Source organism: Paramisgurnus dabryanus, chromosome 16, assembly GCF_030506205.2.
Source record: "Paramisgurnus dabryanus chromosome 16, PD_genome_1.1, whole genome shotgun sequence".
NCBI classification, from domain to species: domain Eukaryota; kingdom Metazoa; phylum Chordata; class Actinopteri; order Cypriniformes; family Cobitidae; genus Paramisgurnus; species Paramisgurnus dabryanus.
The window spans coordinates 10083342-10227520 of record NC_133352.1 but is presented as its reverse complement, the minus strand read 5'-3'; the positions used below and the strand labels follow the sequence as shown (position 1 = coordinate 10227520).

At 40.2% G+C, this 144179-nt stretch overlaps 1 protein-coding gene and 1 long non-coding RNA gene across 2 annotated transcripts; both read left to right on the top strand.

Annotated features, from left to right (window-relative positions):
- The first annotated feature begins 32392 nt into the window (after nt 1–32392).
- On the top strand, nt 32393–33307 carry LOC141280863 (uncharacterized). Its single transcript, XR_012335178.1, has 3 exons — nt 32393–32919; nt 33002–33147; nt 33237–33307. It is a non-coding gene; the product is annotated as an uncharacterized lncRNA (long non-coding RNA).
- An 18861-nt stretch (nt 33308–52168) lies between these two features.
- Nucleotides 52169–140209, top strand: LOC135749361 (GTPase IMAP family member 8-like). The gene is made up of 3 exons (XM_065267958.1): nt 52169–52312; nt 113805–114401; nt 138310–140209. The coding sequence occupies exons 2-3, from the start codon at nt 113819–113821 to the stop codon at nt 139479–139481; spliced, it is 1755 nt and encodes a 584-aa protein (XP_065124030.1). The 5' UTR covers nt 52169–52312; nt 113805–113818; the 3' UTR covers nt 139482–140209.
- The last annotated feature ends 3970 nt before the right edge of the window (nt 140210–144179 follow it).

Here is a 144179-nt window from a genome sequence, read left to right as displayed (position 1 = left end):
AGAATATTATTACTCACGAGTACTGTGAACTATTTGTCTCACTGTCCTTTGCTCTGGTCCACACAACAGACGACGTCAACCCTGCAAAACAGGGCGTTTCTTCCAGTGTTTCCACAATTCACTTGCAGGTTTGTACTCACATAAACTCCGTTCTTCTCCTCTTGTTGTGTCTTTGTTTACAACATTGTCCGTTCGTTTTTCAACCTTTAAGGTTCGCAATGTCCCTCCAACTATACAGCTTCAGCCTGGGAAAGAGAGCCGGACCGCCACCAGCAGCGTATCAGATGAGTACAACGCAGCACTTCAACACAACATCAACAACCAGCCCGGTGCAGTGCTCCTTTAACTCTCAAACAGCTCCGTCCTTTTTGCCTCTCTTGGCTGCCGTACTCTCTCCTTTCGCTCTAAGGGCTCTGTGGATCAACGGTGCCCTCCGGCTCCTCCAAGGACGGAGCGTGTGATTTGGGTCTGCCCTAGGCAATAATGGAGCTCATGCCCGAAACAACTCTGACTATTTGTGCTTCCTTTGGCCTTTTTATGTGTCCTGTCTTTACTCTCTCCTCCAATCGTGGGTTGCCAGCTTAATTCGCCTCACCTGTGGCTCGTTTACTCCTGATTTGCGTCGCTAGGGAGACTAGAAAGTAAAAGGTGCTTTTAAAAATTGGGCCCGGGCGAAAACCATCTTCAGGCGGAACCTTCCTCCGCCACTTTTGGTTCAGCCCTATCATAGTCACCCGGTGACAAACATACACCTGAATTAACTGCCCTGACGAAATCTAAAAGCAGGGGCGTTGCTAGAAAAAAAGCTCTACTGGGGCACAGGCCCCCCAATTTTTTTTTTTTTTTTTTGTGACTTTTTCTTTTAAGTTTGCAGTGTGCAAGATACAAACTCCTTTGCTTAACCCACTATTTCAACATTGCAACAAGTACTGGGAACTAGGGATGTCAAAATATGCAATTTTCCATATTCGATGATCATTTAAATTAACGATCAATCAATCGAATAATCGTTAACAGTAATAGTGCAATAAGCCATTACAGCAGTGACATATAGCCAATGACATAAAAGTGTGCGTAAAAATGCCAGCTTCCTCACGCGAATTAAAAGTTTTTATTTTGTCTAAATAACATGCTAGTGGGATTGTAAAATGAGTCAATGTAGTTGGTGTTTTGATAAAAATCATCAATTGAATCTCGTAATGAAATATAATGACTAATAGACACAGTAAACTCCGCCTCATAACGGGCACTCCGCACAGTCGGATGAAAGTCCTTGCGTCCATGACAAAAAAAGTTTTCATTATCATCAAGTGTTATTTTTCTAGTTGTTCACCTTGCTTTCTGAGTCGTTGATACATCACTTGTTGTAATTATCCAAGAAGCACACAAAGGGCATTTTTCCCGTCGTCACCTCAGCTTTAGACCTGCGGCGTACTTTCAGCAAAGATGCTTATTATGAAGACTTCAACCTTCCATTAGAAAATCCGTTTAGCGTGTAGCGCCTCAGCCAGTAATGATGATGATCAATGATATATGTTGTGGGCGTTCAGAGTGTAACGACAGTCAGTTACAGTTTACATTTAACAGTTTCTTGCCAGAATGTAAGTTTTACATTTTAATCTGTGTATTAAAAAACGGCTTCTGGTCTCCTTCCCTGTGTAAAGCAGCGTTAGCAGCGTTGCTATGCTAATCTTGCAGGCTTCCCTGAAGAGGGTCTTTGCTTTCAGTATAACTGTGTTTAGATTTTCGGCATCGGAACCTCTCAGATCCACTGCGGATGCCATTTCGTTGCGTTAGCAGCCAGCCTCGTCTCGAATGATGTTATAAAGCCCAAGTGAGTGTTTGGCATCAAGCATCGTTGTGATCATGGCTAGTTTAACTTCACGCTTGTTTAATTTTTTCACCAGCTGTGTATGTGCTTTGCGCAGGCGCCGGACACACGTGCTTGCTTTGTCGACAATCGTTAATTTTTATCGATTTAATTCTTATCGACAATTAATCGAAGATCGATTAATTGTTAACATCCCTACTGGAATCGTACTGAATTAGTGCGTGCACGTGCGACTGCTGCGTCGCTTTTTCAATCGTGAATTGCGTAACTACATAGATCTGTTTTGCCGCGATTATCTTTGTAAAGAAATACACTAGGTAACTGCTTAAATTTAAACTTGAGATTTACACAGGGGCACAAAAGATTTATACACTGGGGCACGTGCCCCAGTAAAAGGGTTCTAGCGACGCCCCTGTCTAAAAGTATAATTTCTCTTATTAGAAGCTAGCCTAATGTTTGCCAGTTATTAAGATGGCGGTTGTAGTTTAAATAGAGGTAGTGAAATAATTAGCTTGGACAAAAACTGCATAAAACAATGTTATGTTCCATATTATAAACTTTTGGTTATGTGTACTTAAGTGAGTAAATAAGTTAAATTCTCAATGAGTGTGATATGGCTCTTATTTACCCCTTTAAATGTACAATAAAGCTTACTCGGGTATCTTACAATGCACTTATGTTGTTATGCAGTTTTAAAATACAAAATACGAACATGTCTGGATGTAGATAAAGCCTACTTGGTCATATTACAATGCACAAGTTTTGTTGTATGCAGTTTGAAAATACATGTTTGTAGAAAAAGTATATTGTACAATGCACTGATTTTGTTGTTATGCAGTTTCAAAATACAACATGAGTATGTTTAAATCTATATGTAGTCATCATCACTGATATATCTCTGGCCCCCATGACAAACTAATTGAATAGCCCTGTCTTAGACGCTCAACACACAATCATATTCATAAATAGTAAAGAAATGCAATGATATTACGCTATCAGTGCTGCTGTCGCTCTTTCCTATCGCTTATTTTAAAAATGAGCTTATGATCAATAAAATGCAGCGTATATCTGCTGCTTTTGGTGACGTGAACTCTGGCCTACATTAAAGGTGCAGTGTGTAATTTTTAGAAGGATCTCTTGACAGAAATGCAAAATAATATACAAAACTATATTATCAGGGGTGTATAAAGACCTTTCATAATGAACCGTTATGTTTTTATTACTTTAGAATGAGACGTTTTTATCTACATACACCAAGGGTCCTCTTACATGGAAGTCGCCATTTTGTGCCACCATGTTTCTACAGAAACTCTTAAAGGCGGAGTCCACGATGTTTGAAAAACGCGTTGGAAAAGGAGACGGGCCCACTACCAAAACACACTTATAGCCAATCAAATCAAATCAAATGCCCGGTTGCGTATGTGTGGGGCGGGTCTATCAACAGAAGGTCCAGATTCTATTGGGGGTAGGGGCGTGTTTGTTTAGGTGATTTCAAATATCAACATTGGCTTTCAAACATCATGGACTCCGCCTTTAATGAACAAACTTTTTTATTAAGTTGTCTCCAATCAGATCAAAAAGACATTGACTCATTTCTTAACCATATCAACTTGCCTCAACTCAGTAACCATCAAATAAATTCTCTTGAATTACCTTTAACAGAAGAAGAACTTTCTAATGCCCTCAAACTCATGCCAAACAATAAAGCACCAGGCCCCGATGGATTCCCTGCTGAGTTCTACAAACACTTTTGGTCCATTTTATCACCACTCTTCATCCGTATGATTACTGAATCAAAAGAAAAATCAAAACTCCCAGATAGAATGAACACAGCCACAATTTCACTCCTTCTTAAACCAAATAAAGACCCAACATTACCGTCAAGCTACCGTCCAATTTCACTAATCAATGTGGACATTAAAATCATTGCGAAAGCATTTGCACATAGAATAGAAAAAGTCACAACATCAATAATACATCCAGATCAAACCGGTTTTATCAAAGGCAGACTTTCATCGAACAACACACGCAGACTTTTGAACCTATGCATTATTCATCAACACAAAAAAACAAAACAATCATAGTTACTCTCGATGCAGAAAAGGCTTTCGATAGGGTCAACTGGAAATTCCTGTTTTCCACATTAGAGAGATTTGGTTTTGGAGAGTCATTCATTAATTGGATTAAAATTCTATATACATCACCTTCAGCCACTGTCATCACCAATGGACTAACATCACATATCTTCACACTGCATCGTGGGACCAGACAAGGATGCCCACTCTCCCCCTCATTATTTACCATTTTCATTGAGCCATTAGCAACTGCTATCCGTCAAAACAGCTACATCAAAGGTATTCAAACACTAAATATGCATCATAAAATTAGTCTTTACGCTGATGATATATTACTATATTTACAAGACCCGTCATCCTCATTACAAGAAACGATTAAAGTCATAGACACATTTTCAAATATCTCTGAATACTCGATCAACTGGAGCAAATCTTCAATACTTTCATTACATCCCAACAGCTTGGATGTGACATCCCAAACACCACCAATTCATTTGTGCTCCAATCACATCACATACTTAGGCATTAATGTTTCCCCCAGACTGTCAGAGCTGTTTGGACTTAACTTTACTCAATTACTTAAAACAATAAATGATGACCTTCAGCGTTGGATGAACTTACCTCTATCTATTATGGGCAGAATATCAGTAATTAAAATGACAATACTCCCTAAATTAAACTATTTATTCACAATGACTCCAACAATACCCACCCTCACCTGGTTTAAATCTTTAGATTCAATCATCACTAAATTCTACTGGAAAAATAAGACCCCACGAATCAAATTGACTACCCTACAAAAACCAAAAACACAAGGAGGACCAGAAGCACCAAATTTCTACCACTACTTTTTGGCTAATCAGCTCCAAATTATATATAAATGGTTTCATCCTAACCCATCAGAAAGCATGTGGCAAGATATTGAACAGTCAATTTGTAAAGACATTAACATTTCAGAATTACCCTTCTTTAATCAAACAATCAAAAAGCATCACTGTTTTAAAACACCAACAATAGCCGCAGCTCTGACAGCCTGGTGGAAATTTCACCAAATCACAAACACTCCTCTAAACGCACCATCTAAATACACCCCGATTTGGAATAACCCAGACTTTACAGTTAACAGGAAGCCACTCAATTTACAAACATGGGTAGATAAGGGCATCACACAACTTCAGCACATCTTTCTTAATAACAAACTGGCACCATTCTCACACTTGGTCCAGAAATGTGGCATGGGAAGTAATTGTTTTTTAGAATATTTACAAGTCAAATCATCTATTCAATCAAAAATCGACACTCAGACAATTAATTTAGACCTTTCCCCTCCAATCTTTGAGTTAATAAATATATCCTCCCCCAAAAAGCTACTTTCCAAATTGTATAAATTAATATCCAAATCAGACAACACATTAAGCCTACCCAATGCTAAATGGGAATCAGATTTATCCATTGCTCCCAATGCCGATTTCTGGACACAAATCTGCAAAATATACTCCATGACAAAAAATGCCAACTTACAACTCAGTATAAAGTACTTCATAGGTATCATCTAACTGGACGGAAATTATTTAAAATGGGCTTCACTTCGGAAACATGCTCACATTGCACACAAAACACCACAGACACTTATTTACACGCTATTTGGCATTGCACCTCAGTTAAAAATTTTTGGGAAAATATTACTGACTCACTATCCAACCTTTTGGGATTACACATCCCGCTGTCTCCATCCCTCTGTATATTAGGTGACATATCTATAATTAATCTAAACAATATAAACACTCAATTACTCCTAGTGGCCCTAACTATCGCCAAGAAAACTATCCTCATGAACTGGAAATCAAGGAACACCATACACATTACAACTTGGAAAAATTTATTAATAGAGTACATCTCCATGGAAAACTTGTCTATCTCAACACAAAACAATACATCAGAATTACACCCCTCTTGGTCATCTCTCCTTAACTTCCAACCGTCTTAAATCTATTGACCTTCTTTGTCTGAAGCCATCCCCAATGACACACTATCAATAGTCATACATGATTGAGGGGAGGAGGTCAGGAAGAGATAGAAACTTTGACTAATATCAAATATATATAAAATACTTTTAATAATATACTTAAATCTCTCTCTCTCTCTCACTCTCTCTCTCACTCACTCTCTCTTTCTCACCCAATATTGGCTATGGCATATCAATCCCTGCACTGTGCGAACATCAATATTTGTAGGTGGGTGTGTTGTGGGGCCGGGGACCCTGGGCTTTCGCGCCATAGCTTGTCCTCTCGACCGGCATTTCTTGTCTCCGGCCAATGCATCACATGTCTCGCGGTTTTAATGCATCACATTAGACAAGGTGCGAACACACACACACACATTCATTTGAAGCTTTAAAAATTATAAAAATTAAGCACACACGAAAAAAATATATATAAAAAATACTAATTAATAAATTAAAATACAACACATATAGGGTAAGTGAGGCTTGGGCGTGGCGGCCTCGGATTTGCACCAGGTTGGTTCCATGCTGCACGCCTTGCTTTTTTAATGCATTGCACACTAGTTGACACAAACAAATGCTTGAACATAATGATGAAAGGGGAAAAAAAAAACAACATAGACAGGGAAGACAGGGTCGGCCTGGGGATGGATTTTGGGGCCCTGGGCCCCGCAGCACCTCACCTTGATAGCTCGTTGTAACATGACAGTGGTGGGGATCTAACCTATGCCATAGCCATGAGGGGGGTCAGAGGCAGTTTTATAACACCTTATTATTAATATCTGTATTAATATTATCATTAATATATCATTATTAATATCCTTATCAAATATTATCATTATTACTATTATTAATATTATTATTACTATCATCATATATTATAACTACGATTATCATTACTACTATTGGATGTATCAATATTACTATTATTTTGATTATTATTATTATTATTATTTTTTTGTATTATTATTGTTATTATCTCTACTATTATTTATAATCCTCTTCCTGATCCTCCCTCTAAGTCCAGATGAAATTTGTATATTTATTAATTAATTTGTTTATTATTACTATTACTACTATCTGCCATTTCATATTAATAGATTTTTCATTATTATTAATATTGATACTACTATTATTATTATTATTATTATTGCTATTATCACTTTCCTTATCCATTTTGTTTATTTATTTATTTATTTACTCCTAATTATGTCTGTTATACTTCTGCTCCTTTATTCAACAATTTCAACTGTCATATCTATTATAGTTACACACACACACACACACACACACACACACACACACACACACACACACACACACACACACACACACACACACACAAAATATTGTATTTTTCTGTTTGCAAAATAATAATAAAAATAAAAAAAAGTTGTCTCCAATCATGACATGTTTGTCCTGTGGTGGCTACTGTAGCTTCTCTATGCATTTCAAAAGCGAGGGGTGAGCTGTGAACTGAGATGTTTGTTGCAATTTGGAACCTCACCACTAGATGCTGCTAAAATTTACCCACTGCACCTTTAAGTCTCATGTTTTTAAGATTATCTTAAGTACTAAAGAAGGATTTTTGGTATATTATGTACATAACTAGTGTGTGAAAATAGGGCACTTTAAAGGGATTGTTCACTCAAAAATTTAAATTCGAGCTGCATGCATCTTCTGGAGATCTTGAATCCGAGCAAACGCAGACGAATCAGCTGACCTCAATGCTCAACTCATTTCATTGTTTACACTTATTTCTTGTTTAATTGTATTGAACACAAACAAAAGATAAAAAAACTCAGCTGCATATAATTTGCCAGTTTTTTAAGAGTTTGGCATTTATTTAGCATTCATAAAATATTATTTTATATACCCTACCTCGTATCACGTGTAATATAGAAACATGAAATCAAACCCGTATACTGTATGCGTTTAGTCCAGTTTCACTTGCATATTTGGCAGTAAGGACGAGGGGACTCCTGCATTTAAATTGCGTTTATGCTTTAAGTGCAGAATAAAACACACAAAGGTACTCAAAGAAAGTACCTTGTACACGGAAATAATCTTACTGGCAACATTTTAACAAATATACTGTAACCAATAATGGAGAGCAGTCTCTGCACCGTTCTCTAACAGATGTCTGTATAGATGAATAAACCTTATACAATGTCGAAACACATTATACATGTATTAATTTGACCAGGTATTATCCAGCATCACAGCATGAATTGTTCTGACAAGTTTGTTTACCAAATTAAATTTATGAAACCTATGTGCTGAATGTTCATTACATCCAGAGCTATACCGCAAAGCTATGACATTTACTACCTGTTCATTTAATCACTGCACACGACCCAGAGCTGATCATGACACTTTACATTTTAGACTTTGCATGTTCTACATAAAGAAGGAATTCTTTAAAAATGAATGAACTTATAATAAACCTAAAAATTAAAGCATTAAAAACACTGTGATGTAGTAAGTGCTGAAAGTACCATGTGAAACTGTGAATATAATCACAATTTAAATAATGGAGACTGTTACACAAGACTTAGATGCGACTTTAATTACAATACAACATTCAGTACACCAGGGGATTTAAACTGTGGGTCAGGAGGACCCACTTGTCGGTCACACAGTAGGTTAAGGTGTGTTTCACACCTTAATGATGCAACAACAGTTTGGCCAAATTAATAATTAACAATGACAATGGTTTTGAAAGAATATACCATAAAATATTTGGTTTTGCAAATAAACTTATATTTACTTTACATCAGTGGTCCTTAACGTTATTCCTCGAGGCCCACTGCCCTGCACATTTTGTATGTCTCCCTTATTTAACACACCTGATTCAAATCATCAGCTCATTAGAAGAGATCTCAATGAACTGAACTGAGTCTGTCAGATAAAAAAGACATACAAAATGTGCAGAGCAGTGGGCCTCGAGGAATAACGTTAAGAACCACTTCTTTACATTATGAAATATTATGAAAATAAAATGACTCCACTGAAAGAGAACAAATGTGTTTTACCCCATTAAAAAAATGTATATTTAAAAATATTTTAGTGGGTCTAGAATAGATTACACTTGTCTAATAGGTTTTGAAATGAAAAGTTTGGAAACCCCAGCTTTGCACAATACTAGTCTCAATTAAAGTTAACATTAAGTTGTAATATAACTGAAATAAATAGCATTTGCAATTGACAGACATTAAATTAAACTGATGGCAGATGAGGTGTGTGGATGATGCTGGGCCAGAGTTGTATCTGTGCATCTTAGTAGATCAGGGTGGTTCATCCTTAAGTTCTGCATTAAAAAGAGAAAGGATCTAAAAAGAAAAAAATTGACATTGGACTATCAACCCCAAATTAATAATAACGCAATTACATGCAAACAAACCTGTCAACCGTCAATATGTAAGGAATAATTGACGACGGGCCATTGAATTAAAAGAAAATAATGCATACACAAGGTGCAATGCGGCACGACCCGAAGCGGAGTGCCGTTACACTGCGGGTGTGCTTTATTTTCAAATAATTCAAAGGACCGGAGTCAATTATTCCTCTAATACCACGGTTACCACAAACATTGCTCTGATGCCTATTTTTAAGACATTTGACAAGTTAGGTGTGTGGTTATCAGAAATTAATGCATACCCATGGAACATTTCTCAGCCAATCAGAATACAGCATTCAACACACCCGTGGTATAAATAACAGATACTACACACCTGTGTCCAATACATCAAGATTCTCACAACATTTTAGGGCTAGCTTATTACCATAGTTCTGGCTATTCTTCATATTCTGTGTGGTTGTTAGTTTGCAACTGTGACAAAAATGAACTTTTCATTAACATTACCATTTGTTCACTTAAGCTGACTTCCAAGAGCACAGTTATCTAACACAGTAAGTGTTTTTTAACATTAAATATAGATTTCTTTTTTTTCTTTTTTTGAGAGATACAAAGGACAAATGTCTCTGCTTGCTGCCTTCATCTGTGTGACCAATCAATGGTTGTGTTAAAAACATGGGAGGATAATCAGGTGGTGACAATTCTGTGAAATATTGTGCAGTGTTACAGACAACTCGGATTTCTGATGTTATGTCATTAAATATCCTACCTCCGACCTCAATGCATTCCAGTCAATCACGTATCACATTTGCGTGTTTACCACATAATGAGACGCCAGGAGAAGTTTGTGCTCTTGTGCCAATTATGGCAGAAAACGGTTACTGGATAATTTAACATTCATGTTCATAAATATTATGTGCAGTAAAAATAGTTTAAAGTTTGTTTGCGGTTCATGTAAGGCTGTGAAAAGCTAGCCACCACCTTGTCTGCAATGTCAAATGATGCATCTCGTTGAGGTCGGTGTTGATCGATCTGTCCCAAGTTGAGAGGTCGGATACTCAACTTTGTTTGCTGTTCCAGACTTCTTACGGGTTTGAGGTCAATAATATCCAACATCCAAGTTGTCTCGAACACAGCATTAGTTCACAGACTCCAGTTCAGTTCTATCTGTAACACAGAACACAATGAGAACATCATCACATCAGACAAAGTATTTCATTTATAAAAATTGCACCGTAAGAAAAACAAAAATATTAAAAACATCAAAATCTTCATTTAAACCCAAAGGGGACCAGCCTAGTAAAACCATTCTCTGCTACTTTGCTTGAGCGGAAGTACGAAGTCTGATGTAGTCAGGCTAAAAGGGACATGGTCTTTAAATAAAACACCCAAAATGACTCTCTTTGTAAGAGTTTTCAATATCTCCACCACAGTAAGAATTCATTCCTTTCTCAATACTTAAACATTAAAGGTCACGTTTTTCCTGATCTCATATTTCAAACTTTAGTTAGTGTGTAATGTTGCCAGCCAGGCGATGTATTTTCTTTAATAAAATTCCCCTTCCAATACAGCGAACGGCCGGTTTGGACTACAGCCCTCTACTACTCTACTGGCTAAGCTAAGCTGCTGTCAAATCACAACACACTAAACAAACTACACAATCAGAACTCATTACGTATTTCTGAAGGAGGGACTTCATAGGACAAAGAAGACATTAGCCATTTTTAGGACAGTGAAAGCACTATATAGATAAGTAGATTGTGTGAAAAATACCGCATGTGAAACATGAACACATGTTATATTGTGCCCTGTAAACACAATCAAAGCTTCAAAAACACAGGAAAAACGGGACCTTTAAAGTTGTTCAGTATTATGGTTGTAATCAATAAAATGACAATTTTATTTAAAGATCATATCCCCTTTGGGTTTAAATGCAGATTTTAATCTTTCATGCCATGAAGGCAATAACGCCCAAACATCTGTCCTTGTATTGTTTAATTAGAAAAACAGGTCTAAGCACCTAGAGCATGGTGAGGGTGTTGATTGAACTAGATCTATTGACCCCTCATTGATCTCATAGACCAGTGTTCTTCACTCCCAATCCTGGAGAGCCGGTGTCCTGCAGCGTTTCCCCATATTGGACGCAGTTTTACTAATAGGAGTACTATGAAAAATTGCCTGTTTCCATTTCTGTGTCTTTAAACGCTAGTTTTTTGAAGTCGACAGCTTATAAAAACATATTTGTTTTTTTTGGCTTGTAAGATGTACACCTTGTCACACAGCAGCTTTTAGGTATTATTCTGTTTTTAAGTTTAATCTGTAAATACTTTTTTATAAGCTGTCGACCCCCAAAAAACGAGCGTTTAAAGACAAGAAAATGGATACAGGCAACTTTTCATAGTACTTCTATTAAAACTGCGTCCAATAGGGGGAAACGTAGTCGGCGATCCACTTTATTCTCCTTAAAGACTGGGTTTTACGGCTCGACAGCTTATAAAAACTTATTTCTGGGTTCTTTGGCTTGTTAGCTGTACATATTGTCACACAGCAACTTTTAGGCATTATTCAGTTTTTTGTTATAAGCCAGAAATGACAAGGAGGCGGTTTCTCGCAATACAAAGTCAATGGAGACGGTTGGATTGCGTTCCCCCCTGGTGGGCGTGGTTTTCAAATTTGCATAACTGCGCTCTGTCTCTATAGTATTGTCGTTGTTTCTGCATTTGCTTGTCGATTTAGAGCTACACAGCGGTTGAGTTTAGACATACAGCAAGCTACAGTACGTTAAAAGGCTTCATTTAACGTGCACAAGAGACTATCTATTTTACAGTCCTCAATGTTTACAACTTAACACTATACTGCATGATTTGAAATGATTACATTGTAACATTGTATAGTTTTGTATGATTTACTGAATTATCCACACAACATGGCGCAGCTGAAAAATTCACATATATGATGTCAGTTTATTTGTTTTTTTTAAACTATTTGTTATGTTTTCTTCAGCATCGCGATCGTACACAACTAATAAATATACACATAATAATGTATACTGGTTGTGATCCAAAAGCACTAGGTTACAAATTAGAAATAGATTAATCCTTTAGGTGCAAACGTTGCACAAATCCAGCCTTGACCTCTCCATGTTTAGGGAGGCAGTGATCACAAAAATGACGAGAGGAGAAATCTAGTTTCTGGTTTCAGTGGGAAGGAATTGCAGTGCAGCTGTTTATTGCATAAACTGTAACCACTATTTCACTTACTCTTCATACTGTACAATATTATTTTACCCTCACATAAAAAACAGCTTCTTCTATCTAGACATACTGAAATCAATAACTCCGCAATACCGTAAGCAAACAGACTTGGGCTATTTAACAAATCAGGTCTCTTTGACAACAGCAAGTGGGCGGGTATAAGCAGCTCAAATGCACACGTCCACGTCATCAGGTCACGGAAATAACTGTAGAACTACATCTCAGGCGTTTACTGTACTACATAAAAAATGCCTTTGGTTAAAGGGAATATCTTCCTTTAAATTGGACTGTGAGCTTTGTAACTCTGCACATCCCTTTTATGCTCAAAACTGCTACATTATACTGTAACTACAGTTAAAAAATTGAAATCCATGAAAGGGGCTCTTTAAGCAATAGTTTAACAATAGCATGTTTAAAATGTTTTGGAACGGTTGCTGTTAGAAGAGACTTATTTATTATAGCTAAAATACTTGGTCCGACAACGTTAAAGACATGAAGAAAAAACCGAGTGGGAACAATATTAAGTGGGCATGTATTGGGTTTCAGCTGCTTTATTATATCTTGAAGAGAGCTTAAAGATATTGTCTGGAATTCCTCAAAAATTGGAATGCGTAGATGCGGGACAGAAAGGTCATAATTTGAGGATACTATATGCTGACTTATGTCAACTATTTTATCTGTAAAAAAACTAAGAAAATCACAAGTAAAGTAGTTTTTTCTACACCTCAAGTAACTCTAGTTATCAGAAAATACCAGTATGAATTTTTCCTGGCAACCACTGATCACCTACCTGAGTTTCATTGGTGAAATGCACTGTATATTTGCATAAGCTGTTTAAGGGACCGTCTGAAAAATTCATCCATAGTGTAAACATGAAAGCTATGTGCAGTCACTCATTAAAACGACTAGTTGTACTGTGTGCATTAGTAATGTTCTTTGTCCTTTTATTTACTGTAAAAAAATATATTTGTACACTTACAGTACTGTGTAAAAGTCTTAGGCCCCCACCACCAGACTTGTTGTCTTAGAAGTTTTCATGTCCATCCTTATTTATTTTTCAAGAATTTTTTTAAAGATACAAACAGAAATTAAAGCTGCAAGCAGTGATGAAAGGGCCCTCGCACCGATGGCCACCACCAGCCGATGGACTTAAAAATGCAGTGAACTGTGGGGGATATGCAATGTTATTTTGCAGCAGGAGGCACAATAACTAAAACTGAATAGTGTACATACATGCCTTTAGTCCTAGAGTCTTATTAGACATTAATTAGAGCACATATTGAACACTGTATGTTTAAGATAATGTAAAACATGTCACTTCCTTTTGCCTGCTGGTGGTGCTATTGACATGCAGATGTGTTCAGTCCAGGGGCCCGTTCTTCGTACGTCGCTTAATACATCCGAGATCAAATGAGACATCCGAGAAGTTTAGATCTGGCTAATTATAATCTCGCTTATTTGGTTCTTTGAACACCACTGCTGTTGATGATTATTATGGCAGGATTGAATTATCTGAGATCACTGCGCGTTCGTGCACTGCAAGAAAAGTCAATACATATCGATAGTAGAAACACTGATCAGCCACGCTGTGATTGGCCAGTTGTTACAATGGCCAAGAACACGCCCATTTTTAACCCCTGCAGTCTGAGAGCTATTGATGGAAGGTTGTGAACGTTTTATGTGACTGAATTTAAAAACCCAGTTAAAGCTACTTTAGTACATAAATCACCATAAATAATTCAAAATTTTCTGTAAAAATATAATCTTGATATCTTTGCTATGCTTGTCAAAGATTGAAATTAATGATTGTAATTAAAATTTGATGCTCCTAAAGTACTTTAAGTCTCTTTTAAAAACAGTTAAATGCTATTTTGTCTGTTTGTAACAGCAACTTAAAAAGCAGAATAAAAAAACACAGGTGGTGGCCCTCCATCTTCATGTGATGTGCTGGCAGGAGTGATGTCTCTAAACTGGCTGATTGTACAGATAATCTCTGGAGCAGTTGCTCTTTCTTAAACCGACAGCCAATGCAACAATTTAATTCCTGATAAATAAAATTTTAATTGTAGTGTATTATAAGATAGTGTTTTCCTCTCTTTTGTGCAGTTGTAGATAATACACCAACACTTTTAGCAGTTCCCTTTCAGTCGGTCACTACGACGTCACGTCGTGACCGACGAATTGGGAACTCGCTTAGAGAGACCAATCTGCTTCGTTTACTACAAAAACGCCAATGAACTTGGCATTGAGATATTTGCATAATGCTGGCGCCGCCCCGCCAGGTGCCTTTATAAGCAGCAGGTGCAAATAGGGAAATTAGCTTTTTCGCTTCGAAAGCCGGCTTTATCTGCTACTGAGAAGCTACTCTCTGCTCTTCTGGGAACGGTTGCTGAAGTTGATTGACAAGCAGTACTAACACAGCGGACGCTCGCAGTATTCCACGGCTCTGCATCTTTTTTGTTTTGAGTTTAGTGTGTGCGTTGCCTTCCCTGTGCGCATCATCAGCTGAGCACCTAAAGAGTGATTTCCCTAAAAGAGTGATACGTGAGAGCTCTGTGTCTTTTTAAAGGCAGCCACTCTCTCGTATATGCGGGGATCAGCGTCCTTTTCAGGATAGCTTTTCGCCCGTGCGATCTTGGATGCGAGAAGTATAAGGGTTCCAGTGACGGTCACGAGCGCTGTCTTCGTGCTCAGGCATCGAGCACTCCGGGGCTGCGTTCGTGGAGAGTTTCTGTTCTCTCTGTGAGAGCATAACCCTCTTGGATTGCGGAGACGACTGTCGTTTCTACGGGAACGCTGTCCGCGCCTTTGCAGTGCTGACGTCGCCATGGTGCGGCTGTCAAGCGCTCGCAGGGCGCCCTTCGCGTCACTACGCTGAGTAGGATGGAGGATGCGTCCTCCGCCTACCGGCCTTCTCATCCTCAGCCGGTTGAGGCTCCGGTGGAGACTGCAGAGTCGTGTTCTACGATGTCTGCCGAATCCATTGGACCTCCTTCTGGTCCCGTCACTTCTGCAGCATCAGAGGGGTGTCCATTTTTCCTCCGAGGCAGAGTCGTTCCGGAGATGGCGGCCGTGCCCGCGAGCGGCGGAGACGGTAGAGTTGGAAAGGTTAACCCCTCTCCGCCCGAACCGTCCCGCCCACATGATTGGTACTTCGGAGCTGCTCGGGCCTCTCGGTCCTCTCCTCCTGTGCCTTTCTTTCCCGCGGCACGAAGAGCTGACGTGATTTGCGGCCGTCCGGCCGTTCAGCTTCACCCCTCACCTCCCTCACCAACGGAGCCGCTAAGGGCGGGGACCCCTTCAGTGGAGCGGGATGCGTTCCTGGAGGGACCACCCAACCCTTTCCTCCCGTGTTTGTAGACAGTCGTCCGGTTACGGACGCTGCCCATCAGGCATGTCGGAGAGGCGGCTTCGGCCCTGCACGCAATAACGTTGCTGCAGGCTCACCAAGGCTTTACGAGGGAGCCCGCGACCTTCAGTCGTGCGATGTCCACCACAGTGGTTCAAGATCGCCACCTTTGGCTGTGTCTGGCTGACATGACGGACGCAGACGAGAACAACTTGAATGCTCCTGTCTCACAGACCGGCCTCTTCGGCGAGCCAGGGGAGTCGGACAGCTCCGCTGCGCAGACTGAGGCGATCTCCTAGGTCAGGCCCCGGCGGAAGAGAGCTGCCCTTGGTCCACCACGGCGGCTCCTCAGTCTGCCTCTCGCCGTCGGCGTCCTGCGGCGACCACCTCCGTTCCCCTCCTCGGACCCCATCTCGGCAGCGCAGGGGAACCGGTCGTCAGCAGCTCGCCCCGCCCGCTTAGCCGCTTCCCGTGAAATTCGGGAGTTTAAGTGGCCAGTGAAGGGCGACCCGGATTGGCAGAGGATCACTCTTCAGGAGATGGAGCTCCTTCCCCCGATAGAGGGTCGGGTGGAAAATCCTTGGTTTGCATATGTTCCACCGGCTGTTCGGCCGGTACCCACTTAACCACACATAAGAGTGCATTCCTCTTCCCTCTCTAGGTCTCCGGAGGATCGAGAGAGCCGTGAGCGGGTTCACACCAGCTCCCCTACCTCTCCTCTATCGCCTGCGGGTGACCTGAGGAGTCCGAGCTCTCCGCTGAGGAGACCGGACCACCAGCACCCTCATCGGAGTCTGCACTCTCCGTAGAGGAGACCAGACGACCGTTACCCTCAGCGGGCTCAGGTCAGTGTCACACACACATACTGTAGATGTTTATGCTGTCACAGCAGACGCACCGGCAGTCCCACCTGTCTCGCTTCGCTGCCCCACCGCGGGTACTTCGGTAGTGTCGTTATTTCTCCTCGTACGGTGCCTGGGTGCTTGGCTTCAGTTCCCAGCCCGTTTCGTTGGGTTTTACGCACGATCCGCCTCGGTTACGAATCCGGCACTCCCCAAATTCGGGCTTTCGTTTCACTGTGGTGAAAGCGTCCGATGCACATGTACTGCGTGCAAAAGTCGATATCCTGTTGGCGAAGGATGTTCGAGCCGGTCCCTCTTACCGAGATGATGATGATGATGATAGGGTTTTTCCAGCCTTTATCTCATAGTACCCAAAAATACGCGGTGGGTTACGATCGATTTGATTTACGCACCGGCTCTACGAAGGTGTTCTTTTTGGATGATAACGCCGAGGCTCGTATTTCAATATTCAGATCGGTTTGCAGCCTTAGACCTGTAAGACGTGTACTTTATGTGTCCATCTCCTCTCGCTTTAGACCGTTTTTTCGCTCTGCGTCCTGGGGTGGGCATATTAATACTAAGTACACCGTTCGAGCTGTCTCTCTCTCTCCGTGTCTCCATAGTCACGGCATTAAAATGTCAGAGAGAGAGCGTTGTTCGCATTCTGCTTTTAGCTACGTCGACTTATAATAGCCCGTTCTTGGCAGACGTGCGCGAACACAGAGAGTTAATGCTTCGGCATCTCGCTCGTTTAAGTCTTCAGGTCGGCTGGGAAAGAGCAACTTTGCCCTGTGCAGAGGATCCTTTTTCTCAGTATGGAAATAAGACTCGATCGACTAATTGGCGTGTTTTACAAGAGCGCGCAACCAGTCAGTTCTGACTTGCCTCGCTTTAATTCGAGGGAAGTACGCGGTCCCTCTGAAACAATTTCAGAAGCTCCTGGACATATGACAGCATGCTGCGGCTGTGACGCCGCCCTAGCTGCTTCATATGAGACCGCTTCAGCGTTGGCTTACGATCGAGTCTCGAGGAGAGCGTGGCACACCGACATACACCGTGTAAACATTGCACCTGCGTGTCATTTCAATTTTTCCCCGTGGTAGACCCGGCATTTCCGATAGAAGATATGCCCCTGAGGGGTCTCCTGGCATTCTGTATATTGCAATGCCCTCAGCACGGGATGATCAGCCACGTATGACGGGCTTGCAGTCTCAGGGGTGTGCATAGCACCCCAACTGCCGCGAGCGGTGCGCTGTATATCTGGGACTTGTACGCTCCGCTATGGAGATGCGAGGGAAGGATGTATTAGCCGACACCAATAATATTGCGACTGTTGCGTTATTTACCGTTAAGGCGGTTTTGCGCTCTCGTCACCTGTCGCATCTCGCTCGTCATCTCCTCCTTTGGAGTCAGAAGCATCTGAGGTCCCTTCGTGCCATTCACATTCCGGGCTCGCTCAATACAGCAGCGGACGCGCTTTCTCGAGCTGCGCGCCCCGGCGAATGGCGACTCCACCCCCAGACGGTCCAGCTAATTTGGAAGAAGTTCGGTCGTGCGCAGATAGATCTGTTTGCGTCGCCGGACGATACCCACTGTCGCCTATTTTATTCACTAACCGAGGGCAGCCTCGGCGTGGACGCATTGGCACACAGCTGGCCTCGGGGGATGCGCAAATACGCATTCCCCCCAGTGAGCTTAATCGCACAGACACTGTGCAAGGTCAGGCAGGACGAGGAGAGCCTTTTACTGATCGCCCCATATTGGACGAGCAAGAATTGGTTTCCAGAGTTAATGCTCCTCGCGACAGCCCCTCCCTGGCGGATTCCCCTGAGGAAGGACCTTCTTTCTCAAGGAGGGGGCACATTATGGCACCCGCGCCCCGACCTGTGGGATCTCCATGTGTGGTCGTTGAGCGCGCGCAAGGTTTAGGTGATTTACCGCAAGCGGTATCTAACACAATCAACGCGGCACGAGCTCCGTCTACGAGACGGGCTTACGCGTTTAAATGGAACCTTTTCGTCACCTGGTGCTCTTCGCAACGCGAGGACCCCAGAGAATGCCCTATTAACACCGTGCTTTTATATCTTCAACATAGGTTAGACGGTAGGCTGTCACCCTCCACCATTAAAGTTGATATCGCTGCTATTTCTGCTCATCACTCACTTATTAACGGCAGAACAGTTGGCCAGCATGATTTGGTTGTTAGATTTCTAAGAGGCGCTCGTAGGCTAAACCCCTCGCGCCCTCCTTCTATTCCTCCCTGGGACCTGTCCATGGTGCTGAAAGCCCTTCAGGCCCCCCCGTTCGAGCCTTTGCAGTCTGCGAGTCTGAAGCTTTTATCAATGAAAGCTCTGACCCTGCTAGCATTGGCCTCAGTGAAGAGAGTAGGGGATTTACATGCATTCTCTGTTGACGACTCGTGCCTTCAGTTTGGTCCTGCTGCCTCAAGCGTAACATTGAGGCCCAGACCAGGCTACGTGCCCAAAGTTCCCACGACTCCTTTCAGAGACCAAGTGGTGAGCTTGCAAGCGCTGCCTCCGGAGGACGCAGACCCAACCGTGGCTTTGTTGTGCCCCGTACGCGCACTGCGACTCTACGTGGATCGCACGCAAAGCCTCAGGACCTCAGACCAGCTCTTTGTTTGTTATGGTGGCCAGCAGAAAGGGAAAGCTGTCACTAAGCAGAGGATGTCTCATTGGATAGTTGATACTATCGCCCTGGCTTATAATCTTCAGGGTATTCCTTGCCCCTTTAATTTGAGAGCGCACTCCACACGGAGTGTTGCCTCATCTTGGGCTTTAGCTCGTGGTTCCTCGCTAACAGACATCTGTAGAGCTGCTGGTTGGGCGACACCTAATACGTTCACTAGATTTTACAGTGTTCGTATCGAGCCTGTATCCTCTCGTGTTCTTTCCTCACCAGGGGGAGCACGGAGAGCAGTCTCGCAGGTCGGCTTGCAGCCTCCAACTGATGCTTCATAACTGTGTCAGTATGGAAGGCCTTCAGAACAAAAATGCGTAATGGTTTGAATTGTTCTTCCTCCGCTGCCTTGGCAGCCTTTGTTGCGGAGCATTGGCTGTCAGCCTTTCACTAGCTGTATCCTCGCGAACCTACGTGTCTGGCTCGGGCTCCACATTGTGTCCCACCGGGTTCCTTTGTGAGTATTTTTCCGTGGGGTTAATCCTACCAGCCCACGTTTCCCTTAGCAGAGCACTGCTTTGCTTACACAGCCACGGCTGTCTTTATTCCTCAACTACGGTTGACTTCGCCCACCATTAGCCCTTAAGACGGGTGGTGGCTTCCGCAGCGTTCCTATCCCGCTCAGGTAGGGCGCTTCCCAGTCGCTGGCACTTCTGTGGGGTTAAAGGAACATCTAGTGCCCGGCCTTCTGCCCTAAAACCTACCTCCTCCTCCTTAAGTGGAACCGGAGGGCTTTTACGCAGTCACTGGAAGAGGTCAGCCCCTAGTGGCGTTTTGATAGGGATTCCCAATTCGTCGGTCACGACGTGACGTCGTAGTGACCGACTGAAAGGGAACGTCTCGGTTACGGATGTAACCCTCGTTCCCTGAAGGAGGGAACGGAGACGTCACGTCCCGTCGCCACAGGTGCTGCCACCTGCTGTTACGACCGGTCACACTTTCTCCCGGCTTTCTCAGCGAAAAGAAGCTAATTTCCCTATTTGCACCTGCTGCTTATAAAGGCACCTGGCGGGGCGGCGCCAGCATTATGCAAATATCTCAATGCCAAGTTCATTGGCGTTTTTGTAGTAAACGAAGCAGATTGGTCTCTCTAAGCGAGTTCCCAATTCGTCGGTCACGACGTGACGTCTCCGTTCCCTCCTTCAGGGAACGAGGGTTACATCCGTAACCGAGACGTTTCCAATAATGTGGTAAATAAAGTATGATGTGCAGTAAGGGAATGGTAATGTTATTCTACATCAAAAGATTATAAAATACAACCGTTTCTGATAGCAATGCACATGACAGTAAAGAAATCCTCTCAGATGGTAGTCCTTTAGAGAAACTATATGCAAGTGGTTAAATAAGTTTACTTCAATTGCATTATTCTTAACTGATTTCTGACTATATTAGCAGTATTCCACGTTAACCGAAAGTCCTGCATCTGCTGAGTCTGCACAGAAAAGTGTAGTAAAGAAGATAAAGATATGTGAAAATATGTACAAAAAACTTATTTGGTTATTTTGGTCATTTTTGTCACAGAACAGGGACAGGGTAACATATTTGTAGACAACGTTTTAAAGATAGAACAGATAGAAATTACTAAACGAAAACCCTTTTTATGCATGACATTGAAAGCTACTTGACAGTCTAAAGACAAAACTAAAATAGGAGATTAGTTTATTCAAATGAAAATTATTTCACACTGAGTAATAGTCTTTATTGTACATAACATCTATAAGTGCTGGGTATGATTAATTGCTGTTTTTATTAAGGAAAATTCAAACAAATTTAAAATGAATGTGATCAGCATGTCATTCGTTTAAGAATAATAATCAAACACCTGTTACACAAAAACAAGTCGCACAAGTACAGGAAAATATATTTGTTATATTATATATTTTTTAAATAACATCGCTAAAAGATTTAATTAATATATTCTTTTTTTATTACGTGTTGAATTTGAAAAGCTCTTTATATTAATCATGCATCTTACGCAGATTGCGCTCGTATAATGAAGAATACGCGACTGCGTCAGACTTTCCGTATCACATCCGCTTAAAAAGGTACAAACTAATCTTGTTTATATGAAATAAGCCTGCTCCCGAGCAGGTTTGAGCTTAGGGACCTGTTGCTATGACACCAAGTTTAGAATGAGCTTCGAAGAACCAAATAATCCAAGATCATGCCAAATCATCAACAATCAAATCCAGCTAACTGAGTTAGCGACGTACGAAGAACGGGCCCCAGGACTCTTATCAATCATGTGAAGTTAGGGTAATATTGGACACTGCATAATCCATTCAAAGATGTCACTTCCTGTTGCCAGCTGGTGGCACTATGACCATAAGTGACTATTGCCATGTAAATGTGTTCAGGTTATGACTCTAACAATCCTGTGAAGTTTGGGACAGATTGGACACTGTATGCCTGAGTTCCAGCAACCGGTTTCATAGCGAAACGTCAAAATTTGGCAGGCCGGAACAGACACAAATTTTAACAAAGAATCAAATCCTTCGCAATTTAGCATCAAAAAGGCCTTAAGATGAGACTCGCTAAATATAATGATGATCCGACAAAAATTGTAGGAGGAGTTTGTTAAAGTATGACTGCTGGAAATGAGAAAAACTGAGCCAAAATTTGAGAAATAATAAAAAATAGCTGCCTTCCTGTTTGTGTAGGGCGATGCTCCAAGAGACTTTTTTGTTTGGCTTGTAATAATACATGAGCATATCGAAAATTCGTACATGTACGTTAAACACAGTCCAATGGATGCTTTGTTGAATATTTGAAAGTGGTGTCAAAATCAATCTTTAAGTCAATCCATAGTGCCTTCAGCTTGGAAGATGGCCCTGGTCATACCTATCTTTAAATCAGGAGATAGATCTGATATGAACAATTATCAGTATTCTACCTGTTGTTTCTAAAATCCTTAAAAAATGGGTGGCTACAATAATGATCCAACATCTCAATAAAATTAATAATTCATTCCACCCCATGCAATTTGGTTTTAGGGCTCATAATTCAACGGAAACAGCTAACTGTTTGTTTTTAGAAAAGGTTAAAGGCTATTTAGATAGGAGTTCTTCTGTTGGTGCTGTCTTCCTTGACCTAAAGCGAGCTTTTGATATAGTAAACCACGAAATACTCTTGTCTTAAATTGACATATTTTAATTTCTCAGAGCAAGCTCTTAAGTGGATAAAATCATACTTGACCTGTAGAAAGCAATGTGTTTGTATAAATGACACAAAGTCTCCATTTAGTGCTTGTCCAGTTGGGGTCCCCCAAGGCTCCATACCTGGTCCGATTTTATTCACACTTTACATAAATGACCTGCCTGAGGCATGCAAAAATTTTGATGTCCAAATGTATGCAGACGATGCTGTGATCTTTACTCATGATAAAAACTACGTAGAGATAGCCTCTACCCTTACATCAGCAATGGCACACATCATGTCTCTATTTAAATACCAAAAAAACAGTCTGTATGGCATTTACCAAACAAAGCACAAAGGTGTCACATTCTAATGTGTTCTTTAGAGGACAGGAGCTTAATCTTGTTAATGAATTCAAGTATTTAGGAGTCACATATGACTCCAACTTGACATTCAGACGACATGTAAAAATGTAGCAAATAAAGTTAAATTCAGTCTGCAGAATTTTAAACAAATTTCTTAACATCAAAGCTGCCAAGTTGTTCCTATATACTATGATTTTTTCACATATTGAGTATTGTTTTATAAACTGGTCTTTAACTAGCATATCTAATCTAAAAACTATTGAATCTCTTTTTAAGAAAGCCATAAAAATCTTTGATAAGACAATGTTATTTCACCACTGTAATATTTTGGAGAGACATAATTGGAGAGACAAAGTTTTGAGAATTTTAAACGTTTTAAGTACATCTGTCTGGTTTATAAGGTGCTAAATAATATTGCCCCGCCTCCACTGCATGCCTTTTACAAAAGGCTTGCAAGTGGAGGTAGCACACGGGCCTCTGTAAAAAGGGACTGTGTGATACCATTTAGACATACTACCCTTGGTCAAAATGTGTTGTCAATAATAGGTGGTAAATTGTGGAATAGTTTGCCTCTACCGATAAGAGAGTGTCCAACTTTTAACAATTTTAAAACACAATTGAAATTGTGGCTCTTGGAGAACCAGAGGTGTACACATTATTAACTGTTATATTGATATACTGCACTGGTTTTACTGATACTAAAATTTCATCTTTGTTGTTGTATTTTATTCTGTCTAAAAATGTGTTTGTTTGTATTTTTCATGGATATTCTTATTCCTTGTAGTTGTCATAGTGAATTAATGTGGTATGTTGTTGGTTATGTTCTGGTTAGTGTTTGTTACCGGCCTAGGGACTACAGATGAAAAGTAGTATTTTTTTTACTAATTCTGGCATATTTACATGTTGTCTGTCTTTACAACATTGTTCATGAATATGCATGGTCCCTATTAAATAAATAAATACAAATACAAACATGACCTTTCAGGTTGCCAGCTGGTGGTGCTATGACTATAAATGCAATTTGGAATGTAGATGTGTTCAGGTCAGGACTCTTAGCAATCATGTGAAATTTGTGACAGATCGGACACTGTATGCCTTAGTTCCAGCAACTTCCTGTTTCATGGAAAAACATCAAACTTTGTCGGGCCAGAACCGACACAAATTTTTTACAGGAGTCAAATCCTGTAGGAGGAGTTTATTAAAGTATGACGCCAGGAAAACTGCGCCCAAATCACAAAAAACTCAGAATAGCTGACTTCCTGTTTGGTTTATGGCTTTGATCCAAGAAACTTTTTTGTAGGTCTTGTCATGATACAGAAGTGTACCAAATTTCGTAATTGTACGTCAAACAGAGTGAGAGGGCTGCTTTGTTGAAATTTGTAGGTGGCGCTATAGAGCCATTTTCCCACGCTTAATTCCAAATCCTACACCACATGTAAATTTTCACAGCTGTGCAAAATTTCATGAGTTATCAACAGTGATGGGAGTAACACGTTACACTCGTTAAATCATTAAACTTCATCATAGCTGACAGTGCGTATAGAATGAACATGAAAAATCTAAACGGGACAACATACCTTTATTTAAAAATTTTGCGCAAGTCATAATCCATCCGGTCTCATTAACTGGCATTTGTAGTCCACAAAAGCAATAAATCTGAGAAATGTTAATATATATCTTAGATGTTTACATCGGCCTTCATGGAAGAGAACGATCCGCGATTGTTGTTTCCAGAAAAATATTCACACTGCGCTTCATCCTGCTGGGATGACAACTGTTAAAACTCCATAGTATGTGTGAGTGCGCATTAAGTTTCAGTTTTGGTTTCACTTGCTCCGTATCCGACAAAACGATCCACTCGCTGTGTCCGTCTGACAAAATCATCCACGTACTCCGTCTTCTGATTAAATATCTTCCTTTAATCCTGAGTATCATTTAAATCCAACAGAAAACATATACAAACAATATATGACCAAAGAGCGCACTACCACCGCAAGCTTCACACGCTGTGTCCCAATTCCATGGCCGTGCCCTGCTAAGCATGCGACCTAAAAAGGTGAGCAATCGGTCTTTCAAGGTGGAAGCCTCAGAAGTTCGCGAAGAGAACTGAAATGAGACGGTCTAACCTTCGGAGGACCCATAATTTGCGTCACCTGCTGCACGCGCACCGCGCCTGTCAGCAGGACACAGCGGAGACGTTTCTAACTTATTAAAATAAATATGGAATCAGAAAAATTATAATTTATTTTAGAAAATATGACATGTTGACTCAATTGTCTCCAAATTTTTAAAGAGACACTACACAATTTTAACACATTATATATTTTTGTAAACACACAGAATATTTGTCTAAATGGTAAATGATATACATAAATAAACTAAGCTTACATATTAAGATTATTTCTAACAAAAATATTCAAAGGTTGAATCTAAAGCAAAATAGGCTCCTACAGTATGTGATATATTAGTCTTATGTGTAAAATAGCCCATTCATATCATTTTATTGTTTGACTGTTCAGTACTGTTCATATTTACATTTAAAAAGCAGACATAAAAGTAACTTAAAAGTTACTTTCCCTAGTAACTAATTACTTTTGATATACAGTAACTGATAGAGCACCCTCCCTCTCCCATTATGAGAGGGAGAAGGGGAGCAGACTTTTCAGGCGAGTCGAAGTACTCCCAAAAGTGCTATTACGCCATAAAATATAGTTCCTTTTTTAAATCCGCTTAGAAAAGCGCTACGTTTTATTTTGTACCACCAAACTTGCTCGTATAACTACTCGTCTTAAATAGGAAAAACGTTGATGTGTTTGGTCACTTCTAACTTTATCTCTAAATGGTACCATTGAATGAATGGGGCTAAGCTAAATGCTATCGAAGCGTCGCAGCGCGCTCCAGCGCTTACGTGCACGCACACAGATGATAGAGGGATGTATCAACAATTCTTAGTTAAGGTAATAACATATTTTAATATTGAAAATGAGTAGACTATTCCTTTAAGAGAAATGCTTAGTCACACAATAACGATGTTCCAATTACCACACGTGACACCGACATAACGTTACATAAAGAAGCTGGGTTAAAATAAGGACAACTGTAATGTTTTACTTATTTAATAGTTAACTAAATAAAGAAATGCGAAAATCTGTCATCACTTACCCTTGTGTTGTCTCGTTCATCTCCAAACAAAAAGCGACGTCAGATGCACTAAAACTGCTCACATTTTAAATCGAGTTGTTTTATCTAAGTCCTCTGGTGAAACATGATCGCTGATTAATTAAATAAATACGTTTAATGCAGAGTCGCCATCTAATTTAACAGTTTATACGTTTAATGCAAGCAACCGCATGCACCTCGTGAACTGAACTGAACAACAACAGCTTTCAAATAGCACCGTGACGTGTTACTATGACAACAACCAATCAGGTTTAGTCACGTGTGTTGTTTGAAAATAAACAATAGGTGTGTTCGACTTCATGCGGCTCTGCGCAGACCGATCGGTGGCTGACTTGAAGCAATGCATTCCGGTTAGTATTTTTGTCCGACTTCAGCTGGGGCTGCAGGCACGTGATTGTGTCATATGGTTTTTAAGTACCGCGAGAGCGATTCGAGATCAGCCGCCTGAGTTAGCCAGCGCAGTTCGCGAAGAGGAGCTGCACGGGCTGTAATGACGACACAGCTGTTTCACCATTGGTCGGATTCACCACATGACAACAATCCTTGTGTTTCGTGCTTATTTTCACGCCCTCAGTTCCACAAATGCTCACAAATCTGTATTTTTATAACAGTTAAAGCTCTTTTCATGTAGTCGCGATGTTATATTGTGTCATCTTCATCAAAATAAAATGGATAAAAAGCGTAGACCCCACTACATTGGTATTTAAATAATATATGCTTATGTTGATCTTTATTCTTGTAAAAACAGATGCTGTAAGCAGGGGTTAAATTGGGATTTGTTATGTGGGGGGGCTCTGCGGGGAGGGGTACTTCAAGGGGTAACATGTTTAATACTGATGATAGCAAAGCCACTGGTGTGTTTCAATGACATTCTGGACCTCTGATAGGATTTGATAAGTTTCAGCTGTGTGCCAGAGGTTGACCCAAAATATTTAAAAAAGAGCATCTGAATTTTAAATGATGCAAATCTATGAGTTTGACACCCTATATCCATTTGTTGCACATGTCATTATGCACAACTGATTAAACTTTAAAGGAAGTTAAAAGAATCAACCTCCTTGAATAATTCTAGGCATAAGATAGGCTACCCCAAAAGACTCAATTAACAAGAAAAGGTACAACACACAGTACTGTATCATCAACATGTCTTATAAATTAGCCATAGAGATTCCCTATGCTGGTCAGCAGCTAAAACAATCATATAGTTAGGTTTGATTTGTGTAATCAAAATACATTATTTTACTATACAAAGTTATATCCTGTGTTATCCTTAACATAATGTAATTAGATGAGTGACATATACTTTAATCCTTTACACGTTTCTAGTCTTCTATTAAGTTTTCTCGACGTGGGCACCATTATTACCTCTCTCTCTCTGTCTCTCTCTCTCTCTCTCTCTCTCTCTCGTCAAATGATCCTGCGTGAGAGCGCGTTCTTGAAGTTCTGAGTTTTTTCGCTTGAGTTGCATAACTTGCGCGAAGACGCATTTAAAGGGAAAAGCGCGTGTTTTCGCGGCAATTGCGGCGCCCAATTCGCGTCATTTTCATCGCCCCGTGCGAGGACGCGCCTGGTTGCGTCTTTGCATTGACTTTGTATGTAATCTGCTCGCGCAAATCGTTGAACTTGCGTTGGTAAGTATGCCCCATAATGAATGAAAACACATTATTCCCTTCGCGTCAGTGCACACGCACCAGCGCAGCGAGTACTCACGCACCAGCGCAGCGAGTACACTGGCAAGAGCAGAGCACGACCTTCAGCCTATGTGCCGGGGCTTAGCCCCGGACGGCCCCGGCCCAATTTAAACCCTGGCTGTAAGCCTCTTCAGTTCCACTCATGCTCATACACGGACATTCAAAACAGTATAATTCACTTTTTATGTAGTTTACATCTTACAAATCATGTTTATTGCGATAAAGCAAGCAAACGGCACGTGATCAGCCATGCCTGACGTAAATGCAGCAAACTACGGGAAGCACAGCGCGTCCGACTTCACGTCTCCGTTTTCAGCTCCTCCCCACCTGCACGCGGCTAATCTCGCCGATCGGTTACATCCAGCCGCAGCCGATGTCGAACACACCTATTAAGCTTGTTCGACTTCATGCGGCACCGTAAGAACCTTCAGCCGGATGACGTCAAAGTACCGCGAGAGCGATTTAAAGGAGATTCCTCCGTATGAGTTCGCAAATCGCTCTCGCGGTACTTTGACGTCATCCAGCTGAAGGTTCTTACGGCGCCGCATGAAGTCGAACAAGCCTACTAGCAAACGTAAGATTTTAAGCAAATCTTTGAAAAAATAGTTTATTATGCAATCGGAATGATATGATGTTTAAATGCTTGAGGAAATTTCAATGTTAGCTTATTACAATTAATGAATCATGTTTTGATAAAAGTATGTTTTATCCAAATATACTAAAACTTCACTAGAAGTACATTTGTGTTTAGCATATTTCTTAAAAGTTTAATTATGCATATATTTATTACCAGCATACTTCTAGTACACTTAATATAAATACATTAAAAGTATTCTTAAGTTTAGCATATTTCTTTAAAATGTAATAAAGCATATATTTATTACCAATGTACTTCTAGTACACTTAATATAAATATATTAAAAATATTCTTAAGTTTAGCATATTTCTTAAAAATGTAATAAAGCATATATTTATTACCAGCATACTTCTAGTACACTTAATATAAATACATTAAAAGTATTCTTAAGTTTAGCATATTTCTTAAAAATGTAATAAAGCATATATTTATTACTAATGTACTTCTAGTACACTTAATATAAATACATTAAAAATATTCTTAAGTTAAGCATATTTCTTAAAAATGTAATTAAGTATATATTTATTACCAGTGTACTTCTAGTATACTTTTAAAGCTCACGTAACACACGCTGTTTCGGCATTTCTGATATTAATCTGGAGTACCTATGGAGTAGTATGACATCCTTTATATCTCTGAAGAGTCTTTAGTTTAATCAGATTTATAAAAGAAAGATTAGCTTTACCGAATCTTTCCGATAACGTACGAAAAAATGAAGAAGGAGGAGTTATAACACGGGAGGAGCGAGTACGAGTCATGCAACACTATACAACACTGTTTTAACTTATGATTCACTACATGTTCGTGTCATTTATATAATATACACGCGCCTATTTCCAACATAAGACAGAAGTCTTACTTACCACGTGTAACTCGTCATGAAAATCCACCGCATCAAACACACACGCAAAACTCCGCTGCTAATCCGGATAATAAACTATATCCATTGTTTCCATAAGGCTGGATGTCTTCTCCTTACATCCAAAAACACACTTCTTGTTGTGCCATTGTTGACTTTTGAAATTAAACAAAGCTGAGTGGCGTGATAAGCTGTTAGCAAGCTCTAGCGTCTCCCGCTGACTGACGGCTGGGCGGGGTTTTCCGGGGGAAGTTTTCCGGCGGAAGCCCATATAAAGAAGTGATACGTATCGAAAACCCCTGAAACGTCAGTTAGAACCGTAATCGAAAAAAATTAGCCGAAACTTGTACGAACCCTGGCGAAGTGCATTCGGCACAGAAATACTCTGAAACACGCTCAACTGCATTTTTGACACTTTGCCTACGTTTAGCATGAGGAAACAACTCTTAAACTGTGTTAATAAGTCAGAATGCTTGAAATACCATTAAACCCCCCCTTTAAAAAGTACGTTTAAATGCAATTTAACGTATTTTTAATACACTTCAAATAAGTATGTTGGAAATACAAATGTATTATAAACATACTATTTGTATTTAAGTATATTTTTAATACATTAAATACTACGTCTTTTTGACCTGGGCATGGAGGGAGGGAAGAAATAACCCAGCATTTTTTAGAGTGTAATCACAAGTAAAGTAGTTTATTCTCAACATATGTTCAAGTAATTTTAGTTTTCAGAACATACCAGTATGAATTTCACCTGGCAACCAATGATCTCACACACACAGGCATGGGAGAGGGAGGGGGATGAAGGGAAGAAATAACCCAGAATTTTTTAGAGTGTAATCACAGGTAAAGTAGTTTATTCTCAACATCTATGCAAGTAATCCCTGGTGAAAAAATAGTATGCTAAATATATTTAATTTTGATATACTTAAGTATACTTGCAGTCACACTAATGACCAGTATACTTAAAGTGTGCTATTGATTAGTTTATTTAAAGAGTGCTATTTTGGAACAACTAATTTTGTACTTAATATATTTTAGTTGTATATTAATTGTAACAAAGTACAACTTTAAGTGTATTTAGTGTACTTTTGTGTGCTAAAGTGGAACAACTTTAAGTGTATTTAGTACAATTTAAGTACATGACTGTTTTTGTGCTAAATTCATGCTTGATAAGTGGATTTAGAGTGTGTTTTATTTATGTTAGGAGTACATTACAAATGTATTATGAGTGTCTTGCAAACATACAATCAGTATACCTTAAATAGACTGTTTGCATACATTCTATATATTTTTGGCCAATCCAAAATTCTAAAAACTGCCCTGGTGAAAAATGAATATGCCAAGTACATTACATTTTGTATACTTTTACATACCTGCAGCTAGATTAGTAATGAGCAAGGCCGCCTTAATGCACGGGCTTACCTGGGCTGAAGCCCAGGGGCCTCCCAAGTTCAAGGGCCTCCCAAGTTTGCGTTCATGATGAGCTGAAAAGGTCATATTGTTTTGTAACTTGTCAGGTTTTCTGTCAATCACTCTAATTGAACGTTACATGGCTGCTGATTGGTCCGTTGTAACTTAACGTGAAATAAAATGTCAGACGTAACATATTTTTTATTCCGCGTAATGTAATTAAGTGCGCGTTGTCAACTTGACATTCCTGCACGTTAGACTGAGTATGACAGAGAAACAGGAAATAATCCACCAACAAATGAAAGAGTAATTTCTGAAATTTCATAATAAGCACTAGTGAGGTGCAGGTCTCTCTCTCTTTCGTGCGCGCGCTCGCTCGTTCGCTCTCTCTGTGCTCGTGCAGCTGTCTGAGTCTCTGGCATGCAGAAGTCTCTCCAAAAGTGCACAAGAAACTGTGCCGCTAAATTAAGAAAGGAGTTCCCGCACATAATGCTGTTAGTTGTTATAAAGTTTAAGTTTACTCAAGTTTATATCAGTGACGCGTGCGCAGCTGGAGCGATGTAGTTTGACGCGACGTTAGCGCACAGTACACACATCTGTTGGTTTAGAAAGACGAGAAAGAGACGCAACGGTAAAGGTGCAAGAAAGTAAAGAGCGACAAGACCATCTCAAATGATCATCCCCTGATACCCATTACAATCTCCTTATCTAAAGATCTTATATACAGGTATGTTCCCTGTCTGTCTTGTGCATATTCATACTTGGTCGTTTTACATGCTTATGTATGCATAAATACTAAATACAATGCATACTATATCTTCAATAGCCTACAAAATAAATAACTGATTAAAAAACAAGATTCTGTCTATAAAGACTTATCTTTTGTTATCATTAATGCATTTTTACTTTAAAACTAACTTTAACTTATTATATTTTTAAAACTGTGGTGAGCATTTAAGTATGAGTGGCAATTTTCTGCAAATTTGTATATTCCAAAAACTATATAAATATAAAGCTTATAAACATATATACTTTCACACATTTTGGTTTTATTATCACCACATGTTGCTGTGTGTGGTTGTTAAATAAAGTGTCTTGTGTTTATGCTCAAGTGGGCTCAGTGATATGTAAATAACAATATTATGGTGTTTTCTGGCTCAAAGGGAAAACTCACAGTTGTATGTCTCGAAAGAAACTAATGCATTTTGTGATGTAGATTACCTAGATATTACACTTAAAAAAAAAAAATTTGACTATAAATCGAGGGGAAGGGGGGCCTACAAAACCTCTTAGCCCCGGGGCCTCACATTAGGTTAAGGCGGCCCTGGTAATGAGTATACTTCAAGTGCGTTAATAATTAGTTAACTTAAAGAGTGCTATTTTGGGAATAGATTACTTTAGCTGGTAACATAACCAAAATATTTTTTTCCAAATAAATAAAAGCTGATTAAAACAGTCAAAACCAATTCATTTTAAATATATTTAAAATATAGTTTTATTCACAGCATTCAAAGTGTACAGTATTTGCCTAAAAATTGAACAATTACTCATTGAAGAATGTCAAGATGATTAAGTTTACAACGTCTTTAGTAGTTGTAACGGGCCGGCATTCGTCAAACTTTTATGACCCCCTCCCCCACCCGGTGACAGTTGCTGTCTGACAGGTCGTGTTTTATGACCCTTAGACAGGGGGGCGGGCCCATCAATCAAAATCTGTACAAGTTGTCAACTTTAGACAGAGAATGTTTTATCGTTTTATGACGGGTCATTTAGTGGTTTGTTTATTCCTGAGTGTGTTTATGTCAAGCGTATGCTGTCATTAAACATGACGGCTCGTGTGTGACATTTGCTGTCTATCACCCCTCCCTTTTCGACCCGTGCGCGTCTCACCACTGCGTGTCACACTGCGGGTGTGTGTTGTTGAATCTACAGTTTTGCAACATTAAAAGTTTATTTTAAGGCAATCACTAATCATATATATATATATATATATGTGATTAGATGTAACTGGTTAAACTTAAAGCCGATATTTTCTATCGAACTAGTCTATTTTCTGTTCAGACACAAAGTTTTCTGATGCTGATATTATGTCAGTGTGTGTTTGTGTGGGGGTCGTGTGATGTAATCTTTGAAAGTTTATGACCGAACCTTTATTGGGGAGCGACAAGAGATCTCCCGGACTCAGTTTGGATGGAGCAGAGCTGTTATACTCAAGTCTATTGGTATGTATGCGTTTCGCTGTGTTCGTTCCAGTATTTTGTCTGATTTATTTAAAAACTAAAAATTCGATCTCTGGTCTTGCAGCGAAATTGTCTAAACTGGTATTAACTATTCCTGGTAAATCGCGGAGAAGAGTGGCCTGACCAAAAAGTCAGACCGAGACTAGAACCACCAGCAGCGTAACAAGGAAATCTTGGAGCAAAGAGAAGTCGATTGGATCGTGTTGTCCGGTGTGTATTTATTTAATCCTGTTACAATAGATTTAAACAACCTGGTTTGATTTAATATTTTCTAATAACATGTGTTATCTGTTTTAAAGGTTTGGATATCAGCGGCAAAGCGAACGTTGTATGTACTATTGCAAAAATATATATAGCGGATCTCCACGGTACGTTTATGTTGCATAAGAAAAAAGTTGTTTTATTTTTTATTTAGATATTTGTCCTAATAACTTGTTTTTATCTGTTTACAGGCTATGATACAGACCACAACACTTTGGACGTATCTTTAAAAAAGAGAAAAATCAGAGACTTTTTGGATTTGTCTGGGACATTTTAAACATTTTGTGGCATATTGGATTTAAAACATTTCGGATACTGGATACCTGTGTTTGATTTGTCCACAGAGCTGGTCGCTTTTTAAAATCACAAGGGTAAGTGACTATTATAAATTGTTTTGATGTTGTTTTAAACTTACGTTCTTAATACATTTGTTTTATTTTTCATCGTTTATATAATCCGTTTTTTTATACTCATTTTGGCTTAGAGTTTTTTCATTGTTTTAAATATATTGTTTTACTGATATTTTAAACTCGTGTACTTGTTATATTTTTGGTTTAGTTTTCATCGTTTATATAATCCGTTTTTTATACTCGTTTTGGTTTAGAGTTTTTCATTGATTTAACTATATTGTTTGTTTTTGATATTTTATACTCGTTATATTTTTTGGTTTAGTTTTATTGTGTTTACATTGTTTGATTATTTGAACATTTTGGGGTTTCACTGTGTTTCCGAATATTGTGGTAGAAATGGCCCAAAAACGTAATTCGGACTCTGGTTGTAGTCAGGCGAATAAAATTATAAGGCGCAATGAATCCACGTTTGATATATTTGATTATGAATTGGAAATGCAAATACTGATAGAAACTGTCAGAGCCATGAATGGAAATCAACGTAATTCAGACGAATTCGCAGAATTGATAAGTATGCTCGATCCCCTTTCACAGCCCCCTCCAGAGCCGATTATGGTCTTAGATCCTGATGTTTTAAATACGCATCAAGTTTTTGAGGTTCCAGAAGCTGGATTTATCAATAATCAAATTGAACCAGAGGCTCCAGTCGTTGATCTAAACGACGGGGGATCCGAGAATTTACATGTTCAACACGGTGGTGAGGGGTCGGCCGACCCCCACCACAATTCTGAAATGGCTGATATGGGTCTAACGCCCGAAGACGTTGAGAGGCTTGTGAGAGACGGGGGTGAATTTAATGGTTATACCGTCGTTCCTCGTACAAGATTTAACAGTCTGGAAATACTTAGGAATATAAATCTGAGGGCAATAGCTTCTACAGATATGGCGTCGTACGTCCTATTTTTGGATGGTGTTCTGAATGAAATAGTCTCTCTATCTAGAATATTAGGGGGGTCAGGTGGAATAATAAATGTTTTATTACGCGGAGAGTCATTAATGTCGGACATAAATGCGATGCTTACGCCAGTCAACAATTATAGCGCCTCCGCGCTGTCAGACCAACTTGAAAGAATCATGCAAAGCAACAGGGCCGTGCGCGTTGATTACAATCTGATGTTAAACGTGTCTATTGTCAGAAGCAAAAATGGCGGTGGTGGTGCTCGCAGAAAATTCAGCGATCTAGCACACAATGAGGTTATAAAAAGAAATAGAATGAATCTTTTTTGCCCCACAAATATGTCCGACAAGCTATGCTTCGCACTCTGTCTGTCACATTTTTTGAACCCCCAAAAAACAGACCCAGAATTAATGCCCATAGCTGCTGACATTCAAAAAAAGTCTGGATTTTCAATCCAAGATATGATACGATTTAATGACGTCGCATTGTTTGAGAGATTGTTAAACATCAAAATTGTAGTTTTTCACAGATCAAGCACTGGTGGTTTGGAAAAATACATGACAAAAAACAAGCCCCACTACAAGACGGTGTTTCTCTATCTGTCAGATAGTCATTACTTCATGATAAAAAATTTGAGGGCCTTTATCGGGTGCAAGTACGTCTGCGACTATTGCTACAATGGTTTTTCTAATAAAAGAGATCATAAATGCAGATACGCATGTGACATATGCAATGCCCCCGATTGTTACAAACACACCACGAAGACGATACACTGTGCTGATTGTTTGAGGTACTGTAAATCCCAATATTGTTATGATATGCATAAAAAACCTCCACTGAGTCACCAGTTTGCCCAGTGCGACGTGACCAAATACTGTCCAACGTGTAATCGACGCTATTACATTAGCGGTGACAAACCAAAACCGCACAAATGCAAACCGGAGAAGTGCCTGCATTGTGGCATGGAGATGATACCCGATGCACCTCATCAATGTTTTATTAAGCCCTTAAGGCTCGAGACACCCAGTGAGAAGTACATCTTCTATGATTTTGAGACGCGTTACGAGGGTGGGAAGCATGTTGCAAACTTTGTTTGTGCCATCACTTTTACGGGTGAAGAATTCACAGCAGAGGGCACCGACTGTGTCGCACAACTCGTGCAGAGATTCAGACACCCTAGGTACAACGACTACACATGGATAGCCCACAATGCTTCTGGCTTTGACAATTTTATTCTTTTGGAATATTTCACAAAAGTGGGGCTCGCTCTTAAAATCACGATGCAAGGCTGTCGTCTGATATTTATGTTTGACGATAGCTACAAGCAAAGATTTATCGATAGCTTCTCATTTCTCCCAATGAGTCTAGCCAAGACAGCATCTGCCATGAATCTGACCTGTGCAGAGAAGGGCTATTTTCCACATCACTTTAACCGGGTGGAGAATGAAAACTACATAGGCCCCTATCCGGACAAAAAAATGTACGGATATGACACAATGTCAGAGAAGGCCAGGGAACAGTTTGACGATTGGTACAAGACCGTAGAGTGTAAAGTTTTTGACTTTAAAAAAGAGCTGGCACTTTACGGCAAGAACGATGTTGTTTTGTTGAGAGAGGCGTGCATGAAATATCGTGATGAGTTTATACAGTGCACCGCCCTTGACCCCTTCAGATACACAACTCTGGCATCGTGCTGCATGGCCGTGTACAAGACCCATTATCTGGAGAGAGACACCTTAGCGTTGACGCACAACGGCGCCTATCTGACTAAGAACAAAGCCTATTCAAACGCCTCCATCGAATGGCTTGAATATGTCAGTCATTCGCGAGGCGTCGATGTCCAGCACGCGCTAAATCGTGGTGAAATGTCGTTCGGAACCTACCATGTGGATGGTGCTTTCCAGAAAGATGGTCAAACTTATATTTTGGAATTTTTAGGATGCTTGTGGCACAGTCATACTTGCAAATAAAATGAATATGATATTCATCCTGTGACAAAATTGACCCACGCTGTACACAGAAGACAGCATGAGGCCAAAATGGATGTTTTGGAGAAGTCGTATGGGTTGAATGTTGAGGTGATGTGGGAGTGTGAATGGGACGCTGCTAAGCAGTCTGATCCTGACGTAATAGCGTTTATGTCCACTTACACGCACCCCGAGAGACTGAAACCCCGCGACGCTCTATTTGGCGGCCGCACTAACGCGTAAAAACTCTACCATAAAGCCGCCGAAGGTGAGAAAATCAGATATGTCGATTTTACAAGTCTGTATCCCTTCTGTCAGGCCAAGAAGTGCTACCCGATAGGGCATCCCCAGATAATTTTAAAGGATTTTGAACCCCTTGAAAATTATTACGGGCTTATCAAAGCATCAGTGTTACCCCCAAGAAACCTGCTGCACCCCGTGCTCCCATACAGAGCCAATAATAAACTGAATTTCCCTCTCTGCGCAACCTGCTGTGAGCAGCAGAATCAGTCTACCCCCTGCGTTCACACAGATGAGCAGCGAACGCTTTCAGGGTGTTGGGTAAGTCTCGAGCTGTTAAAGGCTATCGAGAAGGGTTACATTGTGACAAAAGTGGACGAAGTGTGGCATTTTCCCCAATCCTCAGAAACCTTGTTTTGTGAATATGTCAAAACATTTTTACAATACAAGCAAGAGGCCAGTGGGTACCCCGCACAAGTAGTGACAGATCAGGACAAAGATGCCTACATTGCTGATTACTTTGAGAAAGAGGGGATACAAATGAATCCTGATAAGATAAGCCTTAACCCCGCGAGCCGATCTATCAATAAGCTGTTGTTAAACAGTTTGTGGGGTCGTTTTTCTATGCGCGAAAATATGCCCACCACAGTGTTGCTTTCAGATCCGGAAGAGTTTACGAGATACATTTTTGGCATGGCGTACGAGATTAAGCACTTTTCGTTTGTGTCAGACAACGTAGCTCTAGTGCAATGGATCCATCCGAACGGCAAAGGCGCACGCACGCGTGACATAAACATATTTCTCGGCGCCTTTACCACAGCCCACGCGCGTCTAGAGTTGTATGACCTTATGGATAGGCTGAATGAGCGTGTGCTTTACAGCGATACCGACAGCGTGATTTTCACGTCTAAAGACGGCGAGTGGGACCCTCCGCTGGGTCCGTATCTAGGTAATCTGACTGATGAAATTGGGGATGATGATTTTGCGGTCGAGTTTGTGTCGTGCGGTCCAAAAACATACGCTTACCGTACCGCAAAGGGGCGTTCTGTCCTAAAGGCCAAAGGCATCGTGCAAAATTATACAAACTCCCAAATTATCACATTAGACACTCTGGTTGATCTTGTCCGTGATTATGTTAATGAGGGTGATCGTGACAGGCACGTGCTAGCTTCTGCTGACAGTATTGTGAGGAATAAAAGACAACTCACACTCCACAACAAGACAGTTGTGAAGAAGTTTAAACTCGTATACAACAAGCGAGTAATAAACAAAGAAAATCTGACGACGTTACCGTATGGATTCTGATAACGTTTTTGGGCATAAAGGTGTCCGGGGTGCTAAAGGCCATGACTTTAGGCTACAGCATCCATTCTCATTAATTGTAGCGGGGCCATCCAACAGTGGGAAATCAATCTTTGTTAAGATGTTGTTGGAAAATGCTGTAAATTTGATTTCTGAAAAGATTGAGAATATTGTAATTATATATGAATGTTGGCAAAAAATGTATGAAGAAATATAAAGAATGTACAAAATTAAATTGAAGGGATTCCACAGACTCTGAATGATGATCATTTGTTTCCTATTAATAAAACATCTCTGCTAATTCTGGACGATGTCATGCGTGATGCTTCTGGAAACATCGAAGTGGAAAAGGCATTCACTCAGTATGTACACCACAGAAACTTGAGCGTTATTTATATTGTACAGAATTTATTTTGCCAGGGAAAGTCGAGCAGGACTATAGCTTTGAACACAAATTATCTAATTCTTTTATCTAAACCCACGAGACACAAATCAGGTCATGGTTCTAGCCAGACAAATGTACCCCGGAGAAACAAAATATTTTATGGAGGCTTACAAAGACGCGACCAGTCAACCTTTTGGGTATCTTATGATTGACTATAAAGCCAACACACCGGAGCTGTATCGTCTCAGAACAGATTTGCTTTCACCGCACCCAGTGGTGTACGTCCGGAAAAGAAAACAAAGAGTTTGAAAATGTCTGATAGGCTTTGTAGAAACCTCCCTCTTTTAAAACTTCTATTAAAATCATCACCCAAACAGAGACGTGTTATTCTACAATCTGCCACGGATGATTTCGTTGTGGCATTGTGTGAACTAGCTCTTAATTTATTACATGGACATATACCCCTAAAACATGTGCAGTACCAAAAATTGAAAAAGAAGAAACGTGAGATAAAAATCGTTGCGGACAAGAAGATTAGTGTGGGGAGAAAGAGACGTTTGATAAACCAGCAGGGTGGCTTCCTTCTTCCCCTCCTAAGCATCGCTATCCCTTTTATTACAAGCCTGATTGCCTCTAGATAAAGACCAGAGAATGGAATTTGCGGAGAAAATGTATCTAGTCCCACAGCATCAACTGGATAAACTAAAGACCGAATCCCCTCGTGAATCTATTCAACAGAATGTCGAGAGCGATATGGATGAATCTATACGAAATATTTTGCACAGAAATGATTTGGATGTTTATGAAAAAGCAAAGTTGTACTCGAACGCCTTACAGAGATTTTTAACAATCGCAAAACACAGAGACCGTGAAGTCAACACTTTAACATTAAGCCTTCCCCCCTCTGATCACACAGATAAGGAGCAAACTACTTTGGCTGTTAAGGCTAATGATGCAGAGGATGTTGTGAATGATGTGTTAAACAATGCTCCACAAAAAAGTTTAAAAAACATCAGATACATTTTAGATAAAATGTCTAAATCTAAAGATGTATCTTCATGGACAGGTTCAGGGGAATTTGTGTTTAGGGGAAGACCTATACATGGGTCCCATTTGTTTGATTTAGTGAAAAGTGTTACAGCTTCGCATAAGAGTCAGAGTTTTTAGAGGCGATCTCATTGTTAAATTTGCCCTATTCTATACTACCAAACCATGCAGTCAGACAGGCTGTTCAGTCTTTTAAATCACCGGCCACATCATCTGGTGTGCCGGCTCCTTACGGAAAAAGTAAAAAACGAAGATCACGGGCTCGAGCATCTGTTGCTCTATCGGATGAACCTTTGTTTAAATCACCCAATCTAGATTATAACAAATGGTTACGTTTCTAATTTTTTTTTTCCATTGATGTTGTTGTTGTTGAATGTCTGTATTAATAAATAAAAACAATCTTTCTGAAAAATCTTGTTCTGGTTAATATTGTATTTATTGAATAAAAACATTATACAAACATGTATCCCGTCTGCACACACTGAACACATTTAAACACATTTTTATAACAATCAGACGGTTTTATCTTTTTCACAAAACACGATACCATGTTGTCATTTTTAAGCAGATCATCTGTATACTTTTTTAAAACATTTTCATATTCACGATCCATGCACATATTATACAGGAAAAAAACACAATGCTGACCGCAGGTATCTGTTGAGAAATCCTGGACTTGCTTGGCAGAGTATTGCACTGTTACAGAATTGAGATTTAAAAAGTCATTGATTTGATGGGGAAAACGGTAATGATCCGGTCTGTTGCCAAAACTGTCAAAAAAACAACCCACTCCGTATTTGTTTATGTAAATAGATAACCAATGTTCGCCGGGGAGTCCGGACGGGTGTGTATTAATTATGACCATGACTGGCAATGTTGTTAGGGGGTCAGCTGGTAAATGGTCACACGGCACCACTCCAAGGAAATGCGTATTGCATGAGATTTTATCCATTAGGCTCGCTAGTTGCAGAGTGTTCATGATTAATAGTAATCAATCATAACCTGTCGGCGATTAGATATTTCCAGAATTGAATCATAAATCGCATATACGATCAGAGTTATCGTATTTTGGAGAGGCTGCCTAAAACGAAGTTCTAATCTGATATTGCCTGATTTGACTAGCGACACGTGACGCCCACATTCTTCATCTGGTGTGAGGTTAAACGCGTAGAGCGTATATCCGTGCAGAAAGGCCTCTCTATCGATAGACAGAGCTTGATTTTTCAAATGTTTTCCCGAGGCCAATGCTAGCTGGTAAAATTCCCTTACAGCAGCACCGCTTCCAAAGTCAGGCTGGAGAGGTTTTGAAGGTGTCTGAACACCGTCAGAATAGATCGCCAAGAATTCCAGATCGTAGTTTTTAAATGCAAAGGGGTTTTTATTATAAGCGCCTGTAAAAGCGTCATTATCAACCATAGCCAGAACGATGGATTTGGGTAGGGTTCCTAAAAATAAGTTTTCTTGGTTACATACACGGGAACCAGCAGGTATGGAGAAGTTTTTCAAACACACTCTGTCGATGGGGTATTTGGCTGTAGCTGATAACAGAGCCTGAGCGTGCCCCAGTCTCACAGCTGGTGACACTGAAACTTTTTTAACAAACAGAGATGCTGAAACAATGTTTATTCTGTAGTTTATATTATCGTTTCTCATCAAACAAAACTCATCTTTGGCCCTAGTCATACGTATTTTAATATCCACGCCGTTAAGCATCAATTTTTCTTGAAAGAATATATCGCTATGAATGGGTCCTAATAACTCGACGATATTACTGGACTCTGTAAAGGCTGCTCTCTTTGTCAGGCCTCTATTTCCAGCAGCTGGGTCTGTAGCGTCCATATGACCCGGCGAATCTTTATAATAAAGACCAGAGGAGAACGTTGTTTCGAGAACGTCTGTTCCATAGTTTAACAAACACTCTATGACGCAGCGATAAGGATGCGTGCTGGAACTCTGCAAAATTAATCTATCCCAGAGCGACACGTCTGTTTGGGCAAACAAACTTCCAATAGGATAATTCACTAACCCCACAGGCGCTCCGGCGGCTATGTCCGTACCGTTAGGATTAGTAATTTTCACCCTTAAAAACAGCAATGTGTTATTTAAATCGGTATAATCCTCTCCGGTTCCTGCTATGAAAAATTCCAACGGGGCTGTGTCTGATAGTGCTGATAAAGGTGGTATTTCTACATAAGTATTTTTTTCAATAGATGTCTGAGTCAGAGGTACCGTGAATAAATCCAGTTCGGATTTAATACACTCTTCTGACATGTTGTGTAGCAGTGCCATGATCTAGAAAATAGTTTTAACTCTCTTTGCCGGTGGTTTTTTTACTGATGTCTTGCGCTTACGCTTTGCAACTGATGATTTCTTGACTGTACCCCGTGCTTTCTTTGGTTTCTGGCCACTCCTATTGGTTCCCGGCGGCCTATACACACGTTTGCGAGACATAACCATCAAACCAGAACCGTCCTGTTCGTGGTTGTTGAAAGAGCCTGCCATCGTATTGCTAACGACGTCACTAAATATGTTTTTCACCGCAGATTTAAGATGCGGTTTGGTTATGTTAAAGCCACGCTTCAACAAGGGCATGGCGAATCTAAACAGACCTCTGAAAAGACCCCCAAGCCCATTACCATACATGACACCCCCACCCGCATATCCTGGTAGTCCATTTCCAGCCTGGTTTGTATAATATGTCACGTAGCGCTCAGGGTTTGCGTTATAATTATAATTGTAATAAGACATTACTGAATATTAAAAAGATGACTGCTTCACGGGTCTAAAATGTAGTTTAACACACACTTTACCGTAAGAAAACGCAACGTCTTTGTTTTGATCGTCCTTTACTTCAATAGCAATTTCTGTGATAACGGACTTGTTTGTAGGTACGTAATGAGGTTTGTCGTATCTAATACTGACGATGTTGTTGTTTTCACCAGTTATATGTACGCATCCTAGGAGCGGAACATATGCGTCACCTACTGATTGATATTCGATAATGTCCGTGTAGATATAGAGCGAATAGAAGCCTCCGTGTATGTCTGCTTGATGCGGACCTCTTGTCGTAACATCTTTGACAGCCTCAGAGTCGGGTGACCGCATGGCCATCCCTATAGGCACATTCGGTTTCAGCCCTAAAATAACAGCCAACTTTCCGCTAAACATTAACAAGACACCGGCTGGTGCTTTTAAAAAGACCCTGTTTCTTATGTTATCATAGCCCATGACACCGTTAGGTTTTAGAGCCTTGTTTATTTCACTAATCACCGATGTGACATTTTCATAATATCCTGCTTTTATAAACAGTCGTTTACTATCGTTGTAAATATTGGACTCTCCTACTTCTGTAATTATATCAAAAAATGCGTCTTCGGTACTAAATGTGTACCATGTTCTAGGATATTCAATTTCAACAATCCCCACCTCCCATTTGCCTCTCAGGTTTATAGGATTTCCTAACATGGTCCTATAATTTGAGATAGTATTGTTGGTGTAGACATCCAAAGATGCGTTGCATGGTAATGTAACATAAAATCCACCGTCACCCATGTCTGCTTTTTATTGGACTGACTTTATTCTGCGTGGGTTTCTCCTTTTTAAGGATTCTGTATATCGACCACCTCTTTTTCTGCGACCCAGCTATTAAATTTATCAGGCCATCCGAGCCATTTCACTAAAACCAATATTTTTTTGCCACGTTTTTTCTTGTCTAAGATTTTTTCTACTTTAAATGCCTTGTTTTCACACACATATATTTTTTGTAATTCTTGTTCGTAAAAGCGACCATCAATAACATCGTTATCATAATCCTGTAATTTGTAGACCGGGGGATCCCTGGGTATACACTCTGCGATTGTAAAATACTCTGTGTAATTCTGTTCATAACCTTTCGCGAACGGACCCCTTACTTTGGAGATTCTGGGCTCTAGTTTAACGATCTGAAACGCAAGTGCGAAGCGCAACGCGCAAGTGAGTTTGTGGGCGGATCTTGGGCGCTGTTGCTATTTTCCCGGCGTGAGAAATAACTCTTGCGCCGGGCGCAAATCAATAAGGGGTTGGTCTGAAGTAGGTTCATTATTCATAGGTGTGGTTTGGGCGTAACGTCAAATAAACCAATCAGAACGCTAGCCAACATTCCCTTTAAACGCAAGGGCGCAAGTTCCATGGCGGGTTGCTATTATTATGACGGATTTACCAGGCGCACGCCAGGAGCGGTTCACAGCCGAGGAGACCGACGTCCTTGTACGGGGGAATCCCACGCTTGCCAGCATAAATCGGGCACGCCGTGTAACGGGAGGTGGATCTGCCTCAGGACTTGACGCCAGCAGAGGACATTGCTGTGTCCACCCTCACCGCTGAAAGGGTTTGGGGGCTTTGAAATCGGACCCAAGAAACGCAAGCAAGGTCCAACCCCAAAGTACTCTTACAAATCAAGTTCATATACATTAAGGTTTCTTATGAAAACATTTTAATTATTATTTACATAAAATAAACGTAATACAGCCACACAACAAAGTTATGAAAATATTTTAATCGTTATTTGCATGAGAATAAATAAAAACTATCACCACAATGCTCACCACTATGATTCCCCTTATCTCGTGTATTAATATTTTTAAGTGTAACAATTTATGATTTGCAAAAATAACTGTTGCATCTGTGTAGATTAGATAAGCAAAGTGTATGCGCGTTGTGCACGCTATACATTATGGTCAAGCATGCGCCCTTAAAATAGCATAATGAACCACGCGCAACGCGCCACTGACTTTAGACTAGTTTTTTTTGGTTAGTAGCGCAATTGTTTTTTGAAACTGCAAAATAGCATAAGAGATGGTTTGCGCCGCAACACGCCTCCTTTTTGCGCTGAACCGCCCAGGGAGCGCAAGTTCATTCCCTAGTTTGCTGACGTGCATCTGTGGAGGGAAAAACCCCGCTGTGCGTCGGCGCAAAATACGAATGATACATGCGTCACTGACAAAGTCAATTGCGCTGGGTGCAAGATAGGGCCCTCTGACAACATCACCAATCTTGTATTTAAAACACACGGGTTTGTCTCGTCGCACTCCTGCAGGTCCATACAGATTTTCAAACACGACGTGTTCAATATCTTTGTTGACATCCACAGGTCTCATCTTGATGCTCCTGTGATAAGTGGTGTTGTATCCCAGCGTGATATCTTGTAACACGTCAATATACCTCCTGGAGTTTGTGGCTGTTAAAAAACGCCACATTAAGTTTTTGAGACTGCGATTAAACCTTTCAACCACAGAAGCTTTTAAATCCGATGCGACGGCAAAATGATGAATATTATATTTTTTAACAACTTCTTGAAAATGCTTGTTAAAAAATTCTTTCCCCTGATCCGTCTGTATTTTTTGAGGTACCCGACCTTCATCAAGTATTGATTCAAAAGCCTTAGCGACCTCAACACCGCTTTTGTTCTTTAAGACCCGAGTCCACGCATATTTACTAAACACATCTATGCATGTGAGTAAAAATTTTGTGTCGTCATTTTCCTTGGAATATGCAGACATATCGACCAAATCAGCTTGAAATTGCATGTCTATCCCGTAAACAATCACTTTGTTTCTTTTGAATTTAAGAGGGGCCTGCCTATGTAATGTGTAGGCATCCTGTGAGGAGAGCCAGTCTGAAACCTCGTCGTCATTTAACACCACATCGTAATCTTTTAAAACAGCTTGTTTTAAACGGTTTTTACCACCTAAAGACCCGGGGTTGGATGGTGTGTAATATACTTTGCTCATGAGCTCTGCCGACATGATGTCTCCTCATCAGACCACAAATAAGTAATGCATGAGAGTTGGTTAGAAAGTCTTTTTTTATTTTCACACACAGCAACGATAATACAGAAAGCCATTACAGGGTGTCTAAATACCATAAAAAGTGTATACATGAAACAATTTTTTTATCAATCATATATTCAACAGCTGTTGCGACAACTTCGTACACATTAAACTGTGGATTCTTTAAAATCATAGCAATGCATAAATCAATTACATATGTAGACATTGTGATTACATCGCCTATGTAAAAATTATCATGACTTTTATACATCAAATCTAGAGTTTTTTTAATAAAAACACAAGGATGATCTTCGGCATTAACACACATCTGCACCATGGTATTCCATGTCTTAGCAATATCTCGAACATCAGACATTTGTTGTTTGAGGCTGGTCACACGTTTGACTGTGTTTTCACAAACATCAGGTTTAAAAATCAAAGTCAGTTTCAAGAGATATCACGCTACATAAGAGTTTAACCAGTTCACGTTTATAATGGTTTTTAAACATATTTTTAATCAGTCCGGTAAAACACAGATTCCCCATCTGAATATCGTTGTCAGTTCAAACTCAGCAGATTTTACTCCAGGAGTCCACACAATCGTAGACGAGTTTCTCACATTTCTCGTCGACTAGCTCATCTGTAATTTCTTTCAGCTTAGCCACAACGTAAGGTTCAGACCTTAGTTCACACAGAATAGCGTCCACAGCTCCTTGGATCCGCAGGGGATGAAGTTTCAGACCGATCTGGTTCAGAGCTTGTACGATGATGTGTTTAAACTCCGGTTTAAACAAGGTTCTGGTGAAATCTTCATAATTAAAGTCAAAGTAATAGGGCGTGGGTTCATAGAGGCATCCGTGTTGTATTTGACTAGGATGGTTGATTTTGCAGCCGTAGCATTCACGTTTCATCTTTGAACCGACGGTGCTTTCCAGAACGGACGCAACAATGGCCTTTATTAGCTTAAAGCCATCGACTCCGATACAGCCGTCCACGCCGTCCTCTGATGCACCGTGCGCGGCTGTGGCGATGTTACAGCTACGCGTTGTGAGGAAGTGCAGATTGTGATAGCCCAGCTCTCTGCAGAACTCATCCAGCCAGCTGTTAATAGGCGGTGTGTCCTCAACACTTGGCGGGGGAGCCTCCATGGTATCGGGTGTATCTTTGACTGTGTGGCAGGGTGTTTCAGAGTCTTGAGACATTATGGATCAGTGTGTTTGTGGGGTCTGTGACGGCTCATTTAATGCTTGTAGTAAGTGGGCGGAGTCGGCAACTCGCCGGTCTCAGCCATGCTTCCGCGAGGGTCAAACAATTTAACCCTTACGGAGTTGTATTGGTCTCGCATCTTGCACCATCTAAACATTTTGTCAATGTGAGCAAAAATATCTCCAAGCACACGAACGTCGCGCCATTGGAATATGAATTGCAGATCGTAGTGGTTGTTGTGCTCATCCTCGGGTATAGGCCAAGTATACTCGGAAATCTTTGATGCGTCTCTACATGTGAAAATGTAGACACACTCATCAAGTTTCTTTTTACACTGATTGGCGACTACACGATAGCGCATACCCCGTGTCACACCGTTCCACTCTCCAACGTACAACGGCACGTCACAAAATCCTTGCACATCTTTCCAGATACGTTTGAAAACCTATAACCTGTTTTAAACAAACCTATCTTATAACATCCCATTTATACAACACACACCCGCAGTGTGACACGCAGTGGTGAGACGCGCACGGGTCGAAAAGGGAGGGGTGATAGACAGCAAATGTCACACACGAGCCGTCATGTTTAATGACAGCATACGCTTGACATAAACACACTCAGGAATAAACAAACCACTAAATGACCCGTCATAAAACGATAAAACATTCTCTGTCTAAAGTTGACAACTTGTACAGATTTTGATTGATGGGCCCCGCCACCCTGTCAAAGGGTCATAAAACACGACCTGTCAGACAGCAACTGTCACCGGGTGGGGGAGGGGGTCATAAAAGTTTGACGAATGCCGGCCCGTTACAACTACTGTCTTTCTCTCCCAAATCAACTTTAGTCTGGCAGGTTTTGGTTCAGCCTTAGGAAATCTGAAAAAGAGAGACAACAAGCTCAATTGAAAAGTGTTTAATATTAAAACATTACATTTATTTAAGACTTACTGTATTAAATCTATAGTTTACTGGCAGAGATTGTATAGCAGATATATTTTTACCTAAACTAGAGCTTGACTAAAATGTCATCATATATATTAAGGGGTGGTTTCCCAGACAGGAATTAGACTAGTCCTAGACTAAAATAAATGTAAGAGCTGTCCAAACTGAAAACAACTTTCTCTGACATATCTTAAAATACATCAGTGTCCTTTGTTTTACATCGTAATGCACATAAGTAATGTTTTTAGTAAGGCATGTTTGTTAAAACAATCCTAATTAAACTAAGGTCTAGTCCTGGATAAAGCTAATCCCTGTCCGGGAAACCACCCCTAAGAGTTTTCATTATAATGACTTGCCTATATGGGCTGCAAAATCCTCCTTACATAAAATACTTCAGCTCCTAAAGAAAGATTTTATTGTATTAAATTTAAATGTAAAACTTGTCAGAAAGAAAATGCAACAAGCAGACAATTGGGTGGTTTCCTGTAAAGGGATTATCTTAAAACAGGACTAGGCCTTAGTTTAATAAAGAAATATAACTAGTTTAAAAAAACATGCCTTAATAAAAACATTACCTGTGTGCATTTTGAGGCAAAACAAAGGACACTGGTGTATTTTAAGATATGTCAGTGCAAGTTGTTTTCAGTTTGGACAGCTCTTACATTTATTTTAGTCTAGGACTAGTCTAATCCCTGTCCGGGAAACCGCCTCAATATGTATATAATGTTATCTAAACTGAAGCTTGATTTACTACTACGAATGAATTATTATATCTTAAAATGACTTACCATTAGCTGCAAAGTCCTCCCTACAAATGTCTTTGAAAAACTTTAGCTTCTGAGGAAAGAATGCAGCATCATTAATACTAAATACAGTTAAGTTAGGTAAAAGCCTTACAACCTCTAAACAGTCAATAAATGGTTAACTTTCACGCTACATTAAAAAAACAGATTTTCTGACGCTACCTTTTTTCATTAACATATACAGCACCCCAATACATATATTTAACAAAACAATCGGGTGTACTAATTCGATATAACAGGCTAACAGTGCTATCTTTCAAACCTTTAACATTAGCTATAAGCTAAGCTAAGCTACACAACAGCTTATCACTAATAGCGAGTTAGACACCGCGTTATTGACAACATTTCGCATTCGAAATATGATAGTCTACTGATAAACTTCAGAATGGTCAAACGATAATCAAATATATTAATTTTAAGATATTTTAACGTACCTTGGGACTGAATCCGTCTGTCTTGAACGACTGGTAAAAATCAAAATACGTGCGTCGTGACGTCATCCCACACGTCAGATGCATTATTCAAATCTCAGAATTCACTTTTCTCTAAAATGCATTTACGAAAACTGTTTAAGTTAATTAATGTGTACAGCTAAAAGCGGTATGCAATTGACTCAAAAACTAAAAAAACAAACAAACACTCATATTCCCCTTACGAAAATGAATGTTTTTTTTTGTGGTAAAAGTTTAGTAACCATGTTTTTTTGGTGTATTGATTATTATTAGCAAAACCATGGTTATTTTGTGGTAAAACACAGTTAATTGGTTTATCCAATGCTTGACTATAGTGAAGTTAAAGTGTACCTTATTATGTTAATAGTATATTACTTAAGCAATATCGCTTGAGTAGGAGTGTGATATAGCTCTATATCATCACGGCTGTGATTAGGCCAGAGGCACGAGGCCGCAGGCCGAGTGCCGGAGGCAATCACAGCCGTGATGATATAGAGCTATATCACACGACTCCGAGAGCGATATTGCTTTTATACAACAGTTCGACGGCACACGTATGAAAAACGAAAACTAGAAAACAAAACGGAGTTATTTAAAAGCCTCTTTGTTTGAGAACTACTTCTTCCGCCACGGATTTGAGGGCGGCCAGAATGACAGGAAACACTTTCGGCTGCTTTGAAGCTCATAACAACTCAATGGATGGAAAAGCCGTTTCTTTATATTACCGTTTCTTGGTCACAAAGTGTAGTTTTAAGATTAGTTCAGTCGAGAATGTATATGTATTATATTTAAATCTGCAGTCGATTAGTAAAGATAGCGCCTGTTTGAACGTTTGCTTAGTGAGATTCGGTACGAATGAGAACCAAAGCATGAGCGGACATCAGTGTTCACTCGCCCCGCTGACCACCACCCTCTCTGGGCTACATATCTGACAGGTATTCCCTGGCTCTCATGTTGGCGTTGTTTGTTTATGATCGTCAAAATGAGATCAAATCAGCAGTATTTGGTGTCATGATCAAACTATTACTTGTTTTTTATTCATATTTAGTGTCTTTTGTGTTGTTATTGTTTTGGCGCGAGGTAAAAGTGAATAAAACTATACTTGTATAATGTTACTATTGCTTTCTCATTTATTCTTAACGCGATACGAGCACTCGATTATTATTAAACTTTGTTCTTGTCAGTACTATATAAAACTGTTTTTTATAAGCGTTAGAGAGATGTTTTTGCATGCTGCTTATAAATATACCAGTGGCGATATCTCATAACATGTTTTAATAGTCACGTCGCGATTAAATAAATGATCAATGTTCACATTTAAAAGCTGCGGTGCTTACCTGCAGTTCCACGGTGTTTTCGCGTTCTGATAAGACATATAGATCCAGAAAAAAACGAGTGTTTATATTCCTCTTTCCAAGTGTTAATCGTCCACACGATGTGACAAGACATTTCTCCCATTAACTTTAACGTAACATCCAAGGGCGCTGATCTTTGACGGAATAATAACTTCCGATTGGGGATTCACAGACTGATTTATGAGCTAGTAAAATAATGAGACACACGGAGAGTGATTCAAAACAGGGCGTCTGTGTTTTTCCATTCAGAGATGAGCCTGCTTAGGACCTCCATTCACTAGGTGGCGGAATGATACGAAAGTGGCGGAAAGGTGAAGAGGTTACAGTGCCGTTATCAGTAGAATATTGCACGCCTCTTAGCCAATCAGATTCGAGAACCAGAAAGAACTGTTGTATAAAAATGTATACATCTACAATATAAAATGTAACAGAACATACTGCTCTCTCGTAATTTTAAGCCCACGTTATTTCTCCATAAAATAATATACATTTGTACACCCCATATTCTTTCAAAATGTGCTTAAAATGTACTGTTTCTAAAGAATACTAAATAATGTATTTTTGGAAATATACTGTCAGTGCATTATTATAATGATAACTTTAAGCATACCGATAAAGTATACCTAAAATACATTTTAAAATAAGTTTAAATTTAGTATACTTTAAAAATTGCACAAAACTTTAACTTTAAGTATATTTTTCTAAAGTATACTTTTAGAAAATGTACTAAAGTATAATTATTTTGAAGTATGTTAAAAGTTTAATTGTAAAAAATACGTGCAAATATGTTGTAAGCATACTTTAAATATGTTTAAAGAAAGTTCATTCCTTTGTAAGTATATTTGTAATGTACTATTGCAAAGTTAAATATACTTGAAATACAATAAAGTATATTTGTTTTTCACCAGGGATTTTAGCTATCAGAACATACAAGTATGAATTTCACCTGGCAACCACTGATCTCACACACACTCAAGTAATTCTAGTTACATTCAAGTACTTCTAGTTATCAGGACATACCAGTATGAATTTCACCTGACAACCAATGATCTCACACACACAGGCAGGGGAGAGGGAGGGGGATGAAGGGAAGAAATAACCCAGAATTTTTTTAGAGTGTAATCACAGGTAAAGTAGTTTATTCTCAACATCTATGCAAGTACTTATAGCTATCAGAACATACAAGTATGAATTTCACCTGGCAACCACTGATCTCACACACACAGAGAGGGAGGGAGGGGGGATGAAGAGAAGAAATAACCCAGCATTTTTTAGAGTGTAATCACAAGTAGTTTATTCTCAACATCTATCCAAGTAATTGTAGTTATCAGAACATACCAGTATGAATTTCACCTGGCAACCAATGATCTCACACACACAGGGAGGAGAGAGCGAGGGAGGGGGATGAAGAGAAGAAATAACCCAGCATTTTTTAGAGTGTAATCAAAAGTAAAGTAGTTTATTCTCAACATCTATTCAAGTCATTCTTGTTATCAGAACATACAAGTATGAATTTCACCTGGCAACCACTGATCTCACACACACACACTCAAGTAATTCTAGTTACATTCAAGTACTTCTAGTTATCAGGACATACCAGTATGAATTTCACCTGGCAACCACTGATCTCACACACACAGAGAGGGAGGGAGGGGGGATGAAGAGAAGAAATAACCCAGCATTTTTTAGAGTGTAATCACAAGTAGTTTATTCTCAACATCTATCCAAGTAATTGTAGTTATCAGAACATACCAGTACGAATTTCACCTGGCAACCACTGATCTCACACACACTCAAGTAATTCTAGTTACATTCAAGTAATTCTAGTTATCAGAACATACCAGTATGAATTTCACCTGACAACCAATGATCTCACACACAGAGGCAGGGGAGAGGGAGGGGGATGAAGGGAAGAAATAACCCAAAAAAATTTTTAGAGTGTAATCACAGGTAAAGTAGTTTATTCTCAACATCTATGCAAGTAATTTTAGCTATCAGAACATACCAATATGAATTTCACCTGGCAACCACTGATCTCACACACACTCAAGTAATTCTAGTTACATTCAAGTAATTCTAGTTATCAGAACATACCAGTATGAATTTCACCTGGCAACCAATGATCTCACACACACAGGGAGGAGAGAGCGACCCAGCCCTGTTTCTTACCTTAACAGTGACAGTCACTGTTTAGGCTGAAATCAAAAGCCATCATCTCAGACTGCTGTAGGCATACCAAGGCTTCACTAAAGTGCATCTGAAAACAACTTGTCTCAATATACTTTCTTCCTGCAGGTAAGTTTATTAACTACAGCATATTTTCCTTTATTGTAATTACATTGAAAGATTAACGATAAGGGAATTTATGTTTTTAGTACAATCAAGTTTAGGTCTAAACTTATTGGGTTTACTAAAAATACTGTGTTATTATAATAGTAAATAATATATTTATAAAATGCCATTGGTTAAACTTAATGGGTTAATAACTCTAACTGGCATTTATCCTTCAGTAGCAAACATCCTAATAAATTATTAAATTAATTCTATCATTAATTGAAATATAAATTTTAATTTAATGTCTGCAAATTTAAATGTTTTTTCAAATTTAATTAAAGGATTTTAAATAAAAAATCTGCACATATCTTTAAATGTTGCTGTGAGGATCTGAAGACAAGGAACAAGAGAACCCATGCGCAGGCGATATCGGGGAGTGAACACAGAACATTTATTATAAATAAACATGAAAACAAAAGCCCGCGAGGGGGCAACACAATATTAAACATGAACTACTAACACTGACTAAACACTCCGATGAAATCATTCAACTGAAAGAACACGAAAGACTGCATACATGACACAATACAGCACAATGATCCAGCACTCGACAAAGAGACAATAGGAGATTAAATAGGGGAAACTAAACAAGATAACGAGGGCAACACAGGTGAGAGGGATGAACTGATAATGAATAATTAACAGGGAGAACAAGGGGGCGGGGACAAGACGAGACACCAGAGGCACATGCCACAATAAACAAGGCATGGCCTCCACATTAAACAAGAGACTGTCAGAACTCTGCCATCACAATAAAACATAAATATAAAACAAAACTCTCGTGGCAGAGTCCTGACAATTGCAGTCTTAAAATTTTCATATCATTTTCTGCAGTAATATTAATGATCAAGCATTTCCCTTCTTTTTTTGCCACATCAAAAGATTGTTAAAGCATAATACCTTCTTGCTAAAGATAAATGGTAATAAATATTACACTCATCTTAAAGACAAAATGGGAGAAACCCTTTAAAGAAATGCTTGGTTATTTTCAAACCAGCGTTGGTTCAAAAAGGGACGAGTCAAACAGTTGGTTTAAATTAAGCCAATTTTTTTTTAGATTTGACCCATCAATGGAATAAAACAACCAAGCATTTTGTGCTAAAACAATCCACAATATGTTAAGTTAACAACATTTTTTAGAGAGTAATCACAAGTAGAGTAGTTTATTCTCCACATCAAATAACTCTAGTTATCAGAACATACCAGTATGAATTTCTCCTGGCAACCACTGATCACCTACCTGAGTTTCATTGTTGAAATGCACTGCATATTTGCATAAGCTGTTCAAGGGACCGTCTGAAAATTTCATACACAGTGTAAAAGTGAAAGCTATGTGCAGTCACTCATTTAAACCAGTGGTTCTTAACGTTATTCCTGGAGGCCCACTGCCCTGCACATTTTGTATGTCTCCCTTATTTAACACACCTGATTCAAATCATCAGCTCATTAGAAGAGCTCTCCATGAACTGAACAGAAGCCGTTTCTCAATGTCAAGGATACTTCCTTGGCAGGACTAGTCCTTACAAGTCACTTCCTTCAGATGCTAGGCGAGGCTCCTTTTAAGCATTCGGAGAACACGTTAAATGGAACAGGCTAACAAGTGCACGTAATTACGTCATTGCGTGATTGAAAGGTGTGCTTTCGGTGCTGCGCGCATAGGATTGTGGGTGATTTCAGCGCGTGAAGAGCGCGAAGGATACAAATTTGCATCCTTTCCTGTATATGGGATATTTCTCGAACGAAGGACTCAGTCCTTGGCTGAAATTTCGAGGATCCTCGACATTGGAACAGTCCTTCGACCGACGTCGATGACGTAGCATCCTCGAAATTCTAGCTTCCGAGGATCCTTCCTTGACATTGAGAAACGGCTAGAGTCTGTCAGATAAAAGAGACATACAAAATGTGCAGGGCAATGGGCCTCCAGGAATAACGTTAAGAACCACTGATTTAAACGACTTGTTAGTTGTATTGTATGCATTGGTAATGTTCTTTGTTTTCTTCTTTACTGGAAAAAAACATCTTTTTACACTTACATGTATAACCAAGTTGTCAAGTCATCAACCAATTGACAAGTCATTTCAACGTAATATTTTTACTATTGACTAGTGATGAGATGCTGTAACTTTTAAAATAAAGTTGTAATAACAGTGATTCTTGGGAATTTGGATAAAACAGGTTTAAAATTTGAAAAAAAAGTTAGTTAAATTACAAAATCTGAAGGTATATCATTATAGACCAAGGTCTTGGCTGTTCAGCAATTTACCGGTGCAACCTCCCCTGTTCGTATTTTTTTCATAAAATAGGCGTTTTTCCAGTTATTACTCATACAACATTTACTTTAAGCCTAAATAGAAAAAGTTATGGTTTTGTTATTTAATAATCATATTTTTGTATTAATAGAGACTATTAATTTAATAACTCAACAGCACTGAAGAAACATATTGTAAGCATATTCATTTAAAACAAATAAAACTACGTTTGGCGGTGGTGACATTGGCCTCATTATTCCAAAATGTATACCACTCAAGTCAATGGCTTCTTGCTTAAACTTTATGTAAATATTTGGTCCAAAAAATAACAATCCTGAGCACTGTGATGAACAAATATCAAATCATAACTTCCGAAAATACATAAAACACATAAAACCTGACAGAAAAGAAAAGAAAACCTAATATAGATTAAAAAAATAGATGAGTTGTTCACATTAGCCATCTTGTTTCCCCTCTGTTGCAAGCTACTTCAGACCTCTTCTTAAAAATGATACATTTATTTCATAATCTAATCTAATATTTTTTATACACAGATGACGGTGTTGACATGTTATGGTTGTCACAGTAGCAGTGTCCAAAAATATGAACAAGTTTAAGAGAAAATAGCAAACCTTCAGGAGCTTGAGTGATCTTGAAGCATGCAGTAGCGCTGAAGGTTTGAAAATGGGGTCATCAGGAATGTAGTTGACCTTGTAGTTGTCTGATTTTATTGCTTTTTATAAATATCTGACGGTGGTGACGAATATGTGGGACACATTTTGAGCAATCACAAAATAATAGTAAATATTGTTCAAAACTCACAGTTTGTAGTTTTTAATACATATTACAATGTACCCTTTCATGTGGTAAATATATTATTCAATTCAATTATTACTTTTGGCTTTTTTAATCAAGTTGAAATGATTATCTCTTAAGCGAGGACAGCTGATTTTGTAGGCAATGGGCCAGCATATAATCATTAAATTAATAAAAAATTAAAATAAACCTATAAAAGAACCTTACATATGTGCAAAGGACCCCCTGATTATAACATGTATTCTTTTTCTTCATGAAAATGTTATTAATTTCCAACAGAATTAGCACTTTTCTTAGTGGGACATGTTTTTGCCAAAGTTTCAAGAATCAGTGATAAGTAGGGATGTCCCGATCAGGTTTTTTTGCCCTCGAGTCCGAGTCATTTGATTTTGAGTATCTGCCGATACAGAGTCCCGATCCGATACTTCTATGATACATAAAAAAAAGAATAAAGAAGAGCGAAAAAAACAAAACCAGGATGTTCCTTATGTCATGCCGCACGCGTTGCTGTTTCTGTGTGGAGTCAAAAGAGTCTAACTCTGTGCCAGCGCATAACTACAGATGTGTTAAAAAATAATGAGAATATATATAGTATATATGTACAGGGGTTAAATTGAGATTTGTTTTGTGGGGAGGCTCTGTTGGGAGGGAAGGTTCGAGGGGTAACATGTTTAATCCTGATGACAGCAAAGCCACTGGTGTGTTTCAATGACATTTTGGACCTCTGATAGGATTTAATAAGTTTCCGTTTTAAAGCTGTGCCACAGGTTGACCCAAACTTTAAAACCTGAACTTTAAATTATGCAAATCTATGAGTCTGAGACCCTATATGCATTTGTTGCACATGTCATTATGCACAATTGATCAAACTTTGAAGGAAGTTATAAGACTTAACCTCCTTGACTAATTCTAGGCATAAGATGGGCTACCCAAAAAGACTCAATTAACTCTTTCACCGCCAGCGTTTTTTAAAACATTTGCCAGCCAGCGCCAGCGTTTTTCATGATTTTCACAAAAGTTTAATGCCTTCCAGAAAATGTTCTTCTTCAAATATATAAACATACAATGAACTAAATGAAAGAACAGACCCTCTGCTTTCAAACAAAAAAAAACTTTCATCCTACCTTGAGTAGTTCTTTTGTAATCAGCTTTTGAATATGGGTAGGTTTCTGCAAAAACACCACATTTTGAGCAAAAAGCAGAGATAATTCCATTTTTGTGACGGACTTTTCATAGAGATCCCATTCAGAGCGATCTTTAAAACAGACACGGACATGCAGCAGCTTGCCATAGGGCAATACTTCTGGGTATAAAAAGTTGCGTAAGGGCGCCACCTGGTGGATAATAGTGGTATTGCGGAAAGACGGAAATACTCGTCATTGGCTGGGAAGCGTTTTCTCTTGATTGACGAGATATCTCACACCAGGGTGTGAGGACCCTATTGTTTTTGCTCCGTTTATTAGGGCCCGAGCACACCGGGGTGTGAGGACCCTATTGTTTTTGCTCTGTTTATTATTATTATTATTAGGGCCCGAGCACCAAGGAGCAGGCCAGAATGGCCTGCACCATGGGTGCAAAGCCCTATTGTTTTTGCTCCGTTTCTTATTATTATTCTTTTTCTTATTATTAGGGCCCGAGCACACCGGGGTGTGAGGACCCTATTGTTTTTGCTCCGTTTATTATTATTATTATTATTAGGGCCCGAGCACCGAGGAGCAGGCCAGAATGGCCTGCACCATAGGTGCAAAGCCCTATTGTTTTTGCTCAGATTCTTCTGCTTTTTCTTCTCCGAAATGAATCGCATTTTTGAGGGCCTAAACATGCTCGAAAACTCATGAAACTTTGCACAGGCGTCAGAATTGACGAAAATGTACATGTGGTATAGGCGTCAGAAGTGGGCGTGTAGAAATGGCTCGATAGCGCCACCTGCAAAATTTCAAAAGAACAACCCTCCCGCTACGAAAAACGTACAGATACGAAATTTGGTAGGATCATCTATCACCCCAAGACCTACAAAAAAGTCCATTGGAACCAGGCTCTAAAACCCACAGGAAGTCAGCCATTTTGAATTTTCGCTGTGATTTCTGTGCAAATTTTGGCATTTCCAGGCTTCGTACTTTAACGAACTCCTCCTAGAGATTTAATCCGATCATCATCATATTTGGTCAGTATCGTCTAAAGGCCTTTGCGATGTTAAATTTCGGAGCTTTTCACTTTTCATTGGAGGGCGTATCCGTGGCGGCCTGACAAATTTCAGGGTTTTCGCCATGAAACAGGATGTTTTTCCTAACTCCGGCATACAATGTTCAATCTGACCCACGCTTCACATGTTTGATAAGAGTCCTGGCCTGAACACATTTCCATGCCAAAATTCAGCTTCAGTCATAGCGCCACCTAGAGGTAGCAGAAAATGCCATGTTTTACGCCATGATTTACTGCTTTTAGAGATTTAATCAAATCATCATCATATATGGTCAGACTGATGTTAAGCCCTATGCGATGATAAATTGCGAAGATCTTGACTTTTCGTTGGAGGGGGTGTCCGTGGCGGCCTGGCAAAGTGTGATGTTTTGCAATGAAACATGAAGTTGTTGTAATTCCGGCATACATTGTCCGATCTGCCCCCGACTTCACACATTTGATAAGGGTCCTGGCCTGAACACATCAACATGGCATAATTCAGTAACAGTCATAGCGCCACCTAGAGGCAGCAGGAAATACCATGTTTTACGCTGTGACTTACTGCTCTTAGATATTTAACCATATCAACATCATATTTCACCAGTGTAATCTCAAGACCTTGTGTGATGATAAAAAGCAACGACCTTGACTTTTCATTTAAGGGCGTGTCCGTGGCGGCCTCGCAAAGTATCGCTAAATGAATCGCATTTTGACAGGTTAAACAAGCTCAAAAAGTCATAAAACGTTGCACACATGTCAGAAGTGGCGAAAATTTACATGTGGCATAGGCGCCAGAAGTGGGCGTGTAGAAATGGCTCAATAGCGCCACATGCAAAATTAAAAAAAACAGCCCCGCCGCTACGAAAAACCTACAGATACGATATTTGGTAGGGTCATCTATCACCCCAAGACCTACAAAAAAGTCTCTTGGAGCGAAGCTCTAAACCCCACAGGAAATCGGCCATTTTGAATTTTTGCTGTGATTTCTGTGCAAATTTTGTCATTTCCAGGCTTCGTACTTTAACGAACTCCTCATAGAGATTTAATCCGATCATCATCATATTTTGTCAGTATCATCTAAAGGCCTTTGCAATGCTAAATTGCGGAGCTTTTGACTTTTCTTGGAGGGTGTGTCCGTGGCGGCCTGACAAATTCAGCGTTTTCGCCATGAAACAGGAAGTTGTTATAACTAAGGCATAGAATGTCCAATCTGCCCCACACTTCACATTTTTGATAAGAGTCTTGGCCTGAACACATTTCAATGCCAATATTCAGCTTCAGTCCTAGCGCCACCTGGAGGTAGCAGGTAATGCCTTGTTTTACGTTGTGATTTACTGTTCTCAGAGATTTAATCAAATCATTATCATAACTGGTGAGACTGATCTGAAGCCCTTTGCGATGATAAATTGCGAAGATCTTGACTTTTCGTTGAAGGGCGTGTCCGTGGCGGCCTTGCAAAGAGTGATGTTTTGACATGAAACAGGAAGCTGTTGTAATTCAGGCATACATTGTTCGATCTGCCCCAGACTTCACACGTTTGTTAAGGGTCCCGGGCTGAACACGTCAATATAACAATAATCAGGTAAAGTCATAGCGCCACCTACTGCACACAGGCGTTGTGGCACATCAATTTTCCTTTGAATATCCACCTATATTTACCCACTTTAATTCATATCCCCCTGGTTCACTGCTTTTCTAATGCCATAGGGTAGCGGTGCACATGCGTGCGAGGGCCCTTCCATCGCTGCTTGCAGCTTTAATTAGGGCCCGAGCACACCGGGGTGTGAGGACCCTATTGTTTTTGCTCCGTTTATTATTATTAGGGCCCGAGCACACCGGGGTGTGAGGACCCTATTGTTTTTGCTCCGTTTATTATTATTTTTCTTTTTTTTCTTCTTCTCCGAAATGGATCGCATTTTTGAGGGCCTAAACATACCCGAAAACTCATGAAAATTTGCACACACGTCAGAAGTGGTGAAAATGTACATGTAGTATAGGCGTCAGAAGTGGGCGTGTAAAAATGGCTCGATAGCGCCACCTGCAAAATTTCAAGAGAACAGCCCCCCCACTACGAAAAACGTACAGATACGAAATTTGGTAGGATCATCTATCACCCCAAGACCTTCAAAAAAGTCTCTTGGAGCTAAGCTCTAAACCCCACAGGTAGTCGGCCATCTTGAATTTTCTCTGTCATTTTTTGACATTTCCAAGCGTCGTACTTTAACGAACTCCTCCTAGAGATTTAATCCGATCATTATCATATTTGGTCAGTATCATCTAAAGGCCTTTGCGATGCTAAATTGCCGAGCTTTTGACTTTTCGTTGGAGGGCGTGTCCGTGGCGGCCTGGCAAAATGTAATGTTTCGCCATGAAACAGGAAGCTGATGTAATTCAGGCATACAATGTCCAATCTGCCCCACGCTTCATACGTTTGATAAGGGTCTTGGCCTGAACACAATTCAATGCCAATATTCAGCTTCACTCATAGCGCCACCTAGAGGTAGGAGGAAATACCATGTTTTACGCTGTGATTTACTGCTCTTAGAGATTTAATCAAATCATCATCATATTTGGTCTGACTGATGTTAAGCCCTTTGCGGTGATAAATTGCAAAGATCTTGACTTTTCGTTGAAGGGCGTGTCCGTGGCGGCCTGCCAAAGTGTGATGTTTCGCCATGAAACAGAAAGCTGTTGTAATTCAGACATACATGGTCCGATCTGCCCCCAACTTCACACGTTTGATAAAGGTCCCGGCCTGAACACATCAACATGGCATAATTCAGTAACAGTCATAGCGCCACCTAGAGGCAGAAGGAAATACCATCTTTTATGCTGTGAATTACTGCTCTTGGAGATTTGATTATATCAACATCATATTTCATCAGTCTAATCTCAAGACCTTGTGTGATGATAAATAGCGAAGACCTTGACTTTTCGTTAAAGGGCGTGTCTGTGGCGGCCTCGCAAAATATTGTTAAATGAATCGCATTTTTGACAGCCTAAACGAGCTCAAAAAGTCATGAAACGTTGCACACATGTCAAAGGTGGCAAAAATTTACATGTGGCATAGGCGCCATAAGTGGGCGTGTAGAAATGGCTCAATAGCGCCACCTGCAAAATTTCAAGAGAACAGCCCCCCCACTACGAAAAACATACAGATACGAAATTTGGTAGGATCATCTATCACCCCAAAACTTACAAAAAAGTCTCTTGAAGCTAAGCTCTAAACCTCACAGGAAGTCGGCCATTTTTAATTTTTGCTGTGATTTCTGTGCAAATTTTGTCATTTCCAGGCTTCGTACTTTAATGAACTCCTCCTAGAGATTTTATCAGATCGTCATCGTATTTGGTCAATCTCATCTAAAGGCCTTTGCGATGTTAAATTGCGGAGCTTTTGACTTTTCGTTGGAGGGTGTGTCCGTGGCAGCCTGACAAAGTTCAGCATTTTCGCCATGAAACAGGAAGTTGTTATAACTAAGGCATACAATGTCCAATCTGCCCCACACTTCACATGTTTGATAAGAGTCTTGGACTGAACACATTTCAATGCCAATATTCAGCTTCAGTCATAGCGCCACCTAGAGGTAGCAGGAAATGCCTTGTTTTACGCTGTGATTTACTGCTCTTAGAAATTTAATGAAATCATCATCATATCTGGTCAGACTGATCTTAAGCCCTTTGCGATGATAAATTGCGAAGATCTTGACTTTTCGTTGAAGGGCGTGTCCGTGGCGGCCTCGCAAAGAGTGATGTTTCGCCATTAGAAAGCTGTTGTAACTCAGGCATGCATTGTCCGACCTGTCACAGACATCATACGTTTGACAAGGGTCCTGGCCTCAACACATCAATGTTACAACAATCAATCACAATCATAGCGCCATCTGCTGGACAAAGGAGGTGTGGCACTTCAAAGTTCTTTGAATATCCGCCTATATTTACCCACTGAAATTTCAATCCCCCTGGTTCATTGCTTTACTAAGGCCATAGAGTGGCGGTGCACATGCGTGCGAGGGCCCTTCCATCACTGCTTGCAGTTTTAATTAGGGCCCGAGCACACCAGGGTGTGAGGACCCTATTGTTTTTGCTCCATTTCTTCTTCTTCTTCTTCTTCTTCTTCTTCTTCTTCTCCGAAATGGATCGCATTTTTGAGGGCCTAAACATACCCGAAAACTCATGAAAATTTGCACACGCGTCAGAAGTGGCGAAAATTTACATGTAGTATAGGCGTCAGAAGTGGGCGTGTAAAAATGGCTCGATAGCGCCACCTGCAAAATTTCAAGAGAACAGCCCCCCCACTACGAAAAACTTACAGATACGAAATTTGGTAGGATCATCTATTACTCCAAGACCTACAAAAAAGTCTCTTGGAGCTAAGCTCTAAACCCCACAAGAAGTCAGCCATTTTGAATTTTCTCTGTCATTTTTTGACATTTCCAAGCGTCGTACTTTAACGAACTCCTCCTAGAGATTTAATCCGATCATCATCATATTTGGTCAGTATCATCTAAAGGCCTTTGCGATGCTAAATTGCAGAGCTTTTGACTTTTCATTGGAGGGCGTGTCCGTGGCGGCCTGGCAAAGTGTAATGTTTCGCCATGAAACAGGAAGCTGATGTAATTCAGGCATACATTGTCCGATCTGCCACTGACTTCACACGTTTGATAAGGGTCCAGGCCTGAACACATTAACATGGCATAATTCAGTAACACTCATAGCGCCACCTAGAGGCAGCAGGAAATACCATGTTTGACGCTGTGACTTACTGCTCTTAGGTATTTAACCATATCAACATCATATTTCACCAGTGTAATCTCAAGACCTTGTGTGATGATAAAAAGCAACGACCTTGACTTTTCATTAAAGGGCGTGTCCGTGGCGGCCTGGCAAAGTATCGCTAATTGAATCACATTTTGACAGGCTAAACAAGCTCAAAAGTTATAAAACGTTGCACACACGTCAGAAGTGGCAAAAATTTACATGTGGCATAGGCGCCAGAAGTGGCCGTGCAGAAATGGCTCGATAGCGCCACCTGCAAAATTTCAAGAGAACAGCCCCGCCGCTACAAAAATCCTACAGAAACGAAATTTGGTAGGGTCATATATCACCCCAAGACCTACAAAAAAGTCTCTTGGAGTGAAGCTCTAAACCTCACAGAAAGTCAGCCATTTTGAATTTTTGCTGTGATTTCTGTGCAAATTTTGTCATTTCCAGGCTTCGTACTTTAACGAACTCCTCTTAGAGATTTTGTCAGATCGTCATCATATTTGGTCAATCTCATCTAAACGCCTTTGCAATGTTAAATTGCGGAGCTTTTGACTTTTCGTTGGAAGGTGTGTCCGTGGCGGCCTGACAAAGTTCAGCGTTTTCGCCATGAAACCGGAAGTTGTTATAACTAAGGCATACAATGTTCAATCTGCCCCACACTTCACATGTTTGATAAGAGTCTTGGCCTGAACACATTTCAATGCCAATATTCAGCCTCAGTCCTAGCGCCACCTAGAGGTAGCAGTAAATGCCTTGTTTTACGCTGTGATTCACTGTTCTCAGAGATTTAATCAAATCATTATCATATCAGGTGAGACTGATCTTAAGCCCTTTGCGATGATAAATTGCGAAGATCTTGACTTTTCGTTGAAGGGCGTGTCCGTGGCGGCCTCGCAAAGAGTGATGTTTCGCCATGAGAAAGCTGTTGTAACTCAGGCATGCAATGTCCGACCTGTCACAGACATCATACGTTTGACAAGGGTCCTGGCCTCAACACATCAATGTTACAACAATCAAATACAATCATAGCGCCACCTGCTGCACAAAGGAGGTCTGGCACTTCAAAGTTCCTTTGAATATCCGCCTATATTTACCCACTGAAATTTCAATCCCCCTGGTTCATTGCTTTACTAAGGCCATAGAGTGGCGGTGCACATGCGTGCGAGGGCCCTTCCATCACTGCTTGCAGTTTTAATTAGGGCCCGAGCACCGAGGAGCAGGCCAGAATGGCCTGCACCGTGGGTGCAAAGCCCTATTGTTTTTGCTTCGTTTATTATTATTATTATTATTTTCCGAAATGAATCGCATTTTTGAAGGCCTAAACATACCCGAAAACTCATGAAAATTTGCACACGCATCAGAAGTGGCGAAAATTTACATGTAGTATAGGCGTCAGAAGTGGGTGTGTAGAAATGGCTCGATAGCGCCACCTGCAAAATTTCAAGATAACAGCCCCCCCACTACGAAAAACGTACAGATACGAAATTTGGTAGGATCATCAAGCACCCCAAGACCTACAAAAAAGTCTCTTGGAGCTAAGATCTAAACCCCACAGGAAGTCGGCCATTTTTAATTTTCTCTGTCATTTTTTGACATTTCTAAGCGTCGTACTTTAACGAACTCCTCCTAGCGATTTAATCCGATCATTATCATATTTGGTCAGTCTCATCTAAAGGCCTTTGCGATGCTAAATTGCAGAGATCTTGACTTTTCGTTGGAGGGTGTGTCCGTGGCGGCCTGACAAAGTTCGGCATTTTCGCCATGAAACAGGAAGTTGTTCTATCTCAGGCATACAATGTCCAATCTGCCCCACACTTCACATGTTTGATAAGGGTCTTGACCTGAACACATTTTGATGCCAATATTCAGCTTCAGTCATAGCGCCACCTAGAGGTAGCAGGAATTGCCATGTTTTACGCTGTGATTTACTGCTCTTAGAGATTTAATCAAATAATCATCATATTTGGTCAGACTGATGTTAAGCCCTTTGCCGTGATAAATTGCGAAGATCTTGACTTTTCGTTGAAGGGCGTGTCCGTGGCAGCCTGGCAAAGTGTGACATTTCACCATGAAACATGAAGCTGTTGTAATTCAGGCATACATTTTCCGATCTGCCCCCGACTTCACAAGTTTGATAAGGGTCCCGGCCTGAACACGTCAATATAACAATAATCAGGTACAGTCGTAGCGCCACCTGCTGCACAAAAGCGGTGTGGCACATCAGTTTCCCTTTGAATGTCCACCTATATTTACCCACTTTAATTCATATCCCCCTGGTTCACTGCTTTACTAATGCCATAGGGTGGCGGTGCACATGTGTGCGAGGGCCCTTCCATCGCTGCTTGCAGCTTTAATTCTTCTTCTTCTTCTTCTTCTTCTCCGAAATGGATCGCATTTTTGAGGGCCTAAACATACCCGAAAACTCATGAAAATTTGCACACGCGTCAGAAGTGGCGAAAATTTACATGTAGTATAGGCGTCAGAAGTGGGCGTGTAAAAATGGCTCGATAGCGCCACCCGCAAAATTTCAAGAGAACAGCCCCCCCCCACTACGAAAAACTTACAGATACGAAATTTGGTAGGATCATCTATTACTCCAAGACCTACAAAAAAGTCTCTTGGAGCTAAGCTCTAAACCCCACAGGAAGTCAGCCATTTTGATTTTTCTCTGTCATTTTTTTACATTTCCAAGCGTCGTACTTTAACGAACTCCTCCTAGAGATTTAATCCGATCATCATCATATTTGGTCAGTATCATCTAAAGGCCTTTGCGATGCTAAATTGCGGAGCTTTTGACTTTTCATTGGAGGGCGTGTCCGTGGCGGCCTGGCAAAGTGTAATGTTTCGCCATGAAACAGGAAGCTGATGTAATTCAAGCATACATTGTCCGATCTGCCCCTGACTTCACACGTTTGATAAGGGTCCAGGCCTGAACACATCAACATGGCATAATTCAGTTACACTCATAGCGCCACCTAGAGGCAGCAGGAAATACCATGTTTGACGCTGTGACTTACTGCTCCTAGGTATTTAACCATATCAACATCATATTTCACCAGTGTAATCTCAAGACCTTGTGTGATGATAAAAAGCAACGACCTTGACTTTTCATTAAAGGGCGTGTCCGTGGCGGCCTGGCAAAGTATCGCTAATTGAATCGCATTTTGACAGGCTAAACAACCTCAAAAAGTCATAAAACGTTGCACACATGTCAGAAGTGGCAAAAATTTACATGTGGCATAGGCGCCATAAGTGGGCGTGCAGAAATGGCTCGATAGCGCCACCTGCAAAATTTCAAGAGAACAGCCCCGCCGCTACGAAAATCCTACAGAAACGAAATTTGGTAGGGTCATATATCACCCCAAGACCTACAAAAAAGTCTCTTGGAGTGAAGCTCTAAACCTCACAGGAAGTCAGCCATTTTGAATTTTTGCTGTGATTTCTGTGCAAATTTTGTCATTTCCAGGCTTCGTACTTTAAAGAACTCCTCCTAGAGATTTTGTCAGATCGTCATCATATTTGGTCAATCTCATCTAAAGGCCTTTGCGATGTTAAATTGCGGAGCTTTTGACTTTTCGTTGGAAGGTGTGTCCGTGGCGGCCTGACAAATTTCAGCGTTTTCGCCATGAAACCGGAAGTTGTTATAACTAAGGCATACAATGTCCAATCTGCCCCACACTTCACATGTTTGATAAGGGTCTTGGCCTGAACACATTTCAATGCCAATATTCAGCTTCAGTCCTAGCGCCACCTAGAGGTAGCAGGAAATGCCTTGTTTTACGCTGTGATTCACTGTTCTCAGAGATTTAATCAAATCATTATCATATCAGGTGAGACTGATCTTAAGCCCTTTGCGATGATAAATTGCGAAGATCTTGACTTTTCGTTGAAGGGCGTGTCCGTGGCGCCCTCGCAAAGAGTGATGTTTCTCCATGAGAAAGCTGTTGTAACTCAGGCATGCAATGTCCGACCTGTCACAGACATCATACGTTTGACAAGGGTCCTGGCCTCAACACATCAATGTTACAACAATCAAATACAATCATAGCACCACCTGCTGCACAAAGGAGGTGTGGCACTTCAAAGTTCCTTTGAATATCCGCCTATATTTACCCACTGAAATTTCAATCCCCCTGGTTCATTGCTTTACTAAGGCCATAGAGTGGCGGTGCACATGCGTGCGAGGGCCCTTCCATCACTGCTTGCAGTTTTAATTAGGGCCCGAGCACACCAGGGTGTGAGGACCCTATTGTTTTTGCTCCGTTTATTATTATTATTCTTATTCTTCTTCTCCGAAATGGATCGCATTTTTGAGGGGCTAAACATACTCGAAAACTCATGAAAATTTGCACACACGTCCGAAGTGGCGAAAATTTACATGTAGTATAGGCGTCAGAAGTGGGCGTCTAAAAATGGCTCGATAGCGCCACCTGCAAAATTTCAAGAGAACAGCCCCCCACTACGAAAAACATACAGATACGAAATTTGGTAGGGTCATATATCACCCCAAGACCTACAAAAAAGTCTCTTGGAGCGAAGCTCTAAACCTCACAGGAAGTCAGCCATTTTTAATTTTTGCTGTGATTTCTGTGCAAATTTTGTCATTTCCAGGCTTCGTACTTTAACGAACTCCTCCTAGAGATTTTGTCAGATCGTCATCATATTTGGTCAATTACATCTAAAGGCCTTTGCGATGTTAAATTGCGGAGCTTTTGACTTTTCGTTGGAAGGTGTGTCCGTGGCGGCCTGACAAAGTTCAGCGTTTTCACCATGAAACAGGAAGTTGTTATAACTAAGGCATACAATGTCCAATCTGCCCCACACTTAACACGTTTGATAAGAGTCTTGGCCTGAACACATTTTAATGCCAATATTCAGCTTCAGTCCTAGCGCCACCTAGAGGTAGCAGGAAATGCCTTGTTTTACGCTGTGATTTACTGCTCTTAGAAATTTAATGAAATCATCATCATATCTGGTCAGACTGATCTTAAGCCCTTTGCGATGATAAATTGCGAAGATCTTGACTTTTCGTTGAAGGGCGTGTCCGTGGCGGCCTCGCAAAAAGTGATGTTTCGCCATTAGAAAGCTGTTGTAACTCAGGCATGCAATGTCCGACCTGTCACAGACATCATACGTTTGACAAGGGTCCTGGCCTCAACACATCAATGTTACAACAATCAATCACAATCATAGCGCCATCTGCTGCACAAAGGAGGTGTGGCACTTCAAAGTTCCTTTGAATATCCGCCTATATTTACCCACTGAAATTTCAATCCCCCTGGTTCATTGCTTTACTAAGGCCATAGAGTGGCGGTGCACATGCGTGCGAGGGCCCTTCCATCACTGCTTGCAGTTTTAATTATTCTTCTTCTTCTTCTTCTTCTTCTTCTTCTTCTCCGAAATGGATCGCATTTTTGAGGGCCTAAACATACCCGAAAACTCATGAAAATTTGCACACGCGTCAGAAGTGGCGAAAATTTACATGTAGTATAGGCGTCAGAAGTGGGCGTGTAAAAATGGCTCGATAGCGCCACCTGCAAAATTTCAAGAGAACAGCCCCCCCACTACGAAAAACTTACAGATACGAAATTTGGTAGGATCATCTATTACTCCAAGACCTACAAAAAAGTCTCTTGGAGCTAAGCTGTAAACCCCACAGGAAGTCAGCCATTTTGAATTTTCTCTGTCATTTTTTGACATTTCCAAGCGTCGTACTTTAACGAACTCCTCCTAGAGATTTAATCCGATCATCATCATATTTGGTCAGTATCATCTAAAGGCCTTTGCGATGCTAAATTGCGGAGCTTTTGACTTTTCATTGGAGGGCGTGTCCGTGGCGGCCTGGCAAAGTGTAATGTTTCGCCATGAAACAGGAAGCTGATGTAATTCAGGCATACATTGTCCGATCTGCCCCTGACTTCACACGTTTGATAAGGGTCCAGGCCTGAACACATCAACATGGCATAATTCAGTAACACTCATAGCGCCACCTAGAGGCAGCAGGAAATACCATGTTTGACGCTGTGACTTACTGCTCTTAGGTATTTAACCATATCAACATCATATTTCACCAGTGTAATCTCAAGACCTTGTGTGATGATAAAAAGCAACGTCCTTGACTTTTCATTAAAGGGCGTGTCCGTGGCGGCCTGGCAAAGTATCGCTAAATGAATCGCATTTTGACAGGCTAAACAAGCTCAAAAAGTCATAAAACGTTGCACACACGTCAGAAGTGGCAAAAATTTACATGTGGCATAGGCGCCAGAAGTGGGCGTGCAGAAATGGCTCGATAGCGCCACCTGCAAAATTTCAAGAGAACAGCCCCGCCGCTACGAAAATCCTACAGAAACGAAATTTGGTAGGGTCATATATCACCCCAAGACCTACAAAAAAGTCTCTTGGAGCGAAGCTCTAAACCTCACAGGAAGTCAGCCATTTTTAATTTTTGCTGTGATTTCTGTGCAAATTTTGTCATTTCCAGGCTTCGTACTTTAACGAACTCCTCCTAGAGATTTTGTCAGATCGTCATCATATTTGGTCAATCTCATCTAAAGGCCTTTGCGATGTTAAATTGCGGAGCTTTTGACTTTTCGTTGGAAGGTGTGTCCGTGGCGGCCTGACAAAGTTCAGCGTTTTCGCCATGAAACCGGAAGTTGTAATAACTAAGGCATACAATGTCCAATCTACCCCACACTTCACACGTTTGATAAGAGTCTTGGACTGAACACATTTCAATGCCAATATTCAGCTTCAGTCCTAGCGCCACCTAGAGGTAGCAGTAAATGCCTTGTTTTACGCTGTGATTCACTGTTCTCAGAGATTTAATCAAATCATTGTCATATCAGGTGAGACTGATCTTAAGCCCTTTGCGATGATAAATTGCGAAGATCTTGACTTTTTGTTGAAGGGCGTGTCCGTGGCGGCCTCACAAAGAGTGATGTTTCTCCATGAGAAAGCTGTTGTAACTCAGGCATGCAATGTCCGACCTGTCACAGACATCATACGTTTGACAAGGGTCCTGGCCTCAACACATCAATGTTACAACAATCAAATACAATCATAGCGCCACCTGCTGCACAAAGGAGGTGTGGCACTTCAAAGTTCCTTTGAATATCCGCTTATATTTACCCACTGAAATTTCAATCCCCCTGTTTCATTGCTTTACTAAGGCCATAGAGTGGCGGTGCACATGCGTGCGAGGGCCCTTCCATCACTGCTTGCAGTTTTAATTATTATTATTCTTCTTTTTCTTCTTCTTCTTCTTCTTCTTCTTCTTCTTCTTCTCCGAAATGGATCACATTTTTGAATGCCTAAACATACCCGAAAACTCATGAAAATTTGCACACGCGTCAGAAGTGGCGAAAATTTACATGTAGTATAGACGTCAGAAGTGGGCGTGTAAAAATGGCTCGATAGCGCCACCTGCAAAATTTCAAGAGAACAGCCCCCCCACTACGAAAAACTTACAGATACGAAATTTGGTAGGATCATCTATTACTCCAAGACCTACAAAAAAGTCTCTTGGAGCTAAGCTCTAAACCCCACAGGAAGTCAGCCATTTTGAATTTTCTCTGTCATTTTTTGACATTTCCAAGCGTCGTACTTTAACGAACTCCTCCTAGAGATTTAATCCGATCATCATCATATTTGGTCAGTATCATCTAAAGGCCTTTGCGATGCTAAATTGCGGAGCTTTTGACTTTTCATTGGAGGGCGTGTCCGTGGCGGCCTGGCAAAGTGTAATGTTTCGCCATGAAACAGGAAGCTGATGTAATTCAGGCATACATTGTCCGATCTGCCCCTGACTTCACACGTTTGATAAGGGTCCAGGCCTGAACACATCAACATGGCATAATTCAGTTACACTCATAGCGCCACCTAGAGGCAGCAGGAAATACCATGTTTGACGCTGTGACTTACTGCTCTTAGGTATTTAACCATATCAACATCATATTTCACCAGTGTAATCTCAAGACCTTGTGTGATAATAAAAAGCAACGACCTTGACTTTTCATTAAAGGGCGTGTCCGTGGCGGCCTGGCAAAGTATCGCTAAATGAATCGCATTTTGACAGGCTAAACAAGCTCAAAAAGTCATAAAACGTTGCACACACGTCAGAAGTGGCAAAAATTTACATGTGGCATAGGCGCCATAAGTGGGCGTGCAGAAATGGCTCGATAGCGCCACCTGCAAAATTTCAAGAGAACAGCCCCGCCGCTACGAAAATCCTACAGATACGAAATTTGGTAGGGTCATATGTCACCCCAAGACCTACAAAAAAGTCTCTTGGAGCGAAGCTCTAAACCTCACAGGAAGTCAGCCATTTTGAATTTTTGCTGTGATTTCTGTGCAAATTTAGTCATTTCCAGGCTTCGTACTTTAACGAACTCCTCCTAGAGATTTTGTTAGATTGTCATCATATTTGGTCAATCTCATCTAAAGGCCTTTGAGATGTTAAATTGCGGAGCTTTTGACTTTTCGTTGGAAGGTGTGTCCGTGGCGGCCTGACAAATTTCAGCGTTTTCGCCATGAAACAGGAAGTTGTTATAACTAAGGCATACAATGTCCAATCTGCCCCACACTTCACATGTTTGATAAGGGTCTTGGCCTGAACACATTTTAATGCCAATATTCAGCTTCAGTCCTAGCGCCACCTAGAGGTAGCAGGAAATGCCTTGTTTTACGCTGTGATTCACTGTTCTTAGAGATTTAATCAAATCATTATCATATCAGGTGAGACTGATCTTAAGCCCTTTGCGATGATAAATTGCGAAGATCTTGACTTTTCGTTGAAGGGCGTGTCCGTGGCGGCCTCGCAAAGAGTGATGTTTCGCCATTAGAAAGCTGTTGTAACTCAGGCATGCAATGTCCGACCTGTCACAGACATCATACGTTTGACAAGGGTCCTGGCCTCAACACATCAATGTTACAACAATCAATCACAATCATAGCGCCATCTGCTGCACAAAGGAGGTGTGGCACTTCAAAGTTCCTTTGAATATCCGCCTATATTTACCCACTGAAATTTCAATCCCCCTGGTTCATTGCTTTACTAAGGCCATAGAGTGGCGGTGCACATGCGTGCGAGGGCCCTTCCATCACTGCTTGCAGTTTTAATTATTATTCTTCTTCTTCTTCTTCTTCTTCTTCTTCTTCTTCTTCTCCGAAATGGATCGCATTTTTGAGGGTCTAAACATACCCGAAAACTCATGAAAATTTGCACACGCGTCAAAAGTGGCGAAAATTTACATGTAGTATAGGCGTCAGAAGTGGGCGTGTAAAAATGGCTCGATAGCGCCACCTGCAAAATTTCAAGAGAACAGCCCCCCCACTACGAAAAACTTACAGATATACGAAATTTGGTAGGATCATCTATTACTCCAAGACCTACAAAAAAGTCTCTTGGAGCTAAGCTCTAAACCCCACAGGAAGTCAGCCATTTTGAATTTTCTCTGTCATTTTTTGACATTTCCAAGCGTCGTACTTTAACGAACTCCTCCTAGAGATTTAATCCGATCATCATCATATTTGGTCAGTATCATCTAAAGGCCTTTGCGATGCTAAATTGCGGAGCTTTTGACTTTTCATTGGAGGGCGTGTCCGTGGCGGCCTGGCAAAGTGTAATATTTCGCCATGAAACAGGAAGCTGATGTAATTCAGGCATACATTGTCCGATCTGCCCCTGACTTCACACGTTTGATAAGGGTCCAGGCCTGAACACATCAACATGGCATTATTCAGTAACACTCATAGCGCCACCTAGAGGCAGCAGGAAATACCATGTTTGACGCTGTGACTTACTGCTCTTAGGTATTTAACCATATCAACATCATATTTCACCAGTGTAATCTCAAGACCTTGTGTGATGATAAAAAGCAACGACCTTGACTTTTCATTAAAGGGCGTGTCCGTGGCAGCCTGGCAAAGTATCGCTAAATGAATCGCATTTTGACAGGCTAAACAAGCTCAAAAAGTCATAAAACGTTGCACACACGTCAGACGTGGCAAAAATTTACATGTGGCATAGGCGCCAGAAGTGGGCGTGCAGAAATGGCTCGATAGCGCCACCTGCAAAATTTCAAGAGAACAGCCCCGCCGCTACGAAAATCCTACAGAAACGAAATTTGGTATGGTCATATATCACCCCAAGACCTACAAAAAAGTCTCTTGGAGCGAAGCTCTAAACCTCACAGGAAGTCAGCCATTTTTAATTTTTGCTGTGATTTCTGTGCAAATTTTGTCATTTCCAGGCTTCGTACTTTAACGAACTCCTCCTAGAGATTTTGTCAGATCATCATCATATTTGGTCAATCTCATCTAAAGGCCTTTGCGATGTTAAATTGCGGAGCTTTTGACTTTTCGTTGGAAGGTGTGTCCGTGGCGGCCTGACAAAGTTCAGCGTTTTCGCCATGAAACAGGAAGTTGTTATAACTAAGGCATACAATGTCCAATCTGCCCCACACTTCACATGTTTGATAAGAGTCTTGGCCTGAACACATTTTAATGCCAATATTCAGCTTCAGTCCTAGCGCCACCTAGAGGTAGCAGGAAATGCCTTGTTTTACGCTGTGATTCACTGTTCTCAGAGATTTAATCAAATCATTATCATATCAGGTGAGACTGATCTTAAGCCCTTTGCGATGATAAATTGCGAAGATCTTGACTTTTCGTTGAAGGGCGTGTCCGTGGCGGCCTCGCAAAGAGTGATGTTTTGCCATGAGAAAGCTGTTGTAACTCAGGCATGCAATGTCCGACCTGTCACAGACATCATACGTTTGACAAGGGTCCTGGCCTCAACACATCAATGTTACAACAATCAATTACAATCATAGCGCCACCTGCTGCACAAAGGAGGTGTGGCACTTCAAAGTTCCTTTGAATATCCGCCTATATTTACCCACTGAAATTTCAATCCCCCTGGTTCATTGCTTTACTAAGGCCATAGAGTGGCGGTGCACATGCGTGCGAGGGCCCTTCCATCACTGCTTGCAGTTTTAATTAGGGCCCGAGCACCGAGGAGCAGGCCAGAATGGCCTGCACCGTGGGTGCAAAGCCCTATTGTTTTTGCTTCGTTTATTATTATTATTATTATTTTCCGAAATGAATCGCATTTTTGAAGGCCTAAACATGCTCAAAAACTCATGAAATTTTGCACACGCGTCAGAAGTGGTGAAAATTTACATGTGGTATAGGCGTCAGAAGTGGGCGTGTAGAAATGGCTCGATAGCGCCACCTGCAAAATTTCAAAAGAACAGCCCCCCCACTACGAAAAACGTACAGATACGAAATTTTGTAGGATCATCTATCACCCCAAGACCTACAAAAAAGTCTCTTGGAGCGAAGCTCTTAACCCCACAGGAAGTCAGTCATTTTGAATTTTCTCTGTTATTTTTTGACATTTCCAAGCGTCGTACTTTAACGAACTCCTCCTAGCGATTTAATCCGATCATTATCATATTTGGTCAGTCTCATCTAAAGGCCTTTGCGATGCTAAATTGCGGAGATCTTGACTTTTCGTGGGAGGGTGTGTCCGTGGCGGCCTGACAAAGTTCGACATTTTCGCCATGAAACAGGAAGTTGTTATAACTCAGGCATACAATGTCCAATCTGCTCCACACTTCACATGTTTGATAAGGGTCCAGGCCTGAACACATTTTAATGCCAATATTCAGCTTCAGTCATAGCGCCACCTAGAGGTAGCAGGAAATGCCATGTTTTACGCTGTGATTTACTGCTCTTAGAGATTTAATCAAATCGTCATCATATCTGGTCAGACTGATGTTAAGCCCTTTGCCATGATAAATTGTGAAGATCTTGACTTTTCGTTGAAGGGCGTGTCCGTGGCAGCCTGGCAAAGTGTGATATTTCGCCATGAAACAGGAAGCTGTTGTAATTCAGGCATACATTATCTGATCTGCCCCCGACTTCACAAGTTTGATAAGGGTCCCGGCCTGAACACGTCAATATAACAATAATCAGGTACAGTCATAGCGCCACCTGCTGCACACAGGCGGTGTGGCACATTTTTTGTTCTTTGAATATCCACCTATATTTACCCACTTTAATTCATATCGCCCTGGTTCACTGCTTAACTAATGCCATAGGGTGGCGGTGCACATGCGTGCGAGGGCCCTTCCATCGCTGCTTGCAGCTTTAATTAGGGCCCGAGCACCGAGGAGCAGGCCAGAATGGCCTGCACCGTGGGTGCAAAGCCCTATTGTTTTTGCTTCGTTTATTATTATTATTATTATTTTCCGAAATGAATCGCATTTTTGAAGGCCTAAACATTCTCAAAAACTCATGAAATTTTGCACACGCGTCAGAAGTGGTGAAAATTTACATGTGGTATAGGCGTCAGAAGTGGGCGTGTAGAAATGGCTCGATAGCGCCACCTGCAAAATTTCAAAAGAACAGCCCCCCCACTACGAAAAACGTACAGATACGAAATTTTGTAGGATCATCTATCACCCCAAGACCTACAAAAAAGTCTCTTGGAGCGAAGCTCTTAACCCCACAGGAAGTCAGCCATTTTGAATTTTCTCTGTTATTTTTTGACATTTCCAAGCGTCGTACTTTAACGAACTCCTCCTAGCGATTTAATCCGATCATTATCATATTTGGTCAGTCTCATCTAAAGGCCTTTGCGATGCTAAATTGCGGAGATCTTGACTTTTCGTGGGAGGGTGTGTCCGTGGCGGCCTGACAAAGTTCGACATTTTCGCCATGAAACAGGAAGTTGTTATAACTCAGGCATACAATGTCCAATCTGCTCCACACTTCACATGTTTGATAAGGGTCCAGGCCTGAACACATTTTAATGCCAATATTCAGCTTCAGTCATAGCGCCACCTAGAGGTAGCAGGAAATGCCATGTTTTACGCTGTGATTTACTGCTCTTAGAGATTTAATCAAATCGTCATCATATCTGGTCAGACTGATGTTAAGCCCTTTGCCATGATAAATTGTGAAGATCTTGACTTTTCGTTGAAGGGCGTGTCCGTGGCAGCCTGGCAAAGTGTGATATTTCGCCATGAAACAGGAAGCTGTTGTAATTCAGGCATACATTATCTGATCTGCCCCCGACTTCACAAGTTTGATAAGGGTCCCGGCCTGAACACGTCAATATAACAATAATCAGGTACAGTCATAGCGCCACCTGCTGCACACAGGCGGTGTGGCACATTTTTTGTTCTTTGAATATCCACCTATATTTACCCACTTTAATTCATATCGCCCTGGTTCACTGCTTAACTAATGCCATAGGGTGGCGGTGCACATGCGTGCGAGGGCCCTTCCATCGCTGCTTGCAGCTTTAATTAGGGCCCGAGCACACCAGGGTGTGAGGACCCTATTGTTTTTGCTCCGTTTATTATTATTATTCTTCTTTTTCTTCTTCTTCTTCTCCGAAATGGATCACATTTTTGAAGGCCTAAACATACCCGAAAACTCATGAAAATTTGCACACGCGTCAGAAGTGGCGAAAATTTACATGTAGTATAGACGTCAGAAGTGGGCGTGTAAAAATGGCTCGATAGCGCCACCTGCAAAATTTCAAGAGAACAGCCCCCCCACTACGAAAAACTTACAGATACGAAATTTGGTAGGATCATCTATTACTCCAAGACCTACAAAAAAGTCTCTTGGAGCTAAGCTCTAAACCCCACAGGAAGTCAGCCATTTTGAATTTTCTCTGTCATTTTTTGACATTTCCAAGCGTCGTACTTTAACGAACTCCTCCTAGAGATTTAATCCGATCATCATCATATTTGGTCAGTATCATCTAAAGGCCTTTGCGATGCTAAATTGCGGAGCTTTTGACTTTTCATTGGAGGGCGTGTCCGTGGCGGCCTGGCAAAGTGTAATGTTTCGCCATGAAACAGGAAGCTGATGTAATTCAGGCATACATTGTCCGATCTGCCCCTGACTTCACACGTTTGATAAGGGTCCAGGCCTGAACACATCAACATGGCATAATTCAGTTACACTCATAGCGCCACCTAGAGGCAGCAGAAAATACCATGTTTGACGCTGTGACTTACTGCTCTTAGGTATTTAACCATATCAACATCATATTTCACCAGTGTAATCTCAAGACCTTGTGTGATAATAAAAAGCAACAACCTTGACTTTTCAGTAAAGGGCGTGTCCGTGGCGGCCTGGCAAAGTATCGCTAAATGAATCGCATTTTGACAGGCTAAACAAGCTCAAAAAGTCATAAAACGTTGCACACACGTCAGAAGTGGCAAAAATTTACATGTGGCATAGGCGCCAGAAGTGGGCGTGCAGAAATGGCTCGATAGCGCCACCTGCAAAATTTCAAGAGAACAGCCCCGCCGCTACGAAAATCCTACAGATACGAAATTTGGTAGGGTCATATGTCACCCCAAGACCTACAAAAAAGTCTCTTGGAGCGAAGCTCTAAACCTCACAGGAAGTCAGCCATTTTGAATTTTTGCTGTGATTTCTGTGCAAATTTTGTCATTTCCAGGCTTCGTACTTTAACGAACTCCTCCTAGAGATTTTGTTAGATTGTCATCATATTTGGTCAATCTCATCTAAAGGCCTTTGAGATGTTAAAATGCGGAGCTTTTGACTTTTCGTTGGAAGGTGTGTCCGTGGCGGCCTGACAAATTTCAGTGTTTTCGCCATGAAACAGGAAGTTGTTATAACTAAGGCATACAATGTCCAATCTGCCCCACACTTGACATGTTTGATAAGAGTCTTGGCCTGAACACATTTTAATGCCAATATTCAGCTTCAGTCCTAGCGCCACCTAGAGGTAGCAGGAAATGCCTTGTTTTACGCTGTGATTCACTGTTCTCAGAGATTTAATCAAATCATTATCATATCAGGTGAGACTGATCTTAAGCCCTTTGCGATGATAAATTGCGAAGATCTTGACTTTTCGTTGAAGGGCGTGTCCGTGGCGGCCTCGCAAAGAGTGATGTTTCGCCATTAGAAAGCTGTTGTAACTCAGGCATGCAATGTCCGACCTGTCACAGACATCATACGTTTGACAAGGGTCCTGGCCTCAACACATCAATGTTACAACAATCAATCACAATCATAGCGCCATCTGCTGCACAAAGGAGGTGTGGCACTTCAAAGTTCCTTTGAATATCCGCCTATATTTACCCACTGAAATTTCAATCCCCCTGGTTCATTGCTTTACTAAGGCCATAGAGTGGCGGTGCACATGCGTGCGAGGGCCCTTCCATCACTGCTTGCAGTTTTAATTATTATTTATTCTTCTTCTCCAAAGTGAATTTCATTTTTGAGGGGCGAAACATGCTCGAAAACTCATGAAATTTTGCACACGCATCAGAAGTGGCGAAAATTTACATGTGGCATAGGCGCCAGAAGTGGCCGTGTAGAAATGGCTCGATAGTGCCACCTGCAAAATTTCAAAAGAACAGCCCCCCCGCTACAAAAAACGTACAGATACGAAATTTGGTAGGGTCATCTATCACCCCAAGACCTACAAAAAAGTCCCTTGGAGCGAAGCTCTAAACCCCACAGGAAGTCGGCCATTTTGAATTTTTGCCTTGATTTTTGTGCAAATTTGGTCATTTCCAGGCTTCATACTTTAACGAACTCCTCCTACAGATTTAATCCGATCATCGTCATATTTGGTCGGTCTTATCTAAAGGCATTTGCGATGCTAAATTGCGGAGATCTTGACTTTTCGTTGGAGGGTGTGTCCGTGGCGGCCTGCCAAATTTCGGCGTTTTCGACATGAAACAGGAAGTGGCTCTAACTCAGGTATACAATGTCCAATCTGCCCCACGCTTCACATGTTTGATAAGGGTCTTGGCCTGAACACATTTCAATGCCAATATTCAGCTTCCCTCATAGCACCACCTAGAGGTAGCAGGAAATACCATGTTTAACGCTATGATTTACTGCTCTTAGAGATTTAATCAAATCATCATCATATTTGGTCATACTGATCTTAAGGACTTTAAGATGATATATTGGGAAGATCTTGACTTTTCATTGAAGCAAGGGCGTAGGTTTGATTCTGGCATTGGTGGGGACATAATAAAATGGTTGCATTGCAAAAACTGTTTATCACCGTTTATTTGACATAAACAACAGACAACTCGGTATGCACTTTACTCAGTGACATCTGACTCGCCACCCCCCGTGCCATCCCAAATTTAATGTACTATAATAAACAATTCGTTATGTCCTAGAGCTTAATAAACAGTATGTGTTTAAGCCTTTATCAAAAAAAAAGAAAATCACATTGTAACATATATAACATTGAAGAATATGCAATAAATATTTAATTCTTAATTTAATTTCGCCAAAAAAATCCCAGTGTTGAAGGTATGTATATCATGCTGTTTCCTGAACAACGTTTATTAACGTTTCTGTAGTTCACATTAAATCTTCTTTTCATTAACAGACAGTTAATCAGTGTGAAAAAATACTTTAAAGCAATAGTTCACATTGAAATTAAATTCTGATATGTTTTAGCTTACCTCAAGGGCATCCAAGATGTAGGTGTCTTTGTTTCTGGTAGTTTCACTTTTGATGTTTTTAGGTCAAACCGTTGTTGTCTGTCAGTCATATAATGCAGGTCTATGGTCACTTACTAAACGTTAATAAGACAAAAATGAAATCCACACACTGAACTCACAAAAAATATTGATTTATTAAATCGAAGTAACGTTTCGGGCTACCGCCCTTCTTCAGACTTCTTAGCCCTTCTGGAAGTCTGAAGAAGGGCGGTAGCCCGAAACGTTACTTCGATTTAATAAATCAATATTTTTTGTGAGTTCAGTGTGCGGATTTCATTTTTGTCTTATTGAGTAGTATTTTTTGGATTCCGGCACCTGCCAGTGTTTGGATGTGCGCGTCTCTCTCTTTAACACTTACTAAACGTTACCTCAAAGAGCATGCACAGAGAAGTCCAAATTAAACAACTGTCCATCGTAAGTACACATTGATGGCCTAAGACACGAAACGAGCGGTTTGTGTGAGAAAACGAATGCTATTTATATTGTTTTTGCCTCTTGTACACAACCGCGTCTGTGCTTAGTCTGCGCATGCGCCGGAAGTGATCTTTCGCGAGTGTACGTCACTCATTGTTTACACAGAACAGAGAGTGTAGGTAAGACAGCTAATAGACATTGTACTAATTTGCGCTTATCCGGGATGTTTAAAACAACTTAAAAGAAAACAATTACGTATGCTCGCGCGAACGCATCCAGGAGATCACTTCCGGCGCATGCGCAGACTAAGCACAGACGCGGTTGTGTACAAGGGGCGAAAACAATGTAAATAGTGTTCGTTTTCTCACACAAACCGCTTGTTTCGTGTCTTAGGCCATCAATGTGTACTTACGATGGACAGTTGTTTAATTTGGACTTCTCTGTGCATGCTCTTTGAGGTAACGTTTAGTAAGTGACCATAGACCATTTTTAATCAAATCATCATCATATTTGGTCAGATTGATGTTAAGCCCTTTGCGGTGATAAATTTGGAAGATCTTGACTTTTCGTTTAAGGGCGTGTCCGTGGCGGCCTGGCAAAGTGTGATGTTTCACCATGAAACAGGAAGCTGTTGTAATTCAGACATACATTGTTCGATCTGCCCCTTCTGACTTCACACGTTTGTTAAGGGTCCCGGCCTGAACACGTCAATATAATAATAATCAGGTACAGTCATAGCGCCACCTGCTACACACAGGTGGTGTGGCACATACATTTTCCTTTGAATATCCACCTATATTTACCCACTTTAATTCATATACCCCACTGCTTTACTAATGCCATTGGGTAGCGGTGCACATGCGTGCGAGGGCCCTTCCATCGCTGCTTGCAGCTTTATTATTATTTTGCTTCTTCTTCTCCGAAATGGATCGCATTTTTGAGGGCCTAAACATACCCGAAAACTCATGAAAATTTGCACACGCATCAGAAGTGGTGAAAATTTACATGTAATATAGGCGTCAGAAGTGGGCGTGTAGAAATGGCTCGATAGCACCACCTGCAAAATTTAATCCGATTTAATCCGATCATTATCATATTTGGTCATTCTCATCTAAAGGCCTTTGCGATGCTAAATTGCGGAGATCTTTACTTTTCGTTGGAGGGTGTGTCCGTGGCGGCCTGACAAAGTCCGGCATTTTCGCCATGAAACAGGAAGTTGTTATATGTAACAGATGGCTCGGAGTCAGATCGAGGCCATTGGGCATCTGGATTGTAACAGCCCTAAAATTGTGATAATTAGATAACCCTTTCTCCTTTGTTGTCAATCGTCGAGATCTCTATCACCTATCAAGGTTGTAAAGTGGGCGACAATTAAAACAAATGCAGTCGTAAAAGAAGGTTCAAAGGAATTCCACCAGAGAAACCTGAGAGCCGATCGAATGACAATCGCCAGAGACACAGCAGGGGGGCACAGACTATAGGTCTCTGATGAAACCACGTTTAAAGATCACAATGAGCTGTTTAAATGTGTATATATATTTTATATCCCTTTACTGCATGATCATGTATGTGGGATGTAGCTGTGTGTTAACACTTTAGTTAGATTTTGTTCACTGTAGCATGGTTCATATCTTAGGTATGAAATTATTATTCAACGTGATCTTAAACCCATGTCTTGTCTAGTATCAAATTAACCTACTCTTTATTTTCTAATCATTTCTATGTATCATATTACCATAAGCCGCATCAATGTCATTTAATATCGATTTGAAGAGTTTTGGAAACAAACTTTTATCATTATGCAATTACGCAAATGTGATGTCTGAAAGAACAAAGGCTTGTTTCCCCGCGCGATCGAACACTTCGCACATTGGTCTTTCACCTAAAATGGGCTGGGCGCGTGAAAGGTCAAAACGGCCTATCGCCCAAGCCATCATGGCTCATTGCTCAATTCGCTCAGTTGCTCATGTTGCTCAGTTCACTCAGGAGCGCTCAGTCGCTCGGTTACTCAGGTAACCCGTCAGCGCAGTTTGGAAACTCGCTGAGACTCACCTAGAGTCCCTCGGATTCGTCATCTTTTCTCTGAGCCCTGTCCTACTCTTCGGGACAGTCTTTCCTGGCTTTGCGCTAGAGTTCGTAAAACCACGCGGACCAATCTGCCCTACGAAACAACTTAACGGACTCCTTCATCTTACACGAACACACCTGGATTCTCTCTCTCTCCTTGCTCGCACCGCGCGCATCAGAAACTTCGCACCACATCACAAAGAGCCAAACGCAAGTATAAACTCGTTTTACTCGCTGATGTTCAAGCTTTACCCCTTATGAAAATTAAGGCGATCCTTAGAGATTTTCCGATGGTTTGTGCAGATGTTAAGCAATAGTGCTATTGCCAATCTTTTACTCTCTCTCTAGTATTTTCAATCTTTTAGTGCAAATTTTTTTTTATCAGGTAATACATATTATTTATCAATGTGTTATAACCGAATAAATTATAATGAAAAAAGTTCAAAAGTCTGTAAGCGAATGAGACTGAGAGCATGGTTGCTATTTAAACCATTATTAAACGGCTGTAATCTGTTACCACAATAGTACCTGATTTGTTTAAAATTATTTCATTGGTATATGTCTACTAAGGTGTTAAATTAAAATTAGTCTTAACCCGTTTCATTCATTTTTTTCTATTTTCGATCTGAGTGCACAATCAGAAAATCGGAAAACGAGTCATGCCTATTTGTTTTTTCATTTTTGTTCAGCAAATAAATAATAGAAAAACAAGTCGTTTTTCTTTATTTTCTTTTTGGTTTTAATTTGAAAAAAAAAACGAATGAAGGAATGATGGGGCCATATGTAAACTTTTTCTGTAAAATAAAAATAGTCTGAAAAATAGACTTCCAAAATAATCCGGCGGGCCAGGAAATATTGCTGGCGTGCCACTCTTGGCCCATGGGTCGCCTGTTGCCAACCCCTGGCTTACATAATTTCTCCAAATAGCATGCCAAACTTTACCTGTCGAGTAGAAACTTCGCGACTGAGGCATCAGTGTGAAGCCGAACCTGTGTAAAATATTCTTCCCAAAACACTCTGGTCTTGTTTCTTTCTTCAGAGGCCTTTCTCTTCTTGTCATACAATTTTTAAACACTTTTTCTCTTGTGACCCTCAGACATTTTGAAAAAATACGGCAAGAACGCAAGCTTCAATGAATGGCTGAAGCCATAGCCCACCACACATATACACCTGAACGTGCGCATGCACAGAAAGCAAACCTAGGAACGAGCATGTACGATGGCCTTACGTAAACATATCACAAGAATGATTGACAAGTGGGATGACCAATTGTCTTAATGATCCACCCGGAAAAATTTCGTGCTCCTTTTCTTTTTTATTACTACCTATATTATTGCATGTATTAGGTATTTACACATTCGACTTTCAATATTAAATCGCCTAACAATCTAAATAAGCATGGAGCCTGGGAAACTGGGAAAAAATAAGTAAACTTAAACTAAATTAAAAACGTAAACATAACTAATATAAATAATATCAAATATACTTAAGTATTATAAGCCTAGAAAAAAAGTAAATGACAAAAACAAACAACTTTGACAAAAACAGAACTTAATTGCAACAAAACTATAAATAAATTGAATAAACAAAAGGACAAACAAAAGAAAAAAAAACTGTTGCTTCGTAAACAGTAGGGATGTGCCCGAAGCTGAATAGGTTATTCAGAAAAGGCACGGATAATGGCTTCAAAACGAATAACGAATTCATCCGAATAACAGAAAAAATATTCGTCCAGACACAATCACATGTTTGCTGGAACAGCGCTAAATTATAAACCCCTTAAAGCACGAATAATATGAGTGTGAAGTAAATACGTGCAATCTATGAAATTACATGAATGACATTTTCTGAGCGTCTCTCATATCAATCTTCTTTTAACCTAACTGTAAAAAATGTACCCTTTTCTTTTTTTTGTTTGTTTGTTTTATTTAATTACACAAAACCAGAAAACCGTGATAAAATGCTTTATCTGATAATAAAATATTTGTGAACAATTACAGACTGAAGAGATAATCTTTTAATTACTTCAAGTTAAAGCAAGCTTAACTGTCAATTTGAGTGAATATGAAATAAATAACTACATAGAAAATGTAACATTTTAAAAGCAAAATTTAAACTGAAAATTACTATGACATACAATTAACATAAAATAAAGTAAGTAAATAACAACTAAAACATTTGAATTAAATGTTTCTAATTACCTCATTGTTTAAAATCATGTTGCTTGTTTTGAACTAATGGTCAAAACTAATTTTTAAATAATACAACATACTGTTATCTGAAAATTTAAATGAATATCTGATTATTTCTTTATTTTTTTTAAAGAAATTTGTTATGTTCGTGCAAACGCTGTATGGACATAGATAAAATGAGCTCAGCAAGTTTGTTGTAATGCTTATTATGCTTTCGTGAATTCTTTTCAATGTTGTCAATGATGTTTTTGAACTATTCTGTGTATTTGAGTATATCAGTGTGTGCACTTGCGCGTCTGTGCGTTTTGGATCTGTCAGTCAACGCGAGTCTTGTCGATCTTCATAACTTTTTAACATAAATCAGTTCCTGAACTTTATCTCCCTTAATAACTCTTTAAACATCAAGCAAGTCATGCATTTATTTTCAAATTTCTGCATGTTTTTAAAACAAACTAAAATGTCAGATGCATGTGGACCGACACACATCTTTGTAGTATTAGGTTAATAATTTTCATTTCTAGAGTATTGGGATTTTTTCCTAAAAACCTCTTACTCATCGCTGACAGACCCAATAAACGCTTAAAGGACATGTACAACAATATTGTCAATGCGCTCTCATGTTTGTTATTTTAAGCTACAATATAGTGATGCATAGCACTAGGGCTGGACCAGAAAATTTGAATATTCGAATATTCGTTCCGTGGGTTGACATTCGATTTTCAGTTTTGAGATTCGAATATATATAAATATTTTTCAGCATTAATGCAGAGCTTTTGCCAAGCAGGAAGTGCGCTTCACGCTCCCCCTCTGTAGGTGGCGCAGAGAGACCAACATCCATAGTCAACAGCCATCAAAAGCCACCAGTGGAAGAGATTGCCTCAAACGGAAAGCGCGCTTCCTGCTTTGGCATTCACGCTAATAGTGTTGTAAATAACGTTCAGTTTCTTGCAAAAACTGATTGATTTGCTTCACAACACGTCAATATGTCACACAGAGTTATGGGGGATTACTTTTGTATTGGATATGCTTTAGCTCTTAAAGTGTGCGGATCGGTTGACTTGCATGACGGAGCACTGGGGTTTCTGCAAAATATATTCTTTATTGTTTTGCTGATGAAAAAAACATATTGATGGTGTAAGTGTTATAAATAAACTTGATTTTGAAAGTATGCTACCATTTTATTACAGTTTGTTGAACTTCGTTCATTTATTTTCGTTGTTTTATTTAAATAGCCTACCCTACGTTGTCAGTAATTACTGTGCTGCTAATTTCTGATACGGGAATGTTTATTTGTTAGAAAAATGTTAGGCTACCTTATTAAAAGTATTGCTCTTGTGTTTTGTTTCACTAATGCTGTTCTCGCAGGACGCGTGACAGGCACGCCGCTTCCAGCTTGCGCTGTTCTGTAGTATTTTTAAAGTTTATTAATTCTAAACGTGTCACATGTCCATATTACACGAAAAAAAAAGGCACTACACTCCCTTGAGTCCACAGCAACACATCCGGCACATAATAAAACTGTAGACACACACACACACACACACACACATAGATTCCTGCCTTTATTAAAGAGAAAAATATGTTCAGCCCCTACTTCCGAAGCTTCGAATATTCAATTTTATTTCTACTAGAGCTTCGAAGCTCAAAAAATGGTATTCGGAACAGCCCTACATAGCACATAAGCTTTCCATAGCTCTATGGGGCTTTGAAAATGAGAAGTTTGTTTTCAATGTGTATTAGTAATGAGAATCAAGTTATTTGTCTTTTTGATTAACATTTTATATTATTGTTTTAAATAGAAATGTTAATAGATATTTACAGTTATTTAAGTTATAACTATAATAAACAATAAAATTGCATTTAAAATGTTACTTTCATGTTATTTGCCAAACTTCCGGTTTAAAACACACCCACCGGTTCCATCCGAATACAAGTACAGATACAAATAATTTTGAGATTTTTACAGATACAAATACTGACTCCGTTGCACACCACTATTCCAGATGCCCCCCGCCCCCCCAAAAAAAACACATAAAAGTCCAGGTGGGTGGAGGACGGAGGCAGACCAGTTTTTTTTTAACCAGAGCAGAGCAGGAAGCCAGGGCAGAGCAGGAAGCCAGGGCCTACACGCAGGCAGAACCAGAGGCCAGGGCGGAGCCGCAGGTGGAACCAGAGGCCAAGGCAGAGCCGCATGTGGAACCAAAGGCCAGGGCGGAGCTGCAGGCGGAACCAGAAGCCAGGGCGAAACTGAAAACTCCGGTAGTGCCGGTGGCAGCAGGAACTTCGGTAAAGATAGGAACACAGAAGACAAAAACAGAAGGGATAAGCCATCTTGGGCCAGGCAGAGAGTTCAGGGAGCTCAGGATAGGCCATCTAAGGCCAGGCAGAGAGTTCAGGATAGGCCATCTTGGGCAAGGCAGAGAGTTCAGGATAGGCCATCTTGGGCCAGGCAGAGAGTTCAGGGAGCTCAGGATAGGCCATTTTGGGCAAGGCAGAGAGTCTAGGGAACTTAGGAATGGCAATATTGGCAAAGGAAGACAGACAGTCTATGGGAGTCATGCATGGCCATTTTGGCAGGGCAGAGAGTCTATGGAGCTTCGGAGCAGCCATGTTGGCTGACCTACAGAACACAGGAAACTCAGGAGCGACCATCTCTGCTTTGACACGGCTCTCAGAACACACGGATACAGGCCTTATGGTCAGGACAGGAAAATCAGGCTCAACCAACTTGAACAGAAGCTCAGGGGACTCAGACCTTTCAGCCGTGACAAGAAGTGCAGGAGGCTCATGGATTCAGACTCTTCAGCCTTGACAGGAAGTGCAGAAGACTCGGGTTCGGACCTTTCAGTCGTGAGAGGAAGTGCCGGAGACTCAGGTTTGGACCTTTCAGCCGTGACAGGTAGTGCAGGTTTATCCTCTGAGTGAAGCGAAGAACAAAAGACAGACCACACACACCACAGAGCTGTAGCCATTACAGGAAACCCTGGAGACAGAGGACATACCTCAGATGCCAGCAAGTGTAGGCAGCAGATTCAAGTGCAGGTCAGGGTTTTAATATAACAAAACAAGATAATCCATACAGACGTGAAAACTGGAACAGGGAACACAGAACAGAATCAACATACAATGAAACAATACTCGACAAAGGAGAACTGAAACACAAGGGCTATATATACACATGGGTTAACAAGATAACAAGACACACCTGGGAAAAAAATCAACACAAGGACCAATGAACAAAAGTACTACAAAAGACTACAGACATGACAGACAATGAAAAAATAAAAGGCACAAGTGTATTTTTTGAAATTCTGAAGTATTTTAAGGTGATTCCACTTGAGATACAAACATATCAAAACATACCACCGCATTTTTAGACCCCTGGGAGTTAAAAAAACCCATCAAATCCTTATCCTCACATGCACCTTATCCTTACATGCATTCAAATACAACAAGGATATGCATCTCCAGTCCTGTAAGGTCACTGTCCTGCAGAGTTTAGCATTAACCCTAATCAAACACAACTGAGAAATCTAACTACTGTAGAAATGTAAAAATTACTTGAACATGACATGCAGGTATTTTTGATTATGATCAGAGCTAAACCAAAGCCCCTTTAGGGAAGCCTGCAAGCATAGTTTAAAAATGTGTAGCACTGCAGTTTGCAGAAAAGGAGTGTAACGACACAAATAAGTGGAGGAAGCAAGCGCAGGCGATCAACACAGATTTATTGTAAATGATGGTAAGAACAGAGAAACAACAGAACATGTGACAGAGTCCAGGATGTTGGCGATGGTGATCGAAGGTCTACGGTGGCTGAAGAGTGATGAAACGTGAAGTCGGTGATGAGTGTGATAATGGCCAATGGACGAAACCAGGAACGGACCCAACACTCACACGGAGACGACAAACACGAACACTGATCCAATGCACACGAAGACGAGAGACGATAATCCAAGTGGTACTGCTGGAACATGAAATGAGGATCTGACAACAGGAAGAGAACTGAGTGGGTATAAGTAGCAGATGGGTAATGAGGACCAGCTGGAGCGAGGCAATCATACACAGGTGACAACACTTAATCAAACGAGCACATGGCAGAGATGAGTGAACAAACAAACATACACACACACATGACACGGAGGAAACAGAGGATTTCCTACCGTGACAGTACCCCCTCCCCTAGGAACGCCCCTTGGCGTTCCCAGCCTGCTTTACCTGAAGATTGTAATCATCAATAAGGCGGTGATCCAGTATGTCCCGAGCAGGAACCCACCTTCTCTCCTCCGGACCGTAACCTTCCCAATCCACCAAGTACTGAAAACCGCGTCCCCTCCGTCTAGAGTCCAGAATACGATTAACCAAATATGTGGTCTCCCCATTAACGATACGAGGCGGTGGGGGAACCGGGGCAGGCGGATTAAGACGGGAAAAAATCACCGGTTTAATTTTTGACACATGAAAGACGGGATGAACCCTCCTGTACGCCAGTGGAAGGCTAAGACGCACTGTTACCGGATTAATGATTTTGGTAACAGAAAACGGGCCAATAAATTTGGGAGCAAGCTTATTCGAAACGGAACGCATCGGAATGTTCTGGGTTGAAAGCCACACTCTTTGACCTACGACGTATCGGGGAGGCTTCGACCGGTGGCGATCGGCCTTAGCCTTGGTGCGCGACCTTGCCTGGAGCAGAGCTCTGCGAGCTCTGGTCCAGGTGCGGTGACACCTCTGGACTAGTGCGTTTGCGGAGGGAACCGACACCTCGGATTCAGTACTGACAAAATTAGGTGGTTGGTACCCTAAACTACACTTAAATGGAGACATGCCCGTAGATGACACCGGCAGAGAATTGTGTGCGTACTCCACAATTGAGAGTTGTTGACACCAGGACGAAGGATTGTTGGAAACCAAACACCGCAATGCCCTTTCGACATCCTGATTGGCTCGCTCGGTTTGACCATTGCTCTGGGGATGGAACCCGGATGAAAGACTAACAGTCGCCCCTAACGATTTACAAAATTCTCGCCAAAATTTGGACACAAATTGGGGACCCCTGTCAGAAACCACGTCTGTCGGAAGGCCATGTATACGGAAGACGTGGTCAATGACAGTTACCGCTGTTTCCTTGGCTGATGGCAATTTGGGCAAGGGAATGAAATGAGCCGCCTTCGAGAACCGGTCCACTACGGTTAAAATCACCGTATTACCCTTAGAGGGTGGGAGGGCGGTAATGAAATCTAGCGAGATGTGGGACCAGGGTCTCGAAGGGACAGACAGCGGTAAGAGTAACCCATCTGGAGGTCGATTGGAAGTCTTACCAACAGCACAAACCGAGCAAGCCAAGACGAAATCGTGGACATCACGAGCCATACCAGGCCACCAAAATCGTTGCTTGACTAGAAATTTAGTTCTACTAACCCCTGGGTGACAAGCAACACTGGAACAATGACCCCACTGGAGAACGTCTGACCGTAACCCCTCCGGCACAAATAAACGGTTCGGTGGGCAACGAGCCGGGGGCGTTACCCCTTCTAAGGCAGTCAAAACCTTCGATTCGACCTCCCATCTGAGCGCGGAGATAATGATGGTCTCCGGTAAAATGGGCTCGGGAGTAGCAGTACGATCGGAACGCTCAAAAAGACGGGATAAAGCATCGGGTTTGATGTTTTTGGAACCCGGCCGGTAAGAAAGTGTAAAATCGAAACGACCGAAAAACAATGCCCACCGAGCCTGCCTGGAGTTAAGTCTTTTAGCAGTTCTAATGTATTCGAGATTCTTATGGTCCGTCCATACAATGAAAGGTACACCCGACCCTTCAAGCCAGTGACGCCACTCTTCCAGTGCCAATTTGACGGCCAACAACTCCCGATTGCCAATGTCATAGTTAACTTCCGCAGGAGATAAACGATGAGAATAATACGCGCAAGGATGAACCTTTCCGTCTGAGGATGCGCGCTGGGATAACACTGCTCCTACCCCCACCTCTGACGCGTCGACCTCCACTATGAATTGACGTGAGCGATCAGGGGTGACAAGAATAGGAGCTGAAACAAAGCAGCTTTTCAGTTTGGCAAACGCAGCCTCAGCTGCGTCTGACCACCTGAACGTCAAACTAGGGGAGGTCAAAGCGGTCAGAGGTGCGGCTAGTTGGCTGAAATTGCGAATGAAACGCCGATAAAAATTGGCGAACCCCAGAAATCTCTGCAGGGCCTTGCGAGACTCTGGAGATGGCCAATCTACCACAGCCTTAACCTTCTCAGGATCCATGCGAACACCCTCAGTCGAAATGATGTGTCCTAAAAAAGAAACAGACTGTGCATGAAAAACGCATTTCTCCGCCTTGACAAACAATCCATTCTCTAGCAACCGCAGAAGCACTCGTTGTACGTGTTGCACGTGTTCCTGGAGAGACGAAGAAAAAATCAATATGTCATCCAGGTAAACATATATGAACTGATCGACCATGTCTCGCAACACGTCATTAACGAGTGCTTGGAAGACTGCTGGCGAGTTAGATAGCCCGAAAGGCATCACGCAGTACTCAAAATGGCCACGAGGGGTGTTAAAAGCAGTCTTCCATTCGTCCCCCTCCCTAATGCGGACCAAATGATAAGCGTTACGTAAGTCCAATTTAGTGAAGAGAGACGCTCCCTGCAACCTCTCAAAAGCTGAAGACATAAGCGGCAAAGGATAAGTATTCTTTACCGTTATGTTGTTCAACCCTCGGTAGTCAATACAAGGTCGCAAGGATCCGTCCTTCTTACCCACAAAAAAGAACCCCGCCCCCGCTGGAGAAGAGGAAGGGCGAATGAACCCCGTTGATAGAGAACTGGATATATATTTCTCCATGGCCGCCGTCTCTGGAATAGACAAGGAATATAACTTGCCCTTAGGCGGAGAGGTACCTGGCAATAACTCTATCGCACAGTCATAGGGACGATGAGGAGGAAGAGAATCAGCCCGCGACTTACTGAACACCTCCTTCAGGTCGTGGTACTCCGCGGGCACGTTAGTCAAATCCACTGCTTCCCCCTGAAACACAGACTCAGAAACATTAACACCAGCAGACAAAAGACAAGACAAATGACACTCCTCGCTCCAGCTAACCACAGATCCGAGACGCCAATCAATCCTGGGGTTGTGTCTATGGAGCCAAGTGTGACCGAGAACAATGGGAGTCTGAGGTGAGTCTGTGATGAGGAATGAAATCTTCTCCGTGTGATTACCAGATGTGATGAGTGAAACAGGAATGGTGGTCTGAGTGATGACTGGAAGCTTGTGTCCATCAAGTGCAAAAGGTGCAATGGGGTGTTTGAGGGAGGTGAGAGGAATCTTGATCTTACGTGCGAAGTTGAAATCCATGAAACTACCCTCGGCCCCCGAATCCACCAAAGCGTGCTGATCCAGTGTGTGGGTGGACCACCGTAGTCTCACCGGAAGGAGTGTCGATGTAGATGAGGTCTTCCTGGCAGAGATCCCACCCGATAGTAGCCTCAGATTTACTATCGGGCTTGATCTTTTACTGGGCAGCGCTGGATGCGATGTTCTGGGCTGCCACAGTATAAGCACAGTCCAAGGGATCTCCGCCTGATCCTCTCCTCCCGGGAGAGCCGAGCTCGCCCCACCTGCATGGGTTCCAGATCTTCAGGTGGGCTGACCGCAACCTCTGGCCGCCGATGCTGAACCTCTGGACTGGTTGTGCGAGTGTTCCTCCCCCTCCGTCTGGCTGCTTGGTCTAGCCGGTTGTCAATCCGGATAGTGAGGTCGATTAAACCATTGAGTGAAGGGGGAAGTTCCACGGCTCGAATCTCCTGTTGGATGCGGTCAGCCAACCCATGCAGGAAATGATCCCACGGCGCCTCTTCGTTCCACTTACACTCCGCCGCCAGGGTGCGGAACTCGATGGAATAATCAGATACGGACCTATCCTCCTGCCGTAGGTCCGCTAGCAGCCTGGCCGCCTCCCTCCCGGCGACGGAGCGGTCGAAGACCCGTCTCATCTCCTCCGAAAGGGCGTGGAACGAAGCACAGCAATGATCTTGATTCTCCCACACCGCCGTCCCCCAGAGGGCAGCCCTCCCCGTGAGTAGGGAGAGAACGAACGCCACCTTCATCTCCTCGGTGGTGAACGTACGGGGCTGCAAGGCGAAGTACAATGAGAAAGAAAAGATCGACAAAACTTTGGCTCACCCGCATATTTCTCAGGAATGGGGAGGCGTGGCTCGGACTGGGGAGAACCCCCAGTGGTGATCGGCGGTGTGGGGGGCGTGGGGGGCGCAGTGGGCGGCGGTGGATGATGTTGTTGAGCCTGGAGAGCGAGCTCGGAAACCTTCGTCACCATCGCTTGGAAAGCTCGACCCATCTCATCTATCGCTTTCTCTTGACGATCCATACGACCCACAGTGCGTTGTAAAAATTCCTCCAGATGAGATGGGGAGCGATCGCCTGCTGCTTCCATGATGGTCAGATCCTACTGTAACGACACAAATAAGTGGAGGAAGCAAGCGCAGGCGATCAACACAGATTTATTGTAAATGATGGTAAGAACAGAGAAACAACAGAACATGTGACAGAGTCCAGGATGTTGGCGATGGTGATCGAAGGTCTACGGTGGCTGAAGAGTGATGAAACGTGAAGTCGGTGATGAGTGTGATAATGGCCAATGGACGAAACCAGGAACGGACCCAACACTCACACGGAGACGACAAACACGAACACTGATCCAATGCACACGAAGACGAGAGACGATAATCCAAGTGGTACTGCTGGAACATGAAATGAGGATCTGACAACAGGAAGAGAACTGAGTGGGTATAAGTAGCAGATGGGTAATGAGGACCAGCTGGAGCGAGGCAATCATACACAGGTGACAACACTTAATCAAACGAGCACATGGCAGAGGTGAGTGAACAAACAAACATACACACACACATGACACGGAGGAAACAGAGGATTTCCTACCGTGACAAGGAGACCAAAGATTTTATTTGAATGGAAGTCAATGGCTTCAGTAAGCTGAATAAACCGCTTTTAGAAATAACGTTTTATTTAATGAATCGACAGCCTGATCCTTAATCTTTAACATGTTTTACCCTAAACAATACTTTTGTTTGAAAAATGTTTAGGTTTTACTGTCAATAAATTGAAATTTTATAAGAGAATGTCACAAGAGGTTACAGCATTATTAGACATGCTAGAAATTGTATAATATTATGTCATTTTGTATATTGTCTAAAGAAATCTAAAACTATCAATGTTTTCTTTCACGGCTCTTAGATTTCTCCAGTTAAAATAATACTTGAATTGTAATGACTGACTTCCATACAGTATTTGACTATGATGCGGATATAATGCATTTAATGAAAAGGCTTCGATGTGTACATTTTTGCTGGAGTTGCGAGATTGTGTCTCATAGCGATAATTCTGCAAAATTGTAACAACGTGTCCGTTCTACATGGACCACAAGCGCTGTGATTGGTCAGCTAGAATCCCTCCCGTCAGGTTTTCAAACGGATTTCCAATATTGACGGTAAAAACAAAGAAGGGTCAGGTTGAGGACTGATAACTCAAGATGCAACAAAAGTCGCTGTCCATTTACCTCCATCACAGCTAATCTTCTCAAATTATACACAACAAACTGCTGCTTCATCTTCTTTGGAGGGTTTACTGGTTAGACTTAGACTTCTTTAATGTCCATTAAACTTACATAAAATGGAAAATTGTCTTTGACAGTGGCATAAAAACATACAAGCAACACACACATATCACAGACAACATCATGCACAATAAATAAATTTAAAAAATGTAATATATTGATAGAAACTATAAAAAGTCAGTCCAGTTTACTCCATAAAAGAAGTAAAATAGGTAACTAATAAATAAGTAAATACATAAAATGCCTAACTACAAACATTTATCCGACCATGGGCAGTTCTTTGTTAAGAATGGTCACAGCTAATGAAATGAATGATCGCTTGTAGCCATTCTTCCTTGCCATTGGGACTACAAGTCTCCGTCCTGATGGCAACAGCTGAAAAGCACAATGGAGGGGATGAGTGGGATCTTGATAAACCTGTAATGCCTTTTTAAATAAAATCTGTGAATACAAATGTGAGAGTTGATGTTGTTTGTGTCCAATGATATTTCCTGCCTGATTAACAATTTGTTCCAGTGTGTTCTTTTGTTTGACCGAGAGGTGCCCATACCATGACACGATGTTGAACGTCAGCACACTTTCGGTCAGGGATTTGTAGACCATGGTCATTGTGCGTTGACTGGTGTTGAAACTCCTAAGTTTCCTCAGAAGAGCCAGACGCTGTCTTCCTTTTTTGTGTACGTAGTCCACATGGTTTTGAAATTGTAGTTGGTGATCTATAATAGTTCCCAGGTATTTGAATTGAGTGACCAGCTCCACTTCCTGACCCTTTATCCTGATTGGCTTGAAGGTAGGCACAGGGTCCTTGTTACCACCTCCCCTCCTGCTTCTCAACCACATCTCCTTGGTCTTGGAAATGTTAAGATCCAGGAAGCTGCTGTCAAACCATGAAGTCAATGTGTTGATATACTGCAGGTAGGGAGAGCTGTTTGAGTCCCGAAGACAGGCAATTAAAGCCATGTCATCAGCATACTTAATAAGTGAGAGGTCACTATTGTTGCACTGTATTTCGTTTGTGTATATGGAGAAAAGCAAGGGAGACAATACACATCCTTGAGGAACACCTGTATTCAGGACAAGAGAGTCAGAGAGGCAGTTCTTAAAGCAACACCAAAGAGTTTTGGCTCTTTGCTCCCCCTACAGGTTAGAAGCGTAATTGTCCATTACCCACTGTCATAAATACTGAGGCATAGCTGGCTCTGATTGGATTGTAGGTCTGCCGTAAAGCAAGTTTTTGTAGTATTCACTCGGACTACAGGACCACTACCCGACGGTTGGAAACTTCTTTAGTGCGGTTTTGGCCGATAGAGGGCTGCAAAGCGAATGTGAAAGTGCTGTTCACCCTGTTTAGAGTGGATGAACGACTGAAACTGTTTTGGAAGCGTTATTTTAAGGTAAAAAAAACTCTTTGGTGTTGCTTTAATACAGACTCGCTGAGGTCGGTCTCTCAAAAATTCCCTGATGAGGAGGACCAGGCCACCACTGACTTTCAGGTCACGGAGGCGCCCTAGAAGGAGGTGTGGCTGAATAGTGTGAAAGCTGAGGAAAAATCCATAAAAAGAATACGAGCATGAGTGTTGGGTTTATCCAGATGACTATAGATGCTGTTCAAGAGGGTGAGTGTGGCGTCCTCCACCCCTCTGTTGGTTTGATAAGTAAATTGCCTGCGGTCCAGTGATCCTGCTACCTGATGGGTCAGTTCATTGCGTATGAGGCGCTCCATACATTTACTAAGAATGGGTGTAAGAGCAATGGGTCTAAATTCATTATTTGTTTTGGCATTAGGGGTTTTTGGTATGATGGTCGCTGTTTTCCAGGCCTGGGGGTAAAAGTTAGAGTTTAGGAACAGCTGGAACACTTTAGTAATAGTTGGTCCAAGTTGGGCTGCACATTCCTTTAATACCCAAACTTTAAGCCCGTCTGGACCAGGGGCTTTGTGAGGGCTAACCCTTTGCAGTACAGAGATCACTTTCTCCTCCTGAATAATCATTGGGTCAGAGGTCAGTCCAGAGCAGACAGCATCACACTCACTTTGGAAATCATATTTGTCAAATCTGGAATAAAATATGTTCAGACTATTTGCAAGTTGGAGAGGATCATCACAATGAGAGGTCTGTCTCTGCTCCCTACCCATCATTATGTTCAGCCCTCTCCATGCATCTCTAGCATTACCTGTCTTCAATTTTTCCTCAACTCTGTCCTTATAGTCCAATTGGGCTTTTTTGATTTGCCGTCTAACTTCCTTGGTCATCTCCTTTGTTTTTTGCAAATCACCCTGTATGAAGGCTCTTCTCTTTAAATTTAGATGATGTTTAAGTTCTTTACTGACCCACGGTTTATTATTTGGATAAATTTTAATTTCTTTAGTTCCAATTACTGAATCCACACAGAAATTAATGTAGCTGGTTATGGTGTCATTTAAAAATTCATAATCGTTCTGACAATCCTGGTCTCTTAAAAACAGATCCCATTCCGTAGCCTCAAAACAGCCCCTCAGCATGTCCATCGAGCTGTCTGTCCGGACCTGACAGTGAAATACAGTAGGTTTAGCCCTTTTCAGTGATTGGCGGTACTTTGGAAGGAGATGAATGACATTGTGATCTGATAGCCCCAGAGGTGGGCGGGACCGGGAAGCGTAGGCACCTTCCACATTCCCATAACATAAATCTAAAGTTCTGTTCAATCTTGTCGTACATGTAACATATTGTTCCAGATTTGGCAGGGGTACAGAGACATCACATCTGTTAAAATCTCCCAAAAGGAAGACAGGGTCATCAACTGAGTGACGGAGCGCCTTGTTATAGCTAGCAGCTATGCTATCTGCCGCGAGTTTAAAGTCTGGACCCGGGACGTATACCAAAATCACGGTTATCTGGCCAAATTCACGGGGCAAATAATGTGGCCTGAATGAAACCGTCATTAGTTCATAGTGAGTGGTACATTTAGTGTCACGTACCGTGATATTAGTTGCCCAGCTGGAGTTTATAAACATGCACAGTCCACCTCCAATATGCTTTGCTGTCTGTGTTACGTCCCGGTCGTAGCGAACTAGAGAATATCCATCCAAATTGATATTATTAACATCCTCGTTCAACCATGTCTCGGTAAAACAGATCAAGTTGGCCCTGCTGAAGTCCCTGTCAGTCTTAATAAGTGCAGAAAGTTCATGCATACACGCATGTATGCTGCCTACTAGTGGTCTGGATGTGTGTTTGCACGTTGTGGCTATGCCGTAGGATCCACGCCCAACTATAATTACCTATTCCCTTTAAAGATTTTGATGTTCACATTTTTGTGGGAGTTGCGCGTCTCATAGCATGACCGATTAAAATTCACTTGGCGAATTGAGACATATTTTTTTCAACCAGGAGAGTCTGTTTACACATGGATGTTTCAGGCAGCATCACAAAAATGTTGTTTGGTATTAACCCCGCTAGTATATCTGTACAGCTGACTCAGGCACTGGTACACTTGCTCATTATACATTTGGACACTTGATGACTTAAAGGAATACTTCACCGATGTAGCATTCAGCTTTGTATCAGTAGAAACCTGGCAGTGTTTCTGAATGACAGTGTTTCCCTCCCTCATGTTGTATTCTGGTTGTGCAAAAAAGTCCTCAGATGACGCAAAATGACGATTTTTGCGTCATCTGAGGACTTTTTGGCCAGAGGCAAAGACTACAGGCAGTATTACGAGCTACTTCCGCATGTTTTCTCCCCGCCCATAGGGGTTGAACTGCGAGTCCATTCGGAAAACCCCGAATCAAAACGAGAGTCAGCCATCTTTAATCTTCGCTAAGCTAAGCTAGCTTGGATCTTACTTTGTGGAGAAAGCCGAGTAAACAAACCACAACGGCAAAGTGTAGTTTTGAAAACGAGATGGCAGAAGGGGATTTTAATGACCTGTTGCTCGAATCTGATTGTCGTGGTTACCTGTACGAGCCGCAATACAACGAGGAACAGTTACGGATGATCGAGGAACAAGAGGCTGCCACCGGGGCTGCTGCAGCCGAGGTGGTGCGAGACTTGCCTGGCGGTCAGGAGAAAGAGCCCAGTCAGGTTCGAGCTGGAGCGGTCTGGTCGTGTACGTGCTCTCGCTGTGCGCCTATGGACACTGAAAGAGAGTCATATTGCTGTCGCGAATTTCAGCGATGCCATTTTCTTCTTGAAATGGCTGAATCTGCTGTGGAAACGGCACCGCCAGTATGTGTAACACAGCACCGAAGCTTTGATCCACACATGGATGGGGAGTCCTGGAAACTTATTTCAGGATTCCGAAGGTGAATTGGAAACGCCAGCCAAAGCCTGCAGGGAGAAACGGAGATATAAAGTGAGTATTTTGTTTTTCACGTCCGTCAGCTGAGCTATGGTTGTTATATTTACACCTATGTTAGCCTATTGTATGTGAAAATAGCTTGCATTGCTAAAGTCGTGCTTACTGTTTTTAGACAATATCGACTTACATCCTATCGTCATTTCATGGAATGGGTTTTGCAAGGCGAAAGACTGGGGAAAGGACATCGACTTGTTTTGCCTGCCTGTGTTGTTCAGGACATCAGAAGTAGATATCAGCTCCTCACGGGCAATATACCGGCTATAAAGAAACAGATGAAGCTCTGGATGAGCTATGAGTGTGAATTGTTTATGTTTTTTAATAAAAAGTTAAAACTCACATTGGTTGTGGTTCGTTTTATAGTCCTTATTGTTGTTACATTAGAGTATTTGCCTAGAGAAAAAGTGACTGCAGTTTGAGGAAAGCATTCTTGCATTTTCTTTTTAAAGTTTAAGTCTAAGTCTAAATTGTGTAACACGCATAATATTTGGCTTTATTTTTAACCCAAATGAATTCTAACAGGGGAAATAATCCAGGTAGATTTTGTAATAACAGCTAAATCACAGTGACAGTAATCATTACGCCTCCACAAGTCTATAATGTATAACTTTGGTGTACAAAAGACTACAGCGTTATATGAAGAAATGTAGTTTTTATTATTCACAAAGAAAAAATATTGTGCCACCAGTGAAAAGCACACATTAAAATAAACAAGGCCATAATTTACATCTAAAAATGTCCTGCACAAAATAAAAACAAAGCAATGTTTTTAATAATTATATGTGTGTATATACACACACAGTATATAATAATATAAAGAGTGGTGGCAGAATCTGATTAGACACAGCAATAGGACTCAGGGAAGAGGTGATTTATTATTATTATTAGAAAGTGTCAGTCTCAGAAGTGACTTTTTAAAGAAGTTGTGGCAGCCTCCTTTAATGGTTTAGGCACTGGTGCAATGTTGGGTGGCAGCTCAGTGGCAGGGCAAGTGAGGAGCTTGGCACCTTGAACACAATGTTTGGATTGAGTCTTGTCAATGACCTTATGGATGAATTCGTCTACAAACTGTGTGGTGTGTGGTATGAAGATTTTCTTCAAGACCCACTGCTTGGATCTCTTGCAGAAGACTTGGTTGAACCGTGCTTCTCCTGTAAAGGGTAGGAATTTAGATTAGATTCAACTTTACTGTCATTATGCAGAGTACAAGTACAAAAAAACTACATGTAATTTGTATCCAACCAGAACTGCAAAAAAACATAGTGCAGTTTAGACAGTAGTGCTGTTTGTATAAAAAAAGGTGGTTTAGAGTAATAAAAATGAAATATGTGTGCAGTTTATTAGCTGTTACCTTGCAGAATAAATATGGATTTGTAATATGAAGCATGCATGAACAACATGTACAGATATGTGCGATGTAGTAGCAGTAACCTAATAGTAGTATAAATAATATTGATTTATGTAGTGTATCAACAGAATATATTATAAGAAAAACAATAAATATTCATATTCAGCAAGAACCATATAGATAAGATATGTACAGCTATGGGCAGTGTGGTACCATTGTAATGCAGGAACTAACATTATAAGAGTAGTAATATAATATTTTGTTTAATATATGGTGTAGAATGGACTTCCACCGGCATTTCAGTACCTGCATGAAAATATGATTATTATCAATAAGTCTAGAAAAATCTTTTTCCTAAAAAAGAAACAAATTAGAATAAAATGTCTTACCTCGACGTCCCCCTTACTGGTTGCACAGGAAAACCAGATATGATTTATGACAGACCTATGAAAGATAATACAATTAGTAACTTTGAACCTTGCAAACCAATGTAAAGTCTCCCACATTACAAACCAACACTGACCTGGTCCATGCAAGGAGGATTTCATTGTTCTTTTTTCCCCCTTTTTCTGCATCTTCTTCCCGAAACCTGTGAGTAAATGCAGAACAATACTTTTGCATTACTTTCACCAAAATAACAGACTTTGCATGTAGTTTTTGAATTTATCAACACCACCTTATCAATAAAGTCTGAATTTGAATATGGTATTTACGTGTAGCAAGCATAAATATTATTTAATTAATAATGTACATCTCGCAAATGTATCTGCAGTTATCTCAACCATCCAATTATTTTACAGCAACAGGCTTGCGTGGTAACATAATTCTAGAAGTAGCTCGGTAGCTAACAGTTGTTTTATTTTGAGAACAGACAACTTATATGTCATTGTCTATCTAACATTATTTTGCTAACTTTACTGCTAACAACTATATCTGTTAGGGATGACACAACACAGGAATCCCAGCGCAGAGGTGTTTATTCACAATATGTTTAGGAGACAGACACTCAATGTAATCAGATAAATAATGAGATAACCCTTGAAGATATGTATATGAGAAAACACAGTATGAAAGTCAGTATGTATAAGAGAAAACAATCCGTGTCCGAATAAATAAAAAATGTAATAAAGAGAAGATAACACTAGGTGGGCGGGGCACAACGGGATCCATTCGGTAAAGTCACTAGAGTGGGAAACACAGCACAGCCGTAGGACGTCCACTAGCACATTCGAAATTCACAATGAAGAAATCCTGGCGGAGCACAGAGAGAGAGAGAGAGAGATTAACAGTCAAAGCCTTCAGCTATAATGGCTGCTGGACAGCGCACTTCAGCAGCGCGGCGCTCAGATGATGGACAATGCTCAGGGAAATCCGCTGACAGACAGAGCGCAAAACTCGGCTGTGCCACTTCTGCCGAGCGAGCGAGAGATCAGAGATGATAAACAATCCAGCAGCGAGAAGGCGATGACAGGGTATAAATCCACTAGAGAGTATAACAGAACGGGGAATCTGAAGGGGCAAAGGCAGCAGAGAGCACGTATGAATGATAAGATAAACTTATCAAACCATGACAAGACATGAACTAGACAAGGCTAGCGGGCATGAACATACAAAGACGAACTTGCAAAGAACAGAGGAAACGAGGGGAATTTAAATCAAACCGGATTGGGCAAATAATTGAATTCAGGTGTGTGACGTCGGTGAGAAGAGTCGGAGATAATGAGATCACCAGGTGGGAGGCGCGCACGTGTGGAGCTGTCAAAACAAAACACAACACATAGTGAAACAAAGACAAAGCGGCCGAAGACCGAATTCATGACAATATCACTATGTAAAGGCTACTGTGTGATCAGAAACAGAGTCAAGTATTAGCAAGAGTCTTACCTCTAGACGAATGCGTTTGATACCAGATGGCCCCGGCTGTTCGTCATCTGTGAAGGTAAATATGGACGGAATTGCAGTGTCCTTTAGCGTGTTTTGCTTCATTCCGAGTACATTGGGTTCGATGTCTTCCAGCTTGATATGGAGACTGCAAACCCTCAAGTTTTTCAATTTTACCGCATCGGTGTCTTCTTGAAACTTTGGGTGGTTGATAGCCCGCAGCCATTGTTTACACCGCGGCAAATGATGTAAAACTTACTGCTTGTCCTACTTACTGCTTGAACATCCCAGTACAATGCAATTTATCACCATTTGGATGGGGAAAGGTCGTAGTAGTTATAATAATATATCAACTAAATCGTCGGAAGGACGTTTACCGGTGTCTGTAAAAGTTGTATTTAGCCTAGTTGAATCTCCCTCCCTCCTGCCGTCTCGAACCGGTAGGCGTGACTAGGGAGTGGCCTCGTAGAGCAGCAAAGCAATGCATTCTGGGATTTGGTGTTTTTCATCCACATGAGCCAAAACCCACATTTTATGGCTTTTCTCAGCCTAGAAGGCACCAATTTTTAAAATAACTTCTCACTTCTACTACATAGGTGACCCAATTGAATAATATATTCAAATTTAAATTGGCTGAAGAATTTCTTTAAGTGAGATTTAGAGTCATGCGTAGGTTCTATGCCATAGATATGCCATAGGCTTTAGCTTTTTTACTGCTACTGTGGGTTATATGCATGAATACTGTGTACTAGCTGTCTGGATGTGTGTTTGCATGTCGACGCGGATGACAACGTCATCAATGTCTCGATTACGACTGTAACCTCCGTTCCCTGATGGAGGGAACGAGATGTTGTGTCGATGAAGTGACACTAGGGGCTTGAGCTTGGGAGACCAATTACTCTGATTCTCGTTTAAAAAGGGCCAATGAAAGGGCCAATGAAATATGAATAGAATTTACATACCGTGACTCTGCCCAGGAATCCAAGGAGCCGATCTTAGACCAGCTGGTCAGCAGGCAGCTTTGTGGAAAGAGGAACTGTGTTGAGCAAGTTATCACCTATGACAAAGAGAAGTTAGCAAGCAGTGCACAAGTAAAGTGAACCATACCAAAGGGATTGGAAAAGCTTCCACAAAAGCATGGCGTAGGATGCCAGCTCAATGGGTCAAAAAGACCTACGAACAGGGAAGTACAAAAAAATTCTAAAAAACTGGAAACTTAAACTTAAAGCCAGAGCTACAAAAAGTGGAACTACCATGTCACAGGGTGAGGGCATAAACACATCCAGGAAAGACCCCCAGGGTTTACGAAGGGAAACCGAATGGGGGAAAATAAGTCAGGATCAAAGAGGCTGAATTAAAAAGATAAATGTCAATGTCATCGAGATCGCCAGTAAAAAAGGTCTGCTCTTCGCAAGCTGACCTAAATGAAAAAAATAGTACCCAAATTCACTGCTAAGGGGGAATTGATGGGGAAGATTAGTGCAACTAAACAAATACACAATCCACAGACATCAACCAGGTTAGGTGTTCAGAGCAGACACCACTCAGGATTATACTTTTTGCACCCTCAGATTGTAAAACCAAGCGAAGGTGTTAGGAGTAGCCCAACTGGCAGCTCTGCAAATGTCTGAAAGAGAGGCACAATCAGCCAGTGCCCAATAAAAGCTACGCTCCTGGTAGAATGAGCCAGTACCTCCAGTGGACAGGGCAAATTCTGGAAACAATATGCCAAGGAGATGGCATTAACAATCTTTTAATTTGGGGATAGCCTTCCCTTTCTGCTGACCTCTAAAACAGAGTTTTAGATCTTCTGATCAGCTTTTTGTCTGAGTATGGTCAGAGGAGTGGATGGAACCTTGGGCACATAGCCGGGCTGGGGTCTCAGGATAGCGTGAGAGGAGGGCGGTCCAAATTCGAGGCACCCATTGGCGGCAAAAAGAGCTTGCAGATCCCCTACTGTACTTTTTAAACTACATGAGGTCCAAAACTGCGCCCGCCACGTTTGGAAACGATATGCCGAATTCGAGGCACCCATTGGGAGATCCCCAACCTTTTTCACTCACTGGGGTCCAAATACGCGGTGCCCCGTTTTTATGTGTTTTGTTACTTCTCATCAAAGGAGAATCAACTTAAAGGCGCTCTAAGCGAATCTGCGAGACGTCAGTTTTTGTTGATGTTTGAACTGTTTTCAAACAAACAGAGCGTAGCTAACTCCTCCCCCTCCCCCTCCCTTCCATGCTTTCATGAACATGCCCAACCCCCACCGCCAAATCATTCTTGTCTTTTATTGGCTGGAACACTTTGTTTTGTTTTGTGGTGCTAGTTTTGGCCATTGTGTTTATATTGAAGTTTGTGGAGCCTGGGCTGTCTACAGAGATTGCATTTTTTTACAGTTTGATCAGCGGACAGGCAGCAAGCAGATAGTGAGGAGATCTTTGCTGTATGTAACAAAAAATGTTTTATGGTCTAAAACGCGTGAATTTGCTTAGAGCACCTTTAAAATACTCCATCATTAATAATAATACACTTACGCGTTAGACATCATTTGAAACTGTAAAGTGTCTACTTTTATTTGTATACATTAACAACAACAACAAATATTTGTTTTTGTCAAATAAAGAAAATAAACAGGGTATGCATTCAGATGTCCCTGTCTCTCAAAACACGTTACAAAAAATCTATTGAAACTCCGCGAATACTCGTCACACAAACATGATACACATATCCAAAGAAAGCCTTTAAACAAACTCATTATACAACCCCAAATCAGAAAAAGTTGGGACACTGTAGAAATTGTGAGAAAAAAAGGAATGGAATAATTTACAAATCTTTTAAACTTATATTTTATTCACAGTAGAATATAGATAACAAATCAAATGTAGAAAGTGAGACATTTTGAAATGTCATGCCAAATATTGGCTCATTTTGGATTTCATGAGAGCTACACATTCCAAAAAAGTTGGGACAGGTAGCAATAAGAGGCCGGAAAATTTAAATGTACATATAAAGGAACAGCTGGAGGAGGACCAATGTTTAGGAATAGGAATGTTGTCCCATTCTTGTCTAAAACAGGCTTCTAGTCGCTCAACTGTCTTAGGTCTTCTTTGTCGCATCTTCCTCTTCATGATGCGCCAAATGTTTTCTGTGGGTGACAGATCTGGACTGCAGGCTGGCCATTTCAGTACCCGGATCCTTCTTCTACGCAGCCATGATGTTGTAATTGATGCAGTATGTGGTCTGGCATTGTCATGTTGGAAAATGCAAGGTCTTCCCTGAAAGAGAAGACGTCTGAATGAGGGCATATGTTGCTCTAAAACTTGGATAAACCCTTTAGCATTGAAGGTGCCTTTCCAGATGTGTAAGCTGCCCATGCCACACGCACTCATGCAACCCCAAACCATCAGAGATGCAGGTTTCTGAAATGAGCGCTAATAACAACTTGGGTTGTCATTGTCCTCTTTAGTCCGGATGAAATGGCGTCCCAGTTTTCCAAAAAGACCTTCAAATTTTGATTTGTCTGACCACAGAACAGTTTTCCACTTTGCCAAAGTCCATTTTAAATGAGCCTTGCCCAGGGAAAACGCCTGTGCTTCTGGATCATGTTTAGATATGGCTTCTTGTTTGACCTATAGAGTTTTAGCTGGCAACGGCGAATGACACGGTGGATTGTGTTCAGTGACAATGTTTTCTGGAAGTTTTCCTGAGCCCATGTTGTGATTTCCATTAAAGTAGCATTCCTGTATGTGATGCAGTGCCGTCTAAGAGCCCAAAGATCACGGGCATCAAGTATGGTTTTCCAGCCTTGACCCTTACGCACAGAGATTGTTCCAGATTCTCTGAATCTTTGGATGATATTATGCACTGTAGATGATGATAACTTCAAACTCTTTGCAATTTTTCTCTGAGAAACTCAGAAAACTATTTTTCGCCGCAGCATTTGGGGAATTGGTGCTTCTCTGCCCATCATGACCTCTGAGAGACACTGACACTCTGAGAGGCTCCTTTTATACCCAATCATGTTGCCAATTGACCTTATAAGTTGCAAATTAGTCCTTAAGCTTTTCCTTGTATGTACATTACATTTTTTTTTTTAGGCCTCTTATTGCTACCTGTCCCAACTTTTTTGGAATGTGTAGCTCTCATGAAATCCAAAATGAGCCAATATTTGGCATGACATTTCAAAATATCTCACTTTCAACATTTGATATGTTATTTATATTCTATTGTAAATATAATATAAGTTTATGAGATTAGTAAATTATTCCATTCCTTTTTTACTCACAATTTCTACAGTGTCCCAACTTTTTCTGATTTGGGGTTGTAATCAATACAGATTATATAAACAGGCAATATTTGTTTTTGAAGTAAAGAGGTACTTTCTTTACTTCAATACATATTATATAAACAGGCAATGACCTCATGTTTTCCTGGCTGACCTCATTATCTGTAATGATGTCGCGCCCACAGGCGGTACCCACTAGAGCTGTAATCGGGCTTTAAAAGTTAGGCCCGAAATGTCCGGAGCCCGACAGAATGCAGCCCGAACCCGAACGTACATTTAGATTGACAGCTTTTTAAAAGCCCGAACCCGTTTACAACCCGACATTATTTAAATGTGCGCACACACACAGCTTTTGTCAAGAATGAGAAATTTACACAGGTTTTAACATTATTTATTCATGACTAATAATCTACACGCCACTTGAAAGTTGAAACCAAGAAATAGAATAAGTCATCTGTAACATTGTAACATCTCATTCTAAATAGGCTTATGCAATACACTATAAATATGCCAATAAAATTATTATTTCTTAACGAATTAAATTAAGATAATACATTCTGAATTAAGATGGGTATTTGGCAATAATGAAATTAAGAGAAAGGCTCCGGGGGATTTGCGTCGGCACTTCTCTCCATTACTGCCAACATTAGTCTATATCCTCTGTCTAAATTATGTATTTAAGACTCGATTCATATTTAGTTATACATTGAAAAACCTACTCACCAAGATTAGGCTACATGTTTTTGATGAGGAAAATCATTAAATCCACTGTAAATGAATTCAGCGCGGTCCTGCGCTACTGAAAGTGCATCCAGCAGCATTGAACTTGACCGCTCATTTACCTCACAAAGCCGGAGCGCAAGTCCGAGCCCGGCCCTAGCCCGTGTAAAATGTTAGAAATGAAGCCCGAGCCCGTCGGGTCCCGACGGGTCCCGTCGGGTTCGGGCAAAGATCTTCAGCTCTAGTACCCGCTATTCATTTGGAAATAATGAAACACGCATTAGAACATTGTTAAACATTGTTTATAACAAAAGCTAGGCAATCAATCGATGGGCACCTGATTATATAACTAATCACTGCAGATGTTCATCTGAGATGTTCTGAATTTAGTTTATGTGATAGTTTATCTGAATTTAGTGTTATCAGTGATATTTACCCATCAGTTATGTATGTAAGCTTATATGGTAATTCTGTGGACAATATATGTTAATAGCCAGTGCATGTGAGCGGAGCATAGCGGTGAGTGAGCGAGGAGCGGAGCGTGTAAAATATGGTCAGAGCGCAGTGCGGGTTTTTATCCAAAGGCTGGATTGATCACTCGCAATGGTTCCACTCTGATACCGCTCACACCACAAGTCTAGGTCATGCACAAGAATATAGGCTGCGTGGTGAACGTGACGCGGGTTTGCTGCGTGTTGATTTGCCTTATGCTTATCAGCTGCAGTCCAACTATATCGCAACCGCATGCCCCGTGACAGGATAGAAGTGAAGCAGATTTTTGTCCGCAGCAGTCATGCAACAAACCAGCTCCACGTCTGCCATGCAGGCAGAGTGTGCCCCAGTGTGATGACATTGTAGGTGAGCAGGGAGCGGAATTTAGCGAAGCAGTCTTGTCCGACTTTTTTCCAGTTCTGCATCCCTCTCATCTGTCACATTACTACACTGCACCAAACCATGAAGTTGAAAAACATATTTACACTTTTTTGACATTAAAGTTATATGGTAACATGAACCACAAGAAACATGTAACATGTTGTGTATCACTCAAAGTTTCCATTTCTTAGCATTGTTTGGATAAAGACCTTGGAAATGCCAGGCATGTGAAAACTGACACAAATTTGTATGCTAAAATGTTTGTGTACAAAAAATGTCATCATCCTGTCAGCCCTGGGGTGTATTCCAGAAAGCAGGGTTAACTTACCATCAGATTAACCCTGAACTTTGGGTTGATCAACCCCAAACTTGCTTACTCTGGGTATGTTGGTTCCAAAACACAGTTTAAGAGTTAGTTCAATCAACCCGCTGAAAGTAACCCAGAGTTAATGCGCGCTCACGGTAACAACATAAAGGCATTGTCAATGGATCACAGATTTCACGAGTCACCATGGAAACATCAGAGAACTTCAAAGTTTTTAAATGAGAAATAACATTATAAACCAATACTTTCTGTCAAAATCAACGTTTTATAACGTTATATAAGTGCGTGATTACAAAACAGATAAAATTAATTAATTAATACGAACCTATTTTACCCCATTTAAGTCCAATATTATATGTGTCTCAACGAAAATACACATAATATTATTTAAATATTATTTAAAAGCCTGTAAAAATAATCATAGATTTTATATATGATTTTAAATATATTAATTATATCTAATTAGATATACTTTGACATAATTCAGATTATCTTTTCTCTTACAAAAATTAACAATGGCTTTACTACAGTTAAAACAAAAAAAACATTGTTACAGTAAAACCATGGTAACCATGGTATGGTTTTCAAAAAACATAGTTAAACCATGGTAAGTGTAGTAAAACCATAGTTTTGCTGAATCAATGCACAGAAAAAACATGGTTACCACAACTTTACACCAATAAAACTATGGTTAATTTTTGTAAGGGCTGTGGCACATAAAGTGCATAAATCTGTCATAAGGCTTATTTACAGTTTTTTAGATATGATTGTATTGTGTATGCATAAAATGCACTATGATTATATTCACTTCTTGTACTACTTGTACTTATTTCAATGACCCTGTTTAGTTTTTGGACTTTCCATTGTATGACACTGTATCACCATCTTTTTTAACATTTACTTATCTGATAAATGCACCCTCTTTTAATTGTAAAGCTTCCTTACAGTCCTTACAGATTTTCAATAATTTTGTGTAATGCTTTTCAGTACACTACAATAAAAATGATCATTCATTTGCATTGGACGATTAGGATCTGCTGTGACAGAAGTGGAGAATAGAAATGTTACATTAGTGTCAATAGTAACATGTTCTAATATATCCTGTATCATCTAATATAACCAAATATCTCAATTTCCCTTTGGCTCAAAAATGATAGCTCAGGAAAGCACAAAAGGCCCATTTTAAAGAAAAAAAGGTGATTTAGAAAAAGACCAACTATAGATCAAATGTAGAGAGGGGGCTACAGATCTGAAGTGCATGTTTAAGAAATAAATATGATACTATGGAATATATATTTATAATTTTATTTCATTGTGTACATGATCTAACTAATAATAGAAAATCTGACCACTATGCCATGTCTGTGATTCAATGGTGTTTCACCAAATGAAGGCTGTGCTTCACCTGTGTCACTCTGCGGGTCAGTGTTAAATCGTGCCTGTGCTTCATGGGTGTCATTCTGTGGGTCAGGCACATCAGAGACTGCAGGCAGGGGTAACTTCTGTCCCTCAGTAATTATTATTTTGATAGGCATCATGTGTTTCTATTTGTTACTGTAACATTGGCACATTGTCACTTAAGTAAAATATGTTAAGATTTCTGGCTCAATATTGACAATGTATTTGCACACACAATTTATTAGAACTTTAGATTAATCTCAAATTATCTAGTAAGTGAAAGATGAGGTTATTTATGAATTGACCAAATTTAAATAGAAATGTACTTGTTAACATTAATTAACTGATGGAAATGTGTTTCATACATCTACTGATATTTGGAGATATATTAATAATTAACATAATTAAATGTATAGTATTTAGTCCGAACACAAATATGAATAATTTTTTATTAATAATGGACATAATTAAATGTACAGTAATTAGTCCAATCACAAATATCAATCCATGTTATTAAAAAAAATGTTTCTTTAAAGAAAATATCATAAATGGTTTAAGACAGCAATAAATATTCGCGACTGTAAATGTAATAAAATAAATGCTTTATTATTGTAATATTATGCAAAATATATGCTTCCATGCCCGCTGCACGCTCATCATAAGTACACGCATGCGCAGACATCATCCGGAGCCTCGTTTTATTAACTAAAATGAACTTACCCTGCAACATAACCTGCTCCGGAGTAGGTTATCTTCAGAGAGTCAGTTGCTATGGTTACTTACATAACCCGAAAGTTACCTCCGTTTTTGGAACCGAAAGCAGAGGTTATCCGCTTACTTACTCCTAAACATACCCGGGTAAGTCACATAACCTGCTTTCTGGAATACACCCCTGTATGTATTTTACCTCGTTTCATGTGAAAGGATCAGGGGCAGGGCAGCCCTTATTATTGTTGTCTTGTTTTGTGTGGAGAGTCACGTGGCCTGTGTTTGTGTACCTCATGCTCTCCTTTAAGTCTTGACCCCACCCCCTTGTTAATTATTCATTATTACTTAAATGCCCTTCACCTGTGTGTCCTCGCTCCCTAGTTTAGTTATCCCCTATTTAATGCCCTTGTGTCTACTGTCTTGTGCTGGTAGTGATGGCCAAATGAGGCTTCCTGAACCACTGAGGCTTTCCAGCCCATTGGGTTGCCAAAAGGTTCAGTTACCCGAAGCCTCATGAACAGTGTGCTCTCTAGTGACACCTGCTGTGGAAAGCAATGTATTGCACACAAATCTAATCATTCTGAGCAACCAAATTGTCATGGTGTGGCCTTTTTCTATTGCCTGTGTATTAAATAAAGTATTTTACTCTGCTTGTGTTAACCTATGTACACACAACTCATACATACACAACTTTGTATTCAATTGTTCAGTAGTTTTTTGGGTTATTGATAACCGTGAATGCCCCGAATGAGTGTAAATAAATTATTATGAGTGCAGTGCTGACTGGGAATGCAATAGTGCCATGCTTATTGAACTGGCGGTGCAATAGTGCAGTGCTTATGGGACTAAGTGTGAAACAGCAAACTGCAACACAGAAAAGTGTTTACTGGTTTTCATTTAAAACAAAAGTTTTTTAACAGTATTTGGATTGAGGCGGTTTCTCTTTTTAGAAAGCTCCTCTCAAGCCTTAGAAAACACCCTTTCACAGGGCACTGATGATGCTGGACAACATAGAAGGTCAGTGCCAGCTTATATAAATTGGGATATTGGAGCTTCTGTTTGTTTCAATATCCCAATGGATCCTTAGTCCTCCTAGGCTATCCCTAATACAGTCTAGTCTTATAATAATAATAATAATAACAGCAATACTATATATAATAATAAAACTACTACTAATATAGGCTATATATATATATCATAATATATATAGCAAAATAATTACGTATTAAAGGTATTAGAACTAGATATATGCTAATTTACTCTAATGATCTACTTTCCTAGGCTATGTATAATTTACTCTAATAATCGTCTAAACTAAGTGTAATATATAATACAGGCTATGATATATAATGATAACTACACTACAAACTCACCACTACGTACAACCAACACCTCAACATCAATGCAAACGTACTGCAAAACCCACAAGAGGCGCGAGTTTTGAACCATTTTTATCCGGAGGCGATACTCAGAGTGAAGCAATGACGTATTCAACAGAAAACGAGGCCTCGTTTGTCATCGTCACGTGATTTTCACGGAAACGATACAAGCCTCGAATCGGGGCTTCATCTGGAACGCCCCTTTTTGCTCGACACAAGCTCCGGAGCTTCGCTTCAGATGTCACATCACTATGTGCTGGATCATTGTTCATCTTCCAATGACGTTGTGTGTAGTCCTGCCCCGCTAAATGTATGTCACATTATATTATTTGTTTATTCTCTTTGTTTGCCCACTCAAGGGTGTTTTTGTTATATAATAAAACTATTTTGGTTGAGAGCTGTCTGCACTTGGGTTCTGTCTCCCCCACACATGAAATTTTACACAACAAAAAGTGTCCTACAAAAGTAAAATCAATACATGGTTTCATGTGAATGAGTGGGTAATGATTTTAAGTCTTTTTGTAGCAAATTCTCAACTCTACAAGATCCAGTACTTCTTTGATGTTGAACAAATGTTTACTATGTGTTCCTTGACTTTATTTTAGCAACTTTTAATAATTTTTTTACTAACCATGCATAAACAAAAAAAAAATTATTTACTTAAAAAAACAAAACAGGTACATACCTGTTGCGCGAATATAATTGTACCACAGTTTGTGCTGAATACAGTGTTATGTGATATTAGCCACTAAAATGTTTAAAGCAACTGAAAAAAGACCACATTTAAGGGCATGTCAAAACCTCTGCCATTGTCCTATAATGGTCGGACCCCAGGGGGTTAATAGAGGTGAGCTCGATCAGGAGGGCCATCTTCTGAGAAAAGGCACTGAGCTTGACTGATATATTGCTGTAGTCAGGGGTGTAGCTGGCATCTTAAAAGTGAGGGGGACAAGGACATGTATATGTATGCAACTAAATTTTCAAAGAGTGGTCTACCAGTAAAGTTTATAAAAATTATAAGACCAAACAATATTTAGACACTATGACCTGACCATGTTTTGCTTAATTGTGTTTTCTTTAATTTAAGATGAAATTGTTTATCAAATAAACCGTAAAAATGTGTTAAATGTTTAAAGCCCGGGATACACTGCATGATTATTTGCTGTCCCAGACGAAAGATTGCCAGTGTGAAACTATTGTCGCGATTTATGTGATCGTGGCTCTCCATCGGTGGTCCTATGTCGTACAGTGAGAGAGGTTCAAAGACGGACGTTTTCCCGGTCTTGCGTCCAAAGATAGCCTACGATAGTTTTCTGACAGTGTCAGAAATTCAGCGTGATCACCGCACAGTGTGTTTGCTGCTACGATATATACATATGACATGACAAGTAAATTGCCAGAAATAGGAAACAAATAATAAATGATATAACAAATGATGAACAATTATACAAATAATTATAATATAACAAGCATACAAATAAACAGTTCTTTTATGTTTTCAGTTAGCTCTGTAGAAACGTAATCAAGTTTACAATACTACTGCATGTCTTATACTGTAGTTTCAAATTAACTACAGATTAAACCTTTTTGCAGTTATAAAAGTCAATCAGTCAAGACAAATGAATGATTTGTTTATTTAGCCATTGTTTGATTAACATTAGAAACATACAGATTCAATAAGCTACTATGAGCTGAATTTCTCAACCGCTTACATTTAACTTAAGAAATAGAATGTGTTTACAAGGATAATTACGGCTGTCTGAAGCATTTAAAGCAACACCAAAGAGTTTTTTTTTACCTTAAAATAACGTTTTCAAAAAAGTTTCAGTGGTTCATCCACTCAAAACAGGGTGAATGGCAATTTCACATTCGCTTTGCAGCCCTCTATCGGTCAAAACCGTACTAAAGAAGTTTCCAACCGTCGGGAAGTGGTCCTGTAGTTCGAGTGAAAACTACAAAAACTTGCTTTACGGCAGACCTACAATCCAATCAGAGCCAGCTATGCTTCAGTATTTACGACAGTGCTAATGAACAATTAAGCTTTTAACCTGTAGGGGGAGCAAAGAGCAAAAACTCTTTGGTGTTGCTTTAAGATACGGGTTTCCAGGCAAGCGCTTCGAGTTGCCCTATACGCAACATTTTTAAACATCATGTGAGTAAATCTGTTTTGTGTTTTTAGTGCTAAATGTTTAAATTGGCAATGCCTAAAGCATGTGAAATAGTCGTTTGTGGTGGCGCAGCACTGATGTGATTGGGCAAGTGACAGTTCTGCGAAACAGTGTTGTTTGATTAATATTTTAAAATAATTTTTGATCTAAAACATTAAAAAGTAAACATGCAAACAAAACAAAAATCAGAAGGTGGGCAACACTTGTTCACACCACTGAATGTTTGATGACAATGACAGAATGCTAATATGCAAATATAAAAAATAAAGATTTTAATAAAAACTGTGTTTTCTCTATGACTTCCAGATTTCAACAACTAAGTTGAAATTGACTTTTTAGTGACTTAATTTTGGTGACCAATATCACTGCGTATATCTACATGTCTACACTGCTAATATCTACATTCTATTATCTAAAAACTCTTTTCTTTACAAATAAAATATACTTGTTTTCCAAGTATGTTTGATATGGCCTTAAGCCGCCTTTCCACTGCACACAACATACAGACACGATTGTCAGACTTCACCCCCTAGTGGCAGTCGTAATGAAATTTCAGTTTAATCGTAACGTGGGAGGGAATCTCATTTCAGAACAAGAGGCTTCATTCCAATATTTACCATAGTGGAATAAATAAATGAACGCAAATGAATGAATAAACAGCTCTGCATATATAAACAAAGACAGTCAATATTTTTTGGAGATAACATATGGAGATAAGATTAAATTACTGTATACATATTGGAATACATCACCTCCAGTCAGCATATCGCATGCGGTGTAGTTGCACAAGTTCAATTTTTTACGAATCCAATGCTCAAAATGGATTCTAAAAACTTCTTTACATACCAACAAAGGTGACTTGGATTTACAGAAATTACTGTGTGAAAGAGGCTAATATCAATCTTTTGGAAGTAGATGCCTGCTCTTAGGTAATTTCTCATGCTGCGCAATGAGATCAGGTCAGTGATTAGTCTAGCGATGCCATCCAATCCCTCTACACTAGAAATTTTTTTTTTCATTTTAAGAATTTATGCACATTTTGGCATTTCCATCCAGCCTTGTTTATGCAATATCTCAGTGCATAAAATTAGTAAAAAGATGACTAATTACTGACAGTTTTCATGTGTATTTTCCTTCATTTACACCAAGTTAATGTCATTTCTTTTTAGGCTACAAAATACAAATGGAAGAAACAAACATAACTGAAGATCTGCATTTAAAATGTATCTTGCTCGGAACTAAAGGATCAGGAAAAAGTTCAACAGGTAACACAATACTGGGACGGCAAGCATTCACATCAACGAAAAGCGGTCTGCCTGATGTAGCTGCTGAAGTTGGTGCTGTTAATGGAATTCCAATCATTGTTTATGACACACCAGGATTTTCTGGTACAGAGAGTGACAAAGAGCTTAAGAAATATGAAGAGGTTCTGCAGAAATGTAAATCGGGTATCTGCATTTATCTGCTGGTTCTCCAGCTAGACAGATTTACCCAATATGAGCAAGAAACTGTAAGGAAGATCGAAGAACTGCTGGGAGAAGAATGCATAAAGGACACCTGGATTCTCTTCACTGGAGGTGACAAACTAGAAAAAATAAACATGAGCATACAAAAATTCATTCAGGAGTCTGAAGCCTTGAAGAAGCTTGTTCAGAAATATGAGGGCAAATACCATGTGTTCAACAACAAGCATACAGAAGAACATGGTAGTGACCAAACTACTACATCTCTGATAAAGAAAATTTTCCTGAGAAAAAGAGAGAATCGTAAGTTTAATTTGACCTTATTTAAAGGAAATGTTTACCCATTGATTACATTGATTAGTAAAAAATAAAATAAAATTAAACATAAAAGTTAAGAGAAAGTAAGTGCCTTGGATTGGTTATATGAACAAAGAAAACATTGTTTTAGTTTAGGCAGCCACTTGATGTATTAAATGTAAATGGCTACAGAATTAGTAGTTCAATATATAGAATATTAGTAGAATATCAATAAACATATAAAGTAGTTTTAACTTACAGTATGCTTTGTGTCAATTTGTCAAAATGATCAATTTAAGACCCTTGATTTATGATCCCTGTTTCATGGCCCAGCCAGGTGTCAGTTAAATTTGTTAACATTTCTATGATATTTTATTTATTGTGTTTTATGACCTGATCCCCACACTCCACAACAATTGCTTCCTTGCTTCTCCTCAAAATATTGTAAATAAGAAGGTAATTGAATATTAGATGCATCTTAAAATTTTACAGTGGCAAAATAATAGTTTATGATGCGTGTGTTTACACACTATATGGTGCTTCTACACATACACATTTGGTAGGGATGGCTGACGCGAAACAGTCGTTCCGAAGCTTTGCGAGATCCCGAAGCGCAGATGTGTCGAAACACTGATCCGAAGCGTGATTCAAAACACCCATGTCACGTGACTATGACCAAACGAAGCCTCGAAGTGTTTCACTAAATGTTTCATCAGGGGCATGTTCAATCTCACACCGGTGCGCAACGTTTTGCTACGGTTTCCGGGTTGAACGACATGTTTCCTGGAAACGGTGTGCAACGGAATGCAACAGGTTTTAGAAGCGTTTTCTCTTGTTTGGTGGGTGTGTCAGAAATGTCAGCCCAATCAGCGGCAAGATGTATAAAACCACGCGATAGTAAAGAGACAGCTCTCTCAATGGGTTCAAGTTGGAATGTTGTCTTTCATTTTGGACAGCAAGGTCAGTGACTGTAACATCGAGGGTATTTTACAGTATTAAACACACATTTATAACGATTTCATCAGGCTTTAAAAACATTTAAAAAAGAACATAAAGAATGGCCTCTCAGCTACCGTAGTTGCAACTCTTGCGTCATCACAACAGGGTGTTCAATGCATCACCGTTTCAGTTTAATAAACGTTGTGCAACGTTTTGTCGGGGCTGAACGCAGCCCAGGTGTGGTCTGCCGAATCAGCGTTTGATTGGCACGGTCGGGAACAGACAACACAATCGCACATCTGTATAAAAGTGAAATAAACGCATATTGACCTTGTGGGTTTTTGTGAGAGGAGTTTTTCAAAGGCTGGAGAAATTATCTGTAAAAAAAGAAGTAGGCTAAGTCCTTCCACACACAGCAGATGTGACATGGTGGCTTGATATATTTTATTAATTTCTTATTGTTTATGTTGTATTTATCTCTATTCAATTTATTTATTAAATAGACCAGCTTATAGTTATTGACAATGATGAGCCTAAAAGCTCATGTAGTTGTCAAACAGATGTTAAAACAACAACAAAAAATATGTAACTTAATTGTGACGACGGTAAAATAACAATGCGTTTCCCGGGGTTCGATCCAATGGGCTTTTGCATGAGAGTCTAGGACACTATCCACTCTCCCACCTGATCACTTATATCAATTACACAACATGTGGGATACAATTTGTCAGCGCTCGTCTAAAACCTTGTCAAGGCTGATCTATGGCAATACGTGCAAATGACCACTAGGTGTCACTGTGGAGGCGGTTTCGATCCATGTTTCGAAGCCTCGACACAATTGATTCAACTGTTTCAGTGTTTCACGAAGCCTCGCTCTGCCCATCACTAACATTTGGCAGATGCTTTTATCCAAAGCTTACCGTGCACAAAGTACACACATTTTTTTATCAGTATGTGTGCTCCCTGGGTTTGAACCCACTGCTTACACCATGCTCTACCATCACCTAGGTTCTCATTAAAAACATGCCCCATTTTACAGTATTTTTCCTGACTGCAAAAAATCTATTTTAGGGCGTGGTTCTGGCAAACTGCTCCTCAGCACAAACTGAACAGCTGCCTCGCTGATCGCCAATCTCAGGCTTTTATAGCATCACGAATGTTACAGGTGTTTTCAATCCACGCCCCAATCAGGACCTGCAACACAGAAAGTAACCAACACCCTAACCAAGTACAACTCAACCCTAACAGTTTGTAATGGCACATAAAGGTCCACATCATATCTGTGGCTGCTTATACTGTAGTTCTAGAAATTACTTTGTTCTTACATTAAACCAATATTCTAAAAACTCTAAAAATTAAAATAAGTGTAACATTTGCAGGCTGTAATTTAAAGTGAAGCTTTCCCCTCATATTTTGTTTAGTAACATGCACCCTGGTTGTAGATTATTCTGTTCTACAGAACGTGGAAATAGAGGCAACAGCTACCATTATTGAATGTGTACCGAGAACCAGAACGTAATCCTAAATGTATTACATCGGCACAAATGATACTAGATTTCACCAGTAGGGGACACTAAAGATAATATTAAATAGGAGTGTGATTTGGCAAAAACACTGAAAGACTATGTAATATACTCTGGTCCCCTCCCTGCCTATCGGGGGGATGAAATACAGAAACAGTGGATTATTGTTATTACATGACTGAGTGGTGCCCACAGAATAATATAGGTTTTATAGTCACATAGGACGTATTTTTGGAGGAGAACTGACTTGCTAAAGAGGGATGGGCTCCATCCTTCACTTAAAATTTTCACTTTATGTAATTTTACTTTAACCTGAGGACAAATGTGTTTTTTAAAGTTTGTCACTCAAGAAAACATACTTGGAGCGGCTCGGAGTGCACCAGATAACATTGTATAATTTTTAAAAAATACTGTAAATGTCACCAGAAGACAGTGAATCTCTGCAACGGACCAATATTGCCCTGTTTGTTGTTTACCCACAATATAACACCCAGTTCAAGTCACAACAGAAGCCCAGTGGCTCAAACATGTCGAGAACTTTAATTTCGGCTGGAGGTTGAACAGCGTCCACACCACAGATGGGTCGCACCTAGTGTTGGGTGATATGCCCCATTTTGAGATCGTCCTATCGTCAGCCTAGTATCGGGGGGCGGGGCAGTAGTTTACTCATTTTTTATTTGTTAATTTTTTACTCATTAAAACAAGTCATTGGTGGACAAAAAAGAACAAGCGCAACACCATCATGACCGCAACCTTCTTAAAACTGATGTCATTAATGCGAGTGCGTCATTAAAACCCTAACCATGATTACTTAATAACTGTAAAAACATGCATCCGCGCGCACACACACACAGTCAGGCAAACATGGTTTATGGGGACTTTCCATAGACGCAATGCATTTTATACTGTCCAAACTGTTATATTCTATTCCCCTAACCTACCCCAATGTCACAAAAACCTGTTGCCAGTCTTTAATCTATGAAAAACTACCATTTAGTATGTTTTTTTAGCGTTTCAGTTTATGAGGACACATTGTGTGCCCATAAACCATGGTAATAGCATAGTTAACATGTCATTATACACTATTCATGTCCCCGTAAACCACATTTGCAAAGCCACACACACACACACCTGCGCGCACAGACAAACAATTCAATCCATTTGTTTAGTGCTGTTGCAGAAGGCTACACGCGTCAAGCAGTGGTGCTCTCAGAGGTGCCTTTTAAACACATTGGTCCAGCTGAAAGCGATCATATTTTAAACACAATCATATTTTAAACACAAGGGATGTGTTGCTACAACTCATTGCAATCATTAACAGGATTAATACCTAGTGATCTGACTTCGGACAGAGCGGTCGCTGCACGTACGCGAGAGTGAGAGAGGCACCAATATGCGGGTCATATTTTAAACAAAAAGTAAAGTTTGCCTCAGCTCGCATGAAACGCATTAAACTGAACAAATACATAAGGATTACTACTTTAGTTTATGTTTAGACTTCGGACAGATGCAAGAGCGCGTGCACATGAGACAGAGAGAAGCGCAGCTGGATTTAGTGCTAGAAGGAGTCCAAGACGCGCGCATAAAGTGCAGGTATGTTCAAGAAGGAATTCTCTCTTCACTCTCTCTTCAAGCTCTCCGCGTAAAGTAAAGCCCATAAACCCTCATGCGAGGGAAAGCATGCAATGTGGATGTTAATGTAAAACTATGATGATAATAATAACCATTCGCCAATGATCGTCATTACTATCGCCATGAACGCCTGCCATTGGCGATATGTCTGAAGATTGTCGACACACGATACTATCCTCTATCGGCACAACCCTAGTCGCACCAGAGTTCGACTACAGCCGCTCCGAGACCACTTGTTTCGAGCTGTCTCAGAGTGGCCATTTAGTGTAAACCAGAGTGCGGCTGTTGTGTTCACACCGACCCAAACGATCCGTACTCGGACCGACAGCTCATTTGGGCCGACCTCAACAGTGCCAGTGTGAAAACATCCGCAGTAATCATTACGGACAATGTTAGTGAAGATTCCGGGCCTTTACTCTCCGTAAAGGTTCTGGAGAAATTACCTCAGGTAATACTACTCCTGTGCAAATAGACCAGCTGTAAATATACATGTGAATACTTTGTCATTCCCTGTAATTTTGTGCGTTTTTTAAATGTAGAAGCGCTTAAATAAGCAATCACTTGCATTCTAGCGGTGGAGCATGTTAGTGGCAAACCTTATGTTTTTCCTGCATATGCTGACACAGACCTTCAAAAGCACTTCACAGAGGCACTGAACTTCTGTTTGAATTATGAAAAATGCCTATTACAAACAAAATTAAATCATAATAATGTATTGAATTAATAATTCGGTAGATAGGGAACAAGATGTTGCTTCATGAAATGACACTTTGGGAACGCCACCCAGCCAGAGCCAACATTTTTCATGATTTTCACAAAAGTTTAATGCCTTGTAAATATATATACATACAATATATCAAATGAGATAACAGGCCCTCTGCATTCAAACAACAACAAAAAAACTTTCATCCTACCTTCATTTGTTTTCTTTTTATCAATATGGGTAGGTTTCTTCAAAACACAAAGCTGAGATAATTTCATTTTTGTGAAGGACTTTTGATAGAGATCAGATGCAGAGCGATCCTTAAAACTTACACAAACATACAGCTGTTTGCCCTAGGGCGATACTTCTGGGTTTTATAAGCTTCGAAACCTGGTGGATAATAGCGGTATTGTGGAAAGCCCGAAATTGGCATGTAAGTGTTTTCTCTTAATTGACGAGTTAACTTAAATAATAGTTAATAGGCGACGAGAGATGACGCCACGAGTGTGATTGATACCAGAAGCTATACAAGGGAACGCAAACAGCGTATGTCAGTTTCTGGAAAAAAGTGAGCTCTACAGGCACATGGTGTTATGGCAATGAGATGCAACGTCTCTTTTCCTATCTCAGGGCCTCGACAGAATGTCTGCTCTCCATTCTGGTCTATTGGAATACGAATCGCCCTGGGCAAAAAAAATGTTTCCTTTGGACCAAGAGGAGAATCTGAAGCGCCAATCTGTTCAGAGGGCATGACCTCTGACCTCTTTAGTGATTGTTGTACGAGACCACCAGAACATGATGGAATCTCAGGACTGGGAGGAAGTGTTTCAATACCCAAAACATGTCTAGCATTGTTTGCCAATATATGAAGAGTTTTGTTGCAAGTTTTTAACATTTTTGTCAAAACATGTTTATTATTATGTTATCATGTTATTATTTTGTTTTATGTTGCTACTTAGCTGTATTTTTTAAGTTATGAAGGTTTAAAATCAAAACAAACCAACTGCAGTTGAATTGATATTAATTGGAATGCACAACAAACATTTGATTTCTGAAAAATTGAACAAAAAAAGGGAGTTATCTTGTTATGCAACGAAACTGTTCATATGTTTCAGAGGAGATGCTGCCCTCTCCAAAGGCCTATTGCTGAGCTACTTTCTACTACCTCTCCCCAAACTGTGAGGGACGCATCTCTCTGACATTGAGCCCCCAAGGTTAGACCCTGGTTGAGAAACCACAGTTTATTTCATGTAGACAGGGAATGAAGGCATTTGCATGTAACCCTGAACATACAGAACAGGTTTCCCCTTGGGGAGAACCCTTTTGAGCTCTTATTTTCAGTAGGCCAAAAGGAATCATGTTAGATGCTACTACTATGAGATCCATTATTCTCTAAAAATAGTAGAAAGGAATCACTTGCGCTTAAGCCTAGTAGGTGCTCATAGAATAGGACAGCGAAATCCAGAAAGGGGAGAACCAGGGTAAAACGAATAAGTAAAATCAATACTAAGACCACGTGATCCCACACAAAACATGGGCCTGTCATGATCCTGCCACAAGACTAGATTAAAGGCGTTCTATGCATTTTCGGCATTTTGTCAAAGAGCGACCCCTAGAGTTGCTGGAGAATACTTGCAACTGTCGTAATTTCCCACCCCCACTCTGTAAACCTCCGAAGATAATACCAGGTAATGTTTCACAATTTCATACAAATATTAGGCTCTTGCATAGTCTACTAAACTACTGATGATGGTTATAGGATAATATGAAGTTTATTCCAAGTGTAGAGTAGGCCTATAATAATAAAGTAGCCTATAACGCGTTTGCTGGCTTATAATGTTTTTACATGATTGCAGCTAAATCACAAGTAAACAGTCTATAGTCTATGTCTACTGTATAATTTCATTTGTTTTCTTTTATTATAATGTAAACATTACAAAATGCCATGACAAAGTTAATTGTGTAAATTGCATTATTTCATATTGGTCGTTATATTGTCACTATACATGATTATTGCTATTTATCATAATAGTTTGCAAATTGTGCATGTTTACACTATTTACAACCTCTAGGCTTATTTATGTCCTGATAATTATGTGAGATATTGAAAACTGTTGTCATGATAATTGCATGACATACTACAAGCAAGAGCAATAACATACAACATAGACCGCAAACAAGTTTACAAATAAGAGATTTACTTACTAGTCCATCAACAAGATCACCAGATCAGCATCCCTGTTCCATACATTGCAGTCTTTTAGCTCATGCCACTAGTAAAAAACTGACCGAGTGGGACTCTTGTCCGGTTCCTAAAGCGGTCATATTCTCTTTTCCTACTCCCTTCCGAACGCGCTTTCTTAACTTTTAAATCGTTTAGCATCACGTCTCAAATTCGCGCATGCAGTTGTTGTTGTTAGAGGCTTGATCGACTTCATGCGGCGCTGCAAGAACCGATAGCCGGATGATGTCAAAGTGCCGTGTCGGATCATTCTCGCGGTACTTTGACGTCATCCGACGGTCAGTTCTTGCAGCGCCGCATGAAGTCGAACAAGCCTAACATGTGTGACGTTGTTGCCGTAAAGCAAGTCGTGATTCTTGCGAGATTTGTCCAGGGGGGCAGGGTTTCATATTTTATTGAAGCAGCCCTGGGCACCGCCATTAGCTAGCGGACCCCCACCTGCTGTTAGCATTCTATTGACTCCCATTCATTTTGGCGTCACTTTGACAGTGAATAACTTTACATCTGAGGCGTTTAAAGACTCAATTTGTGCATCAATTATTTCTAAAGAAACACGAAAATGTATAAAAGGCTCCATTACCTTGTATCTTACGTTATGGCCCAGTAGAAGCAGTTTTAGTAAAACTATGCTAACGATTGCGTCATAACCACGCGACTCTCTGTCGCACAGTAGAGAAATTACCGTATGGACAGGAGGAGAAGCGCATATAGAATATGGCGTACTGGCGTTAAACTTTAAAATAAATAAATACTATGCAAAATGACAAAGTAATTAATCAGAATACTAAATATACTTAATACAAAATGTACTCCTGTTCACGCTCGCCGTTTCTGCAAGATTCGGTGGGTGATTCAGATTTCTCTTGGCACAGCTATTAGAAGACTTACAATTGTCAGACAGGTTGCTCACGTCACCAAGCTCAGTTTGAGTCTGCGAAGTACGCTCGACCCCCCGGAAGTGTGAGCTTCTAATTGGCTTCACTTGTCTCCATTGAATCCAACGGGGTCGCTGTGTCCATTTCTTTTACTGTCTATGGATTTGTCAGGGGCGGTTTTCTCAAGCTTGCATTGCTGGTTTTGCTAGCGGCGTCCTCCCTGAGCTTCAACAGGATGATGATTCGCCCTACTATGACGTTGTTTACCACCAAAATAACTTTGAAGCTGTTATATTAAGGTAAAATAACTGCATGGTGTGTCTTTACACAAAGGATAAGATGGCAGAACCATGACAACCGGAGCACACAACGTTTTCATTGATTTTAATATTTTAAAAAATCATAAACAACATTATAAAAAACAAGAGAGGCCCAATTGTTCATTAAGACCATTAGGTTTCACTGTATTAAGAGTAAAAATCCAGAAAGCCTCTCTTTGTAATAAGAACTTTACTATATCACCTCCTTGTGGGTACAGTAGAATTCTTTCAACCCTCCAGAATTTTAGAGATGCATTGGAAACATGATTAGCATGTACTTAATGCCTCACAATTGCATAATCCATATTCCGGATCCGAATTGCTGCTTTATTTTCTGCAATGTGTAGTTTGAGGGAACGTTTAGTCTGACCTATATAAACCAAACCACAAGCACATTTAAGCATATAAATCACATGAGTAGTGTTACAATTGATAAATTAATTAATATTGTATTTTTTACCTCACTGAGAATGAGAAAATTGCCTTGTGTCATTTGAATTAGAACAATGGGTACAGCGCCCACATCTATAAAAGCCCGCAGGAGGAGCCAGTAGCCACAAAGGTTTTGATGGAGGGCTCGTGGTCATATGAACCAACCTACATCGTGGTCATATGGACCAGCCTCCATCGTGCTCGGCTTTAAAGTGTTGGCTCGTCTGTCCTTCTACAGGACGGTGTTTGTTCCCTAAGAAGGGCAATAACTAGCTCCATCTCTTGCCGCTGACGTTAAAAGCTGTTCCTCATTCGCGTCATACCCTGATGGATATACAGCCTTACCAGGGTTTTTCAGCACCCGCAGCAGCGCACTCCGCTTGTTTCCTTCACGTTAGAGGGTTATTTTATTTATTTCAAAATCTAACGCAGAATATTCGTCGCCTGCCAGTTGATTCATTCTTTCTAGTCGATCTAGTCGATGATGACAGTGATTTTACTATTTAAATGATGTCTGATATTAATTATTGCTTAATTCTGTCCCAGGATCCCTGCATACTCGAAATATTTTATTATTCTAATCTGCCTCTGCAGATTTCAAGTTGTCTAAAACATATGCCGCACCAGGTAATCTCTTAATCTTCGTTTAAGAGTTTTTTCTTATTTTTTCTAACCAGCCTGTAAAATAAAAAAACCTGCTAGGTATAGACCTGGCAAAGTTGACATTAATCTATTACCCTGATTCGCAGCATTTATTTAACGCCCGCTGGCGTAATATAGGCTACCGCATTCAATTCCGCATCGTGGTTTATTTAACTTCTTTTGGGGAAAATCAGTCGCAAAATTTCGTTTCGTGTTGTGTTTTCGGTTTAAATAACTATGCAATTCCTCTATTCACTGAAAATCTAAATCTAGATCTCAGTCTAATCACCCGATGCTATTCCAGCAGATCTCCCCACAGTTAAAAAAGTTTTAAAGATCCTGGCATTTGGCATCGCTGAGTGCAAATCTTGGGACCCATCCCTCCTTTGGGTTTCTGGGTTTTAAGCTATATTTCGGTCATATAGCGTTGTCACATTTAATCTCCTTAGCCAGTTTTGTTTTAAATGTAAACTTCTCTCATCTAAATTTTGTTCTGTCCTACAGGCTGCTCTGGTAGCATTCCAAATAAAATGAAAACGCTAAAACTTGCTAAAATTGTCAACGAAACACTGCGCCACCTCGCTTTGCTTCTTACGATGGTCTTCGAAATCAAATTTAACTGCCACGCATGTGCCAGGCAGCAAAATCGTATTAATTATTTTTTTCCATCATCGGTACATTATTTGGTTTCCTTAATCAGATGCCATTTCACTTCAAAACAATTATTTTTACTGTAGATTAATTATAGAAGCAATTGGTAGGAACCATTTATCAATTCGCTAGTACCAACTTTTACCAAAATTTACCAAATTTGTTTTCCTTTATTAATTTATGTTTAGTAACTTAAATTTGATTTCTCATTTTAATTTTAAATATATTATATTAAAGTCATTTAAACAAATAAACAAAGAAGAATCAATAAATATAAACATTTAAAACATTACATTATCGTCATTGCTGGAGTGCAATTTGCTGGTTGTCCTGCAGGTGACCTTGTAACTCTGTTGTCTTACGATGCACTTATGAATGAACGATTACTCCGGAGCACTCGTAGATCTACGATGATTTTCAAGTCCTACTTAAGTTACGAAGCTTTTGGGAAACGGCCCGTAATTTTAAGATGACTCGTACGATCGTTTTTACGATCAACTTAGCCTTATGATGCTTTTGGGAAACCCGGCCCAGGTCAAAACTTGTTTCGATCCTCTTTTCATCAACAACTGAATTTAATTATTTTTTTCCATCATCGGTAGTTAGCCTGCCGGCATCAGAACTGTATGCAAGTCCATCCCTAGTAAGTCATCATACAAGGCCGTTTTACCTTAAGCCACCAAGTAAAAGCTAGATACCTCGATTTATACTCAGAGACATTTGCCCTATCCTCTAAAGGTATTATTCAACTGTAAATCATTTAACCATGAACTATTTTTATCTCTAAGGAAACCACACCTGAAGCTAATTAATTTGCTCGTTTCCAACACCTGAGCATTCCCGCTGTTACCAATCACATTCTCATGTTACATTGGTGGTGATGAAGCCGGCGGTAGGTACATGCCAATTCAATCGTGTTTTTCCAGTTGCTCAGCGCTTGCATATCAGCTCTTATTTCACATAAATTTCGATCAGCTTTTGCTGCTTGTATTAACCTCATAATTTCTTAGTTATCTAATGATAGTTTTCTTTTTAAGCTCTGCTATTTGCATTCCTGCACGTTTTCCCCAATCAGAAACTATGCAAAGTTTATTTTTCTTCTGTTTAGCCGTCTTGCCCCTTCAAAGTGCTGGGTGAGCCCCATTCGACCGCAGGTGGGACCTACCCGTTTGGGGCTGTGAGTATCCCAGCTAAAGCTCCCGTCAGATGCTGCGAGGGTCCTCCCTGTCAAATGCCTAAATTCGATGCCCAGTTTTGCTCCTTAAAATTCATGCCTGTTTACTTAGCACTCCAGTTTCGACCGGATATGGGGCCTACCTGTCCGATGCCATGGGAATTCCAGGTCCGTTTCCAGATTTTTCTGTGTTAGGCATCTCATTTATTCAACACAGTTAAGTCATTCAGGCTACCTAAATGGCATTAAGTTTTATAAACTAATCTTTGACAAACCTTCATCAGCTATAAACAACTCTAAAACTCTCACCCCACATCAAAACCATATTTAGAAATAAGCCCACTCGCCCAAACTCCAGGCAGCCCATTACAATTAATACTTAATTAATTCATACTTAACGACTTAACCTTTTGGCTCGGCCACCACTCCCTCTACCACTCCATCCATACTGCCCGCACACTGGACGCAATGTTCATTTTGTGTTTTTGCTTTTTTTTTTTTTGCTGTTCAGGATTTGCCGTCATCTAAATTTCAGTCCAATCATCTACCCTACAATTTCTGATTAAAAAGTTCTAAAACCTTGATACAATCTCGTTTTTCTTCAAACAAAGTAAGACTTTCCAATTTAAGGGACACTTTGTCTATTTTCAATTTACCATCCAATCATATAATTTGCTACTACTAAATTACCTGCAGTACAGACAATCCTGGGCTGGGTTTCCCGATAACGATTGAACTTAGCTCTTAAGAGCGCTTTCTACGAGCTACTTAACAAACATTCGTTGTTCATTTACGTGCGTTTCCCAAAGATGCACGTTAAACGATCGCTCGCAGCTGGGTTTTAAGTGCTACTTACGAGTCGCTATCCCTTTGTCAAGTGCTGAAATGTCACCTATAGAATGACTCGAATTTGTAGAAGAAGCTTGTTTAGGCTAATGATCTTCAGCCGATGTGCACTAATATTTTTTATAATATTTTTCATTATTGTTTAATGACTAAATATTATAAAATTTAGTCATTAAACAATTATTTGTCTAAAATTATTTAAATGTTTTTATAATTTGTGCATAATGAAATATTATTTTCCGTATTTAGTTAGGACTCGTCCCACTGCGAAATGCCTTCTGCATTTTATGTAATAGTTTAGATTATTATTATTATTTGTTTTTTATTATCTATGTTTATTTATTATTAGGGATTATTGCATTGTACCGTACATATTTATTTGGTTTCCTTAATCAGATGCCATTTCACTTCAAAACAATTATTTTTACTGTAGATAAATTATAGAAGCAATTGGTAGGAACCATTTATCAATTCGCTAGTACCAACTTTTACCAAAATTTACCAAATTTGTTTTCCTTTATTAATTTATGTTTAGTAACTTAAATTTGATTTCTCATTTTAATTTTAAATATATTATATTAAAGTCATTTAAACAAATAAACAAAGAAGAATCAATAAATATAAACATTTAAAACATTACATTATCGTCATTGCTGGAGTGCAATTTGCTGGTTGTCCTGCAGGTGACCTTGTAACTCTGTTGTCTTACGATGCACTTATGAATGAACGATTACTCCGGAGCACTCGTAGATCTACGATGATTTTCAAGTCCTACTTAAGTTACGAAGCTTTTGGGAAACGGCCCGTAATTTTAAGATGACTCGTACGATCGTTTTTACGATCAACTTAGCCTTATGATGCTTTTGGGAAACCCGGCCCAGGTCAAAACTTGTTTCGATCCTCTTTTCATCAACAACTGAATTCAATTGGCTACGAGATTTTGGTTCCAAAAAACATTTAAAATGTGTTTTAATCCAGTCTGATATCCCAGCAAGTAAATTTTCATTCACCTTATTCATTCCGCATCAGTGCCGCAACCACTGCCGCTCCAAAAGGCCTCTCTAATCAACAAACTTAGGCCCTCTGTCCATGGTTGTCAGAATCATTCAAATCCTACATTAGATTCAACCACTTGCATATCAGAAAAGCTCATGTACCCCTAGTTTGTTTTGTTTGCTTCACCTGCACATTCATTAAAATTAATAAATGTTATAAGTATATGTATATTTATCTACGTGCGTTTATATTTGTTAGAATAGACTGTATGTACAGTATTCATATACATTTTTTCCCAGCATTTTTTCACACACGGTTGCACTCTACCGTGCACGTCGCTGTATGGGCTCCCCGTTTGTAGGCAGTGCAGAATTTTCTTTCACCATTTTAAGTTTTGCCCCTTCGAATCGCTGGTCGAGCCCCATCACTCATTTTCTTATTTTTATATTTTTATTAGACTGCAACAGGACCTGCCAGTCCAATGCTCCACAAAAGCTCCCTTTGGATGCTGCGAGGGTCCTCCCGGTTGGACACCAAATGTTTTGCTCTTTTAATCCCTATTTTAGAGCCTTCCTGTTTGACTGCAGGGGGGACCTACCCGTCCGATGCCGCGAGCGTCTCCGTTAAAGCTCCCTTCAGACGCTGCGAGGGTCCTCCCGGTCGGACACAAAAGTTTTTGCTTTTTAAACCTTATGCTCGAGCATTTCAGCTTTCTACCCATCCGATACAGCGAGCATCTTCGCTCAAGCTCCCATTGGATGCTGCCTAATTCAAATGCCTAATCCAAATGTTGTTTGTTTTGCTTATTACATTTCTCACCATCCTCACCAGCATTTCCCCACTGCATGTGGAGACGTCTTGTTCGATTCGATGCCAGCATCTTAACCAAAGCCCCGTTTGACTGCTGCTGGGGCTTTCCTGTCCGATGCTGCGAGCATTAAAAGGCTCAAAATTGTGCCATGGAAAAGACTGAAAGCTCTATAATATTTCGTTTGATGTCCGTGTATGCATAGTGATGGGAGAAACGAAGCTTTTCGAGGCTTCGAATCAATTGAACGAATTGCTTTGAAAATTGATTCAGTTTTTCAAAGCAGTTTGAAACACCACACACGCTGGCGACCCCTGCTGGTCAAAAGAGTGTAAAGCAGATATGTCCAAACATTTTACTTTTTTTTTTTACAAAATAATAGCAAGATTTTTATTAAGAAATAGTTAAAAGTGTATTATGTGTTTTTAGTTTTATTTGTGATCAACTCCCCCTAGTGGTGAACCATCGGATTTTCGAAACGTTTTGAAACAGTTATGACATAATGAAGCCTCGTTAGCTAAAATCACGTGACTTGGGCCAGTTTGAAACACGCTCCGAACCACTGATTCGAAACAAAAGATTTGTAAATGTTTCGAAGCCTCATGAAGCAGTGCTTCGAAAACGACCATCACTATGTATGCACACATTTCTGTAAGCTGTGCACACTGTGCCCCCTTAAAAAAATTGGTGCATGACGCCCCTGTCTAAATTCATTTATCACAGTTAAAGAGGGGGTAGTACTCTGGGTTTGGGCTAAAATTCCGAGCTCGGAGCCCTCTCCTCGGACAGCACGCCAAATATGCTTTATCTCATTCCCTATCGATTACATGTTAATGCGAACTTGTGAATTACTCTATATACTCAAATAAGTAGGGCCTACATGCACTGCCCCCAAAACAAACGTGATGTGTTTTTGGTGTTTGTTGTAATCTGGAACTTGGTGTATTTCAAATGTGTTTGTTTAGTGTCTCCTCATGAAAACGGAATGCCCTTCCCCCACGTCCTGCAAGAAGAACCAGAAAAAAACGGTTTCAAACCATTTTATTTACATGTGAATAGTGACAGCACCCCCTTAGGAGCTGTTGCAGGGTTTTTGCAGTGTCTTTATAAGCTTAAGCCAGGACTAAGCCTTAGTTCAAATAGGAAATATAACTATTTTTAACAAACTTACTAAAAACATTATTTGTCTGCATTTTGAGGCAAAACAAAGGGTACTGACGTCCGGACCTTGGTAATTTTTTGTCGCTTGTCTTATTTGACTCAACGCTCAGCGCTCGTTTGGCTTCTTGTGGCACCGCACAGACCGATCGGATGGCATGTGACATCTTAGCACCACGAGACAGTACATGACTCAGTATGCTTTTGAATAGATCTCGCGATAGTGTGATGTCACAGCCCAACAGGTTTGCGCTGCGCCCCATTTAGTAAGATAAAGTGAATATTATTCCTATATAAAATCATGCTTCTCAGAGGTCCATTGTTTTTTTAATCCCGTCTGAATCTGCCATGTCTGTGTTTTTCTCTGACGACCTCTGTAATCTGTAAATTCCAGAGCAATTTACCTACTGTTTTTTGCCGAACTCAGAGGTCATCTAAGAAATGTAATCCTGTCCGGAACGTCTGTGTTTGCTCGCAATATCTTTAGAAAACGCGTTTCTTTTTGTGTTTTGGCAAATGTGATCTGCTGAAAGGTCTTACTAACGTGCATATATTGTACTTCCTGAGTCCCATTCGGCGGAATAAAATAATTAAATCAAGACGAGCTGAATATCATACACTGTTAAGACTGGACAAAACGACGGTAGTTAGTTTTGTAGGTGTTCAGCTTTAGGAGTAATACTCGGTTTAACATAAAATGGGAATAAATAATAATACAACTGAATATTTGGCATTGGGATGAGCAGAACATTAATGCACAAATCAGAATGAATAGACTAAGATGCTTTACATGCAAAAAGCAGCGCCCCGCAGATTCACACCCTAAATGAAGTCTGAATGTGAAATCGGCAAACTTACACCTCATTGCTACTCGTTCTGGATTTACCAATAAATAAATACTTAATTTGTGTTAAAATAACCATATTTGTTATTTAAAAAGCAAAAATATATGGTGGATAATAAAAGCAATAGATTTGATTTACTTATTAGCCTACCTAATTAAAAGTATAACATACAAATTCCCAGTGAAACACCAGTGCGAAGTGAAACATGATAATATAAAAAGTACAGCAATGATGAAAGGCACATTACAACCATGTCAAAACTATTAAAAAACGTTCAGATGCAAAAAGGAACTAAATGTAAAATTAGATAAATTAGTTAATGATATTGCGCAAATGCTCTCGGTCTCTTTAAAGGTCTACGCGAATTAGCGGTTTGTTATAAGACTCAGTTATACATAACGTCTTTTCTAATTGCACAGAAAAAAATGAATCAAATGATGCGCATTTGAGTCGGATGTTTAGGAAGAATATGTGACCATTTATGTGTTAAACCCACGTGGACCGAACAAGAAAACGTATGCTTACATACAGTCCGTGTATGACATCTCCTTTATTTAGTTTTACATATTTTTATTTATATGCATTTAATAATACAGTAAGATCATAATGTACACACTGTAAAAAATGATTCAGTGGCTTTGTAAATATATCTAAAATAAATTATTAAAGTAACTTAATAAAATCTTTTAATGTCAGTTATGTGAATTTTTTTTAGTTGGACAAACCAAAATACATGACTAGCAATAGAACAGATATTTTGTTTAAAATGTACATATTTGATTTGATGTATACGCCTTAATAATATAAGTATTTCATTTATAGATTATTTTAATCAATATATTTGAGAAGGTCAGAGTTATATATTTAAGTTTTTAAAACTGTAATAATTGCTTTCTTCAAATTAATATTATTTGTATTTAACATCAACTTAAAAAATTTATGTTTTACGCCTAACTTGAACTATGATTTACTTACTATTTTTACATTGATATTATTTGAGTAAATGTAGGCAAGAAAATATAAAATAATAATAAGTAGAACAAATGTTAATTAAAAAAAATCCCATAGCCAACGGTTTTTAATCAGCAACAGAGAAACTACGCCTTTTCCTGATGAAAAACACCTCAGAAACTCCTCGAATTTATGAATATTTACACTCACAACATGATTTTATTTACTTACTACAAAAGTATAACACATTAAATAAATTTATCCAACACCATTGCACACTTTATATCGAGTTTCATACCATGTAAAGGAAAACATGATAATATAAAAAGTACTGTACAGTAATGTACAGTAAACAACGCACCAAGAATTCCTGTCATGTTACTTCAATATCATATGCTCAGCATAAAGTCGAGCACACATATTGTTGTCGGAATGGCCTACATGAAACGTTTTTAAATTCCACATCTGTACAACAGCAGAAGACCCCACCAGGTACCACTTATCTCCACTACATATAGGAGAAATAGGCTACACTTTGCACAAGCTCACCAAAATTGGACAGTTGAAGACTGGAAAAGTGTTGCCTGGTCTGATGAGTCTCGATTTCTGTTGAGACATTCAGGTGGTAGGGTTAGAATTTGGCGTAAACTAAATGAGAACATGGATCCATCATGCCTTGTTACCATTGTGCAGGCTGGTGGTGGTGGTGGTGTAATGGTGTGGGGAATGTTTTCTTGGCACACTTTAGGCCCCTTAGTCCCAATTGGGTATTTTTTAAATGACACTGCCTTCATGAGCATTGTTTCTGTCCATGTCCATCCCTTTATGACCACCATGTCCCCATCCTCTGATGGCTACTTCCAGCAGGATAATCCACCATGTCACAAAGCTCGAATCATTTCAAATTGGTCTCTTGAACATGACAATGTGTTCACTGTATTAATATGGCCCCCACATTCACCAGATCTCAACCCAATAGAGCATCTTTGGGATGTGTTGGAACGGGAGCTTCGTGACCTGGATGTGCATCCCACAAATCTCCATCAACTGCGAGATGCTATCCTATAAATATGGGCCAACATTTCTAAAGAATGCTTTCAGCACCTTGTTAAATCAATGCCACGTAGAATTAAGGCAGTTCTAAAGGCGAAAGGGGGTCAAACACAGTATTAGTATGGTGTTCCTAATAATCCTTTAGGTGAGTGTATATGTAGCTCATATAATATTGTACCCCAGTTTGTGCTGAATGCAGTGTTATAAGACTTTTGCCATTATTGTGTTTTAAAGCAACTGAAAAAAGACCAAATGTAAGAGCATGTCAGAACCTCTGCCAGTGTCCCAAATGGGTCGGACCCCAGAGGGTTAAGCTTTGGCAGCAAATAAGGTGACTATAAATTGTAAAAACTGGCCAAACTGGCTAGTGATTTTACATCGTTACCACAATAGCTGGAAATGATTTTCATAATTTCATAAGGACTATTCATAGACGATTTATTGTTACATCTATGACTTAGATTTAAAAAATACTAGATCCTTTCCTTTTAGAGACCGTTCGTATATAGTCATGCCGAAGTTTGGCCGAACCTGAGCCAGATTTGCTCCCCCACGTGTGGGTGGAGTCTTCATTCCCTGAGCTCAATGCCTGCCTCAGCAGAGCGTCTGTGGACTTACATTGATTTTGACCTTATCGTCTTCCATAGCCACTTCTCAGCCTTAGAGGGATGCATACGTCGTAAGCCTGATGTGACGACCCTGAGCCCCCAAAATTGGCTTTCTTGGGAATGGAACCATGGTTTCTTCCATAATACTAAAGACAAAGCATCTGCGTGTGACCTTGATCATGAGAAATGGGTTGATCAATGAGAAAAGAGGTCCGGTCCTTCCTCAGGGAAGCACACTTTCCCTGGTGTTTAGCTGATGGGACATGTTTGTCCTTTTGGCCTTTCATAACCAATCCCAAGCCTGAAAGAGATGCGTCTGTAATTCATGTCATGCGGTCACAGACCGCACCTAACTCTGGGCCTTTAGACAGAAATCTGACATTTTTCCATATTCTTAGGGCACGAAGACATGCGTGTGTAACCCTGAACATGTGAAAAAGGCCAACACTGGCCTTTTTGAGAAAGGAACCATGCTTTCTTCCATAATACTAAATGCACAAAGCATCTGCATGTGACCTTGATCATGAGAAACAGGTTGGCCCTCAAGGAACCCCATGGTTAAAGGATGGATTCTATATGAGCAGGAGACAACTGTGCCTGTTGTCATTGCAATCCAAACTATGCCCAGAAAATAGGTCCTCTGTACTGGAGAAGCACATTTTTCCTGGCGTTTAGCTGATTTGACATTTTTGCCTTTTTGGCCTTCCATAGTTGATCCTCAGCTTAAGAGAGATGCGTCTGTCATTAATATCATGCGGAGACAGACCCCACCCTACCTCGGGCCTTGAGACAGAAACCCGAAATCTTTCCATATTCTAGAGTGCGAAGACATGTGCGTGTAACCCTGAACATGCAAAAAGGGTTGCCCCTCAAGAAAAACCCGTTTTTAAGCCACCACTTGGTGTGCGATCGATCTAGCTTCATCTCGTTCACTTCTGAAAAATGGACGTGACAAGAGCTGGAGACAATTAATTAAAAATTAACCAATAGTCAATATAGTATGCAAGTAGTATGCAAATGTTCTGAAGACGCAATGGCCCCAGGGCAGCATTTACACATTTTGTAAATGTGTGAAGGGATAGAGATCCATTGACACAAACCAGCCCTCGGATCTGATTTGTGACATAATGTGAGTGACTGTCAACATCATGAATGGTTTTGTATAGCTTTTGAATTAAAGGGATTCCACTTCCTGCTCTAACATTAGGGATGTAACCAGGGGCGTCATGCACCAATTTTTTTTAAGGGGTCACAGTGTGCACAGCTTACAGAAATGTGTGCATTCATAGTGATGGTCGTTTTCGAAGCACTGCTTCATGAGGCTTCGAAACATTTACGAATCTTTTGTTTCGAATCAGTGGTTCGAGGCATATTTCATCCCAAGTCACGTGATTTTAGCAAACGAGGCTTCGTTACGTCATAACTGTTTCAAAACGTTTTGAAAATCCGATGGTTCACCACTAGGGGGAGTTGATCACAAATGACCAGTGTCTAATATGTTTAGGTGAACTTGGGTCAGTTTTATTATACAAGTTCATAAAACATTTATCCGATCTGGCTAATAACACTACCATTTTGTCTACTTTTTGTTTATAGACAGATTTAATGACAAAAATGTGCATAATTAAAAGGGTAGTTAGTTTTAATGATTTGTTTGGCCCAAATAAAACTCACATTACATTATTTTACATGCATTTATGAGCAAAACCTCTTCAAGACGCTTTTTGAAGGTCAGTGTAATTTATATAACTGTGATTTGTTTAATCCACATTGTTTTCGTGCTGTTCTGGTCCGTGTAATGACACATATAGACACAAAACACAATTATAGACACAAAAAGCCCATGGCACATTATAAAATCTGTTTCTCTGAAGTTTTACGATAAAATAAAGAATTCACTCAGTGATTGACAGCATGAAGCAGTCGATCGTGTTTCCCTTCAACAGTTTAAGCATAAGATTTAGATTTATAGATGAATCTATTTCTCTGAATATTATTAAGATAGATGAGGACTCATTTGCTGGGCAGAGAGTGAATGAACGCAGTCTTCTGGCAACAGTGTGTTAATATTTCATTGCTTTCTATTAAATTGCTCAAAGTCATGACTGTTTCAAACACACTTGGCGTCACATTCGTGATTTTATTGTAAAATTACACTTTTTCGCGTCAATCCACGACCATTTAAACCATAAACAATGCACTGTCACTTTAATTGAGCGTGAGCAGCGCAGCAAAAATAGAGCCGACGCCGAAACAATAGCAGCACTGCTGCTTCAGCGACGCTCCTGCCACGCGAGCACGCGCTGCTCACGCGTGCGGTGTACATGCTTTAACTTGTTAACATGGGCGCCGAAAAAAACACGCGCCGCTTACGCGCTGCTCACGCATGCGGTGTGAAACCGGCGTAAGGCTCATGTTCGAGGTGGAAGTGACCGCAATGCTTGCTTCCAAACCCTCCCAAGGCAGAGTCTCCACGGTCAAAGTACACTACACCACCTCAGCAGATGCAGGTCTTGAACCGCGAGAGACGCGGTCATTGTCTTGGCTCACCCTCTTATTAAAGGACGAACAGCAGGAGCGGAGCACTTTGAAAGATAAGTTATCATAATGAACACACGCGCCCTCAAGCGCAGCGGGCTCAACTCCTAAACATGCCACACACGTGTCGTGTGAATCCTCCCCCGTGATAAAGCGGGTACAAGGAGGAACGCACCGTCGAGCTTTCTAATTTCTTATTTGCTTTAATTTCAGCCACACATTTAAACTACTCTGTCACACAGTTAAGCTATTCAAACACTCTTGGTACACACACACACTAGGGCTGGGCCGGTTTGGATTTTTTCTTACCGCGGTCGGTAATCAACAAATTCCCGCGGTTTTGCGGTTTATTGGCAAGACAACGAGTTAAATAACATGCATGACTTATTTATGTTCAATAAACAACATGTGCAAATTACTTAAGGAACGTGTAAAGTGAATATTATTTCCTTTCACGTTTCTTCAATTTCAACATTCAACAACTTGAACAATTAATATTATCAGTTAAAAATAAATGTTAAAGCATTGTGCGTGTCCACACTTACGTGCCTACAGCCATTTCGCCACTTTTCTATCATGAATGGCCTGTAAATGATGCAAATTATTGCTGCCTTGACGGTCTGGTAAAATAACCATTTGTATGAGAAATCACTTTTACTGCATATGTGTCCGTGCTTGAGTATAGCTTGGAAGCTGCACGGAGACGCGTGTGTGCACAAAATGACACGGTCTGTCTCGCATTCCGGGCATTCCGCGTCTGTCTCGCGTGCTCGGGACCGCTTCCGTCCTACACACTTACCATAAACATCTGTCTTTTTTCACAAACGGAGAAAGAAGACGCAAAAGCAAAACTTTTTGAAATGTGTCCTGCTGTAGAAATGACCACTGTGGTAGGCTAGATGAAAAAGAGACGATCTAACTGGATATTAATCCTCGGACTGATCGCGTGCTCTTTATGTTGCGTGACAATTTAATAATGTATGAAACCTGATTCTGTTGTTGATCTGTTGCGGCTGTTTGCATGTTCAAATTAAATAAAATGTTTGTATTGCTTTTACCGAGGCACAGACAACGTCACCTGTATTTCTACTCAATGACAATTTAATATTAAAATCATATCAGTTAACTGTTAATGTTCTGTTAACAAGCTGCGGTTGTTTAAAAGCTGCGTGTATAACATCCCCATATATACACACAATTGCAGGCCAATGTTTCAATTTTTTTTTTTTGCGGTTATGACGGTGAGGAGCTCAGATCCGCGGCATGGGTCACGTGACCGCGGTATGGCGGTAATCCGGTTACCGTCCCAGGCCTAACACACACACACACACACACACACACACACACACACACACACACACACACACACACACACACACACACACACACACACACACATGGATAGCCTCTAAGGCTATAAAAGATAAAGTGTGTGTTTCTTTATGCCATATGTATGCTCTCTGGCTTCCGTCTACGACATCACGCCCAACCATTGGTCGAATTTGATATACATACTCAGACACTCAAACTGTAGGCGTTCCCTATAGGCATTCCCCCTATAGGGCTGACACTTCCACTGACGCGCCAGTCCTGAGGTACTGCTTAGATGTGTGTGTTAACAGCAGCTCATTGAATACAGCTGGACACAGCTTAACAATTAGCACAACAAAAGCCTAAATGACGCCATGGACACTCGTATCGAAACTATGATCTAATCGCTACACAATTTAAGTGCAAAACTAATAATGTGCATCAAAAATGAGCAGCAAAAATAAGCTTCTTGCCTAGAGGTGACAGAGTACACAACAGAAGCTAAAAACACAACAAAAGCTAATGCTAACATACAGCAGTCAGTCAATGAGTATATTAACTAAACAAACAAGCAAGTTATTCTAAGATAACATCAGGTAAAAGTCAAGGCAACAGAAAAACAAGCTAAACTTGGGTATAGGGCAGACTTAGGCTTCAGTCACACCAAAAGCGCTTTAAACGCTTGCAAACGCAAGGCGCGACGCACTGCCTTTTTTAAAAAAAGAGCAGTGCGACGCGGCTTTTCATATTGCTAAGCAACCACCGAGTCAGCTGTCTTGTCAATCAAATATTGAAGCGTGAGCGCTCTTTTGCTGTTAACTGTCATATCAGCAGAAACTTTAAAAAGAGGACGCTTGCTCTGACCTTGTTTGAGGATGAGAGGTGCACAAACACGCAGGAGAGAGTGAGCGAGTGGAGTCCGGTTCTTCAAAGCAACTGTAAACTTCCCTCGCCACAACGTAAGGCCCGCCTCTCCCCTCATTCGATTGGACAATGGAAAGACACGAATGACGTCGGGCGCTTCTCCGCTCTCAGCGCTCCTTCAAAAACGCGTCCGCGGCAGGCGGCAAAAAACCGCAAGGCGCTCGGCGCGCATAAACAGCGCGCAAACGCGCCCTGCCCATAGAATATCATTCAAAAAAGGCGCCTGCAACTGCCATAAACGCTATTGGTGTGACTGGCCCCTAACTAACTACTGTGGTGACTTGATGACTAATTGGTTGCCCCTGTTTCCAAAGTAATATGTTTTAATCTCTTAAACTTTGCCACCCCCCGTTGACCCACCGGTGGGTCCAATATTACATTATCACATTTAGGTTCTCAGCTCATTCACTTTTTTTGTCAGAAGCAAGGAGACTGGAAGCGATCCACACATAGAAGTGAACATACACATCACAAACATGTATTAAACTTATAAAACCTTTGACATTCACACCTGGTAATTCACATAAATTAACAAACATGACTGAAATAGACTAGCAGATCCGAAAAATAAAGAGTTACCGCCTGGTGGGCCATAAAACAGGGAACATAAGATCATAAATCAGTAATTTGACATTTTGACACAAAGCATATTGCAAAAGAATTGTAGCAGAATACTGTAACTTAGCATAGCATGCTAAGTACATGTGGTAAAATACTTGATTTTATGTTTTTTTTATTTACAGTCTCCAAAAATAAATTTCAAAGAATTTCCCCCAAAAACCAGGATATTTCTGCTGACAGCCGTTCATTCAGAAGCATCGTGCTGCTGGGTAAAACTGGTACTGGGAAGAGTGCTGCTGGAAACACAATACTCGGAAAAAATGCATTCAAATCTAAGAGGGGAACAGTCTGTGTAACTCGTGAATGTTCAAAGGTACAAGCTACTGTGTCAGGCAGGGAAGTATTAATAGTTGATACTCCTGGATTCTGTGACACAGGCATGGGAAATGAAAAGATAACGGAGGAGATAGGAAAAAGTGCTTATTTTTCCAGCCCTGGACCACATGCTTTTCTTATTGTTTTTAGAATAACTGACAGATTCAGTGAGCAGGAACAGGAGATTCCTCAGAAAATTGAGAGTATATTCGGTGAGGAAGTGTTAAAATATTCCATCATTCTCTTCACTCATGAAGATCAGTTAGATGGAGAGCCCATAGAGGAACTCATTGAGGAAAGCAGTGCATTACAAAATCTAATTAAACAATGTGGAGGCAGATATCATGTCTTTAACAACAAAGATCAGAACAGAGAGCAGGTCAATGATCTACTGCAGATGATTGACAAAATGTTAGGGCAGAATGGAGGAGGGCCTTACAGTAATGAGATGTTTGAAGATGCTTTGAAATTGGGACAAGAAGACCCAAATAATGGACTTATGCAGTTTTTATTGAAGTATAAGAAGTATATTTATATTGGAGCTATTGCAGCTGGTTTGCTACTTGGTGGTGTAGTTGGAGGATATGTAGTTTGTAAAGGTGGAGCTGCTGTTAGTGTATCTGTAGCTGGTGCAGCTGCAGCTGCCAGCATTGGAACTATTAGTGGAGCTGCTATTGGTGGAATTTCTTGTGCAGTTGCTGGTGGCGATTCCAGCAAAATTATTGAAGGAGCTATTGGTGGAGGTGTTGTTGGTGCAGGTGTGTTTGGTGGAGCTGCTGTTGGTGCAGCTCTTAGTGGAATTGTTGGTAATGCTGTCATTGCTGGAGCTGTTGGTGGTGGAGCTGCTGCTGGAGCTGCCATTGGTGGAACTGTTAGTAGAACTGTTGATGGAGCTATTAGTTGTGGAGTTGCAGTTGGTACAGCTGTTGTTAATGGAGCTATAGATGTAGCTACCATCAGTAAAACTGTTAAAAAATAGTGGTGCATCTGCTAAAGCTATTCTGTGTAGCTCTTACTAAAGCTGTTGAAAAGGTTGTTAGTGGTAATTAAGTTTCTAAAACAAGTCTGTTATCACTGTAATTGCTAGAAGACATAAGTAAAAATATTCTTAACGTGTGTCTTACAGAGCTCCTTTCACTCACCACTGAGATTCACACTTACGATAAATGCACGTTTAACTTTCATATTATATTAAGATAAATCAGTCAGAAACACTACAAAAAACTATTTTAATTCAAATAAAAATACTTATATCATAATTTTTGTTTGTTGTTAAAGTAGTCACTGCATCTTAATGTTCAAAAATACTTTTGAATAAAGTTTTTACATTTAGAGCAAGAAAACATGTAATATATTTTTTTCAGTGTGTTTTTATAAATGCATGCTGTTTTTAATAAATGCACAAACCATTGAAAATATAGCGTAAGATAAATCTTCATAAGGTTGCAAAACCTTATTTTATTTTAGAAATGTAAAAAATATACTGATATCTTAAAGTTGATTTTATGTTAATGATTCTGATGCAGTCACTAGATGTTCATAGAGTAAAGCTTCTGACAAAAGTTTAATCTTTGAGTCTTTTGGGGTATTTTCCACAGCAAATTCTAAACTAGTTACTGATTAAAGCACATGGCATGTCCTTGTTCTTCCCATATGTATTTATGTCAACACAAAAAAAGAGCACCCATATGTATTTATGTCAACACAGTTTCATCTTTACTAGATCTATAGACTATGATTTAAAACAAAAATATATAATACACTGTTAAAAAAGAATGTCTTAGTATATTTGTCTTGTTTTCTAATATAAATATATGAAAATTCTTAAATTGAGATACATTTACTTGGTAAGCAAGTGGTTTAAGATATTATGTCTTGTCTATTGAAATAAATTATAGTAGATTCTTGCTTATTATAGATTATAAATGTTTTCAAAAGTTTAAAAATAATTTGATAAAGATAAGAAGAATATATAAATTCCTTGTAAAAATATGTACTTTTTTATTGTTATTTAAATTCTTACCGTTATTTTTATTCATTACGGACCTTTTCCTCTTTGTAATTCATTTCTATGTAAAGCACTTTAAGTTACCCTGGTGTATTGCATGTGCTACATAAATAAACTCACTTTGCTTTACCTGTGTTTTTCTTCTATGATGTTATTCTTTTTCTTTCTATATTATATTCTTTGCAAATGTTTTAATTTTGTTTAAAAAGTACCTATGCCACTGTGAGGCAACCCCAGTGTTGGGTGTAACTATTTACTAAGTAATTAGTTACTGTAATTTAATTAATTTTCCCTTAAAAAATAAAGTAAGGGATTACTCTTATTTTTCTTGTAATCTAATTACAGTTACTTCTGATGTAACTAAATACTGTGTATGGACTCTAAAACAATTATGTATACTATAATACAATAGTGGATTTAACATGGTTTAAGTTTACAATTCTCACTATTAACTGGTTGATTATTAGCATTAATATTAATGAGATGCTGGCTGTTTATGAATACTTAATAGCACATATTAATGCCTGATTCTTCAAAACCTTATTCTACTTCCTTAACCCTTCCCATTTCTACCAATACTTAAAATTAACAACTTCTTTAGTATTAAAAAGCAGTAGTTGGAGTATATTGAGGAAAAAGTAGTTAATTCTTCCACCCTGAAGCTATTTTGGGGATTTTCGCCTGGATTTGGCCTACCCAATTTCAAAAGCTTCCCATACCCACATGCAAGGGTTTACATACAAATGTTTGGTATCATTTTACAGGAAACCCTTTGAAATTACATAAAACACTGTCTAAAGTGCTAAACATGGTTGTATGTGATGTCAGTCCTCTAATAAACACAAAAATAAATAGTCGCTTTTTGATGTTTTTTTTCTAAAGTTTTTATTTGAAAGTGTATAATGTTGGACTTTAAGGCGTCCATTGCATGTTCATAATTTAGAGGAAAGGCAAAAGATACAAATATCTAAGTTCAAATATTTATTGATCAGATATGATAAAGTTTAACAGCGCGCTGGATCTTCTCATGACCACATCTGGTAAGCGAAGACGCACAGCCTCTTTTTTGACAATTATTTATATATTATGTGACGTCGATCTTTCTTCAGAAAATCTCCACCCACAAAGGCCGTTCCCCTCGTCCATCTGACTCCATCACCACACCCAATTTTAGCCTGTAGGCAAAGATGGACACACATAGACAAAGAAAAACAAACTGTTCTCCTCTCATCCCTGGGAGCCCTGCAGTTCCTCTCTAGTACTCCTCCACTTCACATAGCATGTTATAATGCTTTCTTAAAAACAAATCATTATTAAAAACCATCTGTTAGGAAAGAAAACACACACACACACACACACACACACACACACACACACACACACACACACACACACACACACACACACACACACACACACACAGGAGATTCTGTTCTTCAACACTGTAAAAAGTGATTCTGAGTTTTAGTCAGGTGGACAAGTAAAATCATGCCCTGTCAACTTGCAGTGTCTCACTACGCAGAAGGATTAGTTATAACAACCTCAACTTGAAGGGAAATTGAAAACTTAAAATAAGGTGTTCCTATAACAACAAAACATAGGTTCTTTCAATTTTTTTGCCTCATGCGCATGTGCCAGAATCTCTACATCATAATGACGTACTACTTTAACGAATTTGAACAAGAGGCGCCATCGCCATTTTCTGCACGAGAGGACGAGATCACTACAGGAGTTGCTGATGGTAGAAAACAGACGACGAAGGAGCTCTTATTTGAACGACTACAGATGGATTTTTATAGTAAGTATACCCCGCTTTGTTCTTTCTTTCATGTAAAAAAATAGGCTTGTTTCGTTTGCGTATTAATTTAAGACAACTTGATTGGTAAGTTAACGTTAATCAGGAGCCACACACACAGTGTTAGACACCGAGCTGTTGTCGAGACGTGAGCAGAAAGAGAAGTCGTCTTTGACTAGTGTAAGTTAATGTTGCAGTTACTTTTAAGCATGTTAATTGGTGTAAAATGGCCCAAAATAGCTTTTTCGCATGGTTTAAAGTTTTCAGGCACCGGGCCGGATCTCCGGCGTGCGGCTTTGGCTGCGAATTAAAAAAATATATATAACGTTAATATATTAATATCATTTCGCGTTCATGCGTTCACCCACAAATAGGATGAGAGGAACACATATTTTACTCTCAACCAAACTAAACTAGCCAATCAGAAGTAGAATGGGGCGGGTCTTTAAGTGTGGTTGAGAGATCCAGCTGCAGGTACCGTGCGGAGACCGGAGATGTCACGTAGCAAGGAATCCGCAGGATGGAAAGTAAGTTTATAAAGAACAGGAAAGATATGACCTAATTGATAAAGCACTTAAATAAGTGGCGCTGGGCATGGATAGAAGGAATAGGCAGAGACAGGCAGCATTTTAGAAGAAATTAAGAGAAGCAGGTGCTTGCATTTCAAATGCTGTCTCACGATATAAATATAAAGTTGCATTTGTGTCAAAACGTTTTGCTTGCATTATAATATTCTCTACGCGCATGCGTTAACGCGCGCATCCACATGAATCAGATCCCACATAATCCTGACAAAAACACACATTACAGATGTGGCCTTTAAAAACGCGTGTTTTCTCCCGCGGCATTCGCCAAATCGTCTCGCGGAGTCACGCAGAATTCTGCAAGTGTTTTCGGGGGGGCTACTTTCCCTTTTCCCTTAATGTGTTTCGCTTCACAGAAAATCCACCAGGTGGCGCATAAAAAACTACATTTTTATTTGCGTTGTCATTGCGGTTGTTTCCAGAAGTTAATAAGGGCATTGCTGAATATTTAATATTTCTATTAAAACAGCAAAGTGACGTCAACCCCTTCTTGCCAGCATAACAGCGCATACATATATTAAGATGACTGTACGTGCAATGGGCATTTATACTAAGTGCAACAAAGAATTTAGTGTGAGCCTAATACCCTTAACTCTATTTACAATGAATATCTTAATTATTTGTGTTGTCGAATTTTGACACCGTTTCATTGTTTGTTTATAATATTAATAATTATGTCCGTTTTTCTAAAAGTATTAATATTTTAAAGAGATTCATGTGGTATAAAAATACATGTTTTAAAGTTAAAAATGTTGTAAAAATATATTAGTATTATTGTTCTTAATATATTAAGAACAATAATATGACACATGTATATTGCGCTAAAATGCTATACATATGGAAAGAGGAATTCTTCTCAACCACCACCAATAAAGTTAAAAAAATATTCTTTAGAAAAATTGCGTTTAAACCCACGCAGAGCGAACAAGAAAACAAGTGCCTATGCTTACATACTGTACAGTGGGCATATGATATCTTTATTTAGTTTTACATATTTAAAACTTTAATAATACCTTTCTTGCGCATATAGGCAGTCAGTGTTATGATTTTTTTTAATCCTTTCAGCCGTTATTCATAACAATAAAAATATTTTTCAGTGGCTTTGTAAATATATTACTAAAATAATGGATTAAAGTAACTTTATAAAATCTCTTAATGTCACTTATGTATTTTTTAGTTGGTCAAAACAAAATAAATGGCTAGAAATAGAACAGACATTTTAATTAAAAATGTACATATATTATAGGCGTATATTATCCTTGTTATTATTGTCCTTCCAGATATTTTATC

Bases quoted from the DNA above. Each gene is read 5' to 3' on its own strand.
- LOC135749361 (XM_065267958.1), top strand. From the start codon at position 113,819: ATGGAAGAAACAAACATAACTGAAGATCTGCATTTAAAATGTATCTTG. The intron at 114,402-138,309 runs GTAAGTTTAATT...TTTTATTTACAG, and splicing joins CCTGAGAAAAAGAGAGAATC to TCTCCAAAAATAAATTTCAA.